Here is a 123,302-nt window from a genome sequence, read left to right as displayed (position 1 = left end):
AGCCATCAGTAGCTCTAGTCCCACATTTTTCAGTTACTCACTTTCAGCAGTGATGAGTAACTCTTCTGTTAACAAGCTGTTAACACTACCAACAGGCACGTCAGCTGATGTGTGGTGTAGCAATTTCTTCTAAAGCACAGATATGTGCTACCATTAGCAGTATCTTTATGATGCTCTTAAGCACCCATCACAGCAAAGTCCAACTCCTTTCAAAATTCCAATGCATCTCAGATTTTAGTGAAGCTGGATGCATTTTGGAAATTAACTGAGCCTAAAAGGTGAAAGGTACTGCATCTGTTGCCAGTCTCTTTAGGTATTTGGTACATCAAGTCTTTTTAGCTCAAAAATTATTTTCACAATAATCCTTCATTTCTCAAAGTGCTGTAAATATCTTTACCTCATTTGCTTATAAATGTATTGTCATCAGTATCTTCACAAATATACATATTAAATGTTGTTGTTTACTTGAATGACAGTTTTAAGTCTAGCAAATAATTTCTCATTAAAGGCATGCATTCCTTCTTTTACTGTGCTGCCCCTTTAATAATTAACAGTGACATGCTGAGCTTACTTTGTTATTTGTAGCTGACTTTTAGGATGATCATTTTTAAACGTTTTTAATTTCTATTTTACTTTCTACCACAGCACAATACAGCTCCCCCATGAATGAGAAGCAGAACGTATTATATACTTACTATATATACAGACGCCATTACATGATTATTACAATCTATTACTGAAAGCATCCTAGTGTGTTCATTTTTGCTGTTAGGAATTGCATTCTGATGTTTCTAACAGTATCCATGCACACTTGTCAAAGCGACAGGAGTTACAGTGATATCCATGGGAACTGCCACTTGCACACACAGAGACCAGCTGGAGAACGTAGCATGTACCACGACCTGCTGTGTGACATCTTGCACAATGTAAGTTACTGAGAAATAGGCAAAGATTTGCGTACTTGAACAGTGAAGCCTGTACTTAATGTTGTTAGTTAACTCGACTTAAGCTCTGACTTGCTTCCCCGTTAAGCCCCGGCTTAAAGCACAGGATCCTAGGGACCTGAAGGACAGCAGGCTGTTCTGCAGGGGTTTGTGTGCAGCTTGAACAAGAGAGACAGAGCTGAGCAGCACATGAAGAATCACTGTTTCTTCTTCACTGATGCTGCCATTGTCATTTAATGTAACAGAAGAGCACAAGGGAAAACTTTTATCGTTCTATTCCTAGAAGGCAGAATTTGGTTTCATAGCTTTATTGGTTGTCTAGACTAACACCCTTTTTTGAGAGGAAAAGCCTGGTTTGGGCTTTTAAATATTTTTCTTTTCTAGATCTTAATTTGCATACAACTCATCAGTCTCCTCTTAATTTTACTCTTACTGGCCCACTACAGTGTCCATGCAGCCAACGTTGCTCTCCTCAAGCTCAACAGAAGCTAGGCAAAAATGAAAAGGGTGTACTTGTAATTGAGAAAGAATGAGAGGTATGAGGCAAAACTGGAAGCAAGATGCCCTTTTCAGGACATAATCCTGTGTTTCTGTGGAGAGCACTCATGAGCCAGGAAGCCCTACTACTATGGTACCAAAAAGTCCTTCCTTTTTGGTACCATAGCATTTGTTCAGGGTTGCTTTTACACCTTTCCATTCCTTTGCCTCACATTCATCAAAACCCTTCAGCTACTGCTTCCATTCTGGGGGAGCATTTTCCACAAAGGAGTAACACCTGACCTTACACTGAAGTGCTGAATGCTGAAGTGTTTGGGAAACTCCAGGACATTTTCAGAAGTCTTTCACAATCACTAATGAAAACTGTCATTTAGATAGTTTGCCCCAGTGATATATGTTTAACATGTTACCACCACCTACTACTTCTCAGAACTTGAAGCCATTTACGTTTCAGCCCCCACATCCTACGGAGGGCAGCTACGGCTGGCATAGTTGCAGCCTACAGTGCAGGAGCCGAAGGGGCACAGGGCAGCGGTGTGCAGACTGACACTGTCTCTAAACTATTTTTCTCTAGCACAACATTTGAAACTACCTATTCAGTCTCGTAACTCAGTACAACATGGTGCTGGCACAGGCAAAAACCAATGCTTTCACTTGCTTTAGCAGTTTTATAGATGAGAAAAACATCAAATTTCTCAAGTGTGATTGAATAGGTTCTAATTTCTGTACGTGTATAACAATGCATATTACTACAGAGGTGGAGAACCTGGATGTTACAAGTGCTTCACTGAACATCAAGGAACAGCAATTTCACAAACTGAAAATCCTGAGGGGTCAATCTATTGCTACAGAAGAATGGGAATATGAAGCAAGTAAATTGTATGCCTGGTCCCAGGCATTATCTCTCCAGGATACTGGATGATTTCCATCCACAGCAGGTGCATAGAACTTCAAAAGTTAAAGCACTGGAAAACTGGTAACCCTTACAGTCACTTTAACGTATTCTGCCCTGCTTTGAACAAGGCTGCAAACCTGAAAGCACAGCTTCCTACACCGGTTTAACAAGTTTAGCAAAACATACATCCTTGTAATTAATTCTTACCATGGGGAAAAAAAAAAATAATCTCTGCACTGCAAAGCTAGGACAAAATAAAACTCAGCAACTGTGACCATTTTTTAAGGTTCATAACTTCTGCAAAGTCAGATGGGTCATTATTTGGGTGTTAAAAATTCTGTACTGAGATTTCTTTGGCTGGAGCATTTAGTTTATTTAACTTATGCAGAAGTCAGCCTCACTCCCCTTTTCTGTTTTCAGAGAACAGTACTGAGCCAAAATCCTACTCTTTCAGGAATCAGTTAACAGGCTTCCAATAATGTTGTTAATTGGATCAGCTCCCACCTTTAAGACCATGATAAGTCATTAACTTAAAAGCTACAGTTCAGTTACTTATCATCACCTATTGCTTTTCTGACTACATAATTCCTTTCAGTGTTTTGGATAATCTGTCAGGAGAAACAATGAAGAAAAAACTATTACTTGACAGTAACTCTTCCTGATTGCAATACATGAACTGAGAATCAGGAGGAAAAGAAATGAGGAAATATACATATCAAAAAAGAAAAAAAAAGTTTGCACTCTGAAATGTCTTCTCTGAAACTTCAATTTTTGATGCTTTGTGTTTCACTACAAGTTAAAGTTCTTGGTATCGAGTTGCCACCTATGTTAAACAAAAAAAAAAAAAATCCTTGCACAGCTATCTGTAAGAGCCAGAGGAAGAAGCAAGAGCATGTGTGACAGGGCAATTCCACGAAACACCCTCAGCTGACCAAGGACACCTATGTGACTAGGACTCCATCCTGGGAATAAATTAGCCAAGAGGGCTTTCTGAGATGCGCAAGATGACAGCAGAGCAATTTCTTGCTTTCCAGGAGTGAAATGAAGGCAATCACTACACCAACACAGGGGAAAGCGCTTACCAGGGGTCCTCAAACTACAGCCCACGGGCTGGATACGGCCCCCCAGGGTCCTCAATCCGGCCCCCGGTATTTACAGACACCCCCCCACCGGGGGCTGGGGGGGGAAACCAAGTAGCCGCAGATGACGGCCTGCCACTGCATCCGCGCGCCGGCCCCCTGCTTAAAAAGTTTGAGGACCCCTGGCTTAGGCCATGCCAAGCATTGATACCAGTGCCACCACCACCACAAACACAATCCCATGCATTTTTGTATGACTTTGGCAATCTGGGAAGGTAAACACAAAAGAAATACACTGACCAGCTTGGAATTTCTCCTCTGAGACTATGGAAGTTAAACATGGGGGAAATACTTGGTTTCAGTTAGCATTATGCAATTCTTTTGACAAAGAAAGGATGGTGAAGTCGGAAAGTCTCATCAGTAGTACTCAAAACATATAAACCGACCCATACAATGCACAATTCACCACAGGAGACAAAGATTCTCACACAGAGAAAGAATTATATGGTTGGTGTTAAGTGGCTCAAAAAAAAAAAAACCCAAAACAAACCAATGCTTAAAACATGCCTGAGGACACACTGAAATGGGTGTGGGAAAGGAGGCTGCCAGTTCAGGGCAAAGACCTATCTGGTAAGATTAAATAGTGCAGCAAAAATGTTAACCATTAAAGCCATCTATGTCATTAGAAAAAAAAGTATTTTTTCAGCATCACTTACGGAGCAACATTTATCCATAATACAGAACTGCTATGCTACCAAGGGTGACATCACCAGGCGACACATTTGACAGACATCAGATACATGGCAAAAATACTATTGTTTTAGTTCCTCAAGCGCTAGAAGGCTTGGCACTCAGCATGTGATGCTTAGTGCTGCCATTCATTCCAATAGATAGATCACTGGAGAGTCACTGGGTACTTAAACAGAGATCATGATGAGGTTTTATTTTTACCTGTGAACACCACCTAAAGAACCTGTCAGTGCAACTAAAGCACTGAATGTAGAAGCGGGAAGTGTTAATGAAAACAAGAAATTAAAGCTGTCGTTACACATACTCTCTTCTCCCTTGACAGAACACAAATTTTGCACATGCCAGGAAAGTTACCTCACAAAAGGCAGCACTCTAATTAAAAGATGATATTGAAACATCAGTAAGACTTGACAGGCTAAAGGCTGGGTGGAGGACCACATGTCCACAAGTATGTTATGAACTCAAAAGGTACAGAACTAATACAGAACCCATGCAACACTCAAAGCAATAGTTTGCCTTTCCATATTATGAAGCTGATGAAATCAGAAAAGAAAAAAACCCCAAACCCCAATCTGTAACAAAGGGGAAACATCTGCTGAAATTAAGAACATCAAGTCAGCAAGAGTGGATAACTTACATCAAAGAATCTGGAGGGAATTAACTGAAAAACCTCCTTGCCAAGCTAACATTAATTTCGTATCACACAAACACAGATGACTGAAGCACTGCCAAAAAGTAAGGCCACACATTCCAAAAAAATGAAGAATTTGGTATGAGCAACAATGAACCAGTTAAAATGTGAGAGCTCTCCTTAGCAAAATAATGGAACCATTATTGGAGATTCCTAATGAACCACAGAGGTGCTAACAAGTAAGTTGGCAAGTGTAGTATCATGGAAGAACGGTATTGCCAAAAATACAACCTGTCTCACAGAGAAGGGAATTAAACAGGTTAATAAAAATTCTTGTAAATAACATTTACAATGTGAAAAGACTGCAATCATCTTCTGTTTGACTGTATCTGTCTAATACATTTAGTCCCCTTTTGAACCAAAAAATGGTGACACATTACAATTCAGAGGCCATTCCTCCCATGACACATCCCACTGGGACCAGCACAAATTCATCCACAGCACTCTCCCATTAAACAGTACTCGTCAGTGTAGGACAAAGTCAAGTTACCAAGGGCGGGGCGGGGGGGGGGGGTAAGTTACTTTATGCAGTTAAAGTTTTAAGTCACTCTTAGTAGGAAACTAAAATTAAAATGTGATTTTAGAACTCTTAATACTACCAAAAAATATTTACAAAAAGACGGCAGTTAGTTTCAAGCATTGTTGATAGTAGATTTTTAACCCCGGGGCTTTGATCTGGCAGCCAGAGAGTTGCTGAAAAATAGCAGCAGAGAAAAGGGAAAGTGTGGCAAGGGACTGACAAATGAAGGCTTTCATTAGACTGCTTGAGAAAAGATCATAATCTCCCATTTTACCTGCTGCCCCCCCTTCTTGGTATTGAATATTGTTCTGATCTGACACTTTAATCCTGAAATTAAGTTTCTGCTTCCTGTTACGGAAACATTAAGCAGCATGACTTGGACTTCTGACGCTTCGAGGTCCAAGTAAATGATGAACACACGTTGTCTCAGAGCCCTCAGTTCCATGTAGTTGACAGCAGGGAACAGTCTCTTCTCCTGGCTGTGGACTGACACTGAGGGTTGGCTTTGGTTTTCATTAAAGAGTTTAAATTTATGCCTTGACACTGTGTTACAAATGTAACTCCAAACATTATTTCAAGCTTGAAATGCAGAGCTGACACATGAATGCATTACAGTAATTAAAATTGAGAAGACTGTAAAATCCAGTTAAAGATATGAGCTTGACACTATATAAGACCATCCAACTCTTTTTGTTGGGAGAACTTTAACACAACATAATGAATTACAGCAACACATAATTTTTGAAGAGCTGCTCAACCGAGTAAACTCTGAATTCCTGTAGAAAGCAATTGAGGTCCGCTACACTATCAGTATTACAAAGTTTACACAAGAGTGTTTAAAGATTAAAAATATTTTATTTACACTTTTCTTTATACATATTTTATACATTTTTTCAGTTTGAAACCCGAACAGAGTGTCTTTGCAAGTCTGAGCATACTGTATCCATAGCTAGGGAAAATGACTTTCTGCCAAAAAAACCAAAACCAACCACCCAAGAAAAAAGGCTTTAAAACAATTAAAAAGAGGCAATTCTTAAATTATTCAGACAAGTTTACAGCAGCCCTGGGGTAATCATTAGACAGTTAATCCAAATGTACATATGAGCTCATATATATATATAATTTAAATTTTCTATAGGGAAAGTATTTCCAATTGCTAGACACAAACACAGCACAGTTTGAAAATAACTCTTCCTGTTAACTTATCAAATACATTCTTTTCAATACAAACAATCTGATACTGTACACTGGAATCAAGTGGGGTACTATAGTGGAATTGCAATCTCCAGCATATAATAATTTATTTTTAAAAGATCTACAAAAATAACAATATATAGGGAAAATATTTTAAATAAAAACTTAGCTTACCCTTCCCTTCACCTGTTCCCAGAACTGACATAGAAGTTAGGTGGGTCCCACTGAGGTAATAAAAGCCCCCTAAGTATAACTAAATTTACAGTCCTACATAACACTGTATTTTCTACACTTACAATAAGGTTTTCTACCAGAGCCATAAATAAAAACTACCATCTGCAAACAGAAGTGGTTTTCCCCTAGCTACCAACTTAGTATTAATCCAAAGGTATTTGAAATTTATCTTTGAAAGTTATTTTTAGAAGACTATATAAACAAATTAAAATTTGGGAAGTAATAAAGAAAAAAATTAGTCAAGGGAAAACCAGGAAAGCTGTGCTCAAAACCACCTGCCACATACAACTATGTTTTATGAAGTTTACCCACAGAAACGGAAATTTTGAAGTTATTCACCAACTTTCACAAATAGAATACAGATGCAAAAGTAGTCATTATTATTTATTTTAAGCAGCTTCAGATTGTTTTACAAACATTAAAATCCCAAAATGTTAGCTACAGGACACTGGCAAGCTTTATTTTAAACAGATTACACATGCCTTCCAGTTATGTTCTTTCCCCACTCTCCTTCAGTGAGCCCTGTCACATGTGACGGACCACGTTTATTCAAGTAACTTCACCAGCTATATTTTTATTAATGGAAGGAGAGCAGGACAGATGTTTTCTTTGATGCCCCCAACCCCACAAACATTTACGCACAGGTTTAATATCATTTGCACTTTTATGTTTTTTTTCTTTAAGTGCCTTACAGTTTTCCGTTTTCTTCATATTAGACTGTTCATATATGCGAAGTACACATTTGAAGTGTTAAAAGAATGAGGGGCACAATTCACCAGTTTTTTTTGTAAGGAAAAATATATTTAAAAGGCAAAATACCTTTACAAATGCAACTATTTCTAAAAAGACTGTCATATAAATGCTGACACAAACTTGAAGTTTATTTTTAAAGAGCCATTAGCATTTCCCCATAATGCTTACCCTGCTTTTGCATAAGAATGTACATAACGAGTTAAGCAATGTTTTTGTTTTTGAACTGATCTGGATTTGTACCTGCTGAATTTTATCCTTTGCTTCCTGAGTGTCCAGTGAAGCTTCCTCTCTGATGCAAGCAGTTACCAGCATGAAAAAACACAGCACTTGGGTTTGTAAGGCAGGAGGTCCTCAAGAAAAAATGGCTGCAAATCTCAGAAACCAGAGAAATATTAAAGCCACAAACCCTTAAGAGCTAGTTATAACAGGACTGCTTATCATACTGCAAAAAGTAGGGCATCCACACTTTTCAAAAGAAAGTAACACAAAAGCAGATTGCCAGGTAGCTCATATGCTGCCACTGGCCCCTCTTGCTAGCAGGGCTTTCAGAAAGAGCCTTTGTAAAATCAAGTACCACCTTCCTCCAGTTGAATCAATGGGGGAAAAAAATTTCAAAAGTTTTTTTTGCCACCTAATACCTCTCGCTATGTAACTATTACCAATACTTTGTGGGGGGAAATGAGCTACTTTTCCCTTGTTCACTACTTTGAAAATTAGCTGTCCCTTAAAAACAGGTACAGCAGCATGTGGAATGGGAACTGGAAGTGTCCAACACCTTCACAGGACAATTACCCTTTTTGTCCATTCTGGCTCATTCAAAACCAAAATTTCTTCCTCGAGCTAGCTGCTGAATTAAGACATGAAGCTGATACATCTTTTGCTATAAACATGAAAAAAACCCAAACCAAAAGACCCTAGACTGTAACTCACTATGTCCACCTTTTTAAGAAAAGGCAAGTACACACTAGTTTAAAAGCAGGTCGTGTATTAAATTTTACATATGTGGGTGAGATTAGATTTGCTGGTATTCTGTAACGGTTGAAAATTAATAATCTTAGATTATAACCTACCTTTTCCTTGACAAATGAGAGGCATTTAAGTGTCTTCTAAAATGCATCTTAATGTGATCATAATGCTCAAAATTTCATAGTAATAGGCAATTCTTACTAGCCAGCTTAGTTTTCTTTTTATTTAAACACTAAATTATCTGGAACTAAATACTAAAAGCAAATACAAACAGAAACTTTCAATTAAAAAAAAAGAAAATATCTCTGATATATAAAGTAACAAAAATAACTGCCTCAAAAGTTCCACTGCAATGGAAGAGAATGTAAGCTAATTTCCTATTTCATGTTTGCAACAATAAAAGCACGGTAGAAATGTAAATTAACAGAACATTTTCACATACCCCCCAACATTCTAAACCCAAGCAAATTCCAATAATTCCTAATGCTCAAAAGGTTCCAGCCAGCTTCTCAACAGAGACAAAACTTCAGGGAAGCTGAAACCAACAGTTCAAGTTAGAATTTCACAGAATAACTACTATTACAATCCCAAACAAGATATTTCAGACCTGGGTGCCTGAAGATAAACAGGAAATTAAAAACAGCACCTAAAAATGATCTGATTCTTCACGTTTCAAGTGTCAATACTCACCAATGACTTCAGCGGTAGTTGCTTAGCGCACAGAACTTCAGAAGGTGCTTAAATGCAGACTCAAAAACGTAAGTTAAGACACCCCCATCCTTACCATTATTTTTAATAAAGGTCTTGGCCATGTCTCTCTCCTACACCTGAACCATGGAAAACCAGGTATTCAGAACCACATCCATTCCCCAGACTGGCCTAGATGCAAGTGAAGCGCTTTACGCAACATGCCCATGAAAGCCTACTCAAGCGAGATTAGTTTTTGCTGTTCCATAAACTTATTGAGAAATGAGCTGGTGACAAAAAGAATAAAAACAGTAACACACCCCCCACCCCCACCCCTTCCTTGTTTTCTTCTTGTGCCACAATATTCCACGAACTATGTACAGCAGAACCTTTTTACTTGTACACAGCCAGCATCTACTGAGTCAGTTTATCTCTGCGCCCATGCAGGGTAACGTACACACAAGTCTCACAGTGAAACTGAGGTTTTGGCATAAGCCACGCTGGCTTTAAGTTAAGCTATTAAGAAAGTAAATTAGATTTCTACCCCAGTAAGCTGAATTTTATTTAAGAGAAATTTAAATTTAACTGCAAACTAGCCTGCATCAGAAGGCTGAATATCAGTATTTGGTCCAGTCGCTACTGGTGCAACTAACTTACCACTACAGCTATGATGGCATACATTCTCTCTTTCTGTTAAAACATAGGGAAAGAAAATATTCTATCAATAGACCATTTCTAATAAAAAAACAAGAAAATCTGCTGACTTGCCACATAGCTCCAAATCCTCACAACTCAACTCAAAACATAACTACTAAAAAATACCAAAATACAAGTATGAGGAGTTTTACACATTGTTTTAACTTCTATCAATTATTTCAAAATTAGTTTAGGCAAGGAGGTGTTACTTTTAGCATAAGAAATTTAGGGTGATTTTGGTCCCTTTGTAAGTGCATTCTTTTTAACTCCCTGAGTACTGTACATTCTTTTTCTACAGTGATTTCTGACTGGAAAACGCTGAATAAAGTAATTTGCTTTGCTGCATATAAAGTCAAGTCTATCGCTGGAAGTGAAACACAGCGGCATACAATTTTACAAAATATGCAGGTGCATGTTTCAGCATTTTGCCCCTATGTATCTGAACTAAGTGTGAGCCTTTAACTTCTCCAAATCTCTTCCTTTAGATTCTAGAAGTGGCTATTAATCAGAATATAATTACTTTTATTATTTATGTCTTGGCAGATAATTCTTACCGATCAACTGTCAGTCATATCTGCAAATGAACACAACAGTGTTATTCAAAGCCCTCTTGGACCACACATCTCAATTCAGGCACTCTGAGGTCAGTAGCTGTATTTGTGTAGGATTTTTTTGTAAAAGAAACATAAATGGTACTAAACATCCAACCACCTAACTCCACATTTTCAAAACACAGTAGTTCATAGCAGTTGATAATTAAAAGAATAATAAAAAAGATTATACCACTTCAATATGAGTACAAAGTATTCAATACAAAGTACAAAGTACTCATATTGAAATATGAGTACAAAGAAAGTACTGAGAATAAACTGTAGTATATCTGGTTCTGAAAATAACTGTGGGCTGAAGCAGTGCTGAGCATTTACTTACTGACATTGTCCATTTTCATAAAAAAGAAAACCAGTCAACACATTCAAACATAAAAGAAGCTCAGGTAAGATTTGTTTACTTTTTAAAAAATAATTTATAAAATAACAAATTATCAACAGTTCATTATGTAGCATTGATATAAAGAGTCTGAAGTTACTGAATCAATCAGTATGTACTAAAGATAAGATATTTTGATACCAAATGAGGCCTCTGGTTACTTAAGAACTTCAAATTATTTAGCTCATTAAAGGATAGCACGATACCTTAAATTCAACAGATATGGCTGAATCTGTGCGCTAGTTAAAATATAGTATTGTAACCGCACATAAAAAGATGTATTTATATATAGTTTTTACAGTGTATGCATGTGTGTGTATATATTTTTCACTCACCAACAAACACAATGCAGACAATGGAAGGCAGCATAGAAATAATGTTTGGAATATAAAAATGTTTTGTTTTCAATTTAGTAGAAAATGTGTAATTTGCCTCTTGGCTGACTTACTGGTACTACTATACAAAACCAGGGAAAAGGTCATGCAAAGGGTTAAGATTATTCTTCAATGCATATAAGGGAAAACAAAAACATCTAGTAGACTTGAGAATACTTTGCAATTAATGGGAAAATCATCCAAAATACAACAGAAAATACAGAAATGGTTTAGTTCCGTTATTTTATACCTGGTTGTACCCTAGTACAATGATGAGTTTTATTTTGACGCTCAATAAAAAATGAAAATAGTCTTTCTCCTCTTCCTTCCACAAATACTTTGTTAAACTCAATAGATTTCAGAAGCATAGTGGTATAATGGCCATTAAGAAAAAAAAAAAAGTAGTAGTAGTATGGACATAAAATGTTACCAAAAAAATAACCACACTCAAAAATATATTTTTCTTTCCCCTACTTACAATTATGTTTGTTAAAAAACCCAAAGCTTTTACAGTATCAGACCAGCTATTGGGCTTTTCTAATAAACTCAGTAAGTACACTCCCTGTACATCCTTTTTCTCTTCAGCAATTAGCAATTGTTCTTATACACAAAGTAATGTCTCTGAAGGAATTCAACTGGTTTGTATTGTTTGACAAATTAGTTATAGCTTTTTTATATTTAATTGGGTTGTTCATTCTGTTCTAGCTGCAGCGTTTAACATGCTCCAAAACATACTCAGGGAAGTGCAAGCTGCAGACTTGTAAGCCATCCAGCTTGCACGGCATCCTCGGATATTCATCTTCTTTCCATTTGTTTTCCTCTGGATCAAAGGTGAGAATTGAGTCACTGTAATGACCATTGTAACAAAGGCCTCCAAGAACCATTATCTGCTTGTCCAGAACAGCTACACCATGACCACTCCTACCAATTGGCATAGAAGCCAATATAGTCCATTGATCGGTATCTGGGTCATAAACCTCTGTAGAAGGACATCCTTGAGATTCAAAGGAGGCCCTCAGGATCACACAGACACCACCAAAGACATAAAGCTTGCCATTATAAGAAATCATTTTGTGAAAGCATCTTGCATAATTCATTTTGCATTTGTTCTCCCAACAGTTAGTGACCACTTGAGATCTCCTTGTTCGCTGCTCTACTGTCCCTTCTTTACTGGGATCAAACACACACACTTGCTTAGAAGTTGAAGAAGATGTAATTCCACCAGTGATATACAACTTGTTACCAAGCACAGTCCCTTCATGTCCATATTTATTGACTGGATAGGGATCCACAAACTCCCATTTATCTTCAGTAATATCATATCGTTCAGTTGAGTAAAATGTTTCATCCCTCGTTCTCCCAGCCACTGCATAAACATACCTCCCAATAACTCCAACAGCAAACTCAGAACGTGGAACAGACATGTCTGCCATTCGTAACCAAGTGTTCTGTCTTGGGTCATATCTAAACACTTTGGATGAAGCATGAAACTCACCATCTGGCCCCAGTTCTTCCCCACCTAATAGGAACACAAAGTTATTCACAATGGCAAGGCAGTCTGGTCTTAAAGGTACTTGAGGACCCTCTAGTTCCCACCAGACCCTGGGTTTGTGCAAGAGAAGAATTTTACTGTTTACCATACTGTGTCCTATCATTCCTCTAAATACTGCAGTCTGAGGTTTGGCAGAACGAATTTTGTTCGATTTCATTTCCATCAAAGGCTGTTGGTGAACACTATGAAAGTAATTCATGGCTTGGTCAACCTCATGTCGCAGCTGCCGGGAGTATCGATAAAACTCTGATGTTTTTACCTATGAATACATTTAAAAGATATTAAAATTCTGACCAAGAGAAACATTCCAGAAAACCTAAATGACTATGTGTCATTAGAAGATTATTTTACTTAGTTTCATTCAGGCAATCTTGAGAGCAATTGCATTTGTGCATGAAGACTTAAGCTAATGTACTGTTATCCAAAATCCAGAAGGCAAGTTAGTGATTAACAGCAGTGACTAACATTTTCAGCAGAATACTCACATGAAGAATTTAAGATTAAATTAGGCACAATGGAAATCCCCAAGACTAGAAAACATTATTCTTTCTCCCCAAAAAAGCCTTTGTTCATCTTCTGCTTAATCCATGAAGCACCGATATTGAAAATGCACTCTTTTCTTGGTTTGAAAAACGTTCTACACACCCATTCTGTATTTATCAAGGTCTACCCTAGTCTAATTTCTGCTGAATTCTCACAGTGAAACCCAAGCAGGTATTCCCAAATGCTAGGCTCTGCTCACAGGGGTATTTAATTGAGGTGGGAAGGGAAGGTACCCAAACCCCTTCCTTCAGAACACATGATTACACTAACCATCATCATGACAGTTACCTCATGGTTTCCCCTCCGTGAGTCTCCACATGCTAACAAACAGCTTTAACACAAGAGGAGAACATCTCAACCTATAATCCTTTTGTTGGGCATTTATTTGGTAAATTGCAAAAGCAGGTTTGAACTTGCACTTCCCAGGTGAGAGTTACAACCTTTGAATTACCATATAGTAGTGAAGTGCCATCTCTAAGAATTTACCTTTCCAAGACCCTTCCTACCATCCAAGCCAATTTAAGTTCCTGAGACAATTCCAGAACATACCCCTGTCTTGGAACATTTTAATTAATTTAGCTCCAGGCATCCCTCAGGTCACCAGGCAATTCTCTTCAAAGACACTTCACTCTTCTTATACAGGCTGATCTAACACAGCATTACTGCTAAAACAAATAAAAATCTGCTAGATACTGCCAAATCAAAAACCCCTGCATACCAACCTACCATTGTAAAGCACTCTATAGCTCAAGAGTTATAGTGAATGGATGTTTTTATGTACACTTTTTCTTTCCTTTACTTTATCTTGACATGTTCAACTTCTCTTTACTTGGAAAAAGGGGATGGTCACATGCAGATTGCATATATTATTCTCCAGGGAATATCCAACTCCCTTCTACCATTTTTACTGGGGGTGGTTATAGAGCAAAAAGGTTTACATCAGTATAGTGCTTATAAAAGACCTACAGTAAGCTCAACTCTTCTGAGGAATAACAGATCTACTTTCTTATTGCAAATAAAGAATGTATGATACAAACGCAGGAGGTCTGCTCATATGGCATTTGTTAGAATAAACAGTCTACCTTGCCTGCCTGACTGAAAAGATTGAACACACATTCCAGAAAATACACTGGGGTGGGGGTGGTAGGGAGAACCAGAGCACAGCAAAATGGTAAAATACAGAAAGCCTTTAAGGTTACAAAATAGGAATCAGGATGTTAAAATAACAAAAAATTGTGGCTGGGTTACTTTATCCTTAGAAGTAACCTTCAAATTCTAAAGCAGCATGACTATTTCACGCATTCCCAAACTGGAGCTTTCATTTTCAGCATTAAACAAAAAGGTAAATTATTTTTGTTCCATCTATATGCATTTCAGGTTTTCTTGGATGGTTATGGGAGACAACAGGATCAACATGTTTACAACATGAAGCACGCCAGCAAAGCCTGGCAGAGATGGAAAATGCTTTTTCTTTCCCCCTCAACATTTACAACTCTGTCTTTAGATCTAGAAATTGAAATGCCAGCCAGGAACTGGAATTAAAATAGGACTCATATATCCTCACCATGCTACTCCTTCACGTAGCCTAAATCTCACCCCATGAGAGCATGTTAAAGGAAACAAGGAATATCTTTAATTCCAGCTACAGAATCTCAAGACAAGGGAATCAATCTATTAGTTTACTACTGCTTATCTTGACAAAGGCACTAACATCAAAGCAAAGCCTCTATCTCTTAGCTTCAAACAGAAAGACATCTAAGAATTAAATGCAACTACCAGTTAATGAACAGCTCTTTCAGACTGAAGTTCATGGGGAAGCAAGCTATGTAACAAGCACCATCTTGGAAGAGATGAACGTGAAAATATACAAGCACTATAAATTCTAACAAGATTCAGACACACATCCACCCCACATCCCCCAAAACAGAAGTGATAACACTATCTAAATTCTGGTAAGAAGAGACAGTTGGAGGATTCCTAGACTTTGCTTTTGAGGAAAAATAGCAGTGTTTCTAACCTTCCACCTTTCACTAGCACAACCTCTGCCAAGTGGGAGCAGTACCTCCTCTGAGGCTCAGATGAGGCTCTAAGACAAGTTAGGATATACCTATATGAAAGTACACACTGCTCATGCTTGCTTGATGCAAACGAAGACAAAGAAAATTCAGGTCAGTTTGCCCACCTTCACATTCAAATACTGTCTGCGTGAAATCATCCAGAATTATTTGAGAGTGCTATTCAGCCCATAAAAGGAAAACCCTCCACCTATATTTCTCAATAATTTTACAATGTTTTTAATTACATTGTAAATCAAAATTTAATTACATTAAATCAAAAAAGAGAAGCATTAAAATTTAGGTGTTTAGGTAATAAAACACAACTGTAAGTTGTGCATAACTTTGGTTTCCATAGATGAAAGAACATGGCCTTCAGCAAGCCTTTTGTGGGAACTGCTGTCCAACACTCATATGCTGAAGGAAACCCCTTAGCCTTCAAATGCACGTTTCTGCCATTACCTCCAGTGCTTCCAAACAGACCGATTTTCCTGTTAAGTTCAAATGGAGAAGTTCTGTAAGGAACGTGCCCCTAATTACCAAGAAACTAAAGAGAGATCACTCAAATGTTTCTGCAAAACATCCAAAACAGGTGAAAACGCACTCTAGCCATGATGAACCTTCAAGTAAAACAATTCTTTTTTATTAAAAATTTTCTTTAAAATTCCTGAAAGTACATCATCAACCTTGGATTGATAAAAAAAAATACAAATGCTTGATAGCATTTTCAAAGTTTAAAGAAAAACCACTCTGTTACCTTGCTGAAGGGTCTCAAAGAAAGTTTAAGTTGGACTTCCTTACCATCCTCAGTCTTTTGTAAAAAAGGAATTAAATCCAAGTGCTAAAGCTTTGCTCATGTGTTTTTTTCATTCTTTCCAAATCCTTTTCAACAGTTTACTGGACAAAACTTTCTTACAGAGGTTCTGCTGGGACAAAGTGCTAGTGTTAAGAGCTCCCTGAAGAACTCTAATAAGAACTACCCCACTGCATCATCTACCAGTTACAGTGGTTCACAGTCAGACTTTTAACTACACAGACATGGAACAACATAAAGAAAATCAAATGTATCATTCCATAAATAAGGAAGATGAAGACAATAACTAAAAGCATACACTTCCCTATCTGCTCTGTAGGCAGTCAATACCAAAAACTTTAAGACTTCACCAAAATCACCACCATCCCTCCAGCCATGGTAAATTGGAGCTTAAATACATTTTCTCTTCTTCATTTTGAATCAGTGAAACATCAGCAAAAACTGCTGGCTTTCCAAATTAATCCAGCTATTAATCATTGTCTATTTTTCTGCTGTATTGCAATGCAAGATTTTCTAGTTGCAGCAGCTATGCAAATTACAGAATTTTCCATCTATAGTCTCTGAAAAAGTCAAGCCAAAAGGGTAAGCCATTAGTTTCTAATTTGAAAAGCGATCCCCACAAAAGACCAGATGCATCTCATGTCATGTTCTTCAACTTCTCTTCCCCTACTAAAACAATTAAGGAAACTAATAAACTGCAGGAAGAAAAATGAAATGCAAGGTAAATATTCTGTAACACAAGTCTGACTTCAGTATATAGCTGCCCCCTCTTTTTTTTTTTTTCATACAACCATTTATAGCTATTGCTCTATTTATATTTTTGTTACTTGGGCTTTTAGGAAAAAGCTTTCAAAACTGCAAAGAAAAGCTACTTTTAAAGTGCCTAAACTAAACATCTATTATTTGTACACCTGGTAACTAAATCCTAACATGTTATTATATGGGTTAGACACCAGCTTGGTTCAGAAAGATCTGGATGGCTCACAATGTGACTCTATCATAGAGAGCGGATTTTTCCTTTTATTGAAAAAAAAAATAAGATACTTCAGCTTTGATTCAGCTTAATCTCCAGTAAAGACACATCAGTCCTGCTAACTAGGATCCTGATTATTTTCACATCTATTTATCTCTGGCCATATTCTAAGCATAACTATAAGTCCGTCAAAAAACATCAAAATGTTAACACACTTACTCCAAATTAAAATTCAGTCAAATAGAAAAAGTCATGCCTGTCTCTAAAATTTTCAGCAGCAACCAAAATTACATTGCAACCAAACATCAGTATACATAGCACTGGACAAGCTACTGTACTTAACTTTCCCTTTTTCTAGCATGGGTCATTACCTAGTTACATCCCATGTCCAGCACCAGTATAGGGCTTCGAAGGGCTATTCTACAAGTGCCTAATCACAGAAAGACAAGACGACACAGCCTCTATGCAGCAAGGACAATGCCCTCAAATTGAGTATTCTGCTGTTCCTTTTTAGAAACTGGCAAGATAAATCATCACAATCAAGCTGGAATCTAACTCAAATTTGATCTCTCAAATTGGAGTGGACCCAACAATCTATATGCCAGAACTGAGATGCTCAGCACACAATAAATACTGCTAGCAAATCTATCCAAGTCAGCAATAACATTTAGACATAAAAATAAAGTGCAAGCACCTATTTCAGGTAAGAGGTAAGAGGGACCCACTAACCTCATCCACTAGACATTTCTTACTCTAACCTTCAGCATACAAAGCTGTAGGAACAGATACATGAATTACGACATGGAGGTAAATGAGAAAAAAAAAAAAAAGAAAAAGAAATTCAACATAATAAAGGTAAGGTGTCAGTAACGACATAAAACTACAATGACATCTTCTCAAATGTTACTGTTTTCTAGGGACAAGAAAGCACATACTCAAAGATAATGTAATGTGCTATTCATCCTACCTCTAAAGCAGAAGCTGATGCACCCAAGTGATTAGTAAGTTTCTGATTTAAGCTGCTAATTTATAAATCAGCATGGGCTAGCCATAACAAACCCTACAGAACGGACATCAAAAAAACCCTTTCCATTTTAAGGACAGGTTTTAAAACATCATTTCAATCTGTGTAGTATACAAAAAATGTATGGACTTTAACAGTATGAAGGGGAATCATGACATGGCTGCCTCCAATAACACAGAGATGATGTAGGACAAATGCCCTCTAACGTCTATCTCCAAACTTCCTCAAGACTTACAGAGCCATGGATATGTTTCAAATAAAGAAAAGTGTAACACAGGTAGTGAAACTCGTGCTTCTGCCATGCACTTTGCCTTTATTTTCCAACTATTCCTCAAATCCTTACTTAATTTAACTTTCCATTTTCCCTCATACATCTACATCTATTTTAAGGCCTGAGGAACAAAAAGAGTATTCAGCAGCAGTTCTTCTGGGACATTTCACAATAAGCAGTTTACAATAAGCCAACAGGCTACACCTTCACTTGTGCACTCCAAACGCACATCAGCCTCAAGGAGTCACTCTTTATTTTTTTAAAAAAAAGGACAACCCATCCCACTCAGATTGTAAATCTCTTCAAAAAATGATTTAAGAAATAGAACGGCTTAAAAGGCCAAAAGTATCCTTACTGTGACTTGCAAAGTTAAGTTATAGAAGTTATTTATATACTACAATGACAGGCATCTTAGAAATGCATATTAGGAAAATTACATAAGAGTATATGACAAGCCAGCCGCTGTATAGCAAATATGAGTCTGCTGAACCATAAGAGTCAACCTCAGAGTGTCTGGTACATTCATGCAGGCATGTAGCATGTGCTGGCTTCAGGAAAAGAGTGAATTCTGTTTCTGCATCGCCAAGAAAAGCGGTTTTTACCAATATTTTCCCTCTTCTGCACAGAATGAGTTCTCCTCCAGTCACTGCCAGAATAGTTAATAGAATACTCTTTTATTTAAAAAAAAAAAAAAAAAAAAAAAGAGAGACAGAGAAACATGTGGTATGTATTTTGATGTTAGCTCCAACTGCAGTGGTCCTTTGTCACCTGTCATGCTGGGTTACTCAATGCTCTCTAGCCAGGGCAAAACACAAATACATTCCTAGCTGCAACAACAAATGACACACTTAGCTGTGCTTCCCTCTGCTGAGATATCCCGCTCCAGAATCTGCACTGGCTTCTCTCTACTCCCACATACAGTTAACGGAAAGGGTATTCACAGATAAAGATTTACATGTGGGTATGTAAACTGGGATGCTGAAAATGCCTTCTCTCTGTAAGTTGTATCTGTCTGGCCATCTGGTGGCTGTCAAGATAAAACATGAGAAGCACTGTGTGCAGGATTTATACCACTGACACCAAAAGCAGCTCCCGAAGTTATACCTAAATATAACACTGAAGACCCAACACACTTACCACTAGCGCTTACAGAAATTTAACTGAAGACAGCTTGATGCTTGTACTTGTACCCCAACACCTCAGAGCTGAAGCAGACTCTTTCACACAAGTCTCACCCTATTAGACTGACCTTAAGAAAACTTTGTGAATCCTACTAGTTTCCTACTGAAGGGCTTGAATGACATAATAAGGTGAAAGTGTTATTAAAAACAAGACACCACACAGCATTGTGCAGAGTTCAGTTCTTAATAGCTGGAAATGTTTTAACGCAATATAAACACTACTGCTCTAAAATATGTTTAGGTACTCATTTTGTGTAGTCTATAGGCTAATATAGGATCATAAATATATTTTACATATTATTACTCTACTCAATTCACACACACACACAAAAAAGTCCAAAATACAAAAACTCACTGGTCTCTGAAGTAATTAATAGCTTTTATAATTTAAAATACAAGTAAGTGTAAGCATTACTGCTTAAATGATCCAGTAGCCCTTAAAATCACCAAGAACAAAACAACCTTATCTGTTACTCACTAGATACCCAAGTAAAAATATATGGTAAATGAATTTGTAAAAAGCCCAAGAAAAACACAGGGTCTTAACCCTATTACTTTACTGAGAGGTGAAAAATACACATTGAAGTTGTATCTAATCACACAAAATGCATTGTTAAAACAAAACAGCACATTTTAAGTAATTCCTAACCTGGCTACCCTTACTGTTAGCCTGCTAGAGAGCTGCTTACAAAGTTTTGTAATTCTTTACTGTTGACAAATACTCAGAGATTCCCGGGAACTAGAAGACACCTTTTCTTTTTTTTTTCCTATTCTTCAACAGAACAGTAGAAAAAGCAAGTTTTCATTTAACCTCTTAATACATACAATCATCAGTTGAATTTCAGATCACCTGTTACAAAGATTCCTCTGACATTTAAAGTGAATCATTACATTTCACACCATTAGTAACTTTTGATTGTATTATGTGCCTTGCATAGAAACAAATGTATGTGTAACTTTGCAGGATCAGGGCTTACTTCCAATGGCTGTGTAACAGCACAAGCACTGAAGATACAACAGCAACACCACCACCCTGCAAGATTTAACTGCAAATGCTAGTTGTCATTTGTAAATAAAAAAATCCATACTTAAACCATGGAAAATCTACAGTCACTATGCTTTGATTATATTGATAACAAGTATCACGACACACACCCTACATACTGTATGCAGCTCAAATCCCTGGAAAGCAAGCAGAAACTTGTGGAAAACAGTAAGAATGATTGAAATAGAACTTGATATAAGTGACCTTACTTAAAATGTCCTTTCCATATGAAGTCACTTAAAAACATGTACTGTAAACCTACCTGTTCTTCAGCCACTGTACATACTATTATCTAATAATCAGATGACAACACTTCTAGGTGTTTGTCTTCTATGGGTTTAATAGAAGTATACATGCTACCTTTTTGTTCCTCCTAATAGGTTTCGGAATCTTACCTATTTAATGGCATGCTGCCCTAGCTAAATGATGAATCCTGTCTATTGCTTTTCAAATGCACCAACCTTCTCAAAAACACTGGATGGTGTCATCAAACAAAACCTGATATTCTGAATGATGGTGTCCGTATGCCTCCAGCGTCTTCTATCATGGCGCAGCCAGGCCTGAACAGCTTCATACAGCTCTATCTCTGGAAACCTGCTCAGATGATCATTATCCAAGTAAGACATGAGCTTCTCAAAGCTCAGATATGAAAGGAAGTCAGGTCTGGACATGAGTGGCACAAAATTCTCTAGCAGAAAGGAATCCAACTTTTCCCTGACTCCTTCGATGTTTACACCAAAATCATCCAGAAGTCTCATAATTTCTGCACAGTTTTCTAAGCAGATTTTAGCTAAGAGAAAAGAGCAGCAAAATTTTACCACCTCTATAAGCTGGACATACATGGCAGCCTGAAGAATTTCATGAACAGTGTTCATACTCAGTTCAATAGTTCCATAGTACATGAATTGGAGGACATGACTGAAGCCTGTAGCTGTCAGACCTTTCAAATGGATTTTGTCCTGATCTCGTTCTCGCATATCAGCTGTGAACATAATCCTGAAGTAATCACTCTGGGTGGCAAGCAGTGCTTTATGGGCCTGAAATTGGTGGTCTTCAATGACAAGTGTGACATCAAGAAGCAATCCCTCCTCATACAGTGCTCTGAATCCAGCAGAGACACTGGTGTCATGGATGGAGGAGCTAAACCCTTCCACGTCCCCTGCCATGAATCACCTGGGGGGAAGAAAAAATAAATAAAAATAAAAATAAATTGTTATTTCTAGTAACATATCATAAGTCCTTCCTGACAGATAAATCCTACCTGAGATTGCTTTTATTAAGACTTAAAAGTTTTCACCATCATTTTTGTTTTCTCTTCAGCTGAAAAATCAACTTAAGAAACAACTTAAAACACTATTTCTCCCCCCAAAATATTCTCATTTTAAAGAAAGGGTAATGAACAAGAACAACTATGCGATACTGTCAAAATGATTCCTCACTCCAAGCTACTTAGTGGTCAGATAGCGAATATACAATACTAAAAATATTGTCATGCTTTTCTTCCTCTCCCCCACCTCAATCTTACTAAAGAATTTATCTCAGGGGAGCAATGAAACACCCATTTTTGAGTATCAAAGGTTTCAGAAAGGAAGCTGTACTTCCTTAACTTCAGAAACAAGCTCCAGTAATCTGTACTAGGTATAACCTAAAAAAATTCTAGTCTCTTTAAAAATGTATGCCAATTTACTCAAAAGTTATTTCTAGGAAATTGAACATTTTCAGAGATACTATTTAATTCTGCGTTTCGCTTCTCCTGTAATAACAATAATGTCATCATCATGTGTCATGTGCGTCATGTTGTGTGTCATCCCTCCCCCCCCATTTCTTACTACAGGGATTAATTAGGTGATGGAATTTATAAAGTGCAAAATACTATGCCAAGAGGAAGCACTGACAAGATTAGGTTGCAATAAATAATATTCTGTATATTGGGTTTAGTGAAGCTTAACTGCTTAATAAGCATTTGAACATTTACAGATGCAGTGTTACTTATGTGCAAGCTATCATCAAACTGTAAATAAACCAAAAAAATTACAGACTAGCAGGATTCTACCCTGTTAAAGTTAAGGAAGATAATATTCAGTAAAAGTCTCTACCAAAAACTATTCCAAATCCAGGAATTTCCCAAAATGTTGCTCAACTTCCTTGTGTTTAGGTAGGGTGAAGTTGCACAAGGCAGCTTGAACCAACCTAACAATTTATCACCAAAGGGCGACAGTGCGCTCCATTCTCCCTCTGTCCTCATTCTGGGGTCTGAGCTCCTGCTGCTTACTCTGAGTCACTCCTGGGGCTCACTGGACTGCTCTAGAAAGCCAATTCAACTCATAAACCTGACAGAAAACTAAACCAAGGGCAGAGGGGACACAACAAGGACACACACAATACAGACACAACCACTCCCCAGCGCACACAAAACCTCAAAACCAGAGAGCTTTCTGCTTATCAGTGAGCTGACTTGACACTGCCCTGGGCATTGCACAAGAACCGACCTGATGCAGAGGGCAGGACATCCATCACACTTGAGCAGGAACTGGGAGAAAGAGCAACACCTTCCCCTTTTGGCATTAATCAGCTACTAGAATTGGTTCGACCTTTTTTATTTCACTTTACCCCCCCTTAAATTACACTGCAACATTCAGTTATTTGTGCATTTAACTCTGGATTTCCTATAACAACTCATGTTAATAATGTTTTGGTAGCGGTAACCTACAAGAAAAGCTAAATAACACTAACGTATTTTTAAAAGTGCTGATTTTCAAGGTTATAGAACTTTACAGCAGTATATGGACCCAGAAGAGACTCTAGGTTAGCCCAGGTTTCACAACTTCAGAGAGCAGTTATCACATCACTCCCAGTTCCTCAAGCACCACAGCCTGACTGCTGCCATTGTAACTGGGACATACTTGATTAGACTCCATCAACGGATAATCATCTCCTCTCCTTAATTCATCAGCACATATCCTGGAAAACAAAACTGGAGATACTCTTTGTCTATGCAAAACTAAAATGGTGTGTGGGTGTTTGTAGCCACACCTCATGGAATCAGATCAGCACTGCTCCCACACTGCTGAAGCCTGCTGACAGGTTCTGTGCACAATACAGTCAACGCCAGGAACGTTCCTGACAATTAAAGCCTTATGACAAAATTCAAATTCCTGAAAGTAAGGGCAGCAGCAAGACACACAATCCGATCACTTTCTTGCCACTATCCATGGCAGCACTCCCCCCTCAATGCCACTGAAGACAGAGAAAACGCCAACCACTCTGGAGCTTCATATTGTGAGTCTCTTATTCCTGAACACAGCGCATGCCTGCCAGAAAGAAAAGTTACCATCAAATATTCTTCTCAGTTGTTGCTAATTCTTACACAAAAGCAGACAAGGAAAGAATTACTTTACTAAATCTTACCACCTCAAAAAGAAGAACAAACTGAAGAGGAAGCATAAAGCCTGACTTTACAGGATGGTGCTTTCTAATTGGATTTCTGGTATCAAATAGAAAAGGTAAACACTAGTATTAGCTTTTTTTCTTCTTTCACTAGAGCACTTGTACCTCCTTCCCTCTCACCCCCAGTTCTCTGGTATTTAATAATAGTTGAGCTCATACTTCATTCTTTCCTGTTCAAGAGATTTAATGGGTCACTTGCCTTTCAACTGGCCATCCGTTTTCACAAAATACGCAGCAACTTGAAACAACTCACTCTCAGTTTTGTTTGAAACAAGCCAAGAGATTCAGAGGTTACTAGGAATCTCAAACAGCACAACTGTGTAAGTTGCACTTATTTAGGAGACCATTAATACACACGGCTCAGCTTCAATTCCAAGATCGAAGGAAAAAACAGGACAGGACAGTTAGAATTTGCAAATGTGAGACGTGAACAAAGTAACGCAAAAATATATTGGGGGTAAAAAAAAAAAAAAGTCAGAAATGAAGCAGCATTCCCCCAGGTGACTGAAGCAACATATATCAATCTGAAAACAACAGGATCTCCCATCACACAGGCACATGCAGGCAGTCATCTCACAGAAGGTACTTCTTCAAAACAGCACTACGTTACTGCTTATTTGAACAACGTAGAAGAACCACATCAGTAAGCCCTAAACACATACTAGGGTCTTTCCCCTTAACTTGAGAAAGATAATTACATTATAGGTACTCTGCAAAACAAGGAGAGAAATTAACTTTTACATAGGATAGCTTCAAAAGGCCTCTTTCACCACCCTCAAAGAAACAAAACCCCAGAGGCTGGCAAGAGGAGGTAAGCAGAGACAAATGGTAGAGGGTAACCACACCAAATCCAGCAACACACCTCCAGGTTCCTTTTAAGGATGAAAACAAGTAAGTAATACACAAACCCCAAAACCCAACATCAGAGAGTGACCCAGGCAATTGGCTCTAGGTGGCTCTTGCTGCACAGGGGAGGTGGAACAGATGACCTCCAAGAGGTCCCTTCCAACCTCAACTACTCTGTGATTCTGCGATCCAGCTTCTTTTACACAGACTGCACTGATTTTTTTTTTCTTTTGCGACCATCCTTTTAATTCTGATTAAATAGAAATGACATACATGCAAAAAAAAATTTTAATCAGATATAAGATACTACCCTTCAAATTTTAAATTTATCAAAAAATAAGGTAGTAGGAATCACCAAAATACATTTAAAAAAACCCAATCACCTTGCATTTAGGGAATACCTTTTAGGGTTCCAATTCACACCTCCCTAAAACTGGCTATTCTGTAAAAATATATTGAAACCCAAAGTCACCCTCAAAATTCTACAATGGCAACAAAGTGGTCAACACTCTGAAATAATAATTTCAGAATGTTTTAAAAATATGGAGGGTTAAGTCACTTAATCCTTCTTTTCACATCCCTGCTCATATTATTTTTAGTAAATCTACAGTTTTCAATCTCAAAATATTTTTCCTCCCAAACACCAGACAGCATTTAATGGATTATTGAAGTAGAGACAAAACCAGTAAGACTTCTCCATAACACCATCCAAAGAAGCTTCAGAATTCTGAGTGAAAAGCAAAAGACTGTCTTGCTGCATTAAATAAAAAGAGCAGACAGCCTTTTTTTTGGCATAAAGGCATACACAATATCAGCAGATATATTTTTCTTTACCACACAAAAATGTATTGGCCAGTGCAAACACACAAGGATGCTAGAATAGCACAGAAACCAGGAAACTAGATAGTGAAATGTGTATTATGGTCAGCTGGTTAAAATCTTTATTTCTACAGCTAATATCCTCAGTCAAAAGTAAACAGCAATGTGGTAATTCAAATATTATAAAAGCAATACAAAATACTCTCAAATGAAGTCATTTTTGTAAAGCACAGCTATGCCATTCCTCCCACACACATACTTGCAATCTTAGATGTAATTCTATGCACTATTCAAATGCTGCAGCTTATTTCCCAGAGGACAATAACACAATGATTTTTCTCCCTGCATTTCCAATAGAAATGCAAAATTGAGAGGTAGATTTTCTTCATGCATGCAAATCCTAATAGCACATTTAATCCTAAGGAAGACATGTAGCCTACAGTGGTCTATAAGAAAACTGGAACAAAAAATTCCAATATGTAAACAATAAAGGGGTGGGGGGAATCTAAGTTGACGTTCTGCATTGTTCTGCACATACTAGAGCTGATCAGTACAATGCAGCACAGGAAGAATTTCTGCTGAAAAGCTAGAAGAGAAATGCACTTAACCTTACTAGCTTTTCCTGACATTTCTTCCTCTTTTAGCACATAGTACATCACAGAGTCTACTCCATTGTGACTGTGAAAGCACTTACTTGGAACACTGATTTCTCATCTTTATTCCGCAGCTGTAACAAAAGTCTGAAAACCCTGTTCCAGACTGCTTTTTCTTGCTAAACAAGGAGAACCTTCTTTTCTCAGGGTGTCTGAGGCTCTTAGTCACAAGAAGAAATGCACAGTCTAAATGCTTAGGCTATTGAGAAGGAAATTATGGAATACCCGCTTTTGGCTCATGCCCTACTTGATTTAAAAATCTACCCAAAAGCAGTACTTCCTGAAGAAGTGCCCTTTAAATAAGCATGTTTATGTCATTTGTAATCTTATATGCACTTCCTAGGCATAGAAATGATTGTTCTAGGAACATATTGACAATACCAACTCTAGCACACCATCTGAAAGGCAGATTTCTCCTTTAATGTCATTTGAGATACTGAGAACTAGCAAGTTCCTTTGTTTACAAATTATGAAGTGCTTGTTCACTCTAACTACCTCACAGAAATTCTGAGAAAGCACCTATGTGAACACAGCTGAACAGTAAATTGTCACATAATAAAACACCGTATCTACAAGTTACACAAAAAAAAAATGCACCAGACATACAGAACCATAGTTTTATTTATACCAGGCACTAAAATAGAGCTCAAAATCCAATAATCTGTTCTATCCCACTCCTTTCACCCATCAAATGCATGCATTTAAATGCTAATTTTAAAGCCATTACCTATGCTTTATGTTGTGAAGTGCATAGCAAAGACCACTTTGAGCAGAATTCTTTGACTCTAATTTTGCTAAAACAGTCTCCTGCACAAATAGGACATTTCTCCATAGTCAAATGTTATACATATGTATGAAAATACAATACACACAGGGATTTGCACACAGAAGCAAAGCATTCACAACTGCACGTATTTATCACTAAAAACTGGGCCTTTGAATGCAGTGTACCACAATGAGTGAAAATGCAATTTGTGTATAAATATATGTTTACACAGCATAAATAATTTATCCCCCAAATTAAGCCTTTGGTTACATGGTTTGACACTAAAACCATTAAACCCTTGCGCGAACTAACATTCTTCCTTGTAATTCCCCACTAACAGCAACAGAAGGAGCAAGGTTGAAGTGAGACAGATCAATAACAAGTGGATATTGAGACTTTCTATTGCTACAATTGCAAACGTAGGAAATAAACACATCAAGTCAGTATGTATTTTATCTAAAATCCTTTATAATTAATATGCTAAGCTTGGGAAACTATTTATCTTAAACATGTAGGTTCACACTAAAGATTTCACCCAATCCATGCTGGGAATTCCAAAAACACTGGATTAGTTTAGAAGCAAGAAGTTAGGAGCTGCCAGTCAGAGGAACCAGACTGCCAGAACTCTAGAAATTAAAACCTTGGCACTCCTGAAAACTGTCCACACTGCATGAAGAATTTCTTACAGGCATGTATCTGACCATGATAGCTTCTCTTACAACCTACCCATGTTGCTATCTCTGAGCGATGTGCATCAGTTTGTAGCAACAGCTGTACTTTAACACAACTCTGATGTCTCCAAGGTCATTATGGTTATGCTAGAAGCATTATCAGAACTAGTTATAACCCAAACACTAAAACTCAGTATGGACTGTGTCTCAGCTCTGTATGGTTGTACATCATGTACATCAGTCTAAGTAATTCTAGGACCGTGCTGAGTAGTCTTCAGCTATCTTTATAGAGCACAGTACCAGGAGAGTGTTTTGTTTTCTTTTTGAGAAACGTCTAACTGAAGCGGATGTGTTGGTGCTCTCACATGCACATATTCATAATGGATAGGTTTCCCAGCTCATATTGCTCTCTGTTCCTAAAAATTTGTGCTATAACCAATTTACTCTTCCTGCACAGGATTCAAATGTTACAAGTGCACATGCGTGCATACACAAAAATATCAGAACCATTTTGTTTTAAAGTAGCTGTTGAAGAGTGTAATTTTTACATATGTTCTATTTAGATGAATACTAACTGATTATATGTCAGAAATTTCCCATTTTACACCACCAGCCACCAGAGAATAAAATACACTCTCCAGCTCAGCCCTTAAATCAAGCTTCAGAATGACTATCAAAAGGATTCTGATGAAAGTATATGCTTGACAAGCATTTTAAGACTGCCAGACATATGCATTAGCTGTAGTTACTTGACCAGTTTAACTTCACCTAACTGAATCCAAACTCAGCTGTCTCATGAATTAACATCAGTGAGGTACGCATCAGTTTCTCATGATATTAGTCCATTATGCGGATGATGTAACTGCACTTCACAGACATTAAGACAGTTTAAATCGTTTGGCTAAAAGATCATTGCATCACTACACCTGTACAGAAAAACATGCTCCTGAACATAGAGCAAGCTCAGCTCAATGCTCTTCTAATTACATTTACCAATACCAGAACAGGTGTAAAGTATAAAATATTTTAATATATCCCTAAGAACTGTCTTTAACTAGAAAAACCTCTATCACTAATACCTAAGAGTTAAATGATGGTAGTAATGAAAACTACAGATTTGCCACCGCTCTCAAAGTGGTCGGGACTGCTCTACCTCGAGTGCCAGCATTCCTTAAATATTTTTTTGGGAGGTTTGCTTCTACAATGATTAATTTTTAATTTATGTTAATTAATGTAAGAAAAAAACATTAATAGTGATTTTCTCATTGTGAAGATATTTATTAAAAACGGTGTATTTTACACAGAAAAGTAACAAATATTTCTTGGTAGCAACAAATCTAATTTTTTTTTGGACTCTCATCATAAATGTTTAGCATAATAAAAAGGGAATGAGCTACAAGCAGTTTTTAAACTGTATTAGTGAAAATAATGCTAATATAAATTCAGGTATTTGAACTACCCTTCACAGTTGTCTTTTTATTATTTTCTGTGTATTTATTACTAACTTGGTTAATACTTATAGCACGTTCTGAGAAAATGAGATTAATGAGATTGTGCCTCTTGCTCACCACACGCAGCTTTTGACCTTATTGCCAAATGTCAACCTCATTTATCAGAAAGACAGAAATTTCAAACATATTGAATTTCTGCAAATTTCCCCAAAATTGGCAGCTGGATAAATGAGAAAGATCTGACATCTCCAGTGTGAGCTCAACAGTTATCAGTTCTGCTTTGCTTGCTGAAAGGCAAATCAACACACGTGTAGATCCAAACCAGCCATAGGGTATAATTAAGGAAAGTGAAAGGAGATGAGTGACAGTGGGAAAGTTTATAGGACATGTGGTAGAAATTAAACACGTTGGCTAGGTGTTGGAAGGAAAAAGACAGACAGGATGTTGGCACAGGCGGTACAAGGAGGGGCTCAGAGTGTGAGCCGGGGCAATGGTGGTGAAAGAGCTGGGTTGTCATCTTCGGGAAAAGTGTAACAAAGAAGTCGACAGGAAGCAAGGCTTCAGTAGCTCTGCCCTTCTATCCAGTAGCAGCTTCACGGTTCCCCTATTTTTCTAAAGGGGGGGTGGGGTGGGGTGGTGGAAGCCAAAACTACAGCCTACCAAACAACAAAAAAACCCAAGAACATTATACAATTTTAAGCAACACGTTAAGTATCTACCACCAGGTCAAAGCTCCAGCACCAACCCTGGGAGGCAAGCCTGCTCGCTCAGCTCAATGATACTTTTTTCTCCCCCAACGTCGCTGATGGGGAAATAGCCATTTTCGAGGTAGGCACTCAGACGACCTACTTCAGCTTGCCTGCTCGACACGGTTAGCGCCGCTCCACCGCGAGCGGCGGCTCACAGGCCGGGCTCCGCGGCGCAGGGGGCAGGCGGGCTCCGAGTCCCAGACGCGCCCGCCGCTGCTGCCCGCGGCGCCCGGCTCGGGGCTGGGGCCGCCCCCCGGGCGCGCAAGGCTTTCACGGCGCCCGCACGGCCCGGCGCGGCCGTGCCCGCCGCAGCCTGCCTGCCTCCCCGCCTCCCCCACCTCCCGCGCCCGGCCGGCCCACCGCCCCGCCGGCGCAGCCCGGGTAGGAGGGTCCCTGACGGCCGGGGCGGGGGGCGGGCCGCCCTCGCTGGGGCAAGCAGCGGCGGGAGGGCCCGGGGGACCTCGGCGGCGCCGGCTTCACCTACCTCTCGGCAGCGGCGGCGCTGAAGACGCGGCTCCTCCCGCTGGACCGGCGGAGAGGGGGGCCTCCGTGTAACATAAAGCCGGGGGCGGCGGTAGCGGCGGGAGGCGCCGGGGGGCTGAGGAGAGGGGCAATGACTGAGGCAAAGTCGGGAGGAGGCGGAGGAGGAAGGGGGGATCCAGGGCTCCCTCCTCCCCGCGGTCCGTGCTCAGGGGGAGGTGGGGAGCCGCCCCCCGCCGTGCCGTGCCGGCACCGGCGCTCCCTGCGCTGCCTTAGCCTGGCCTCGCCCCCGGGGTCCCTGCCGCTCCCGCCCGCCCCCCGCCGCTCACACTTGTTTACCTTCTGCGCTGCCTAGCACGGCCGCAGGCGCCATCTTCCCCCGCGACAGGCACCCCGCGCCGCCCGTCACTTCCGCCGCCACCTGCGGGCCCGGCGGAGCGGGGCGGGGGGGGCGGCCCGGGGCGGCGAACCGCCGCCGCACTCCCGCCTCGGGGCGGCCCGGCCCGGTCCCCACCCCCCTGCCCCTTGCGGTGCCGGCCAGACGCCGGGCCGGCCCCGCCGCCGCCCCCCTACCCCGGCAGCCGCGGGGAGACCGGGCAGGCACGCCCGTTCCGAGGCGCCCCTTACCGGAGCCTAGCGGCGGCCGCGCGCGCCTGGGGCTTGGGAAAGCGGCACCGACAGGCATCATCTGCGCCCGACTCGCGGGGACGCTGATCCGCAGGCACCCGCTTCCAGCGGCGTTGCTCTCCCCCAGCCCTCCCTCCGCCTCCGGGCCCGCTCCTGCCGCAAGCCGCGACCCGCCCCGGGCAACGGCAGCCCCCGGCGGGAGCTTGCTGGGCGCCTCCCCGGCACCGGGCCGGCCGCAGGTGCTGCGGGCAGATCCCAGCTCCCTCCTTGCCCAGGCGGCCTTGCCAGCCACCGTGGGAAGCAGGCCACCTGCGCCCGGCGGGTCAGGGCCACCGGCCGCGGGCACGCTGGGTCGCTGCCCTTCAGCAACACAGTGCGTGCAGCCCGCGGGGAACTGAGCATCCCAGCCCGGGACGAACAGCGCTCTGCCTTAGCACAAACATCACCTCGCTTTCTCCATCTCGCCTTTGCCTGGCACTCCAACTTCATTGCAAGAGGTGAACTGAACTACGTGGACCTTTGGTTGCCACTGCCACCCCCAAACCATCCACCACCTGCTACGTACCTCTCTCCCCCACCACCTATGTCACTGACTGCTTTGAACAGCAGGCTGCACGCTGCCATCCTCTCCACGTTCATTGCTGTTCCTGTCCCCTTCACCACCTACTTTCAGTCTTTCATTACCACCCACACCCCATTCTTGGTTTATAAAACAAGAGAGTACCTCCTCTATAGCTGCCACCCCCAAGCTGAATGTCCTTCCCACCTTTCCCAGCCTCACACAATGAACCAGCTCCTCCACACACTGCTTCACAAAGAACTTCCCACTGTTATTTCCACTCCATTCAACTGCCCTCCTACTGCTCCCTCAGGCCTACTTATTCCACGCCGCAGTCAACCTGCTCCCATTCACTCCTTCATCCCAACAGTCTGACCCTCCTCTACTCCGAAAACTTCATACTATCCTATCTCATCTGCTTACTCATGCAGTAAATTTGCCCCATCTCCCCAGTCACTGTTTTAAAACCTGTTGTTTGTGCACTTAAGGTGAAAAAACCCAGACCTTTACATACTGACTCTGCCAAGACAGCTACTGTTCCTGCCACCTAAGTCTCAAAGGAAAGACATTCTCTCCCTGATTCACAAGATACATCTGCTGCTGCACCAAGCATGTACCCACTCACATTTCATGCTGCAGCAAAGAAGAACTGGAGTAGAAAGTAAGCTTCTCATACACAGAAATTATAAAACTTCATGCATCCTTCTGCCCTCTCCAGACTTTTGACATTTATAGGGCAGCGAGGGTAGAAAAAGCTAAGCAGGACTGTTTTGGTTTTACCTGTCTGTCATTTTGCTGTTTGTAGTTTGTGGCAAGCTGAGGCATAAGATGATCTTCAGGTCTCTTCTACACACTGCCACAGAAAAGGACCTCAAACCTAACCAAAAAAACCACACCAAAACCAACAAACCAAAATGCACCCAACAGCTTTGACATACTTATTGTCAACATTTAAAAGCACCAAAAAAACCCATCCCCTTCTTCACATTTGAAAATTTGCCTCTACTGAAAGAAATCAAAGTATCTTAATAACGCCTTAATTCTAATTTCCTAAATAAAAATGTGACATTTAAATTTGGGCCCTCAACAAGGACAAGCAGTATCAACGTTAGCTTAGTTATTATTAATTTACATAGCTTTTGGCTGACCCCTCTGATTTACGGATCTGTACAGAGTTGGTTAGTAAGTAGTTCCCACTGCCTTAAATGAACTGCAATTAATAAAATTATGGACATACATTTTTGAGTTATATTAATATACTATTCACGCCTTAATTTGAATAATTTTAATCTTTTTAAATTTGTATGTATAATATACTTGACAATTCCTAGAAGTGTTTTTACCTACTTTAGTTGGGGTTGTTCAACGTGGGGAAAAGGCGGCTCCAGGGAGACCTTACAGCAGCCTTCCAGTACCTAAAGCGGGCCTACAAGAAAGCTGGAGAGCTACTTTTTACAAGGGCATGTAGCAATAGGACAAGGGGTAATGGCTTTAAACTGAAAGAGGGTAGATTTAGATTAGATATAAGGAAGAGATTCTTCACTGCACGGGTGGTGAGGCACTGGCACTGGTTGCCCAGAGAAGCTGTGGATGCCCCATCCCTGGAAGTGTTCAGGGCCAGGCTGGATGGGGCTTGGAGCAACCTGGTCTAGAGGAAGGTGTCCCTGCCCGTGGCAGAGGGGTCGGAACCAGATGACCTTTAAGGTCCTTTCCAACCCAAACCATTCTGATTCCATAATAATTAGACATTTGCAGTCTTCAGATTTCCCTAGTTTTTCTTCATACTACAAATATTTCCAAATACAGTGAATCAAAGTAACAAGCCTATCACAGACTATGTAAAATGTATAATCTCATTGTTAAAATAGGAGCAACACTTTGTGTCTTTTTTTTTTTTTTTTTCAGATTCCTGACAGGGTTCTTGGCAAGGATTAAATCCTTTCTAAAGGCTGCTGCAAATGTGACAAAAACGGTTTCCATAATTTTACACTGCACTGCATTATTGCATAATTTAAACAGCTAAGTAACTACAAAGTCTAGTATTTTCAGTTCATTTCCATAAAAGAGTGATTATACATGCCTGGACGTCAAGGCAACTACAACCAAGTATTGCATCATGTTTCCACCATACTTTGTGTATCTCGGTCATAAGCACCTACTGTTTTTCCCAGAATTGAGACATTTTACAGACAATTGAAAGCATCATATGTCCTTATGAAAGATTAGATATGAAAACTCATTTTCCAGACCAATGTTCAAAATTACTGCATTGCAAGACAAAGTATATTTTGTCATTGGCAACACCATTATACACACTGTAAGATTTCTTGCCACCTGGCCACATTCATTTCTTGAAAACAAAAATGCTGGCAATGTATTTGCTCTAGGTATATCCAGCACAACTCACTCCTAACTCTTGTAATCAGGAAAGAATGGAAATAGTAGGATTTGTGAAAGTGGGAGGTTACAAGCATTGTTAGACCAGGCATACCAGTTTCACAGAAATTTCCATCATCGCATTTTAATCACATGGTTGTCTGCTCCAAGCCTGGGTTTTTTTGACCCAAGCAGTTAAATCAGGTAAAACCTGAGAACCACCACATTTTCCAGCAGACAAAGCCACTGTTGATGAATGTGTATGTATTTGACATAACTGGTTACTTACGCTGAAACCTGTTTCTCTGATCATAGAAGAAATCCTGTTAGTAGCAACATCCTCTATGCCTTTAAGAAGTTTCCATGATGAAGTCAATTCAATTTCCCACCAGGAAGAGTTGTGAATTTGGTCTTAGTCTCTACTGAACCTGTAAGCTGGCTCTCTTCACTGGCTCAGGGATTTTATTTGGGTTTTGAAGCATTTATTTCATACCCAACTCTGAAAACAGCACACTTTTCGTGGGGATTTTAGCTGTTTGGTACAAAAGATTCAAGCTGTTCGCGTCTTGGGTCAGGGTCTTATATCCATACGGTCTCCCTAACACCGAGCACTTTGCCTACAAAAGCCAGTAACAACAGAAAGGTTGAAATTCAAAATCTTATCAGGCTGATGGCCAGCAGAGATCACTAATGTATGTACAGTGCCGTTTTACTGTTCAAGCAGATGAGCTGATCGGACATCAAATTAGATATGCTCATTTCCAGTACATACAAGCATATCTTGTTCAAATTTTACCGTGTTCCTCTCTACACCCACTCACCGCCCCAAATAAACCTACGCTACCACACTGTTAAGACATGCATCAACGAATGTCGCTGCTTAAACCACAGGATGAATCTCGGGTTTTTTTGGTGTACCTTGCAACCGAACCAGGTCCCTAGCGTGACCACCCCACCGCTGCAACGCCACTGTTCCACATGTGCAGGCAGCACACGCGGCACTGGCACAGCGCCACCGCGGGCCCAGCAGCCCTGCCTGCCGCCGACAAAGGGCAACCCCCGTTCCCCAGAAATACTCGGGAGAGCTCCCCGGGCGTCTGCTCCTGCAGCAGTGACTGAAACCCGCGTGTAGAACCACCCGCACGTACCCGCAAACGGTGCGCTGTGCCCAGCCCCCCCCCCCCCGCGCCCCAGCGCCTCCCCTCAGCAGCCCCGCACCACCCTGGGCCCACGACCGTTACCCGCCGGCAGGCGCAAGGCGCAGGCGCACCGCGACCCCCGCCGCCGCGGCCCCGCCCCGCCCCGCGCACGCGCGCGCCCTCGCTTCCCCGGCGGCGCCGGCGCACGCGGGGCGGCCCAGGGGCAGGCCGGGTTGCATCACCCGGCGTGAGGGCGACGGGGGTCCTTCCCGGGGCTGCCCCCGCCGCGCCTGAGCCGCTGCCGTCCCGCGGCGGGGCTGGCGGCGGCCCCGCGCCGCACAGCGCGGCGGGTCACCCCGACGGGCGTCACTCCTCCGACCGGCGGGTGCCGGGCTGCGCGCCGGCAGCGGCGGCGCCGAGCGGAGCCGGGGGTCAGGCGGCCGCGCGGGCCTCCTCGCTTCCTCTTCGGGCCAAGATGGCGGGGGACGAGGCGGGAGTGACTCTGGGGCAGCCGCATCTCAGCCGGCAGGACCTCGCCACCTTGGTGAGGCTGGCCGGCGGGGCGCCCGGGGAACAGCGGCAGGCGGCCGCGGGCGGGGGCGCCGAGCAGCGGCGGGGGCGGGCGGCGGGGGCTGGTGCGGCCGGGCGGGCCTTTGGCGGGGTGGGGGGGCGGCGCTCGCAGGCTGAGGGGAGCCGTGCCTTCCTCCAGGCCCCGCCGCGGTCGTTGGGGCCGGTGAGGGCCGAGGAGGCGCGGAAGGTGGCGGTGCTTGGGATGGCCGCGTTGCGGCACGCCGGGGCTGGGGGTGGGGGGGAGTCGGAGGCAGGCGCCGGGCAGCGGCGGCGGCGCTGGGAGCCGGTTAGGCTGGTCGCGGCGGGGCTGGGCTGCCTGCGGGAGGCGCCCCGCTCGCTGGCGGGAGGTGTTCGAGGCTCGGCGGGCTGGCGGCCTGGCTTGGCGAGCGAAGCTTCTGCGTGGTAGTGGTGGAGACGCGCAGCATCCTCCTTGCGAGGGCTGGCCTGCTTAACAGTGTTAAAAACCTCTTCTCTCTCCGATGTAGAACCATAAACTGGCACTCAGTTTCCCCAGCGGGCTAGGTGGATTGGTTGCCAGTCCTGCCTTAGTTGGTCTGCCAAGAAAATTGTGACTACTAACAAAGTCAGTTGCAGTGGCCTCTTGCTGTGGTAGTCTTGCCTATTAAACGCCTCACCTGTGCTTGTTCTCACTTATTACACGTATACGTGGACAAAACCGGTCGAAAACCTTGTTGCTGACTCCCTGTTATTCAGCAAACCAGAAAAGCTTATTTGTCTTTACAGTAATAATGTCTGATACCTTGGGGTTTGGGTACAAGAGTTCTTTTTGTGTTATAGCTAAGCATGTTGATATTCATTGGTGAAGCATGTAAGTAATTTCAAAAAGTTGCTTTACTTCCTTTCATTGTTGATTGTAGCATTTGCCAGTGGGAAAGAACACAGAAACGCCTAGTTGGCAGGTCACTAGGAACTGTCTTTAAGGGCTCTTTTATACTTTTTCAGTTGGCCTCTGAATGCTTGCAGTTGACGGGAGCTTATAGCTAAAGCTAGCCTTTATACCAGTCTTGAGGAAAAAATTGCATACATGCATAATTGTGTGCACTAGGAACGATTCCCTTGACGACAGGACTTGCATCACACTTGCCGCTTGTCACCCTACTAGATGGTGCCATCTGCAGGTCATGTTCCCATCGTTGACTTCAGTGCGCATAGTCATTTTAAGTTAGATGTACAAAAAAAGACAAATATAGTTGTTTGTGTTAGGTGGACAAAACTTGTTTTGTATTGAACATGAACATTTTATTCTTGATAATAGAATGAGTCAGCTTACATTTTTACACAGATGTTTGAGTTTGATTGTTATGCACTGAACCTGTATGTAACAGTGTAAACAGTGTGATTTAATGTAGATTGTGTGTGTGTTATTTAGCAAAATAGTCATATCCTGTCCTGCACTGAGGACTCTTTTAGCATCATGAGTCTTTGCTTGAACAGAGCAGCTCACCCATATGAATTCAGTGCAGGATGGAAATTAACTGTAAGCAGTTTCAAAAAGAGTACAGTGGAACATTTCAGTGGATTTCAACATTTGTCCAATATTTGGACAAACAGCTTTAAAAATCCCCAAACCAACTCTTTCAGAGTTGTCTTTTTAACTGTATGGGATGTATTTGTAAGTGTTTTGATTTGCCAGCAGCTACCAGTAGGTTCATGCAACAGGCTTTTTAAAACAGCAGAATTTTTGTCTGGTACCTCAAGTAGTAATAACCGTATTTGAGGAAAAAAATTGCTGTTTTAAAAAAAATCCAAAATTAAATCCATGGTGCTAAGGAAGTCTCTGGACCTACTGACTCCAAAATGTTAGTTGTAATTATATATTGACTGTAATGGAACCTTATACCAAACAACTGTTTATTGACAAACCTTTGTTTTTAAAACATAGATGCTGTTCACCATATAGCCATGGAAAGTTAATTTGAATTTGCCTGTTACATGTAATTTAAGTTTGGGGTTGGTGAGGGTTTTATTGTGTGTTAGAGCTTCTTTGGAGGGTTAGGTTGTTTTTTTCTTTACTTGCATCTTTAACATCTTGCACCCTGTGCTGATTTACAGTTGGTGTTTTCATTTGCAACCTATGCGGACTTACAATCAGGATTTTGTCCTATTTCATGTACTTAAAATGATTGGAATGCATATTTAGAATTATTTTCATTAGTTTGGTTGGATTATGTTGAATAGAATGACTGGATAATTTTTAAGAAAATATGTATAGTACTGTCTGAACGTTTAGATAGAAGATTAATAAATTCTGAAATCTCCCTCATACAGGATGTTAACAAGTTGACACCTCTTTCACCAGAAGTCATCAGCAGACAAGCAACGATTAATATAGGTAAAACCAAACTTGTAAAAAAGAGGGGTGCATTAATGTAATTCTTTCTGGTGCTTATGCAGTAGCATATGGTATCTATTTGAGAACTTTAAGATAGTCTTACTGAAACAGACAGTAATGTAGATACAGTGTTTTTATAAATTTTATCAAGGCACAGGAAGACATTTGTCAAACCTTTTTAACTTGAAAAGCACGGATTTTTCTTTAAGAACACTATTGAATGAAGTGGGGAATAGTTGTTAAAACAGTTTATTTTACCTTAAAATTAAGCATTTACATGAGTTTCATGAAAGTGCAAAGATGTATCTATTGGGAGCTCAATTTAGGTTCTTGTTTGTTTAAACAAAAATTATTATGAAATCCATGCATGCTTCTTATGGGAGCTCTGGACTTACTGGCTATAGAGAGTTTGTGGTTGTGTTGATTGTAATGGAACACTGCAGAAAATTAAACAACGGCTCGTTAACAAACATTTGCTTTTAAAACATAGGTACAATTGGTCATGTAGCCCATGGAAAGTCGACAGTAGTCAAAGCTATATCTGGAGTTCATACTGTCAGATTTAAAAATGAACTGGAAAGAAATATCACAATCAAGCTGGGTTATGCTAATGCAAAGGTGAGTCATTACTATGGATCTAGCAAATATGTTGCTAATAAATTTCAGGATGGATATAAGCTTATATGTAACTAATCCTTGATGAATTAAAATTTCTCTCAATTTTTAAAAATTACTTACAGATTTACAAGCTGGATGACCCAAGCTGTTCTCGGCCAGAGTGTTACCGATCCTGTGGAAGTAGCACCCCAGATGAGTTCCCCACAGATATTCCTGGCACCAAAGGGAACTTCAAACTAGTCAGGTAACTTCTGTAGAATGAATGGTATGAATTTTTATGGCAGACCACATGTTCTTAGATGCTGGGCACCCCTGATCTAAAGTATCATCTAAACTGCATGGGTGTTATTAGTTGTGACACACAGTCTGTGGTAGAGCACAACTGTGTCTTCTATCCTTGGGTATTTGCAGGTGTCTGAAATGAATTTTTTTTAACATTATTAATATAAGTACATTTTAAAGCCACTAGTATGAGAACTAATGTGGACCTCACAAACGCACCTTTAATTCCTTTCTGGAGGATGACATCTGTTAAACCTTTTCTTCTTAGAGGCAGAAAAGTTTTCAGAAGTTATTAAAATTAATATATGAAAGCCTGGTGTGTAATATGAGACCAGGCCTTTAACTGGAGCCCACGTGCTATTCATTTACTTAATTTCTAATAAAGCATAGTAACCACAACAGGTTTTGTGTGGGTCTTTACAATGATTGCTCAAACGAGAGTAGTCACAAAGGCTGTTGTACGACAGGATTCCTAGTTCATGCTTATAAATAAAATACATGTAATGCTGTAATAATTTATTTCCTTCCTTTCCTCAGATTCCTAGTAGAGCACTTGTTACTAACAATAACTTCTGTTGGAGTGATAGTCATGCAGCCATTTTTAAACTATTGGTTAAAAGCCTTGTATTCTTTTATCTTACTGTTTATTTGCTTCCAGTAGATTTTTAACATCACCAGCAAAGCAGCAAACTAGTCCCTTGCTTTTTGGTGGCATGCTACCAGGAAACAAGGATTCTTCACTGAATAGTTTCAGGCAAGAATGTAGTGAATTAACTATTACGGTCTGCACAATAAAATCATAAGGTTGGAACTAAGACACGTAACATTGTCTCTGTAGATAAATCCTTGAAGTGCAATTATAACCATATAATTAAAGCAGCATAATCTTCTAAAACTGGAGAATGGCAGGTGTCTTTTAAAAGAATAGGAGAAATCCTGTGTGGTTGTTGTTGGTTTTTTGTTTGGGGGTTTTCTGGTTGGTGGGGGTTTTTTTGGTGGTATTACTATTCTGGTGTATTTAAATCTGTTTAAATCTAGTCTAATTTACAAGTAAATTTGTGAAATACTAAAGCAGTACCTAATGGATATATGGTATTGAATCTCAAAACTTAGAAAAAGTATTCAGTAGCTGTTCAGTAGTCTTTGTGCTCTTTTAGAACTTCAAAAAAACTTTAAAGGTATTACTTCCCAGCATCTGTCTTGAAAAGTTTTGTTTATCTATTTTAAGGATGCTTTTAACTTTTGTGTCTGCCTAGGCACTCACATAAATTGGTCAGAGAAATTATTGATAATTGGCTTTTGGACTTCTTTTTAACCTTCTTCTACAACAGGCATGTCTCTTTTGTGGATTGTCCTGGCCATGATATTTTGATGGCTACTATGTTGAACGGTGCAGCAGTAATGGATGCAGCTTTACTGTTGATAGGTAATGATTGCTACACAAAAACAGAGCTCTTTTTTTTTTTTTTTTTTTTTTTTTTTTTTAATATCATGAAGCAACTTTATATCGGGTTTTAAATTTAGTGGAGTGGGATGAGCAATTAAAACAAGTGAATGCTTTTGAGATGTGTTTTAAGAAAATACAGTGATGCTACAGAGAATGTAGTGCTAACAAGCTGGTTGATTTTGGACATTGCTTTACGTACTTACTAGTCTGGTAGGTGCCCCAGTTGACAGAAGATTAGTTAGGTAAGATGAATCATTGTAGTGGTATAGTACTGTGAAATTACTATCATTTTATGGAAATAGATTACCTACAGGTACATTGTGAGTTTCTCTGAAGCTTCAGTTTGCTTTAGATATGTATGTAGCCTTTGCCATACAGGAGAGCCCAGAAACATCAGTATAAACAGTAAACCCAGATGAATAAAGGCAAAATCAAGGTACAGGAGATTTATCTTGATTCAGACAATTTTTGTTCTGATTTGCAACAAACAGGAAGTGCATAAAAGTGATTTTTATGTCTATAGAACAATTTAGCGCTCTGTGACAGTAATTATCTTTACCTAGATAGGCCATGTCAACAAACAAGAAAAACAGCTTCAGATATTGTAGTTTAAATAGTCTGAGATAGCTGATGAGCTGTCATTCCTGCTGCCTGTTTAGACCTAGAAAGTGTGATAGCCCAGACTTCAAGCGAGACTAACTGGCACAATGGCACATGCAGCCAGAGTTAGCTTCTTGGATGGCTGAAATCCAAACCTTGCTGATAGCTGCCCTATTCCTGTACTTGATATGTTTATTGTGTGTTATAAAGTTGGGCATTTTTATGGTTTTAGTGATTAAGAAGTGCCATCAAATTTTAAGATATTTCTTGAAAGGTGAATTGTCCATTATGCTACAGTCAGTAGTGAGATGCTTGAGGACCTAAGGATAGAATGTCAAGTAGACACAAGTTAGTTACCAGTATCTTTGGAAATTTTAGATGTTTCTACTGGGAGCAAGTAGAATGGGGGAATCACTCTGACAACCTCTCATCTGTCATACATTGTGTGGATGCTACAGCCAGCAGTTCTGGGGAAGAGGAAGGAGGTGCTTACTCACTTGGAAAGCTTCAAATGTAGCTTACTGAGATGTGGCTTGTTTTTTATAAAGATACAATGGAAAGTAGATCTCGTAACTGTAGGAGTTTTGTCTATCTGTATAGTTTCTCTATTGTAGTCACTTTTCTTTCAGCTGGTAATGAGTCATGCCCTCAACCCCAGACCTCAGAACATCTAGCTGCTATAGAAATCATGAAACTGAAACACATTTTGATTCTGCAGAATAAGATTGATTTGGTGAAGGAGAGCCAGGCTAAAGAACAGTATGAACAGATTCTTGCATTTGTACAAGGTAAGTTTTCAGCAGCAGAAATCCAGTTAGTGGTGGAAATTCTTCAGTGTTGAGACGTGGACATAGTGGCTTCTGTATGTTTATATCAAAGCTTCTCTTCCGTAGGCGATGCTGGTGTACATAATCTGTTAATCTAAAAAACAGGCCATTGGAGTTGTGCTTCTTGCCCATTCCAGACTGCTTGCCTACAAGTATTAAGGCTGTTGGCTCTTGATGTAAAACTAGCAGTAATAGCTCCTATCTAGTAGCTTTCGTGGAATTTGTGGTTTCTTCTTGGTATTGTTGCTGTAGTAGAGATTGTACTGTGATTTTTACTGCAGCACAGGAGAAAAGGTAGTAGTACTTGTTAGGGGCACCTTGTAGGTATGAATGTGTTAGCTTTTCTTCTACCAAATCAGAAAAGATTGATCTTTCACCTCTCTCGGTGTCTAGGTCAAGCAACATTATCCTACTCTTGTCTGTAAAATTCTACTTAACTTCAGTGCTTTGAGTTTTGTCTTTCCCAGGAGCTTCCGCTGTTTTCCCTGCTTATCTGCTTTAGCTGGTATATGTGGAAAGCTGCAGAGCTAGAGTGTCACCATCAAAATTAGCCAGTGTGTCTGTGGTTTTGTTTGTTTTTTTCTTTTAGTTCAGAATTGCTGCCTTGTATAACCTGTTCATAACAGCTATGTCACAGTGGCTTGATGTGTAAATTTGGAGTTTGAGAACTGGAGTTATCACAAGAAACACAGATATAATTAGTAATATTTAACAAGTCCTAATAGCTAATGCATCCTTCCATAAAATGAGGATTCTTCTAAAATATGTATTTATATTGCAGAACTTAGAAAACATAGATTGATAGGAATTTTAGTTTGTCGGAATGAAATCTGACTGTTAATACTGATCTATCAAGTACTAAGATACCTAGTCTCTCTGAGGAAATTGCGATCAGAAATATTCTTAAGATAATGTAGGAAGCGTGCCCTCCCTCAGAGAAGGTTATCTTGCACTGTGTTCAGAGAGCAACTGTAAAGCTCTTCAGTGCGCACTTATCCAGAGGCAACACCAAGGTTATTTCAGAATGCCCTGAAAAGTAGGTGTGGCTGGTTTGAGCTAAAATGTTGAAGGGAAGGGTAAGGGCTCTGATATGTTCTGCTCTGGGAAATACACATGAAATGTGCCTTGAAATTCATTAGTGTTTTTAACAATGACAGAACGCTTGGTCATGTTCCTATAAATACTATATTAAGGCTTGATGTTGAACTTGATTTTGTTGTAGGTACAGTTGCAGAAGGAGCTCCAATAATTCCTATCTCCGCACAGTTGAAATACAACATTGAGGTAGTTTGCGAGTACATAGTGAAGAAAATCCCAGTCCCTTTGAGAGACTTCACATCTGAACCAAGGCTTATTGGTATGTAAATGCCATATGGTCTGGGCTTTTGTGGCTAATCATTCATTACATGTATCTACACTTAAAATAGCTTGTTGATGGATGCTCTTAAAAAGAGGTGGGATTGAAAAGAGCGTTTAGTGTGCTTTTATTTTAAAACTTGCTTATTTTCTGAGAGCTGTATTGTTTGTTCATAGTTAATTACTATAGTTAAACCTACCTGAGGTAATTGCTGGGTTTTGTGTATATATTCTATGCGTGTGAAAGCACTAAAATAAATAAATGATGAGAAATGTATCTGTCTTAAAAACATTCTGTTAGTTGCTACTGATTTAAATTTGATTTAGCAAAATTCTGACAAATTGTTGAGTTTGAAAATTAGATTATTTCCATGAAAATCTTATTTTCCTGGAGCCTGGTTAGATTTTCTTTGTTAGTCTCCTGTCTCCTTTATATAATTGTCAAAGTCTCAGTTCTTGTCCAGCATATTGTGAAATCCAGTTCCACTACAGTGAATCCATTTGTTTGCCCTTTTTTCCACATAGAACATGGGAGACCCACAAATGTTCGGAATGCATAAAAATTTGCCACATTAAAACAAGGTTCCAGTATTCACAATTGACATTGTGAATGTTGAAGGGGTTTTGTGATATAGTTGATCATTGCTTTCTTTTTCAGATAGTGATCTTTTAACTTAATTTCTGCTACGCAGAAACAGTTTAAAAAAACGTTTATGTATATGAACAGCTTAAATGTTTTTGAGAACAAGATAACTGTATACTTAAAAATTGGGAATAAAATATTCATCGTATTTTAGTGTTCTTCCTGAGTTACATTTTTGTAGTATTTATATATATATATATATATATATGTATGTATACCTTCATGAGCATAGGGAAGCAATCAAAGCTGCTAAAGAAAGACAGTTCTTTAAAAACCTGATCTTAAATATAAACCTGGTTATGGTCTATTCTTTTCAGTAATTAGATCTTTTGATGTCAACAAGCCTGGCTGTGAAGTTGATGACCTTAAAGGAGGTGTAGCTGGTGGCAGTATTCTAAAGGGTGTTTTAAAGGTAACTTTCCCTTTCTTGTGTGGAGATTTGTAATGATGATAATGAGTAGAACTTTTCCATGCTTAGTACAAGATCAATCTATATAACTGATTTTTTTTTAAACTAGAATACAGTCAGATGTCACTTACCCTTTCTGTCTATGCCTCATTTTTACTTTCCTGTTTTAAAGTACCATAACAAGATTTTTATTTTTTAAATGTATATTTGTTGCTATAGTCTTAACTTTTGGTAATAAAGATAATGATTTCGTTGCTTACAGAAACTGAGGGAGCTATTCTTTTTTCCTGTCCTGCCACTTTGACTTGCTGAATTACTGGGGGGAACAGGGGAGCAAAAGAACTTTAAAAGTACCTCAGAAGTGTGTATGTGTGTTCCCTCAGGTCTCACTTCCTCATTTAAATATTTTGTATATTCTGATTTTTTTTTTCCTTGATGCATACTGTCAATAGATGGACTTTAAAAGTTGTTCTGCTAAGCTGGAAAGCAAGCTACATCTTGAAACATTTATATAACCTGTATTTTCTTTGTCTTGACATTTGTAGATGCCAATCAGTTACACTGATTTAATTAACTCAATTTTTCTCAGTGCTGTAATGTTCCTAAATGAAATGATGTTTTACAAAATTACTCAAATTTAAATGTTGGAATTACTGCTGATAAAGATCCTTGCTAAAGCAGTTTTACAAATTATATTGAAAAGAAAATCAGTTGTTACATCAGCTATAAGATACAAAGCTTTCAGTATTATTCAGTTTGCAGTAAACAGTGCAACAGAAGTCCTCAAAGTTCTACAGTAGCCCAGAACCAAGGACTTGTGTAAATAGTAGGTTTTGGGATAAGTAGGTCTTATCTGTGACTAGGATTTAGCTTTGTGTTCCTGTGAAACAGCCAGTTAAGCACATTTTCACATTTGTAATTAGGTGGGCCAGGAAATTGAGGTCCGGCCTGGTATTGTGTCCAAGGACAGTGAAGGAAAACTCATGTGCAAGCCTATCTTCTCCAAAATTGTGTCACTCTTTGCTGAACACAATGATCTGCAATATGCTGCTCCAGGAGGTCTTATAGGTAAGAATAATCTCATATGCAAAGATTTATTTCTTCGTGCTTACTGAAAACACTTGATTTCATTCAGCAATGAATTTCAGTGTAATAAACAAAGGCTATTGAGCAATTTAAAATAATTCATATATGTAGAGAGACAACACGGGTGTGAAAATTAGATATTTAATAAATAATTTTCCTAAACATCACTGGCCAATGCAGATCAACTTGCATTGTTAATTGTACTGATTTTAACAGTAGATATTTCTTAATTTGTTTAGATAGAGCCCACGGTCTTGCTGACATTCTGAAAGTGCTGTCCAGGTCATAGGGAATTCCCAGAATATTCTCTGTTGATTTTAGATCTCCTTCAAATATTCTAATACATAAATGTGACAGCTACCTTTCAGTTACACCTTGTGACTTTCCTTGTTGTGGTGTAGGTGTTGGAACTAAGATTGATCCAACGTTGTGTCGGGCTGACCGAATGGTAGGCCAAGTTCTTGGTGCGGTTGGAGCACTGCCAGAAATATTTACAGAGCTAGAAATTTCCTATTTCTTGCTGAGACGACTATTAGGTGTGCGCACTGAAGGAGACAAGAAAGCTGCGAAGGTCTGTACTGCTTTTGGTTTTTCCCTGATTTCTTTTGCTAGGTGTCATTAGTATGTACATTTTTTGACCTTATGTGGTAATTTTCTCTTCCTGTTCATATGTGCTTGTCATTAAACCTATCTGCTTATTTAATATTATAGAAGAAAATGCTTTTCAGAGGCGTAGGAATTCATATCAGAGTAATTTGAAGTAGCATAAAATATTTGTGTCCTGAAGTTAGGTATTCTTCTAAATACACTGGTAGTTGTTTTCCTTTGCTATCAGCCTATTAATTTGTGCAATAACTAGTTTTATATACGTACCAATCTACTTCCTACTTACATGCTTTTTGTAGACTCTTTTCTCTGAAGAACTTCTACCCAAGTATTTTTGAAACACTGTAGTTGAAAAAAAACTGAGCTTGATGCACAGCACAGTCGTGTGCTCCATGGTCCATTTTACACAACTAAACGAAAAGATCATAGTTCTCCCTGTTAGCATTAAAATCTATAAACAGCTTCATGCAACAGTAAGTTAAGTGCTTCAGCGCTGTCTTTATGCTGTGAAACGAATTATTTTTTGAGAAATCATTTTCATGTATGTAGGCATAAGGGAAATGAGAATATTCAGATTAGCTACAAGAATGGTATAACATTCCAGTAGCAGTATTTGAGACTTTTTACTTTCAGTACAGTATATGCAATCATCAGTGTGAAACGTAGAGAAATCAAGAAGGTACATCCTATCAAGAACTTGCAGTGCTGCGTGTACAACATTTATGTATTTGTCCTTTCTCATATAAACTATCCACTGTCACTGTTGTCCATGGTTTGTGTGTGTGTATAGTTTTTGCATATCTCAGCTGTACCTTTTTTGGGGCAGGTAGGTAACAGTAGATACTCAATATTGTCTATGGTTTTTTTGTTTGTTAAATACTAAAGCTTACGTTTCAGAGTTTTGTATGTCTGTCTTCAGGTGCAAAAATTATCAAAGAATGAAGTTTTAATGGTAAACATAGGATCCTTATCTACTGGAGGGAGAGTCAGTGCAGTAAAGGCCGATTTGGGGAAGATTGTGCTAACTAACCCAGTGTGCACAGAAGTGGGAGAAAAAATTGCCCTGAGTCGAAGAGTTGAGAAACACTGGCGGTAAGTTGGTGCTAAATTGCTGGGGTACCTAGTTGTTACACTGTTAACAAAAAAATAGGTGGATCTGGTTTTGTTCTAGAATAGGTAAGTGTGTGTCTGTGTTAAATTCCTCTGGATTCTTCTAACACATTGACAACATTATTGTGGAATGCTTAATTTCATTACTAGCCTCTTTTTTTTTTTTTTTTTAAAGAAGCATTACACTTGGCTACATACCTTTTAGTTAACAGACACAGAAATATGAGGTTCATGGTTTGTTGCCATAGCTGTCACGTTGTAAACTGAGCTAACAGTAGGCAGTCTTGGCTGAGCAGTTTGGAAATTCTAGTAATGTTAAGGCAAAGCCTGTCTTTATACACGCCTGAGTCAGTGGTGGTGTACGTGTGGAGCTGTATGTGATTTCTAGCGCAACCTTGAAGAAATAGCAAGGGAATGGAGAAAGGACATTCTGAGGTTTAGGTATTGTATGTACTATGAGCAGAGGGGAAGGAAACATATCAACTGGGTTGACACATACGAATTACAAATATAGGATGTCTTGACTGCACAGAAGCATCTGGAGGCTGAAAATGAGCAGAATTAGTTGATAATTCATTTTAATCGTAGTGCCATACTTCTTGTTAAGGTGATTACACATGCTGTACCTGTTATGTGTTCCGTAAGACAACATGAATAACATAAGGGTATTTAGATTTGCTGACCCTGCACAGCTCTTGTACTATAAGGGAACGTAGCCATTTTTACAAGAAGTCTCCACTGTATGCATATCCATGGATGCATATAGGCTGATAGCGTGAGTTTTGTTGATTTGTAGATTACTTCCCACTTGAAAAAACATGACAAAATTTTGCCAAAAAGCCCGCTTGTCTCTGGATTATGGGGTGCGCAAGAAATGGCAACCTGCTATAAAGCTCTTGTTATTAAAAACTTGCCTTCTATGTTGTATTAAAAGGACAAAGAGACAACATAAAGAAACTGAAAGTTAAGAAAAGGGAAAGGAGGCAAACTGGGAATAGCAGCTTTTAATAAAATCTAATTAGAATGAAGATAATGTACTGTGAAAAGGAACTTGTAGCCTGAGGCAATGTCATACTGAAAAGATGGAACCAAGTGAGAAAGCAAGAGTCAAAAAGGAGGTATAAAATAGAAGGTAAATGTATTTGAGGCACAGAGGTTGAACAGCAAATGGCCAAGCAAAGAGGATATATACTAGTGATTCTAAGGAACAGTGAATTCAAAGATGGACTAGTTACAGCCTATAGATATGGTCCTAAAAGGTGGGAAGTACTAGGCTGATACACTTCAGTCCCTTTTCTGGTGCCCAGAGACAGGCTCTACTGCTTAGCAAATTAAATTGAGATGCACGTGTGGTTTCTGTGTATGTATCTCCCTGCCAGAAATTGGAAATGTTTTAAAAGATAGTTGTATTAATAATCACATGGACTGCCTGCTGACTGTGGAAATGGACATAATCTTAATTTCTTTCTAAAAGCATATTTTTCTGAGACAACAGTGGCCCATAAAAGGGGTCTTAATTCTACTGAATATGAATAGTAGAACTTAGCTGAATGTTGAGTTGCTTTTATAGGTTACATGTTCATTGAGAGTTACAGCTGTTTGTAATCTTACTGTCATCTTGTCTGAATTTTCACATTTTCATTTCTATTTGAAAGTAATGCGGGCATAGGTGAAAGAGATCAAGCTCTGGATAGATTTATAGTCCATCAGCACAACATAAGTTACAATGTTTTCAGATTTTTAGTTTACTTTTGAAAGGTACATCCTTAGCTAATTACAAACATACAAACGTTCTCTGTCCCTCATTGTCTCCTATTCTCTATTTCTGCTAACCAGTGTTGTGTCTTGTAGGCTGTTGTGGGTGGGAGATAAGTTGAGAAAATTCAAAATGTGAGAACTGAAGGCATGACTACTATTAAAAGTAATATAAACTTTCTTCTTTTTGCAGTTTAATTGGTTGGGGTCAAATCAGACGAGGAGTGACAATCAAGCCAACTGTTGATGATGACTGAAGAACAAAAGGGTGTGCTTCATTTTTAAAGATGAAGTGCCTGTTTCTATTTTGGAGGGGATGTATTTTCACAGTGGTATTGGAAGCTGTGCAAACTGTCTTTGAGTTGTATGGCTGTCCTTGTACATTTTATTGAATTTTACCCTCTTACTAAAATACTAGTCACTATCACCATTAAAAGTGTAAAAGAATTGGCATAAAGTGGGTTTAGTTATCCACATTTTAGTAGAAATTAATTGTACATGTCTCATGGCATGTCTAATTTATGTTGTGTTTCAGACATATCTGTTTCATATCAGTCAAGTCAGCCCCAGTGTAACACACAAACTATAAATCTGGTATTGAAATAAAATACTGCTTATTTTCATTAATTCATACAGTTTTCTGAGTAACAAAAGACTGCAGTTGATTGTTCAATCAGTACAAGAATTAAAAGTAAAAAACCACACTCTTCCTGGAGACTAGTACCCTTTCTGCACAACATCTTGTTTTGTTTAGACAGCTGTTGGCAGGAAGAACTTCCTTCCTTGGTTTGTATGGTTCTGGCTGTATTACGCTTTGTGATTAGGATGGCAATGTCAACTGACTTAAATTTGTCACTTCCAATATTGCAAGTTTTGGTTAAACCCCAAAAGAAAGAGCTACAAGTAAACTGGATCTGAACTGGCAGTACTGGTTTTGACATTATTTTAGAATGAATTTCTGAAAAGAATTTGATTAATTTGAAACATAGCCGTTTGTGGAACTATGTGGGTGACATGGGAGCTCTTTATACAGTAGGAGTAAACTGCTTATTTCCAAGCTAATTGACCAAATATTAGTTGTCGTCTTGAACTATAAAATATCTGGAAAAGGCTGTAGAAGGGAATGATTTGGGGGATGGGGGTGGAATTCAGAATGAGATGAGGAAAAAAGGCGTAAAACCACTATTGCTTAGCTAGCCTGAGTAACACTCCTTGGGAGAAAACATAATGTAATAACTTACTCTAGGGTGCTAATACTGTCATCCATTTAGGTTTAACTTCTTCATTTGTAGTAATGTACATAGTTCTAGTATTTTGTGTACTAAAAAATTTAGCGAGTCATGTTTCTTTCCATGTTTTTATACAAAGTACTGTGTTCATTTTCAACGCCTGGTTTCAGTTGTATTTAATATCTTCAGAGGCATTCTAAAGGTAAATACCGTTTCACTCATCAAGACTGATTTTGATGAAACAGCTTGAGTTTTGTTCCTGATTTTGCATTGTATTTTGTGTTCCCTTGTTCCATCTACGTTCCTGTACACAGTTCTTCCACTTGTAAAGTACTTCTACCTCGCATGGTGTTGAGAGTAAATACACCAACTTTTGTATAGTGCTTCTCCTTTTTTGAAAGAGAATCAGCTATAGTTCTTCCTGATTCTCCTCATACTTGACCAGTATACGGTCTTAAATGTGTCTGTTTCAAAGATGGCACCTTCCGTGCTTTGGAAGCTCATTTCTGTAACTGAATTCTAGGAACTTCGGATATACTTAGGTCTTGCCTAGTTTGGGAGCATGAGAGTGAGCACAAAACAGAAAGCAAGCTACCACAGAGTGCTAGGATGACGCCACCACTAGGATGAAAGCTAGTCTAAAGACTTCTTTCTAAATGCACTGAATTTGTGGGTCTAAGGATACTTCCAATGCTTCCAAGAAGTTGGTCAGCGCAGTGCACCCATAGGCGTTTTTAGGCATCCAGGTATTTTGGAGATTGGGCCTTAATCTCATGATCTGCAGTTTGGAAAGATTATGGCACTTTCTTTTTTCAAAGCACTTCACGTACTCCTTCACTTGGGTAGGTAATAAATGCAAAGTGCTAGTATCGTCCTAGTGCTAGGATTAGTAGCCAGCCCTACATCCTTCCAGCTAAATAGCCATACGTCATTACTTAATTTAGGTCTAGAATATGAATTGATACTGCTGTAGTTGATAACAGATTTATTAGGTAAGTATATGTTCTCCGTAACATTAAGGAACACTTGTGAAAGTGTCTTCGTTCCCTCTGAAACATTAAGTAACACTTTGTTTTTTCTGATGGCACGCACAGGAGCTGATAGGCACTAAAGAGAGAATAGAGGCAATGAAGTGCCAGGGTATTGAATTTTGCTTCTGGCCTGTTCTTGCATCGGGCTGCTTTCCTAGGGGCTGGGCTTTCCCAGGCTGGGCGAGGTGTTGGGGGTTTTTTAGCAGCCATAGCCCTTTCCCAAGGCACAGTCTCTTATATTCTGAACTGTTCTCTGCTTCTTCCTGATGGTGGGCTTGGGTTTGTTATTTGTGCGTCTGCGCCATGTCACGCAGAAAAGAGTTGCCTCAGAGTGGGGTGGTTGTTACAAATAGTGTGTCCGGACAGTCTGTTCCTGATCCTTCCCAAGAAGGGAGGATAGGAGCATGTGTATAGGTAGTCTGAGGCATCAGCTATGAGATACATATATATGACATAAGCAAGTGTGCTGTATATTTTATTACGCCACTGGTAGGGAGTGGGTGGATAGGTAAAGTGCAGAGTTCCTTTTTGCCACCAAAATGTTTCATTTCCTCTAACTGGCAATCTTTGCCTTTGCTGGCATTAGTAAAGAATAATGGGAACATTTCGAGGCTTCGATGAACACATGAAGCACGTGACTGCAGCATCGGAGAGCCAAGTATGAACAGTGTAAGTGTAAACACATTATGTGCTGATGTGTCTGTGTCCACCCGCTCGCCATTCACTGAATTGTGACGCTGAGATTTAGATGAATGATGAGAGAAAAGAGATGCCATGTAAACTACAGAAGTTGAAAATCACTTGGGTTTTCTTGGCCAGGATGAAGATAGTAACGGATGACTTCTGAGCTCTCACTTTACCAAGGATTTGTTTGAGTGATGATTTATTTTCATTTTTAATTCTTCATAGGTCAGATTTAGCTACCTGAAGGTAGGTGTGCAGTTGCACTTAAAATGGGTTGGCTAGTGTGGAATTGGCTGTTCTCACACTTGCCACGTTCTGGAGTAGTTCTGGATAGAGCAGGGCATCTCTGATGCCACTAGTACCTGCACTTAGGTAACTGAATCTCTTCCAGTGATCTGTCAGAACTCGGTAACTGCTTTTAGGAGGCTGCTGGTACAGCGGTAGCTCTTCATTATGGGGGGGAAAGTATCATCTCAGTATTTTGCAAAAGATTTCTGGTATCGTAAGAAACCTACCAGACCAGTGTAGGTTAACAGAACTACTAACTGTTTCGGTTTGGTTTTGTTTTTATCAACGAGTGATTAGTTCTGTATTAAAACTAGTAAAAGACTGGCTGGCTGTCATTCCAGGGAGTTTTTGCTGGTTAGCTCACATTAACTCAGTTTAAGCAGCTTGTTTCTCCATTATGTTTATCTGTATTGCAAATACTGTACTGCCCTGCAAACCACTCACGGCTAAAATGCAGGTTGGTTACCTAGCTTAAGTGTAAGAAACGGGATTTTAAGGAAGCAAAGGTGGACAAAACTGCAAGTAGTTCTTCCCTTTAGCTTTCTGTAGATGCCAGTGGGGTGGCTGCTACTTCACATGATTTTACGCACGGAAATGAGATTATTCATAACAGAAGTGGCTGCTAGTTCCCTATTGTTTCTGATGCAACTGAAGTAAAGTTTACAACTGAACAGAAGCTGTGGGAGGGAAAAGTGGTTGCTCTCCAAGGTCTGCGTGCATGCTCTGATGTGGAGTAGCTCTCCAGTGCTGTGCTGTACAGCCGAGCTTTTGTGGCTAGAGATTGTCCACAAGCAGTTTTTTCCATTGAAAATAGTCCTCTGGATTGGTTTTGGTGTTTTTTTGACGTTTCTGCTTCCCATCCAGATGAATGTGAAAAGCTTATTAATGGAGCAAAATACTTTTTAAGAGAGCAGAAACACCCTATTGCAGATACCAAGGGTCATGTGCATCATCTGCAGCAGGGATTCGCCCCTCTCTTCACGCCGGTGTAGAACATGGAAGCCCTTGTCACTCTGGGTACCACAGGTGGGTTTGAATCCTCTGAGTGTGGTCTTCATGGCACGGGACTTGCAACAGCTGTCGGGGCAGCTATGGGGATTTGGAGGACCAGTGTTCAGAACTGTGATTTAAATTCACTCCGGGTGGAAACTCAACTTACTCCAAAGTGGAATAAACACCCACAGGAGAGCTTGTTCAGGTTGTACCTCTCTTTCTCCCTTCCCTTTCTCCCACCAGTTCCCTCTGTGAAAATGAAAGGTAAAACTAATCCCTTTACTGCGCGTCCCTGTTTGTACAGGTCTCATCTCATAGACTAGCATGGAGTTACTAACAGAGACAAAAGACTTGCAGAGTTCTTCCCAGTGCCCTGTTCCAAGTTCTCTTCCATTCAGATCTTGCTGTGTAACGGGCAAGAAAATCACTCGCTACCTTAAATTTGCCATAAAAATGTAGGACAAATGCATTTACTGGAATCTTTTAAATGAAAGTAACTTCAGTCACTGAAGTAAGTTTTGTAGAAACACGTACCTGCTAAAATAGGGAATTGTCAGATTAATGACAACTGTGGCCATACAGCTGCTTTAAAGGAGCAGAAGTCTGGGTTACTGTTGAAACTTGGACCTATCCTGCTCCTGGATGCTTTTTCCCCATACCTGTTGTATTGGCTCTAGTGCTTGTACGGGGTATGGATGTGCAGGGAATCAGATGGGTGAATGGGTCTGATTTTTTTTAATTTTTTTTTTTTTCTTTTTAGAAACGAGATGCAGATGAAAGAGTCTTTTCTGTTGGCAGCTTGGGTTTGAAATGAAGTTTCTCTTGTAAGGGTTCAGGTGACAGGGAATATGGGAAATTCTGTTTTGCTTTCCCCAGGCAGAAAATAACCTTTATGTTTTCTCAGCTACCTAATGTAACTTAAGGCTTTATATGTATGACTCTGCATTCTGTCTCCATTAAATTAATATTACATCCCAGCCTGTGTGCATGTATCACTTCTACAGATCTCGTAATTCACGCTGGTAAACGCAGTTCGAGCCAGGATATTTTAACTGTAATATTGCAAATCCAAGTAGTAAAAATGCAAGCGAATGATGGACTAAATAAACCCAAGACATCTCTGTGTTTCTTTCCTCTCAATTCTGGCAGTTTCCCCTGCTTCACTACTTTTAGGAATTATTCTGGTGAGCTGATCAAAGAAAGGAGGCACAGCTGAAAGTATGTATGGACTATCTGCATTTTGTTTGGTTGTATAATGAGGAAGGTTATATGAAGAGAACATTTCTCAGAGTTGTGCTGCTGGTGCTGTTAACACCTTGGGTTGGCTTTTAAAGCCCTGGTTTCACAAAAATGTGGGGAGAAAAGAGTAATTATCTTAATTTCTTACTGAAGTTTTCTCTAAGGCATTAACACATACATACTGAAGTTACTTACTGTTGCGTATAGATAACACCACCTCCTTGGAAAAAGATCGGTGAATGGCTATACAGAAACAAGTAATTCTGTGATGCAGAAAAGAGACGAAGCCAAGAGCTTACACTGCGTGATGCTCACTGAAGTTCATTCTTTGAAAAAAACAGCTATAGTACACTGAGGAAGATGTAAAGTCTCAGAAGGATGGGTAGGCTTAGACTCAACAAAAATGTAGGATGATGGTTTATTTTGTTGCATTTTATACCCTAAAACAAAGATATTTTAGGAAAAGTAGATTTGTAATCATGCCTGTGAAGACAAAAAGACATTGCTTCCTTAACCATCTTGGCTCTAACATGCAGGACTAGTTCCTAAAAGTAAGAGTTTAAGCTCTACATAATCACCAGAGCCCTGTCCTTATATACTGGTGTATAAAGTTGGTTGTTGTACGAGTTAAAAATACCTAATGGTGGAGCAGGTAGCTGTTTGAGTGAGAGGACTGTTTCATAGTTAATTTTTCAAAGAAAAGTGCTCTCCTGCTGTCTTATGGGCAGTTCCTTTAAACTTGGCAAAATAAAATGGGGGGGCGGGGAATGAGGGTGATTAGCAGTTCTGCTAGTTTAACAGTCCCTACATTAGCTTCTGCCTCGCCCCCTTTCCCTGGTTGAGGCCCCGAGTGGTGTTGAACAGGGTAAGAGGGAAGGAGGTCTGACCTAGCCTACAGGATTTTGTGTTGGCTCAGGCTGAACTAAAGTGTTGTTAAAGGATACAATGCTGACTGAAGGCACTGCTGTGCCAGGCTGCGTTATTTCAATATTTAAGGGGGCAGCATGATGTCGTACATCATGCTGCTTATAATACAAATAAGTAGATACTTTGTGCAATGGTACAAAGTCAAGGCTCTGGGTCAGTAATTATTCCTGACACTTCGGTATGCCTTCAGGCAATGCCATTTCCAGCCAAATCTCAGATTTTGTTCTGAAGGGGCAAAGCATGAATTTTCAATTAACATCTTTGCTGGTTTTGTTCTAGTATATACAAACCCCAAAAGCATTTAAAAACCCTGATGTTTTCATTGCATTAGTTTGGAAAGTGTTACAAATGTGCTTCCTTCTCGCTTACTGCTGGAAAAGGGGTTTCTACTGTTTTTCTGCGCTGAGTCATCTTGATGATAGCCTCAGCATACCCTACGTGAAAGGTTTAAACTTCTGCCCCGGTCCTGTTCATGTGCAGGTTTCCCATCCGTTCTTCTACCAGCGTGACCTCCCAGCTACACATGCCCCTGCGTTTTCTGGGTTATTGCTTGCTGCAAGGCCAGGGCTAAACATCTACAAAGCTTCAAACCCCTGCCCTCCCTATAATAATAACCATAATGATGATAATACGTTGCACAAGCTGCTGGTTTCCAGACCCTGTCCCCTCCTGACCGTACGGTGGCGCCTGTGTATGCCCGATACATTCCGTTGCCTTTTTCCTGAAATGGACACTGTACACCGCTTGACATTCATCAGTTCTTCCATTGCCGTAATTATTTTGGCACAGCTAGCTTAATAGCTGATGTTCGCTTACCATAATGCTAGAATTACAAATGTGCTCTGGCTTCGGTGCTGCTGCTCGCTTCTGTAAATCTACATCTGTACATGCACGCCTGATTTCCCCATGTCTCCAGTCCATCCCCCTGGCACAGAAAAAGTGCTTGTTTCACACCTTCCCAGACTAAACTCGGGTAGAATAAACATTTTTAGAGTGGTTTTGGTACCTGGTAAATAATGTATCAGCTGTGGCAGTCAAAAACTGTATGTAAGTGATATAAGTATGTAAATAACTTCTCCTTTCTTACCTTGAAAGGATTAAAACCCAAACAAGACAACAAAGAAATCTCCTAACCTGGGCAATGTGCAATGAAGGAGAAATAGGCAGGAGAATTTTGGTGCCAAGGAACAGGCATCTTATTGAAGGAATTACCTCAAGTATATGAATAAATACATATTCTTCAACATCTTTTGTAAAATACGAGGAACTAGAAGACCATGCTCAAGCATGGAAGAAAACTGTTGAAATATTTTAGTTGAAATAATGTTAATATATGATACTTACCTGTGTTGAGGAAGGCTTCATTAAGAAATTGCAGGGTATGCATTTAAAAAACCCCCAACTTCTCAGTTCAAGCAGTTGCTTTCTAAAGCCTAGCATAGTGTTTTTAATATTTCGGTACATTTGCAAAAAAAAATTTAAAAAATTAAGATTCGCAATTAAGTCTCATGTTCCACAATCCTAGGGATTCAAATGAATTGGGGCACCGGCTCTCTTTTATTGCCTCTCTGTGGGACACTTGTAAAGAAATCCAACATACTAGACAGGATTTGTTACGTTAGTTAAAAAGCCTCTTCCCCTGCCAAACTTTACACAATTCCATGTTTAGTTATTTCATTTACGATAAAGACCTGAAAAGCATTTTCTCCTGCAAATGTGCCTTATGGTTCTCCTTAGGGCTTAATCATCTCTTTGACTATGTAATCGATTACGAATCTCAAAATATTTCATTTGCAACACAGTCCAAACTACTACAGATACAGAATTAAATCTCACCTTTTGCAAGTTTTGATTAAAGAAGCTTTTTTTTACTTCAGTAACTAGCACTGGGCATACAGAAGTAAAACACTTCTTCTTTTGTGCTTTATCCTGGCTACAGCCAAAATGTTGATAACAAAGCGTAGCAACGAGTACTTCTCTTTCTTTAAATTGTCTCCCATGTATTCCTTTGGCAGTAATTGTATACAACTTAATCCTTTATAAATCTGACACGGAGCCATACTTTTCACAAAAAAAAAAAAGAAGGTATGAGAGTGTGTAGTCTTCCCACAGCAATCACAAGCATTCATGCATTCTCCATATGGTTTTGGGTTCTTGCCTCTTGCCTAGCTGTCTGATAATACCTATGTTAAACGTGCTAAGCCAGCGAATGCCAGTACAGCCCTGCAAACCAGGTGCTTTAGGCACACAAGTTGTCCTGTTAACGTCAGTGAGACTGTCATGCACTTAAGGGCAAGTTTGTGCTTCCAAATGTTTTGGAAAATGTGATCTCAAGTGACTTCTGTTTTCCTGAACGTCTAATTCTTCCTTTACGGTACTTGCTACTTCACGCTGTTGCCATTCTACCAATTTGTATATCCGTGCTGGGCATTTATTTTTGCAGTTAAAACTTTGCATTTGTCTTTGAAACATTTTATAGGAAGGTGTCTGTTTTGACACCCCATGTCACAGAAAATTGGATTCTCAGTACTCAGCGGTGCAACTCAGCAGAAGCTGCTCCATGTATAAGCGGATCACAAACCCCTAGCAATTTAAGCAGAAAGCAGACTCCACATCTCAGGTCAGGTGAGGACAGGGAGAGATGAGGGGCTTCTTCAGAGAAGCCTTTACTTTTAGAAGTTTAAATTAATTTGTGATTTACTTTGTACTTTTGCTCTATTCTTAATTGGAGTCCGATTGGTCCAACTCTGTATGACATGCATTTTTATGTAAATGAGATAGGAGATTGCTCATATCTGTGCTGGAGGAACTCAATTTTCAGTTTTACGTAGGATCTTTTGCCTGAAGGTTTAAAAGTAGCCTTGTGGCTCACCCAGAGCACAGTGATATATATATCTCTATCTCTATATCTATATAGATATATATAAGATAGAGATATATAGAGATGATCTATATAGCTATAACAAGTCCTATAGCTTTGAAAGAGTTTTGCTGGAGAGAGCAAGTAACAAAGCTTTGAACTGACAAACACAACCCTAAAAATCAGTGTTGCCTTTACTGCTACTCTAGCAGCCGATTTTGCCCCTGTCAAAGTCTCATGGAAAGGAGGGTTTGTCCCTCAATATAGTGGTTTGTTTCGTAAGGCCCTCCTGTCTTGCTAAACTATTTATTGGAGAAAGAGGGAGGGGCTGCCACAGTCCTATTTCAAAATACAATGCTTATGAAGCACATAGCCCTCAGGGCCATCTACAATTTTATCAGCCAAGAAGAGAAAACAGAAATACCTTCTATCTCTTTGAATCTTCTTTAGCCTTTCTTTTTCAAGATCTGTCAGTGCTGAATTCCAGCAACATATCGGGTTGAATATTTACTAGTCCTTTTACCTTTATTACATGTACTCACCAATACTCTGAGGCAATATCTTTGATTCATGGATAAATAAGTCAAATGAAATGTAATCTTACAGAATTACAGGGTGAATCTTGGATTTTTTTATTTTTCACCTTTCCCCTCCTAAAACAATGTGAGCTTAAACTGAGAGGATGTTATCTGAAATTGTAGAATAAATAATTAACCTCCCTACCCAATTAAAAATTCCTTTAAGCTTGCGCAGCTTCCTTAATAAGGAAGTGATAGAAATAAAATTGCCTGTGAAACCCTACCTTTAACAACTAGTTATTAAGACATCTACTGAATATTTGTAAACCAAGGTATTTCAAAGATTTTAATGCAGCCAAATAACTTGTCTGTTCTCCACAGGATGCCAGGGACCTCTACCTGCTGTTTAAATGTAAGATCTTTTTTCATAAACTTTTTTTTTCGATTAAAAAAAAATCCCACCCCCCCTTTTAACAAGGGCAAATAATCTGCATTTTTTTCTCAGGAAGAACACTGTCTGGAATCTTCCCAAAAAAATTCAATTCAATGCCAACACTGCTTATGGAAAATTTCAAACTTGTGAATGCTGGCAAAGTTTCACAAGCAGCTAAAAACCTGTATAATGCAAAATGTCAGACAGCTTCAAAATAAGTGACACACCACTGCACACCGCTAAACAAAGAGGTTATCCAAGAGAGATACACAGCTGTAGAGATTTCATATCAGCCTTACAACATTTTCACTGATTGAAACCTGCTAGGTCAGTTCAAACCTATTGACCTGGTGAAAAGAGACTGTAAATATCTGGACCTTCTGGTCTTGCTCTACAACTGTTTTGTGTAGCAGAGCACAGCCAGACCAAATATGAGACCTTTGCATTCCTTTTCTGGGTCCAAACAGCCAGAGGGTTCTTTATACTGGACACAGTCCTCTAAGGTGCATGGTAATACTTAAATAAAAAACATGTCAGTTGGTCATCAGCCTCCTATATCTGAACACATTTTTTAACTACTCTTTTTTCGTAAGTAGGAACCATTGGAAGGTCTAAATCCAAACACATTTTCCAGACCCCAAGCAACACTGACAAATAATGCGTTCCCAGATCACGTTTCACTGTTCAGCCTGTGTATTTCCCACTCCTTTGCTACTCAGTATCTCTGGCTTATGAACTTCCTCCAAACGAACACCTTGCCGTGCTTCTTTTGTAGACTTTCCTCTGATACGTTGTTTTTCAGCATTACCCAGTTCCCAGCAATGTCTACCTGGGGACTTGGGGAAAATTGTAATTTATAATGCCATGAAAACCTTCTTTGAAAGACTTGGTTTATTTGATAAGCATTTTTAGGCAATTTCTTCAAAAGAATCTTGTGTGCTAATACACAATTGTTCAGGTCAATCTTTGTTTCATTACTTCATTCACTGCAACTATTTTTCTCATCAAAAGAAGGGATTTCTTGGAGCTTCATTCATCTTCCTTTGCGCTCAAGCCTTTGGCTCCCAAGCATTTTGGCCGCCTGTATGCACAGGCAGTTCAGCGAGCATCACTGCTTTCGTTGTCTGTATTTGCCCTAGGTTTGGATTTTGGATTGGCACAAATTCAGCCACACTGCTGACTAACACAGGAGGGTATTTCTGGTCTTAGAGGTGATTGTTGAGCTGTACCACGGGGTGGCTCAGCACCCCCAAGGGCATACGGTGCTTTTGACCCTAAGCTCCATGGGCTGAAGGGAGTTGGTGGCTTTGTGCCGCAAGTGTTGGTATGGGCTGCAATGTCCCTGTCTTAGTAGCCCGGCCATTTATTCTGACAAATGTCAGGCCAGATGCTATCCAAAACCCAGGTACCGTGGCAGCGTGGGCACCTTTCCAGCTCAGGTTGTGCTTTCCAAGCCTTGTTTCCCAGAAGCTATGTGAAGCTTCCCACGAACACCAAGCTAGCTCTCTCAGTGAGCATCGTAAAGACCAGCAGTGACTGGAAAAGTGCAGCTGGATGGGTCAAAACCTTTTCACAGCCTTCCAGGGAAAAGTGATGGGCAGCACACCAAGCCACAGCACTCAGCTAGTGCTTGAGCTCTGTGGTGAGGATACTGCCTGGTGGGAGCAGGTCACGCAGCAAACACAGGAGGACTGCCAGTTGCTGAAGCTAGGGGATATGGCAGGTGACCATCCCGGGGTTCTGTGCTGATTTTCTCCTGTCTCTAATGAGGCACATAACAGAGCCACCTGGAGAACAGAGAAGCCTCTGCCTGTGAGCAGCCTGTGACCACTTAGTGCCAAAGTCAAACCATTTGAACTGTGCATTGGGAGAGGAACGCAAGGTCGTAAAGCATTTGCCCTTTGCTGCCTATGGATCACATATGCATGGTGAGACCTGGGCAGTTTTATAGGGTTGTGATCTCCCACCCACAAGAAAGATTAATCATATACATTTCTCATTCCCCTGTCCAGCAGGAATGCCAAGCCCTGACTCCTCATAACATTTTTGGAGCACCTTGTATCCTTTTTGCCTGACTGCACCTGTCCGATAGGATGATTTTGCAGAATTTGATGACGTTGGTTCCCTGGCCATAGCATGATTTAATGCTTCATACTGTGGTTAAAACACCCTGTCAATTCCAGATGCTTGAGCGGTCTTCGCTTTTCTGTAGGCAGCTTTGAGGGACTTTGCTTCATCCATTAAGATTTGTGCAGGGCTGCACGCCTCTATCACAGCAGATAGCAATAACCAGCAATGCTTTGGGAGGTTCCAGCAACTGTTTTCTTGCCAGGTTTTTTGCCCCAAGGAAAAGGAATTGAAGAACCTCTTTTTCAGACCCACTTTGGGCACAGTGGCTGGGATCAAATCACCTCTGACACATTCCCTTCTGTGGGTCACAGCCCATTCTTCACTGGATGTTTCCAGCTCCTGCATGGAAACTCTTGATACCATCTAGTCTGGGACATTTCTAGTGAAGGACCAAGTGGTTGCCAGAAGATGACAGGCTGGTGATGGCAACCTGGTGGCAATATTCTCTTGTGGTAGCCATAGAAAGACCCCTTCCTAAAGCAGTCTGCAAAGAAAAACAGGAATAGAGTCTCAGTCTGACAGTAAAAATTGGCAATATTTAGAAATATTGATCCTGTAATATCCGAGTCTGGAGAGGGGAGAAACAGGCACTGCTGGCTGAGTGCAAGCACCCAAGCACCAGCACTAGAGGATTCTATAGAATTAAGCGTCTCCACAGGCTTGATTAAATAATTACATTAACTTACAAATGCAAATTAATGTCTGGAGAATTCTTTAGGAATTCTGAACAGACCTATGGGGACTAAAAAAAGGCACAAGAAGATTTTACTGTTTACTGCACAGGAACTCAGCCTGGGCATGTCTTGACAGAACAAAATGACTGAACTGAAACTATTCTTAGCTAGAAAATATCAGAATACTAAAAAATAGGACTTCAAGAAATTATATTCTAGATACCTGTATTTCCTTCCACTTCTGAAAGGGCAGGGCAGAACTGCCGCAGTTAGCCTAATATGAATCTCTCTGTGACGTAAGCCATTACATTTCACTCAGTCCTTTGTGAACCAAAAGACTTTGACTCAAGCAAAAATGCCAGAAAGCCATGCAACGTTGAGCTCAAGGCACTGAGGAGACGGGAACCCATCCTGTCCATTACATTTTGCTTGTGGTTGATCACTTTTCGCCATTTAGAAAGTCAAGTCCAAGATTTTAAATTGAATGAATCTTGTTTGATTTCAGTTACGTCTTTCTCTAGCCTAAAGTGACTTCCCATTACCAGGAAAGCACTGTATTTCACGTATCTCTCTTTTTTCTGTTCCTGTTGTCGTTAAACAGCTAAAGAAAGTTTAAGCCTCCAAATCCTTTTATGAATCTTTGTGGCCTCTCCAGTTTTCAGTCTCTTTAACAAAGGGAACGCAGCAGATATAAACTCACCTTATTTCTACAATCAACTCCAGTAGTAGCATCCCCAAACAGCACTAGTCCTTTTTGTCCCATGTGTATACTAGATTCTTTTTGAGATGTCTTGTGATGGCATCCCTTTAATCTTATCTGAGGTCTCTGCTTTTCAGGATTCAGTAGTATCTTCTAGGTACATGATTTGCGTTCATTAATCCTAGATACAAATTTGCATGTGTACACATTCAGACATAACTTAAGTGGTTCCATTCACAAAGTAATCCAGTCTGTGTGATTGTTTTGCATTGCCTTTTTCTCATCATCCAGATGTACTCACTCCAGTGTCTTTGTCACAGCCACAGATAAAATCAGTGGCAATACTGTGGTGACTTCTAGATCATGAAGGAAGCGTTGGGCCACAACTAAGGCTCCACCTCTGTAAACAGTCCAAATGTTTGGTTATTTTTTGTAATGTTACTTATTTCTTCAGATCTATCAGCCCAGCAGTCTTTAAGCCATTGAACATATATTGAAACTAAAACTTAGTGTGTGTAGTATGAAGCACCTTAACAAAGTCTACTCCATCTACACAATTTTGTGCTGAAGCTTCTCACCTACTCAAGTAACGAAGTTCGGGGTGTTTGCCAAGATCTTTTTTCCTTAAGCCACATTTCCTCATATTCGTTAAGTCCCTGCCCTTTTATTCTTTATCAAAGAAATCCCATGTTTTCTTTTCCGTTATTTTGCTGAGGACTGACTTTACAGGATGGGTTGGCTTATTAGTACCTGACTCATCCTGCTCAGACAAATGGGAACTGGCCCTGATATCACCCTTTCTGAAATGGCTCAAGCCTTTTGAGATTTAAATTCATTACTGTAAATGGACCAGCCACCTCTGCTGACAAAGGCTGGCAGCTGTGTATTCTGAGGCATATACCACTCCACATTTTCCCTATACTTGTACTTCTCATGAGGCATTTTCTACTGATTGCTGACCTGAAACAGCTCATGATGTCTAACAGATTTTTGGTCTGACAGCCTTTCCTTTGTTACGTTCACTTTTAACACACCAGGGTTATCTGTAACTGCAGATTAAATAGTATCAATGGAATGACTGCTTATCCCTCATACTTCCTTCACTTTGTTCAGACAGACACTTCACACGTTTTTCACAGATTCCTTCTCAGTGTAACTGTCCCAAATACACTATGCATGAAAAATGCTCCTAGTACAGTTGTAGCTTATACCACAGAACACCACTTTAGTTGACATGACTTAGACCACACTCCTTTCTTCTCAAGTAGATTAATTCTAATAAAGGAACTGACCTTGCTAGCAAACCTATCCCAGCAGAAGTTCATAATCTTAAACCTTGCAGAGTCACTTGTGAGACCGGAAACTGCTTTATTTAATCTTCATGAACTACAAACACATTTTGCTGGTTTTGTCACATGGAAAACAGAAACACTTATTCTACCACCCCTTTTTCATCTACTGATGGAAACAGACATTTCCTAAAACCTGTTGTTGCTAACATACTACAAAGCTCTTTGTCCTCCAAAATCTTCATCAGGGGCAGTTTTAATGGTGATAGAAGCAATATGAAAACAAGAATACTAAATACTTGGGTGTTTGGGTTCTTTTGAAATCCACCTTTTTTTAAAATGCATTGATATGTATCATGGGTTGCTTGGATGAACAGCTGAAATGTTACCAGTAGAGATCATTACTTTTTCCTGGATATCACAAGTGTTTTAGCGGATGGTAGTACTACAAGCACTGCCTCAGAAGCACATGTGCAAGTTCCTGTATTTAATGACACCAAACTCCTGTTTCTTGTGTAGTTTCCAAGGTGGACCACAGCCAGCTAAAATGGAAATTTTTTTTCCAACTCTTCCTCACAGTAAGTCCACAGCTACTACAGTTATGAAGTAAAACTTTTTACCACTCTTAGGAGCAATCTTGTTAATCCTCCTTAGTCATTCCTTCTTAATTAAATTATTCCAGGTAAATATTGGTGCATGTGCAATATTATTAACAACTAAACAGAAAAAGTAATGGAAGACTTTAGTTCCTTGGGTAAGACAACATATTTCCTTTTTATAGATAAGTTTCAAATAGAAGCTGGAAGACAGAAAAATTATTTATAGGATTTCCATGAAAACGTATTTACAGAAGACTACTATAGGAGAAATTACAACAACCTCCCCCTTTCTTTCCTACCCAGACTCTGATTTCCCTCATTCATTGTGGCCACATAGGAAAAACATTAACAGATCACTTCAGCAGACTCAGTAAGTTTACTGTAGAGTGAAGTAACCTGGATTCAACTCAAAATGACCACTCATAACCAGCTGAAGGATTCATCAAGGTTGAAAAATTGCTACTGTTAAGGAAACATGCTAATGTAACTGGATGAAAAAATAACTCTATTTCATTGTAGATCAAGAAGTAAACAACTTTACCTAAAGGGCTTCAAAACAGTCAACATAAAGCTGATGACGCTCAGCTTAGCATCTTATAACCTAGAGCTGTTAGTAATACAGCAGCTAGAGCTTGATAAATCTGGCAGTGTTGCTTAGCACACTGGTGTTTGCTCAGCATGTTGCCAATGCTTGTGAAGAGATGTGAGATACAAGATAAATGCGCAGAACTGTGGCTGAAAATGGCTCTTTACTAATTTTTATAGTTTATTCACAAGTACGTTATAAGTGAGATGGATGCAAACATTATCAGCCATACTGACTTACAGCCGTACCAGTTTTTCATGACTTGAAGGACTCTTCAAGATTACCTAGATGGAATCTGATAGTAACATCATAATAGCCAATGTAATAATTAAGTGTCCAAGCAAAAACCTACCAGCACTGATACGACCCTTCTTTTTTGTGATTATGAGAACTATTACCACTTCTGGTATCTTCAGAACTAACTCCATGACTACTAAGTACAAGTGTAATTTTAAGAGGACATTCAGCAAAAGCCACCAGCTTCACTTGCTTTTTTGAGGGCAAAGTCAGATACAGCATGGTGCCTACTGCTGAGTGACACTAAAACAAGCTCTAGAGAAAAATGTAAAGGAACACTGGGTTACAAGTAAAATTAAGAGTTGGAAGGCAAGGGCTCCGTTCACAGGACTGTGAACAATTGAGCTATAGACTTTTATATACAAGCTATACTCCGCCTCTGGTGTATAAAATCTGACCCAACCTAATCGCTAATTAAGGCCAGAAATTCTACTGCTTACCGTGTATTTTTACCATTGATCTACTCTACACCAGCAAGTGCAAGTTACCAAAAAAAATATTGTGCAAGTATGTTAACTTACGTTGTTACAAAGTGGTGCAAGCATACCTAGGGTACCTGTGGTTTTCAAGTGCATTCTACCCTTGGACTCCTCCATTAGCCGTGAGAGCAGAAAGGGCTGTGAATATCAGTTACAAACATGGCTTCCTTTCTGGCAGCCACGCCAATGGGAGTTACCCTGTTCCTGGTCATACCGGGGTGTCTGTGGCCTACTGGAAATGATAGCGGCTGGGGACAACATTCAGGTGACGGCTGCATCAGGACAAAACATCTCCCTAATGACTCAAAAGATGCTCATATGTGGCTCCTGAGTAGTACAGAACAAGGGGATAAAGGTGAAACAGTTATACGCAGACAGGGCGAACAGCCAACCAGTCAAGAAGTTATGACTTGGGTCTTCACAAAACATCTAGTTATTTGCCTTTCAGTGGCTTCACAGCTTTTCTGAGGTCTTCCCCTGCAATGACATAAAAATTAGATATGCTGAATCGTTGATGGTAATGTGCCCTGTATTCCGGATTTCCATTACCTACGTGAATGACAGACTTGATTAAAATGTCCTTGGGACCAAACATCTTACAGGATATCCTGCTGTTCATAATTTTTAATGCACTTTACATTTGTTGGAAAAACTGGCTTAAAAATCATAGAGCCATTCAAATTGGAAGGTACCTCTGCACACCATCTAGTCAACCCTCCTGTTTAGAGTGGAGTCAGCTACAGCACGTTGCTCAAGGCTATGTCCAGTTGGGTTTTGAGTATGTCTGAAGACGAGACTTCACAATCTCTCTGGGAAACCTGCTCCACTGTCTGAACAAATTCACATCTTTTTTTCCCCCCCTCCCTTATGTTTAAATTGAATTTCCTGTGCTTGTGCCATCATCTCTTGTCCTTTCACTCAACACCAGTGAGAAGAGTCTGGCCCCGCCATCTTTATTTCCCCCATCCGTTCTTCCCACACATGGATAAATCGCCCTGAATCTTCTCCACACTGAGCAGTCCCAGCTCTCTCAGCCTCTCCTCATACCCTAGATGCTCCAGCCCTTCTGCCATTTTAACAGCCTAGCCTCTATGAAAGCATTGTATAATACAGGCTATTAGAGACATGATCCAAACAAGGATCTTATCAATGTATAAATAAAAACACTGAATAGTTTGACCATTTTTTACTTTTCTGTATTAGATCTACCTTGCTGTTGATTATGAATCGACCACCATCTTTCTCTGCACTTGTTCCTTTGGCCTCTTCCATCTTGACAAGAATATTTACTTAAGACCATTTTACATTAATATCACACGTATGGTCAAGCTCAGCAATTCTTTTTCAAGGTAAGTATTTTAGGACCCTCTCCTGCAATACAGGTTTGGGCTGATTCTACAAAAGTTTAACTACAACCTTCATGGAATTAAATAAAAGCAATTAATCTCTGAAGTGTTATGGTTCCTCTTTCATTCTCAGTATCATGGTTAAAATTTCTACGGTGCATGGTACTTGTTTACCATACGCTATACTGAAATACAACTACAAGCATCACCCAAATTACTTTTTAAGCCTGTGTGTTAAGATAGAAAAGACCAGTGCATAAGATTAAAGCTCAAAGCTGAACCCAAAGGCTCATTCACAACATAAACACCGCAAGTATGCTGTTCTTGGCCAGATAAGTCACATTTGCATCATTTGATAAGCGGAGCAGCCAATTTCCTTCCAGTTTACTTAAATGGTAAGAATAGACACAGAACAGCCTCCTCCAGCCCTGACCCTGCAATTACACAAGAACTCCAACCAAATTGATGGTACTCTTCATCTCCGTGAGTTTACTAATGGTATGTCATTTCTGACGCCTTGAAAACTTTAGGATGTATCTTTCATGGGCCGACAGCAATTATTTTCTTAAAAAAATAATAAAAAAAAAAATTCTGATTAACTTTCACGATAAGGAAAACACTGCTAGTCAGGATGGTTTCAACGCCACGTTATTTCAAATTTTCTACCGTCCCCGTCCCCCCCCCCCCCCCCCCGGTGCTGCTGCTCCCGGGGGGCGAAGGCACGGCGGCAGCCCCTTACATAGGCGCCGTCGGCCGCGGGGAGGGCCGTCCCGTCACGCGTGGGGGGTCTGCCTTCCGCAGGGCAACCCGGGGCGCCGGCTGCGCCCGCCGCCGCCCCTCGGCACCGGGCCCCGCCGCTTCGCCGTCGCAGCGGTTGTTGTTGTTGTTATTATTATTATTATTCGTAGTAATTCCCACTGGTAGCCGCGCCCCGCGCCGGGGTGACTCGAGGCCACGCAAGCCCCGGCCCAAGGCCCGCGTCCGCCCCACCGCGGGGTTTCCGCACCCTAAAAAGCCACCCCCCGGGCCCCCGGCGCGCAGACGCGAGTTAAACCCGCCGGCGGGAGCGCGGAGCCCGCCGGCCCGTACCGGGGCCGGGCCGCAGGCCTGGAGGCCGGCGCCGCGGGATGGCGGCCGCAGGAGGCGGAGGGCGGGGGAGGCTCGCCCGGGCGGCGCCAGCATGGAGGGGCCGGGAGGGGAGGGGGGTCCCCGGGGCAGCCGCTCCGCTTCGGGGGCGCACGCCGAGCCCCGAGCGGCGCTTCGCGGCCGAGCTGCGGCGGAGGCGGCGGCAGGAGGAGCCGCAGGGAGCCGAGCGCCGCCGCGCCTCCCCCCGCCCGCCGCCGCCGCGGCCACCACCCCTACCCGCGCCGGCTCGCCTCGCCCGGCAGCGGCCCCCGGCCCGCCCGGCGGCCCCGGCCCCGGCGGGCGGCTGGTCCGAGGCGGCGGGCAGCGGCGGCGGCGCGCTCCCTTCCGCCTTTTCCTGGGTCTCTCTCGGGCAGTGACGTGACGTGCTGACGGCGGGCCCGGCCCGGGGAGCTTGGCCGCTTCCACTCAGCTCCGAGCTCGGCCCCTCCCTCCCCTCCCGCCCGCCCGCCCCGCCGCAGCCGCCGCCGCCGCCGCCGCGCTCGGCCCAGTCGCGCTGAGAGAGGCCGCGCCGAGGCGAGCGCCGCCGCCCGCCATCCGCACGGTAAGCAGCCCCGGGGCTGGGCCCCGCCGCCCGGCCCGGCCCGGGCCTTCCCCTGCCCGCACCAGGCCGCAGCGCAGGCCCCGAGGAGGCCGCAGCTAGGCCGCGCCAGGGCTCCGGCAGAAGAGCGGGCCGCAGGGCCCGGGCCGGTGGGTTCCGCATTCCCGGTGCGGCCCTGGGCAGCGGGGGCGGCGGCGTGAGGGGAGCGGAAGCGGAGGGGGGCGGTTGCGGGCCCGGGGGGAGGCGGGCGAGGTCGGTGCCAGGCCCCGGGCCCGGCCGAGGGGGGTTCGGAGAGTGTCTGGAGGAGGAGACAAAATGGCGGCGCGCGGGGGGGGGAGGCGGAGGGCGCCGGGCGCCATCTTGAATTAATCGCTCGCCATAGCCCGTGCCTCCGCGCAGGCCGGGCCGGGCCGGAGGGGGGAGCCCCTGGCCCCGCTCATCGCAGCGCCGGGCTGCAGGCTCTGGAGAGGGAGAGCCTGTAGCCTCCCCACCCCCGCTTCTCCCTCCTCTCCCCCGCCTCTCCCTCCTCCCCGCCTCGGCGCCTGCCAGCCCGCGAGTCGCAGGGGAGCTCGGCGCTTTCCGGCCCGTGGCAGCTTCCCGTGCGGCCGCGCCAGGGCTGCCAGCCGTGCGCCCTCCTGCCGCGGCCCGGCGCGCCAGCCCCGCAAGCGCCTCGTCCCGGCCGGCCGTGACTGTGGGCAGCGCTGGTTGGGCGGCAGCGGGGGTTCGCCCTCAGCCTCCTTCGCCCAGCCGCCCGCGGGGAGCCGGGTGCGGAGGCGCGGGGCCCTCTCACCCCCTCGGGGCCCTTCTTCGGTGCTGGCTTCTCCCTGTCCTGCGGGGCCCACACCTGCGTGGAAGGTAGTTTCAGAGGGGGGCCTGGAACTGGTTATTTCCCTCATTTAGGTTTCGTTGAGAACTAGCTTAGGTGTCGTCTGATGCACAACATGCCTATGAAATCTGGAGGAAGTCCATTTCTTTAACCAGTTTCTGCAAAGCCCCACACCACTGAAGTACAACAAAGAGGAAAAGACTTGAGATTTTTTACGAAATCGCAGTGAAAACAACAGTACTGATTCTCCTGCCAAAACTGAGGGAGATGCATCGAGAAATAAACAGCTAAATGATTACACTGTCACATTTGTAAAATCGTTTTTATTCTACCATTTATTCACCTAGTAATAATGGGGGTTATTTCCAAGACAAGAATTAGGTACTACAGGAGTATTAATTAATTTTTTTTACCTTTCATGTGTGTGTGATTGAGAGCATGTGTGTACATTGCATTCTCTGTAAGTGGGTCATGTAGGGAGAGTTGTGACACTGCAGCAATAGTGTAGACAACCCACAGTTGTCTCATAACCACCGCAAAGCTTTGGGTAGCTCGGGGCTCTAACCCAGTTGGGACATGCAAGGCGTGCTGCAGTTTTTAATGTGATGTAGCAAGGCATGATGGGAACATGGTTATGGTTGTACACTAAGTCATCTCAGCGTAGGCAGGGCCCGGGGTTTGGCCGTGGGGAATTTTTGCTATTTATGCCTTGATTTTTTTCTGGGAAGGGGCAGAATTTTGCTGCATGGGTAATTTGGTTTATGCTCTTACTGCAAATAAATAGATGTACTGTTCTTTCCTTAGAAGTAGGCAAAGGGCTATCCTATGTTTCTTTGTCATAAGGATCGTTTTTTTGAAGTTTCCCTTTTTTCCAGTTTTTGTTTTGGTGAGAGCAGAGACACTGACAGTTTCTGTGGCGTATAAAAGCTCTTTCTTCTAAGGACCTATTTTTAAAGTTGCTCTCTCTCTAAAACATGACAGCTCTTCTATTTCTTTTTATTTCATCTTGATTAGCTTGATAGGCCTATTGAGTCAAGGATTTGTAATGTGGCAAGACAAGTGCACTGTCCATGTTGCTTCTCTTGACTGTACTCAAGGTTTGATTTATGGAAAATACTAATTTTTATTTTGGAAGGTTATTATATTGCTAATAGCTTAATACCATTTCTTCCATGAATATATAATTTTCTGTCAGTCCTTCCACTTGAAAATACTGATTTTCATAAAACCAAAACCAGCCAAGTCTCTGAATAAATAGGTAAAAATCAATTTGTAAGAAATAACTTTACAAACAGAATTATGCATATTTCAGAGCTCTATTAATTCTTGATCCACATGAAGTTGGCATAGACCCAAGCCGAGTAAAAGATGTAGATGTTTAGCTCTGTTTTAGAGGTATAAAACCTGGTTTTAGCTGCCTAGGCTTTTTCTGTGGTAGTGGTAGAGGAACAGTTACTGAATTACTGTGGTTTGGACAAAAAGCCATGTAGGTTTGGGTGTTGAGGAGGACTAAGTGTAGGAATGGCTGGGTACCTGCTTCTCTTTGAGAGTTTAGGTTCCCAAACCGGAACTGAAAATTGCTCCTGTCCGCTTCAGTGCCAGAACCTGCTCCTGCGGTAAGTGATGGCTGGAATATTTAGAAAGAACTGGGAGAAGTTTCAGCCCTTCTTGAAATCTTGCAGGAAAATGAACTGCTGGCATTGCTTCTTAGCTTTATGGTACCACAGAGCTTAGGGTGCTCGCCAAGAAATTTGAAGGTGTTCATTGTGGTGCCTGCAACAAGAAGTTCTGGTATTTCTCATGTTGCAGAACAGTGCTTTCAATACAGAACCATGTGGCATACCTTCCTTTGTGTGTAGCTGAATCTTGGGCCCCCTGTGCTTGGCCCACTGCTCAGAAGAAGAGCGAGCAGGAGGAAACGCAGTATTTTCTCATCTACTGGTTAGAATGTTCAAACCCTGAAACAAATTTTGGGAATTTTTTAGGGATTCCCCCCCTTGCCTGGACAAATGCCTTGAAATGCCCTTTTGCCTGCAGATTTTGATGTAGACACTTTTATCATTTTAGATAGTTAAATCCTGTTTTAAACACCTGCATCCTCTTCTAGTCCTTCTGCAGCAAATGTATGTGGGAGTGGCATCTGTGCCCCTTACTGGAGCACTTTTAAAGTCTTTATGGCCCTGCCCAGGGGTAAGAATTTGTGTATATTAATTTGTTGGCTGGATCTGGGTGCAAAAGCAAGTTACAGGAAAACTTCCTTAGGAGGACAGTCATTCAGGGTTGGGTTTGCTTCTTTGGAATAGATACCCAAGCGTAAGTCTGTGGCCTTGTTAAGACTCAGTCTTGAAAACCGATGTGCCCAGAAAACTTCCTCAGTTTGTGTAGAACCTGAGCCTTTGTTTCGCAGGTATATTATGCCCCTGTAGGTGAAAAGACCTTACCAATACAGAAGAGGTCATGCTGTTACGCAGCGTGTGCAGTTGAAGGTCTGCTGGGTTGTTGCTGCTGGTGGCAGTGTCTTTATGCAGCTACACCATCATGAACACTGCAGAGACTTGTTTGTTTCAGCATCTGTCACCTGGAATCTGGGCAGCAGTGAGAGTAGCAGTGAAGAGATGGCATCAGCAGGTGCATTATGGAAGCTGGGAAGTAGTGGTGGCAGCCTCTGGGTCTCTTGGGTGGAGAAGATAGGACAGTGAAGGAGAGTCACAGTCATACAGTGAGGAATCTGGGGAGAGGATAGAATAGAGAAAGTACATGCATGAATCATAAGTAGTAGGAATTTGTCATGGAGTGTTGGTCAGGTGGCTAATGAAAGCAGGAAGTGGAGAAAACGAATGCCAGTTCTTCCAGTAGCTGGTGGCAAACCGACACTTCAAGCTGGTTGGGTCCCAGCTGATCAGAGGCTAATAGGTGTGATAATACAGTCCTCAAAAACACAGGCAGAAACAGACTTTCCCAGAGAGCTGGACAGCAAGGATTGTCTTCTTATGTCTGTGTTGCCCAAGGAGAGAAGCAATTTATTTCCACCAACCCTTAATCCCCCATGCCTCCTCCAAAAAAACTCCCTCTGAATTGCTGATACAGTGTTTGCTACAAATTGATGAGTAGCATGGTCTTGTGTTAATGATGGGGGTATGCTGTAGTGATGAAATGAGCAGGTGAGGAGGTAATGAACGTGATACATGTACAGGCATGGAAGAAGTTGGAAAAGAAGCAATAGAAAAGAAACTGAAGACTGAAGGCAACGCAGAAAAGAGGACAAGATAAATAGGAAAGACATCCGTAGTAGATTAGCTAGGTGTGTAGTGAAAAGATGGAAGTAAACCAATTTGGCTATGAATAATTCTTGCTTAAATGACTGTATTAAACCTTGTTATTCAGTTCTTGGGTTTGTGACGTGGCAGAAGTTGATTGCTGTCAGTCAAGCTATGTCTTGATCTGAGGCTGAGAAGTGCTTTTCCTCTGTTCTTGATTCTGATAAAAGCATGGATGTGAAGAGCTGTTCCTGTTAATAGTGGGTGCTTCTGACAGAAACGCTTGACAGTCAGAATAATTGTGAGGTGATTTGTGTCCAGCTGGACACCACAATGATTTGTTAGTGCAGCGGTCTTTAAAATATAGGGGCCTTCCAACTGAACATCACACAAACACGGGACCCCTTGGAAAATTATTAGACTGCACCTGCTTTTCCTCCAGTTCAATTTCTGGCTATGTTCTTCCCTCAACTTGTAAAAATACATTGTCTGATATGTAAATTAGGTGGTTAGCTGTGAAGAGTTGAGAAAAGTTGAGCTAGAAAAATGGTGAACTCTAGAAAATACTTGCTACAGATTATGAACGTAGCTTTGTGTTTTGGAGTAGTTATTTTTTTCATTTGTATAGCTGTTTCCCCCATGAAGACGTAATTAATAGAAATGTTGGTTGACGTAGTTCAGAAAGGTTATGATTCTCATGGAAACCTTGGGCAGAATTGTAATGTTTTCTCTATGTCTTTCGTGAAAGTATCCCAGGAATGGGGAGATTCAGCCTGTCGCTATGAAAAATGTTTGGAGGAAGGAGAAACAGCTTTCACTTGTACAGAAACACAAGCAGAAATGTGTAGCAACTTTCTGTTGCCCTTTACTGGGTTCTGCACTTAGGAAACTAGTTTGACTAAGTGCAAGGGAGTAGTACAAGTTTGTTAGATCCCGTTTTACCCAGCTAGGTTTGCCTGATCCTAATTATAATGCACATATGTAAGCAGCAAAATTTAGATTGCAGTTTCAGCTTTTAGCAAGTATTTTAACTTTGAGGTCTTGTTTGGGTCCTTTATTAAGAAGATTGAAATTTTAAGTTGTTATTATGCATTATGCAGTATATGTTATATACTGAAGAAATGTGGAGGTATTCTGTTCAGAGAAATTTGGTAGAATATGACATTTGGTAATTTTTTAGAACTGGTGGTACTTTTTTAATACAAAAACAAATAGGTACTTTGTCCTGAGGCAGGAATTTTAAAGATTCACCCATCTGGAGTTTGAAAACATATTATGTTAATTTCTGGAAGCCATTTACATTGATGATTTCAATTTCTATAGTGATATATGAGTCAATTTCTCCTGACTGCCCAACTACGAACACAGGGGACATTAAAAGCAGTGTGCATTTCAGATATTGGCTGTTAACCTTTAATTTACCTTGTTGAGCCTTGTTGATTTGACATTGTGGTGTTTCCCCACCATCCAAAAAAGGCTTGTGTGTGAATTTGTCTAAGCTTTCTTTTTTTTTTTTTTTTTTTTGTAGGATTATAAGGAAATAATATTTTCATATCCCTTTATCAGCTGATTCTGTGTTTGTGGAGCTGTGGGGTTCTGAGAAACAGACCTAGAGTGCTGGAGCTCAGACTCCTATTATTCAGACCCTGGGTGTTTGGTCTTCTAGAGCAGTATTTCTGGAATCCCAGAGGTACCCTGAGTAGAATCTGGTCCATCTTAAAGTCAAGAGGTGTTATGTGTTAACTTCCACACAAACAAAATTTTTGCTTTTCAGTGCACAGGCAGAGGCAGCTTTCATATTGTAATACAAGGTAAAATAACCTTTCTTCTTTACCTTCTACAGACACTGTGACTGATGAGAGTTAAAGGCCATGGATGAAGATGGGCTTGAATTGCAGCCACATGAGCCAAATGCATTTTTTGATCCAACAGGTCTGTCAGGAGATAATATGTAGATAAGAGCATTCACATTAGATGCAGTTCACTGTGTTTATTTTGTCTTTGCTTACAAGTACTATGCTGCATCAATGCTTTCGTATAGAGTAGTCGCTTATGAATTTTGGTGATTTTTATTAGTCAGAGCAATATGAATGAGCTACTGTTCTGTCAAGTAATAGTTTGGATATTGGGGAACAGTCTAAAAATTGGTAATCTTTTCCAGGAGAGGAAATGTTCGTCTTAGTTAGCATCTACTGAGGACTTGCTTTACGGCTCCGCATATATCTGCCTGTTTTAATTTCTTGTAGGCTGTTATGCCTGTTTTACAAAATTGCAGCATAGTGTAAAAATTGAAGTAAAATAGAAGTAACTTCAATTATTAACCACCTCGTCTAATTAGTTTTACAATTTAACTGCTATTTTAATTATGTTTTTCAGGAGCTGATGCAGCACATATGGATGGAGATCAGATTGTTGTGGAAGTACAGGAAACAGTATTTGTTTCAGATGTAGTCGACTCAGATATAACCGTGCATAATTTTGTTCCTGATGATCCAGATTCTGTAGTAATCCAAGATGTCATTGAGGATGTTGTTATTGAGGATGTTCAGTGCCCAGATATCATGGAGGAACCAGACGTATCTGAAACTGTCATTATTCCTGAGCAAGTGCTGGACACGGACGTAGCGGAAGAGGTTTCTTTGGCTCATTGCACTGTCCCAGATGATGTTTTAGCTTCTGACATAACAGCAGAAGCAATGTCTATACCAGAACATGTACTGACAAGTGAGTCAATGCATGTACCTGAAGTTGGACATGTAGAACATGTAGTTCATGACAATGTTGAAGAAGCAGATATTGTCACTGATACTCTGGGAACAGATGTTGTTTCTGAGGAAGTCTTGGTGGCAGACTGTGCATCAGAGGCAGTGATTGATGCCAATGGAATCCCTGTAGAACATCAAGACGAAAAGGGCAACTGTGAAGATTACCTTATGATTTCCTGTAAGTGTTGGGGTAAAGCCATCAAAATTCCTATGATGTGGGCCTGGGTGGTGCTTGAAATATCTGAGGGAGGGCTTACAACAGTACCAAACCCATCTGCATCATTTAATAAAATGCAAATCTCACAAACGTACTCAAATGAGGGTATTTTTAGGAGCATGTACCAGCTAAAAATTCTGGTGAAACTAATGGAGAGAAATACTGGCAAATGCATGTCTGATTATAAATTATTTCTGTAGCTTTTTGTAGCATAGGAACAAAGGATTAAGAATTCAAGTAATCTAAATGCCATATACTTACTAAGAAATGAAAGAAAATAAATGTGACATTGTTAGAAAACATGTATATGCAGGTTACTAAGATTACTGCCAAGACATTAAGAGAACAATCCCGATTTTTCATGGAAAAGGAAAAGTAAAAAGCCCTATTTTTTGAAAGTCCAAATGACATTCTCGTTATCCTTATCTTTTTTGCTAAGACCCCACCCCTTCCACCCTATTGGTAATTAGGTGCAAGCAACGATAATGGTTTTCTTTGCTGTTAGGATGCGTTTTCTTCTCTTGATTAAGCAAAGGGCAGAGGTATGCTGCTAACAAAAAGAGTAGCTGTTGCTGCTCATAGCTGAGAAGCAGCCGTGAATATCTTAATCTTCCTTAGGAACAGTGCACAATCCATTTGAATCATAGTTGAAAAGACTTAAAGTAGAGAATGGAGAAAAACAGAGTATGTAATCAATTCTTTTTCTACAGAGGATATCAATTTGCGTGAACTGGAGCTTACTCTAAATATGTTACTTACAATGATTACTCAGTGCAGCACCTAGGAACGTCAAGAGTGTCACTGCTGAACGCTTGTTTGTCATAAAATAGAAAAGCGTTGTTAGGCTGTTTGTTTAATTGCTATTTTAGGCACTTTAATTTTGTCTAGCATTAAATGACTCCATTGATGAGGTATACTTCATGCTCTGCTTCAGTTACCTTTTTTCTTTTTGCTTTTTCTTTCCTTTTTTTTTTTTTTTAAACTTTGGACACTTTTTTGAAATGTATAATAACTTGTTTTAATTTTATATTCTGTACTCATCGATTTTAATGTTGCTTCTCCTTACCTAGGATCACTGCATTTCTTAATTTATCATCTCTTGAGTTCCTTGAGTAACCTTGTGCAGCCATGTTTTGAGTTTATATGAGGTACAGTTAATTCTCTATTATCTGGGAAAACAATTAAATGGGATAATGCAAAGTATGGATAACACAAAATAATGTAAAATTAAGCTGCAAGACCAAACTGAAGTGAAATAGGTCAGGGATGTTGCTCTCTGAAGTAGTATTTATCCAAACTGATAAATGCACTCTGTACATTATGGTACAGATAAAATTTCCAGATTCTGGACCTGAGTTAGATCAGATGAAAGCAGCTCAAATGCTTCCGCACCTGCATAGTTAGGCAACAGAGTGGATAATCCACCTATGGATAATTGAGACCTGACTGTGTAAAGACTCTGGTGGTGATCCTTACCTCTTTCTTATACCCAACTGTAGCTCTTGAAGATGCTGTTGCTCCTGTCTCTCTGCTCACCCTTCCTCTGCAGGTTCTTGTCCTGCAGCATGGGGAGCTGAATGAGGCCTCTGGGGCTGCTGTCATAGGAACACCTTGCAGACTGTGTTTGTGTAAATTCAAGTGAGAAGGGTGTGTAGATATATCTCCCATTCAGCTACTCTCAGTGTCTAAATGAGGACAGAATGTTTTGGTAGATGCCATATTGCATGATCCCTAAAATACTCACCTAGCTAGGAAGTCTTCTTAGATGTACCAGTCATTAACGGGTGGTAACTGGCAGAAAACACAGGAATTTGGTTGTGCAGTTGTGCTGGGATATTTTAGGTTTTTAGTCATGTATTTCTGTGGTTTAGGTTCAGAACTTTAAATAAGCCAGCATTTAAAACGGTCGTTAGGCTACAAAACATGCATCCTTTCTATTTGTGTTTAAAATGTTAATTACGTTCTACGATTCTTTTTAAATCGAAATTCCCTGTTACCACCTACTGTGTTTAAAGCCTGCATAACAAGTTCTTCTGGTTGTGAAGTCAGAGTCTAGTGCTTTTCCACCAAGTTAAGACTATCTTGCCAAATAGTCTCTTCCTTGTATGGAAAACATTATTTGAATTATTTTCCTTTTTTTTTTCCATTGGTGGTGTATGTGTTTATTGATCTGTTGACTGTCTCATTTCTTCAGTTGACCTTAGTATTAGTGGTTTTTAAAAGTTAGTAACATTAAGCCTAGTTTTTTATTTTTTATCTTAACTTGTAAATAGGTGCTTGATTCTGGCAAACATCCCTGAACTGCTGGGGCAGATATTGGAATGTAATCTTGTCTGCCATTACAGTAGTCAAATGTAGCTGCTTCCCAGGTCTAGGAGTTAGATTGTGTTCTTCAGGATGCTTTTGCCTGTCTTTGTTTAGCTAGTTAATTGCAAAGCAGGAGATCACACTTGGTGTTCCTTCTGTTGTAGGTTTCTCAGTCTGTATTCTTCAATGAAAGTTATTGGCAGATTTTTGCTATCTTCTTCCTATCTTGTGGCTCCCTCTAAGCATTTCCGGTTTTGTTCCTAATGGACTGGGTCTACATAGATTTTCTTAATATAGGGTAATTTTCTTAGCTTTATCCAGAAAATACCTGTTTTGGAATGACTAATCCATTTGTAGATTTTTAAATGTGGTGTTTCTACCTTCTTGGTTTCGCTTGGTTTGGCTTTTCAAAGTGTACAGGCCCTGTGGGTCTCATTCTGTCACTTTGCTTCGGTAAACTCAGTATTTTATTTTTCTTTTCCCATTTAGATTTAATTTAGCTTATGTGTTGATAGGTCTTTCCTTTTTTCATTTCCAAGATAATGTTTCTTGGCACAGCTTACATTATCACTTACCTTTTCATGTACTCGCCTTTTTCGTGTCTTTGCCCTTAAGCTTCATTTTTCATCCATGGTAGGTTTGGGACACTTACGGCAGAGCAGAATTCGATATTCATTCAACAAGGAATGCAAATTACTACGAGTTAGTAGCTTGAAAAGGGTTCAAGGAGGTCTGATAAATCAGTTTTTCTTTCACGTGTGCCATTACAAGCCAGTTCCTGAATTTGGTCAGGAAAGGATAGGTTGCCTTCTCGCTCACACTGGTACTAATCATTTGCTAGCAGATTTTAAGATTTGAAAATCATTTATCCATAAGAGAGACAGTAGTGGTGAGATTAGCTATTGTTTGGCAAAGCAACATCAACCCCCACCCTGCATTTACTAACCACGGAAAGTAGTGCCTTAACACCAGGCCATAAGATGGAAATTAAGATTTTTGCTTGTCTTGATTTCATTCAGTTTGGCAAAGTAAGACACATCCTCTGGCATGAACTCGTTCCATAAGACAAGAAGTTGTACTCTGGTATATTTATTTAATTGCAGTAAAAATGGTGAGGCACGGATGAGATTTGATGAGGGAAAGGTAGTCTTACAAAGTTTAAGTTGTAGTTTAGGAAGTTAAATGATGATTGCACATACAGGGGCTTTGTTATATCCATCTGTATCCTTACTTTGCTCCGAGTTAGACCTGGCTGTTGTTTACTATATCGGAATTAACACTTGCCGTGTCAGGAATCAGAACCCATGGTACTCAAAGAAAGAAAATAATGGTTATACCTTTTCATAGGTCTAGGTGAAACCTAGCTTTCTCATCCTTAATGGATGTTGTAAATTGAAAGCATTGGATCTGATCAACAAAGCCGTAAAGTGCATGCCTTGGTTAGGGCCATCCGGTAGACTTCTAGTCAACAAAACAAAATGGTTTTGTTTGGTTGTTGGGGTTTTTTTTTCTTCTTTAGCATAAATCTCTCCTTCTTTTTCCCTGGAGTTTCTTAAAGATGCAAGAAATCATGTTTTCCTTTCTGCGAGGTAGAACTTGCTGCCATGCTTCTGCCTGACTGCTGCAATGGCACCAGCAGTTGTTGCAGCCAAGGCCGCACAGGATGTCACTATGAGAGGTGATGGAGATGAAAGTTCCCTTGGGCTGAGTGATGTCCTGGAGCTTAGTTTGATTTGTGTGCTGGGGAGAGTAGGAGGAGAAGGACAAATGTTAGACAGCAGTTTGGAGCTCAGGAAGTTCTCTTGTGCTAGGTTGCCGCCCTGAGGGGAGCTTCAGATGCATAGGGTATGTTGTTGCTCCTGTGTAATGGCAATGGCATTAAAAGCAAAATGGAACAGATTTCTGTTTTCTCACAGGTTAGGAAACCTGCTTTGATGTTTAAGAAATAACTGGATGGTAAAAATAACTTCTCTGGTGGACTAGGAATTCTCTGCTATCAAGTGAAGTACAAGTAAAATGTTTCTATCACAGATGACTGAACAAAGTCTGTCTGGGGAATACAGCGTGCTTTTAATCTATTTTAGAGAAAACAGAATAGTTAGCAGTGGCCTTTTTCATTAAAAATGGTTAAATAGGGTTGTTTATTTTTTAAGCAGGTATGACAAGCATTTTTTTAGCAGCAAAGAGAATTATTTGGGAACATACAGGTTGACAGAATAGATGGCTCTTGTCTAATTGCTCCATAGACAGATTTTAAGATCTGCTAAACTGGTATAGAGACAGACTTTTTCTTAGAATGTTTATAAGAATTGTTTTGGTGCGTTATATAGCAATGAGCAGCATGTACTTGAAAAAGATAGAAGGTTTCTTAGTACTGAAGTGAATGTTATCTTTTACAATCCTTTTATTTTCCTCATGAATGCCATGTAGAGGAGAAATGGTAGCAAAAAATAAATGTACGTGCTTATAGAAACCATTAAAAAAATACAGTTACAGATACGTGCATTTTTCTGGTTAGGAATAAAAGACTGCAAGGCTACAAAGTCTGTGTCTGCCGATGCATTAAATACTGGATATAAAAAACTAAAAAAAAAAAAAAAATTCTTACGGAAAATGTATTTGTTGTACCGTTTAAGCGAATGCGGTATGCAAGATCTCGGGCTAGCATATGGTCCTATATGGGGCGACTGGCCTCAGCTGGGTTTTAAATAGTGTTTTTATTTTATTTATCAATGCACAGGATCTTGTTTCTGTCCCAGAACTGTCATTGGACATATTTAATAGGAGGGTAAATATACAGGAGATGATTATTTGTTTGATATAATAGTTTATGACATTATATGGTTTTTTTATTAGATGTAATATTTTCTAGGAGGCAAATGCTGTCATCATGATAGAACACATATTAAACAATCTGTTGTTAAAGTTGCCTGATCTTTTATTTCTCTGCTCTGCTCTCTATTTTTTTTTAATCTGTTGGTCTCTTTCTGTTGATTTCTTTGTAATGTAAATGTTAATTAGGCAGGCTTTAAATAGGCCACGTCTTTCATGTTGTATTATATCTTTCCTGTCTGTGCTTTTAATAAAAATTAAAGCATTATCTTTATGTGGAAGCAATTATTGCAACATTGGAGAAGCACATACATCGTTGTTTCTTGCACGTCATAGTATGCAAAGAGCAGGCTGCTCTAATCAGTGAAGTCTGTGAAGAATGTCAGCAAACTAACCATAGAATGCATTTTTGCAATTTATGTTAAATAATGTTGTGTCTGTTACTTTTTCGGGGTTTTTTTCTTTTCTTTTTTGTTTTTAACTTGGAGAATTAATCTGAATCCACTTGTTTACTGAAGTAAAGCTACCAGCTAGTAGAGGGGGAAAAAATATCTTACATTTAAACTTTTTAGTGTTCAGTTAATAACTAATTAAATGCACAAGGTATGACAGCACTGGAATAATGCTAGTCTGAGCTTTGTTTGAGCATGTGACTTGTGATTAATTTAGTAACTGCCCAGTGTCTCTACTTGAAAGGAAGTGGTATCTTACAAGCTTAACTAATATTTTAAGTACTTCTGGGTTGGTTTGGTTTTTTTTTGTTATTTCAAAGAGAAGCAGTGTGAGAGAAGATCAGTCATGCATGGTATTTGTGGGATCCCTTGATAGGCTGTGAATTTGAATGAAAAATTCAAACATCATCATCAGAGTTCCAATTTCAAACATTGATCAGTGAAGTATTTATGAATATCATTTGCTCTGATTGTGAGACTGAGGTATGTGGAGAATGCAGAAACATAGGGAAAGAGTTAAATGGAAATAAAATTCATAAATGCTGCCAGAGCATCAGTGAATCAGTATAGGTTAATGCTTATGTAGCCATAGGACAAAAATGCTATGTGAAAATGGTACTTTGTGTGATAGATACCCATTCTTTTTTCACTTGTTTGTCTCCTCTGATTTTTATCTTTTTTTCTACCTTTTTCTTTCCATCCCTTTTTTCTTCCTGTTACCTGTTTGCTGCCATACTGCAAATACTATTACTTTTCAAGCCCTTCAAGGACTTTAGTAGCATTATCACCTGTCAAGAGAAAAAATTTTTCCTTTTGGATCAGAAAAGTTACCCTAATAATCCTATGCATCAATTTCTTTACATTTCAATGGCACTGTTGAAAACTATTTATAAATTTTAAACCCACTGTTGAATATAGAGGGAAATCAGGGAATAAACTCTAGATTGTGCAACTTTTTTTTAAAATCATGTTTAAAAGATGACTTTGAACCTTGGACAACTTATTTCAAAGAGTAAATGGAGCATTTTTTTAAGATCTAGAGTTCTGTTGTGTGAATATTATCAATGGGTACTTCCGTATAGGCATGGATGTAAAAAACTGGTTAAAAGAAACCAGCTTGTTTCATATGGTGCGCGTAGGTTTGTTTCTGTCTTGATTGCTTCAGCCATAATTTTCCTTCCTTGAGTATGTTCCAGCATCAGTTTGCCTTGGTGGCAGACTTCCCCTTTGGCTTCAGCAGTGTAAAATCAGTCTACGCTGATTTAAAAGCCTTCCAAGTACACGTGCGTGACACTGGGAACAGCCATGTTAAAGGAGAACAACTATATAAATCTAGTGTAGGAACGAAAGCAAGTTTTCTTTTTGTGAGAGTTCTAGTGACGTTTGGGTTTTCATGCATATGCCAAAGAATTTATGAAAGTCTGCTCAATAACTGAATACACGTACTGCGGAGCTACGTTGTTAACGTGATTCAAAAAAACATCTTAAGGTTTTTACTTTTGAAATGCTTTGGGGTTTCAGCTACAAGATGTTCTGTTGTCCCATGACACAAGTAATTTTTAAAACATCTTACTGCTTGAAACATTCTTTATGGTAGTCATTGATCATAAACTTGGCGTAAGAGTGTTTAGTATTTTTTCTGCTGTTCTTGGTGTGGAGAGAAGTAGACTCACATTTCAGTGCTTCATAATTTAATGTTATTCGTATTTTTTTTTGAATAATTGTGCCTGGTTGAGAAATTGTACATAAATACAGTTATGTTTGATACATGAGACAGAACATGTGCTAGTTTATCTAATTTAAAGGCTAATTTATTGACTTCATGGCACAAAAATAATAGTTATAAAATTTTGAGCTTTTTTTTTTTTTAAGTAGATCTTAAAGCAGATGGAAGAGAGTTGCAGTTACTGAGTAGTAAAACTATGATTTTGTAATGAGAGTAGTTTAATGAATGCCAGTAAAATGAGCATGCTTTATTAAGTATTTTTTGTATGTGCTAGGCATTGTAGTTAAAAATTCTACAGCATTTATGGAATGGTTCTTATACTTCCTTTAGTATAAATGTCATGTCTTGTTGTCATGAATTAAAGTTGTGCATGGCTCTGAGGGAGCCACGTCAGCCTCCAAAAGTGACTTTATGAGCAATAAAGAAACAAATTAGAAAAGCATGCTGTCGTGTTAAGAATTCTTAAGTAATTTCAACACTCTAGAAACTTCTGGCACTTCTGAAACTGGGAGATTCTCTGAAGGCGTTGAGATGCTGGATTTGGTTTTCGTGAAGACATTTAGTGTATTTTTCTTGAAAATCCATGCTTGTTGAAGTAAAATGGTGTGTGTGCGCACACATGCCTGTGTAGAGTATGTCTTAAACATCAGAAATGTGTTCCTCATAAAGCTGGCTGTTAGCCATGTTCATGTGGGAGGCCTGTGCAAGTTATGGCAATTCAGGCTGAAGCGTGGTGTTGGTGCACTTCTGAAAGCAAGAGAACAAAATGTAAGACAATAGGAAGGAGAGTATGTAGGGCTACAGTATAAAATCCAGTGCAAGTCCCTTTCAGTAAGGTTGCTATGAACAATCGGTTGAGTAAGTTCAGTTCATCAGTGTTGTAGTGTCAGGGCAGTGCTTTGACACTGTGCTGGATCCCTCAGCTGTTGAGTCAGTGAGGAAAGTGAAGGGTTTTCTTCCTGTAGTTTTCATTTAGGTTTCCTCTCCAGTCGGTTGAAGAAGCATCAGTAACGCCACTTTGCAAGGAACCAGGAAGCAGTAGTACGGCTTGCGTTAGAGACAGGGTTGAGCAATAGGTAATGCTTTTCAAAAAAACCCAGTTAATAGCTTATTAGTTGTGAAGGAGAAAGCAATTAAAACCAAGAATAAGTGAAATTATGCCACGGAGTAAGTACTAATATGCAGTTTCTTTCTACCATCATCTCGCTGCGGATCACTGTTGCCCTGTTAGCATTGCTTGGTGTGGTGCTCATGTTTCTAGTCATATCACTGCAGTACTCTTGCACTTCCCCCTTAAGTAGAAGAATCAGCTTGAATTTATTTTTGTGTTTACTGTCATTATTTTCAAGGATATGAAAAAAATATTTATGGGTAGGTTCTTTGTCACAATCTTTAAATTTTAAACTGCTTCCAAATTTGAGTAATGAAGTCTTTCATATATGTCTGTCTGTATATGACTGGATAATTATGATAACTTGTTTTTGTAGTGGATGATGCTGGTAAGATAGAACATGAAGGTTCTGCTGAAATTACCATGGAAGCAGAGTCAGAAAGTGGCTCTTGTAAAGTGGATGGCATTTGTCCAGAAGTCATCAAGGTGTATATATTCAAAGCAGATCCTGGAGAAGATGATTTAGGTAAAATACGCTCATTTTAGAATACTCCAACCTGACGTTTGAAGTTTTGTGTGAGGGATTGTGGTTTCTCTCAAGTCATCTGTAAAGAGCTGTGGGTCTAATGTTAAAAAGAGTGACAAAGTTTGAATTTTCTGCAGTTTAGCACAGAATTTTAACAAAGTGTATTTAAAATATTTTGGTCTGGTCTTTTCCATTAGGGGGCACAGTAGACATTGTGGAGAGCGAGCCAGAGAATGACCACGCAGTTGGATTACTTGATCAAAATAGCAGTATTCGTATTCCAAGGGAGAAAATGGTTTACATGACCGTAAATGATTCTCAGCATGAAGATGAAGACTTAAGTAAGTAGGTGGCTTTCATTTGGGAGCAGGGGTTTTTACTTTCAGTGGTGCAGTGTTCCTATTAATTTTTTCTTGACTTCTTTTTCTCTTAGATGTTGCAGAAATAGCTGATGAAGTTTACATGGAAGTGATTGTAGGAGAGGAGGATGCAGCAGTGGCCCATGAACAGCAAATTGATGACACTGAAATTAAAACTTTCATGCCTATAGCTTGGGCAGCAGCTTATGGTAGGTAAATACTCAGAGAATTCTTCCTGATGACACTGTCTATAGCAAAATGTTGGGAATTGTCTTTTGGATGGTAGCGGAGTATTTGTGCTTTTGTGTTTCTTTTTAAAGTTTTAGTGTAAGAATGGTTTCTTGGCATAATGAGCTTTAAAAAGAGAAGACGAGAAGCTGTAAGGCAGGCTGCTTCTTACTGCTATTTTAACAGGCATTTTCCTTTATATTTTCATGATGTGGTTGAGTTTTCAGCTGAAAAATTGCATCTGAAGTACATCTGTCCTTTGGAGTTTTAGGACCCAGTAATAGCTGTCTTGGGAACAGAAATGAATATTTTTATTTGTCAAAGGGGAAGCAGATGGGAATATGTAACAGTGAAAAGCAACACTGACCTCTAGCTTGATATAAGTGCTTTCTAGAAGGAACATATAAATATGTGATTTCACTAATGGAAATAATTCATCAACAAAAAAAGAAGCTGGAGGGAGACATCTTAAAATTATAGCAGAACCTTGAGAATATTTCCAGCATGCAAACCCAGTTTTCTTAATCGTTAGTATCTGAGCACCAACTGGTGCACAAACTGATTACGTAAACTGGTAGACCAAAATCTCATCTTAGAAATGTTTCCATATTGCCCTTTTCTCCTAAAGAAAGCAGAAGAAATAGCGGAGTAGAGGACAAAACTTAGGTTATATGTCTGTGTGGTGTGGATTGTGGTGATGGTGCCAGGGAGGTGAATGGCAGGGAAGTGCTGAAGATGCGATGGGGGCTGGAATCAGGGATGTAAGTCAAGGGAGGGCAAGCTTTCAGGGAGCAGTGTGTGTTCAAAGTTGTTTCGGAGATGGATGGTAGCGTACCCAGAGCCTTATCTTTGGCCATACAGCGGTGAGCACAGTTTCAGTGGAGCAGAAAGGACAGAAGCCAGGTTGAGAGGGAATTAAAAATGAAGTGAACTTGAAACAACAGTTGTAGACTGAACATTCAGTCATTTTGGAGGAGGAGGAGGAGAAGAGTGTATTAAGAACGGAGAGATGGAATTGAGATGAGAATTTAAGAATGTGGGCAACAGTGGAATTGACTGTTTTGTCAGCAGTAAGCAACCTAGCACACAAGGTGAGAGGTGGCAGGAAGGGGAAGAAATAATAAAGCATAAAGCCATGAAAATGGCGGAGGTTTGTCTGCATTTCTTGGAGCTCTTCTGCATTTAAAGAGGGTTTAAGAACAGGTAACAATGGCATCTTGAAATGGGAAATTTGTTTGGTTGCTGTATTATAGCAAAGCCCAGTCCCACTGTGCTTTATATTCCAGCGAGTTTTTACAGTTTTATTCTAGTATTAGAAAATGTTTGAGGCCTGTTTTGTGTTGCACTCTAGGACTGTTCATGCACCTGTTGCAAACTGAGCTTCTACATGTAAGATGTGAAACAGGTTTTTGCTTTCAACGTTTGTCACTTGTCACGTTTGCTGTTCAACACTTGAGCTAGCATATAGAGCAGAATCTTCAGGCTCTGCACGTGCCTGCCTGGCTCTGAGTCTTCTTACGTTAATCACGAATATTCATTCATTCTCAGCACTCTACAAAGGGAACAGTTATTGAGCATGTTGAACTTTCTTCCACTTCAGTCTTTCTGTCTGTCTTGTGAGCTTCGCTTTGACTAGGAACTGTTGCTTTCTATTGATTCAGTAAAAGCTTAACCACGAAATTTATTATTAAACTTTACTTAGGCCCTTAAGCACCAAGGTTAAACTGATTGCCAGTAAATACCTCCCTGAATATATAGATATATTTAGTTGTAATTTTCATGTTTGTTTTACATCCAGTGATAGCATTTGTGTATTAAACGTGAAGCTCTGTGAGGCAAACAATTGCTTCCTTCTTTCTATTACACAATACTGAACATGTTCTTTGTTCCCACTAGAAAGAATTTGTAAGTGTACTAGGTGTGCAGATATTAAGTAGTGTACTTTGTGTGCAAATTTATGAGCTGTTCAGAATGATTCTTTGATTGCAGTTCCAGTTCTGAAACTTGGTCTATGAGAAACTTCAGTCAGGTGAATTCAGATGTCCAGAAGCGAGTGGGAGCTCACGCAGGAATGTATTTCAGGACTGAGAAGAAAATCAGGCACAGTAAATACTGCAACATGCTGTTGTTTACTGACGTTAAAACATTTTGGGCATAATTAGCAGCCAGAGAAATGCAACCCCCCCTGCATTTAAAGGAGAACTCTTTGTGAAATGGAAAACCATTAATTCCTGTAAATTGTGTACTCCTGTAAAAGTAGGTTGGCAAAGGCAGTGCTTCCAGGTTCGTAATGCCAAACATATTTCATAAGTTACATACAAAGTTTTGCAGCTCATCCTGTACATTACTATGGTTTGATTAAATGTCCAGATAATAGTTCATAATTTCTGTTATTATCATTGTAGAGTTTGTTGCTCGAATAATTTGTAGAGTGATGACAGTAGGTAACTTTTTTTAACTTTTCTAAGGTAATAATAATGATGGCATTGAAAGTCGGAATGGCACTGCAAGTGCTCTTTTGCACATAGATGAGTCAGCTGGACTTGGGAGACTGGCTAAGCAAAAACCAAAGAAAAAAAGGAGACCTGAGTCTAGGCAGTATCAAACAGGTGAGTATCTGGTGGCTGGCCTTACTCTCATTCCTCCAGGTGTTTATTCATGAACAAATGTACCTTGCTGATAGCATGTGCAGTGTCTTATAAAAAATGGTGATTATTTTGGGAACTATTTTGTTGACTGCACTTTTACATCATAAATGAGCGCATATTTTATTTTTAAGTTTTTATATAAATAGTTGGTTTGGGTTGTGGGTGGTGTTTTTAAAGGAAACAGTCTCTGACATAGGAGAAAATCAAGTGTCATAGCAAAAGGTTAAAAATGTATATACTTAATTTGCCATGCCAATTTTAATGTTTATTTAAACTTTTTTAAAGGGGAAGTTAGATAAACAGTGCTCTGTAATAGTACTTTTTAAAAACCCTTTTTGACTTTATTGAAAATACATAGAATAATACATTTCATTTTATCAGCCTAATAAGCTAACTGGAAAATCTAAACATTATATATTACATTTGGTAGTGTAACATCTATACTCTTTTCTGTTTTCATTGTGAAATAAATTGCCTTGACACTCACACCAGAGTTCTTACTTGTATCCGTAAGAACAGATGTGCTGCTTTGGCATTCTTTGGTTTCTGCTGTTACCATGTTATGGTGTGAATGCTTTGGTCTGATGAAGTTGAAAAAGCACATGGCTGTTTTCTTCAGTAGCCTTGCCTTAAATGACACTAACGGTTTCTTTCCAAGTTGTGACTTAACTGTAGGAGTTCTCCTTGTCTAGCACTGAATCAGAACACCAGGCAAATTTTAATCTTAAAGTTTGCTTTTTCTATTTCCACCTACCTACTCTGTTCTCCTTCTAAAACATTTTTGGAAAACGGAACTTTTTAGCATGCCTAGACCAATTCAGGGTAAACAAATCAGGCTGATGGATGAGTGCAAATAAGGGCACCTCAACGCTTTGGAACTTATGTGAAATGTGTTCTCATTGATTCCTGCTTGATACCTCTTTGGATTTTAACTGTGACAGATGGCACAAGAAGGAGGTGTTAGTTTGGGGACGTGAAATGTAGTCAGTGGTTGGTGATTAAGCTGCCAAATTAAACTTTTTATCTACAGATTCATGGAAAGTGAAGGAAAATCATGTGCTATGCTTACTATGCAATACTCAGTGTTGGCTGCTGTTCTTTGCACCAGTGTCAGTTCCTGTCTGTATTTAATGTGTGAACTCAGTCATTCAGAGTAGAATTATTTGAGGTGAAGAACAGCTGGGTTATGCTTTGGTTGTCTCTATCAAAAAACAGTATTTCCTTTCCTTGTACTGTTGTACAAAAAACAGTATATTTCCTTTATAATAAAATATAATATATTATAATATAATATATTATAAATATATTATTTATAATAATAAAAATGAAGTAGTAATTCCTTCCATTTCTTCTACCTAACCCAGTAACAAGCTTGTTTATTACATAGTAAAGCGTTACGCATCTTATCTTAATAATTAACCTTATTGTTAAGGTTGAAATACAACTTCTATTGAAGTGTCATATTGTTGTGTATTATTGATGAAGGGTTTTTTGTTGTTTTTCAGCAATAATCATTGGCCCTGATGGTCATCCATTGACAGTCTACCCCTGCATGATTTGTGGAAAGAAGTTTAAATCTAGAGGTTTCTTGAAAAGGCACATGAAAAACCATCCAGAGCACCTTCTTACTAAGAAGAAATACAGATGCACAGACTGTGATTACACTACGAATAAAAAAATAAGTTTACATAACCACTTGGAGAGTCATAAGCTGACCAACAAAACAGAAAAGCTTATTGAGTGCGATGAGTGTGGGAAAAGCTTCTCTCATGCAGGAACTTTATTCACGCACAAGATGGTGCACAGGGACAAAGGAGTTAATAAAATGCACAAGTGCAAATTCTGCGATTATGAGACAGCAGAACAAGGATTACTGAGTCATCACCTTTTAGCTGTCCACAGCAAGAACTTTCCTCATATTTGCGTGGAGTGTGGCAAAGGATTTCGCCATCCATCAGAGCTCAAGAAGCACATGCGAATCCACACTGGTGAAAAACCGTACCAGTGCCAATATTGTGAATACCGATCTGCCGACTCTTCTAACTTGAAAACTCATGTAAAGACTAAACACAGTAAGGAAACGCCATTCAAGTGTGATATTTGTTTCCAGACTTTTCCAGATACCAAAGAGCTACAGCAGCATACGCTTATGCATCAAGAAAGTAAAACACATCAGTGTTTGCATTGTGACCATAAGAGCTCAAACTCAAGTGATCTGAAACGACACATAATTTCAGTCCACACAAAAGACTATCCTCATAAGTGTGATATGTGTGATAAAGGCTTTCATAGGCCTTCGGAACTGAAAAAACATGTGGCAGCTCACAAGGGTAAAAAATTGCACCAGTGCAGACATTGTGACTTTAAGATTGCAGATCCATTCATTCTGAGTCGCCACATACTCTCAGTTCACACAAAGGATCTTCCTTTCAGGTGCAAGAGATGTAGAAAGGGCTTTAGGCAACAAAACGAGCTGAAAAAACACATGAAAACACACAGTGGCAGGAAAGTTTATCAGTGTGAGTACTGTGAGTATAGTACTACAGACGCCTCAGGCTTCAAACGCCATGTTATTTCCATTCATACAAAAGACTACCCTCACCGTTGTGAGTATTGCAAGAAAGGTTTCCGAAGGCCTTCAGAGAAGAACCAGCACATTATGCGGCATCATAAAGATGTTGGGCTGCCTTAAAGTCTCTTTCACAGACTTATGGCTGGAATTATAAAGGAATTTTGCCTTTCAGGCAGTTAGCTTATTTTAAAGCCAATCACCTGCGATCACACACAAAAAAACAACAAAAAAAAAACATACTGTGCATTTGATTTGTTGCTGTATAAAAATAGGATTATTGCTTCTAGTTGACTTTTATACCTTTTGTTCAATAGCGTGTTCTGAATTCTATTCAGTTTGTTTAATAAATGAAGAAAAGATGGCAACAATAAAGTTGCATTTAATAAAGTAAACCCTGTCTCTTACTGAATTTTTCAACCGTAATAGTTTATTTAAGTATATTTATCTTACTGACCTCGTTGATACTCACAGTGTCCATGTTAATGCAGTTTTGTCGTGAATTTTAAAAATATCAAATTTCTCTTGATAAAATTGTCAGAAGTGTGTATAAAATGGGGAATTGTGATGTTGAAGGTAAAAGTCACTAGGGCCCACCTGATTGTCTTGTTTTGACTATACAGACTTTGTGGCAGGTTAACTATTTTCCATTTGAGGAGTTACACTTCTAACTTTATTGCAGAAAACCATTCTGCATTTTACTTCAGGTTTCAGGGAGAAGAAGTTTTAAAAAAAGGTTTGGGGCATTTGTTACCTATCTTTGACAATTTTGAAAGTATGCTCAAATATTACATTTATTGTTCTGTGCTTCTTTGTCTTTGGAAGGTTTTGCGTGTTACAAATGGTTTGGGTTTTTACGATTTACTACTGTCTTAATGTTGGAAACGTAAAATACTGTTCCATTTGCAGAGTTAATGGGTCACAACTGTCTGTACGTGCTGGTAAACGTACTTCAAACTTAATGCTTTTATGTGTATTAGTATTTCGTTGAAAGAGCTGTTTGTGGTTCAAGTCACATTTTTGATTGTGAGTTGTTTTAGAATGAAATTTAAGTCCAAGAGGTGCCTCGATTTTGGAAGTGAGATCTTTACAGTGAGAGAGAGCTTCAGAGGGGGATGGAGGGGAGCAGATGTGTTCATAAGGAGTAGAGATGTTTTAATGTAGATATCCTTAATAAGAAAAGTAACTTAATGATAGTAACAGGACTGTTTCTAAATTGAGTGTTTTTCCTGAGCTGTTAGCAGCTGTGTTAAGCCGCTGCTTATTAATTAGTACAGTATCCAGAATTAACCCGGTTCTTTTAATCTGTTTATAAACAGCTGGGAGAACATTACAATTATTACATGTAATTTTGCCACCTGAAGACTATTACAAAATAGCGCCATATCATTTGCTGATTGCAGCATAAATGTACCAGGCACGAAGTCACGCACCTTAACAACAACGGTGAAGTGAAAAAACCAAACTATTTAATTACGTGCCAGATTTTAGGACCAGGCCCCGCTCCCCTTGCTCAAATTCCCACTGAAGCCACTGGTTGAGGACAGATTGCAGAAATTCGGGCCCGGCTGCCTGCCAGATCAGGATAGATATGTAACCAGCAGTTCCCAAAGGAGGAAGGGTTCAGAGGCTGGCCCAGTGTTGGCTCTTGTTTCTAGGCAGGTAAACGTCCTGTTGAAGTCAAACAGGACTTTTAGTGGTGATGTCAGGTTTGGAGTGATAAAGGGACAGAGGTTTCCTTGCAGATGTGTGTCTTCGAAGCCTTTTGTATTTTGTTTTGTTACCAAGCCCTGCTCCTGTCGCTCAGCCCTTCTGTTTCACTGTGAGCCAAAATACTCGTGTTTGATTTGCAGTTCAGGAGAGTCAAATGCCATGTCACTACCTTTATTGTATAAAGTTTTTTTCTTTTGATGCCTGCTTGCTAGTGCCCCCAGATTTGTCCAACGTGCTCTTGTATAATACTGCTAAGAGGCCGTGGCCCCTTAGCACGTAATACCTAGATGTGCTGCACTGTGCCTTCATTGAAATCCCCGGTGAATCAGTGGGTTTTTGTACATGGCCGTAGCCGTCTGTCTGTTGCCTACTGATTGCCAAATCAGACGCAGTAAAACCCAGTAGAGATTTTCCATTTGTGTCTTGCAAAGTACCCTCCTGCCACTTTTTTCCCCTCCTCTTACCTTCAAGCATTTTCTAACTGGAAACCTGAAAATTGTACAAAATCTGCATAAATTCCCGTATCATCGCTGAGGATGTTAGCCATTTTGAACTTTATTTTTTAAATAAGCTGAAAGACGAAGAACACAATTTTACACATTTTCTTTCTCTTACGTAGCCTGGAATCATACACACTTTTTTTTTTTAAAGCACAACGTTGAATTTTTTTTTTTTTTTTAATAATTAAGGGTTTGGTCAAGTGGATTTTGTAAAATGTATTTGTCTGTATAAAGAGAAAATGAAATTATTGTTAATGTACTGACATTAGTTACAGGTTAGTTTTAATTCTTAAATAATTTGCTTAGCAAATGCTATAAAATGGATGTTTCAGTTTAATGTTTTAAAGGTACAGATTTTTACAAGGACATTATATAAATTATTGTTCTGTAGAAAATACCCTGTTAAATATTGTATACGTCCTTCCCTCTGTACACTTTGTAAAAAAGACAAAAGAAAAAAACAAAATACATAGACTCATATAGGGATGTGTGACATTACTGTAATTGTGTACTTGATAATAACGTGAAAAAATAAAATTCAAAATATTTTCCTTTTAATGAATGTTTAGTCTATTTGATGCCGGTACTGAGGTCAAGCATTGTTCTGAGGCACACGGTCATCTGCAACTCCGGAGCAAACTTCAGCTTATTTTACTGCTCCCGGTTTTACCAGCTCATTTTGGCTAGTGCTGGGGCACGGGGGAGTCCATCCCTTACGTGGTTGAAATGTACCTTTACAAGAAAGCCTGCACAAGCCAAAGGCAGGGCTGGCAGGACTTTGAAATCCACTTCAATGCCTGTTTTTATATTAAATGCATCAAAGGATTCCTGTCTGTTTTAACAGCTTGGAATGCCTTAATGTTTTTCAGCAAGGCGGTTACCTATTACACTGTCTCAAAAAGCCCCCACCCCTCCTCTAGCTGAATGAGGTGTATTGCTCTCATTGAAACAAAATTAATAAAATACGTTTCCCGGTGCCTCCTCTTCAGGTGTGTGAGCCCCCGTGGGCTGGTGGGAGCCTGGCTCCCTTCGCCCCGCCGGGCAGCGCAGTGCAGCTCAGCCAGGGCGATGCCTGTGCTGGGCCCCTGCCTGTCCCCGCCGCCCTGCCTGCCGCCCTGCCTGACCCTGCCGCCCTGCCTGTCCCCGCTGCCCTGCCTGCTGCCCTGCCTGCTGCTCCCTGGCAGGGCGGGCACTGGCCAGCAGTGGGGAGGGAGAGGGCTCACAGCTGTTTTTCCAGTGCTCTACCAGTGCTTCAGCGCGGTTTAACTGCACGTGTGGGAACTGCTGCCAGCTGAACATGAGCCAACCGTGTGGCCAGGTGGCCAAGTCGGCCAGCAGCTTCTTGGCTTTATCAGAAACAGTGTGGCCAGCAGGACCAGGGCAGTGATCGTCCCCCTGTACGTGGCACAGGTGAGGCCGCACCTTGAACACTGTGTTCAGTTTCGGGCCCCTCACTGCAAGAAAGACATTGAGGTGCTGGAGTGTGTCCAGGGAAGGGCAACAAAGCTGGTGAAGGGTCTGGAGCACAAGTCTGAGGAGCGGCTGAGGGACCTGGGGCTGTTTAGCCTGGAGAAAAGGAGGCTGAGGGGAGACCTTGTGCTCTACAACTACCTGAAAGGAGGTTGTAGCCAGCTGGGTGTCAGTCCCTTCTTCCAAGTAACAAGTGATGGGACAAGAGGAAATGGCCTCAAGCTGTGCCAGGGGAGGTTTAGATTGGATATTAGGAAAAACGTCTTCACAGAAAGGGTTGTCAAGCATTGGAATGGGCTGCCCAGGGAAGTGGTTGAGTCCCTGTTCCTGGAGGGATTTAAAAGACATGTAGCTGTGACACTTATGGACATGGTTTAGTGGTGGACTTCAGCAGTCCTGTGTCAACGGTTGGACTCAAAGATCTTAAATTGTCTGTGAAATGATTCTATGATTCTATTTTGGTAATAGTTCATCTGACACAAGCTATCCCACTCCAGTGGTGCGTGTGACCAAATATCAACCCCTTGCTGCCACTGACCTAATGACCGAGGTGCTGTTGGGTGTCGCTGCCCTCTGTACCTGCCTGAGAAGGGAGGAGGTGAACCGTGGAGGTGGCGTGTCTGCTGGCCCAGATATCTTCGGGATATTTAGTCCAATTAGTTCACTCTCACTGGATGCCTTTAGGAAATGCTGACTCGTGCACTCATCTTGGTTCATTGTGCAGCCAGACTGGCATTGGGCAACTCTTCACAATAAGAAGCTGCCATGCTTAGTTACCAGCAATCTGCTTCTGATTTGATTTGTTTTCTTGTTTTATCCATCTACCTGATATTCTTCAACCATCCATCATGCAACCGTATGTTATGTACCAGAGACATTCAGGGCACTGGAGGATAAATACACCCGTTTCTGGCTGCTCTGAGGAAGAGCCAGGAGCAGTTACCAGTTCTAGCTCATGCAGACCAGCAAATCCCACCTGCCCCTTAGATCTACCACCCTTCCACTTGGATTTCCTTAGCTGTGAAAGCCTCCCTGCTTTGCTGCCAGGTTCTACTGAAGGCTCCTCAGCTTGCTCAGGTGCCTGCAGCCTGTGCAGGCGATGTCCCCTCACTGGGACAACAGCAGCAAAGGCACCCAGAGCCAGGAGGCCAACCTCAGAGTTCTTTGGCAGCCTTATTTGTGAGCCCAAAGGCTGTGCCACTAATTAGGAAAAGAAGCAGCTGGCTAACAGCTCACTGTGGTTCGCTGGCTTGTTAAAGGCAGTAGTTGAAATTAAGTAATATATCATTAATAGGGAACACAATTAATCCATTCACAATTATGGCAGGTAGAAAACTGACCGAGGAGCGGCTGACTGGAACCAATAAGCAAGTCACAGGGTGGTCAGGGCCAAAGAAGTAGCTGTCAATACATGTCAAAGGCAGCATGGCCAAAACCTCTCACCAGGTGAAGTTTGAAGTGGGGTTTGATTGTTTTGGTTTCCTTGAAATGCTGATGCAGAAACAGGAAGCATTTTGTGTTTGGGTTTTTTGTTTGGGTTTTTTTTCCTGAAAGTAGCAGAAGTATCAAATGAGGCTGGGGATGTTTTTTTCCAGACCTATGGCAATCAAAACACTATTAATTTCCATAGGCGATGAGCACTTTAAAAACTGCAAGCACAGGTGTTTCAGAGGCCATGTAGCATACAGACTTCTGTAATATTTACCAGAATCCCACAGAAACTCCACAAATCTGGAAAATGTTACTGTTCTATTGAAGACAAGACTTAGCAGGTCATCTTGGCATGAATCCAGGCAAAATATTGGGGTAAAGAAGTGCTGCCGTTAGGACCAAGAACCTGAAGGGAACAGAAAAAGAGGTAAACAGAACAAACACATCCTGTATTACAGATGCAGGCGTATACATAATGTGCCTTAGCTTTGAAGGAGCTCACGGAAGACCTTGGGAGCGCAGACCTCGTATGCTGTCGCTGGTGTGAAAGCACAGCCCCCCGTACCCAAGCCCCATGTACCACCACACCTGCTCAGCCCTGCTCTGTCTCTCACCTGATTTCCCACTGCAGTTTAACCATGGATTGAGGCTGATTTCAACCGGCTCCACAGTGGAGTGCCATGAACTTCAGGAGAGGTGACTCCCATTGTGGTGCTTGTCTCTGCTGGCCTCCTGCCTGGGGGGTGCCTGTCCATCCCGCCACCCTGAGATGCCAGCACCCCCGTGCTGGCCGCGGGCTGAGGTGCCTGGCTGAGCATCCTGGACTCTATTTTGAGGAGCCAAGTGCTTGAAACCAGATTTTTGATTGAAAAACTTACATTCCATAATCAAAGCCCAAAACAGATCACCAGAGAGCACCGGCCCTGATGAGGGCGTTTCCAATGGGGACCACAGAGGTGTTCAGGCCTTAGGAAACAGAAAGTCTTGGGATTGCCAGGTGCTACACTGGCCCCAGAGGGGACCCACACCTGGTGGCATGGTGCCCAGAGCATGTCCCATGGCACTTGGAGGTAGCAATGTCCTCCAGGGATGTTTCCTACTTGCACCCAACGGACAAGACAAGTCCTTTGAAACACATATGAATGAAAAGACACTTTTGTGACATGCAAAAAAAGGAGAAAACACCAAGCTGATTTTTCTCTTGCACTGGCATGAATCATGAGGTTTTTTTAAGGCTGATACTGTAAAGCTGGCTTTACTAACTAAAAGTTAGACTGGGATGTGTTTTGTCTGGCAGGCCAGGAAAACAAGGAATGCCAGGATTGTATCCATTTGAAAGGATGAATCATAACTAACAAGCACTCACAGGTATGGGAGCTGGGACATTACACCAGGGCAAATCGCTGGCAGAAACAGAGAGCACTAAGAGGGAAGTACTTGAAACTGAGAAAACTAATATATACTTTATTTATTTACTATATTTGTTAACGTAATCATAGTATCATTAATACCATTTCACCTATCACGGACATACTAAGAGAGTACTTCAGTTTCCCTACCTCTTAGGCTTTCGGTGCAGCAGTTTTGCTAGGAAGCCTCTACAAAGGAGCAGTGTGAATTCTCTGTGGGCAGTCGGAGCTATGCTGACACTTGACCAGACCCACTGAGCTCCTTTGCAGCAGTACCCAAGGCTGTCACCTCACTGGTCAGTTGACCAGTATCACAATAAACCTGACATAGATAGATGCAGGGAAAAAAAAAATCCCACAACCCTGTATCGCCATACAACAGACCTTTCTATAGTATAGCATACACCTTGCAAAAACACACCAGCAAAGCTGGGGTAGTGGTACTACCTCATGGTAGCTGCAGAGCAAGGGGACCCCTGTCCCTCCTCTTTTTAGAGCAGTTCTGGGGCTTGGGGCTGTCATCACAAATTCAGATGCTTCACATGTGCAGGCACAGAGCCTGGGAAGCATCAGGAGAAGCCGGCCACTGCAGAAAGACAAACAGCCCGTGCTCTAAGTGCCCTGTGCTGGGATTTCCTTGCAAGCCTAAAGAGAAACACTGAAGGAGGGCAGGATCGGCTGCTGCCTGTGGCAGGAGGGACAACGGAGCCGTACTGCTGAGTCCGAGCAGCTCTTACCGTGAACATGGACCACAACCTGCCCCGTAATGTGGATGTGGAGCATGTGCTCCGGTGCAGCTGGTGCAGAGGATCCCTGTTTGGCTGCCTTCCTGGGAGTCCAAATCGGTTGTGCTGGGTCATGGGGCCTCCTGGCTGCTGTGCACTGGGAAGGAGCTAACCCCTAACCCCCTCTCCCCCTCTGGCTCCGGCTGGAGAGAGGGATGGCTGCTGGGCTAGCAAGAGTGGCTGAGAAGCAATTCCTTTTCTTACTGCATGTCCCTTTTTGTAGTTGAGAGCTTTTGAAAAGAGCTGCAGACAACCAAATGCAACCCAAGTACCCACTTGGCCACTTACAGGGGGATCGGTTACATAAAGGACTGGCTAAAAAGAGATTTCCTTCTTGCTGCAGGGAGACAAGGAGGCTGGGAAGGGGATACCAGCAGTAAGGCACCAGCTACATCACATTTCCCAGTGCAGAAGACCCATTCCCAGCGAAGAGAAACACCCTGTACTTGAAGGACCATCCCTGACTTCTCAGGGAAGGGAAGGACTTAATTTGCTATCTCTGTTCAAATAAATACAAGTGGGAGAAGGTAAGAGATGTCCCCCAGAACATACACCCACTCATGAACTACACCAGTGCTTGAAAGGTAAAAATATTTGGCAAGTAATGTCTGTTCAGCATGTCACAGGTCTTGCTTAAAAGAAAATCAAACTACCTTGATCTTGACTCTGAAACTTGAAAACAACCCCAGATTACAGAGGAGCCTCTTAGAGCTGAGCTTCAAGTGCCTAAAAATAACATTAATTCCGCCCCCCCCCTTTTTTTTTTTTAAGAATGTACAATGAACTGTAATGTAAATGGCAGCTAACACGCAATGAAGGCTCTGCCTGCACTAACCAACAGGCTGGATTGCTAGAAGAGGACCTGTTGAGGAAGAGGGTCAACGTTGAGGGCACCATGTCCATCCTTTGGACATGTCAGTGGCTTTTGTACGGTTTGGATGCCCAGGACCACTCCTGGGCTGCAAGATCACCGCTGTGGTTCTGGGGGCACCTCAACCCCTGAGCCACACAGTGCATCCTGTGCCAGTACCCCCTGGCCAAGCACGTTGCCCCCCTGCAGGCAGGATTTTCTTTCCCATCACAGGATTAAGTACGCTCTTGTATCCAAAACCTCATCAGACCTGCCACTGCTTAGCTCATTAGCACTAAGAGGCTCGCCAGTCTTAAATCAATGATCTTGTCAGTGGGACCGGCAGTAGGAACCTGCAGGAGACCCGTTCCCTCTTGGGGCTGCCCAGTTCAAGGGACAGCAAGCACAGGGTTTTCTTTTGGTTTTCAGTCATCCTGGCCAGGATCAGGCTAAGCCCGGCTGACTGGCCAAGCGATGGCGATGGCAGGGTTCAGGAGCGCACAGCTTTTCCTCCATCACCACAGAGGAAGCTCCGTCAGCGCGTGGTGCTCCCGGCTGCAGAGACAGGGTTTGAACATCAAACCAACCCTGAAAACCACCCCAACACTTTGAGAGCTTAGTGAGGAGGTGGTGTGGGGTGTCTCCAAATGAGGAGAAGACTGTGCAGCTTTCCTGGCAGACGGTGGATACTCGGGAAGCTTGTGGTGCTTCTCACCCGCCAGGTTCCAGCTGCCCGGAGCCTTTCTGTTCGGAGCTGTTCCGAGCAAGAGGCAGAGGGGGTGAGAAGTGGGAATTGCTCCGGTGGAGCTGGAAAGCCCCCTGAATGCAAAGGTTTCCCTAACTTCTGTGCCTGGGGTTGTTTAGTTTGGAGCGGAGGAGGCTCTGGGGGGACCTTATTGCTCTCTACAACTGCTGACAGGAGCCTGTAGGCAGGTGGCGGTTGGTCTCTTCTCCCAGATGACAAGTGACAGGACAAGAGGAAACGGCCTCATATTATGCCAGGAGAGGTTTAGGTTGGATATTAGGAAAAATTTCTTCACTGAAAGGGTGGTCAAGCATTGGAACGGGCTGCCCAGGGTGGAGTCACCGTCCCTGGAGGTGTTTAAACCCCACGTAGGTGCCGCGCTTCGGGATGTGGTTTAGCGATGGACTGCGGCAGCCCTGGGTCAGCGGTTGGACCCGGCGATCTCGAAGGTCTTCCCCAACCCAAACGATCTGCGGCTCCCTGACACGGGCAGCGGCCCCCGGGACAGCACCGCGCTCCTCCACGGCACAAGCGCCGCGGCCACCGGCCGGCCCGGGCCAGCCCGCCCCGCGGAGGGGCTGCAGCCCCCGGCCCTGCGCGCCCAGGGGCACGGGCAGCGTCGCCGGGCTGCCCTGCGGCTGCAGCGCCGGCCTCCCCCGGCCCTTCCTCCGCCTGAGCGCTCCCCCCCGGCTTTCGGCCCAGCGCCGCGCCCCCCGCCCCCGCCGCCAGCCCGCCCGGGCAGCCGGCCGAGCCCCCCGCCCCGCCCCGGCCAAGGCCGCCCTGCGGGCGGGGGGCGCGGGGCCCGGGGGCTGGCCGCTAGGTGGCGGTGCCGGATCAGGCCGGTGGGCGCTGGCCCGCCGCGGAGGGGGCGGGCACGGCAGGGCAGCCCCCCGCGCCCCGGCCCTCCCCCCGTGGCTCCCCGCCTGCCCGCCGGGGGGCGCAGCGCCGCCGGGGCCCGCGTTAAACCCGCCGGCAGCCAGCGGCCGGGGGACCCCGCCGGCAGCGGTGTTTCACCAGGGCACGATGGAGGAGAGGCCGCCCCGCAGGGAACGGGCATCGCCCCCCCGGCACCAGCCGCCTGGCTCCGGGCCACAGGCCTGGCGCGGCTCGGCACTGGCAGCGGGGGGAGGGGACCCCCTGCCCGGGCGCTGCGGGCCGGGGGCGCCTGCCGAGCCCCAGCTGCCCACCCGGCGCGCCGCGGCAGCGAGCCGGGGGACCAGGGCCCCGTCCCGTGGGAAAGCCGGTGCCAGGGGTGCCGCCGATCCATCGGCGAGGGATGCTGGGTGGTGCGGAGCGGGGATGGGGTTGTGCAATGTCCCCTCGTACGGGTAAACACGTTCATCGCAGCTGTTGTTACAGCGAGTACCAAAAAGAATTAATGATTCACCACTTAATTTCCTCTTCTCCTACTCCCTCCACCTTTCTTTTGCTTTAATAAACTGGTCTGGAGCCAACTGCAGCATCAGGTTAGTAATGACTTTAAGCACCATTTATCCTGCTATCGTGGCAATTTAAATTGTCACTTTCTATTAAAAGGTCTAACTCCGAGTGGTTTTAGCTGAAAGCATCGGCGCTGACAGTGCAATTAAATAAAGAAAATCTTTTCTTGGGATGTCAGCGCACACACATTTTAAATAAAGGTTCAGAAGCGCCTTGCTAATTTAAACTACGGTATAGCTTTCTAGTGGAGAATAATACCTGATGCAGGAATCTTTTCCATGCTGTGTGACAGTTTTCATTGTCATCGCAAGAAAGATGCTTGAAGCAGTGATGTGCCAAAGGGGTCCAGCAGCTTTTGAAAACCTCTTCATGATAAACACAGGCAGTGCTGCATAAGCAAAAGCCATCATTTCTCAGCACATACCCATGAAAAGATACTCATCATCTTCCTAAAGGACTCTGATTTACAGCCTTGCTTTCCTCCAGACAGTTTCTAAGAACATATTGCTCTATGGGCATCCATCTGATTCTTTGTCTCTAGCTGTACCAGTTACCTGTCAGAAACATACTACATATGAGGCACTTTGGATGTCTCACATTCCTTTTGTCTATGGCTCTTAAGTCATTTATAAACCATATTGTTCTGTGGGAAAAGACACTTTCCATCTGTTCTCACCTCCACATCCCGTTCCTCAACTGGCTGCAAAGAAAAAGCACTTTTTTGCAAGCTCTGCGCAGCAGCTGCAGTCCCCGCACCAGGCTGGCCAGCCAGCTACTCCTTCCCCACCTGCTCTGCCTCCACACCGCCCTCCCTCCAGGTCTGGCCCCTTCCCTCTGCACTGGGCACAGGCTGGTCCTCTTTAGCAGACCCCTCTGGGCTCTGGATCTTTAACTGTACCCCACATGTTACACTGTTTATCTGTTGGTATTGAATAAAAATCATTTTGCTGCAAGAATGTGCTACTATTTCACATGTAAAAAGTGTTACAAATTTTAACATCTTAACTGAATTACCTAGCATGAACATTATAAATCACAGCATCAAAAAATTATGTTTGCTCAACTTTGGTTGGTTTTCCTTATTCCTACAGAAGACACAGCCTGACAGCACAGCCTTTTTTCTAAAGAGTTACTAGACATCAGACAGAATAACACAACTGCAGTCTTTGGTGTCTGTGCCTTAAATAAGAAGTTGAAAAACACCTGAACAGCTTTAATGGTTCATATTTGATTTTAATGGCTTTAAAGCTTCTCCAGTACATGACAGTGTCCCTGACGTTATGACCACTATGGTTTCTCTGAAGTGTATTACATCTGCTGGAAATAAATGAGTCACAACATTTAAGCTCCCCCTGTCCCGTTCTCAGTTGCTATAGTTATTGCTCTGAAGGACACAGACACATCTTGAAATAAGTATCTGTGGATGGTTATGGGTATGATTTTTATGTCTACACAATTACATTTCTAGCTACAGAGCACTCAACATTTTACCACTTCACTGCAAAGAAAAAATGCAGCAAGAGAGACTGATTCATGGCTGACCCTTACAAAAATAATATGCAAGGGAATAGGATCGAAAGTAATTTTCTTTACAGAATTATGAATATTATTCTGCTTCATTTGTTTTTAAGAAAGGGAGAACAGGAAGATAAATTTACAGGTATTTTGAGGAGAAATGAAAGAAAGGTACTGCATAGTTGTAGAAGGGAATTGGGGGTACATGTGGTTAGGATTTTTTACTTAATAATCTTGTCATCATAGAAGTGGCATATTTGTTAAAATGAAAACTTTTCGTAAGAACAACCCTGATTTTCAGTTTCAGTGGAGTTCTTGCTTTGCACAGCTTTATGCAAAGCCCACACGCTGCCTCTCCCCATCATTTGTCTTCTAGCTAGTTTTTCTCTGTTCAGCCCTACTTTCAAAGACCTCCATTTTCCAAAGCTTAATTTTTTAAATTTTTTTTTCATATCAAAAGATTTCTATGAGGCAGAAGAAACCATTTACTGTCCAGGTCTAATTTTGGATTAGAGAAGAAAGAGATCTGGGAAATGTGATCAGACAGAAGCACTCTTCAAGGACAAAATAGTATATGCAGAATGGCTATGGGAATGTGAAATGCCAATGTGCTCAAATGTTAGTCAAAGCAGGTGAGGGAAAATGAAAGAAATTTGCAAAAAATAAGCTACCCTCTTCATTCTGCAAATATCCACACGGCTCTGAAACTTGGAGGCAGAGTGTGATAATACTGTATGGTAAAGCAGGGTGCTACCTTTGACAGCACCTCAACAGCACCAGGTGTTACCCCCTTACTGAGGAGCAGCACGGCTTCACCCACGCCCTCGGCTGGTTGAAGGGGGCTCCCATCTTCACAGACACGTTAGTAAACTAGAAAACTGGACCCGGGTTTCCCAAGGAGATCTTGTAGTGACAAGTTTTGTGTAGCCGTTTCTTGGGCTTCACTGTGGTTAGGTTGATCAAGTGCCTCCTCCCTCCACATTTCTATTCCCCAGAAAAGCCCCCAGGGGCTTTCCATCAGTGAAAAGTAAGCGAGGCGCCTGGTGCTGGGCCCTTGGAGCTGGATGCTGGAGGCTAGGCGAGAAAGGAGAGGAGAAGGGACTTGGCACTTCATGTGTGATGCATGCACATGTGCAAACTAGCCAGGAGTGGCAGGGTGCCAGATATCCCAGCTGCATCCCTCCCCACCCCACTGCTGCTGCCAGCGGGTGCTGATGGATCATGACCGATGATAACGATGAGAGTTATGATCACTGTTGATGGATGCCCTTTGTGGGAGGTGGTCCAGCCTTGCCTTGTGCATGAGGTGGCCTCCATGTTGTAAGGCCTGGGCGTGGAGGTGTCCCTGCGCTGCCTCTGCTCTGGCAGAAACGTACCTATGGCATGGTCTTGGCCTCCTGGTGTCACCTCTCTTTCAGCGGCGGGGTTACAGCAGAGCCCTACAGCCTGGCCGTGGACTTAAGGGCATGTGTAGCTCCATCCTAGCTCAGCCAGGTTTGTCTGGAGGGGCTTCCCTGTCACCCAGGCTTAACCCCACTGGGGCAGGCAGAGGTTCACGTGTCACTGGCAAGGAGCTCGCTCTGGTTTTGGGGCTCTCCGCCCTTTACAGAGCACCTTCTACTTCAGGACATTACCTAGGTTACACAACTGATAGGAAATACTTGTTCACAGGCTCTTAGTGCAGTGAGATAACACTCCCAAAGAAGTAGCTAGACAGGATTGTACAATTAATGGTTTTATGATGATTCTGTCAGAACAACCTTGACTGCAGGGAGCGGTTCTGTCCTGTAATACCCAAGGAACCTGCTAAAATTAAACCAAGCCAATGGCTGCAGATAGGCAATCTAAATGTGCCTCCTTTTCCCGCCTACCCCTTCTGCCAGGACTCGGCTGGGAGTGCCATATTTAAATGGGGTCATTTGGCTCCCTTCTTCTGCTTCTCATCCTCCATGAGAAAGTGACGCCTAACCATCCTCGTGCTCAGGGACTTCATTTTCCCAATTCATTCTCAGACATAAATCAATTGCCTTCACATTATTTTAGTTGAGGATAAAAAAGATAACATTTGCAGGTCAACATAAAGGGCAGCATAAGTTATCTAAGCTTACCTATAGCTTTTTTACCCTATTCTGTCCTCTGGTGGGGCAACTGTCACTGTGCCCTCCAGAGCAACCCTCGCCTGGGTGTTTGGAGCCATTAGGTGCTGTGGCTTAGGCTGGCACCCCAGCTGTGCCAAGGGACTTTCTCTCGGCCCTTGTGACATTAGCCACACTTTGCTTCTGCTGGTCCCAACAGACAGGAAAGCCCTCGTCTCCACTCTAATTTTTCAGACCACAAAAAGCAGCTCCAGCAGGTGTTTTCCCGCAGGTGGCAGGGACACCGGGGGCTTCCTCAGCTCCTCTTTCCTCGGGGCGGCACTGCTGTGCCCAGCGCTGGGGCTCTTCTTCCCATCCATTTACTGCCAGACATTTTGACAGGCCAGCTGACCCCGGCTCCTAGGCTCTGCTGCCATTAAAAAGCTTTGCTTCATTTTAAGGGATGGCTCTCAACAGAAATTCTTCTCAGAGCTAATGAAGCAGCATCAGCCACACACACATTTCAGGTCTGCTCACCGTTTTTTTCTTCCAATCTTCCCTCTTTCCTATGGGATATCAATAGGGCTTCCCTCCTTTTTTAGGCTTTCTTTCCCCTCTGAAATTCTTGCAGGGAATGGGGAGGGGTGGGGGTCACTTGCTTTAGAGCTTTGCCACTGAGGTTGTATCAAATACACAAAATATAATCTGAGTCATTTTTCATTACTTTTTCAGGTATATGGGAAGACCCTGCTAGTGTAGTTTACATCTTGTTGACCAGTATGTATCTATCTGCTGTAGATGCAGAGGTAAGAACATAATGACATTTTAAAATTATTGAGCATACAGAGCATACACAGGTACATTCATAAATCAGAGAAGTACCCATGTTCTATAAACACGCATCTAGAAAGATCTAGAATATTCCAGGGATGCAGCTGAGCACGTAAAATGGTTGGTGGGTATACATCACATGTATACACATGTACAAGGAGAGTCTGAGCAAGCTGGGACTGTTCAGCCTGGAAAAGACTCAGTGGGATCTTCTCCATGTATAAAAATACCTGATAGTATTTATATATGGGGTGTGTGTGTGTGTGTATATATATATAAATACCTGATGAAATTTATAGATGAGTAAAGATTATGGAGCCAGATTCTTCTCAGTGGTAGCCAGTGACAGGATGAGAGGCAACAGGCACAAACTGAAAACTGGGAGGTACCACCAAACATAACAAGACACTTCTTTACTGGGAGGCTGGTCAAGCCCTGGCACAGGTGCCCGGAGAGGTTGTGGAGTTTCAATCCATGGAGCTATTAAAACCCAGCTGGACATGGGCTGGAGCAACCTGCTCTTGCTGACCCTGCCCTGACCAGGGGGGCAGAACAGATGATCTCTGAGGGTGCCATCCCTCGTCAGCCAGTCTGCAATTCCACGTAATCCAGCACGACAGCACGGTGTTTCTCTAAGACATCACTGTCTGCTGTTTCCTGGGTGCCCTGCACATGGGTGACAGGGGTGGATGGCGAACTAGTACTGGAACACAGCTGAAAGAGATGCTTGCCACTGGCCCACAAAGGCCGTGAGTTGCTTGGACACAGGCATACCTTCAATTTGGAATAGTTACTGACTTTGCTGCATCATGGCTTCTCAGGGACACTCTAAGCTCCACACGGTTTTATACAGGCCGATAACTTTCCAATGGGATAGAAACAGCTTCCACAAAGGTCACTACAGGCAGTGGGAACTGCAGGCAAAACGTAAAGGCAAAGAGACACCCTTTCTTCAACAACTGCAAGAATCAGAAGCACGTGGATGCATTTGGGAACCATACTGAGTATATAACAATGCTGTGCTTTATGTCTATCTATTTTTAAACAGCAGAGGCATTATACCTGACTTTTTAAAAAGGGAACAGGTTTGTCAAGTGTTACAAAAATAGCCCAAGAATCATTAAAAGCATGCTTTTGGTTTGAATACATTTTCTTCAGTATTATTGGACTAAGCTGTTACAAGCCTGGCTCACAGAAGATTGAAATTTAAAGAGATATATACCTTTTTACTGTATTCGGTCAGGGATTTTTTGGTTTTGTTTTTGTTGGGTTTTTTTTTTTAAATCTTTAGGACATAGATCACATTTTCAATTTTTTTTCTGATAAAAATATCTTCAAAAATAGACTTATTTTGAGCAAAAGCTGAGATTCTTGCAGAAAATGAGACTTCAATAAAAATACCAATTATTAAAAAGTTTCCGTTCTTTCTAGAGAGATAACAATGTGGCTTTTTACAAGCATTTCACTGAATTAATTTTACTGATGTGAATGTTTTCAGCCATAGTAAATTCCAAGCAATTGTTGTCAAATGTTTATATAAATTACTTTCAGGCCATGCAAATGTTTGCACTGCAGAAATTGGACCCTAAGTATTACCTGCCAGTCAGACAAGATAATAATTTTCTGTCGTGAGACTTGAACACCACCCCCGCTCCCAAAATACACAGCTCAGAATCTGGGTGGAACTGATTCAGCTTCTTGCTTCCACTTACAAAGTCAGAATGAATTGCTGGGGAGTAAATACTGGAAAAAACTGTAAACTGACTACAGAGAATTGGGAGACAGAGGAAAAAGAAACAAAGGGCATCAGATAAATTATTCTCTGAAAATTATTATGTGGGAATGACAGTTCTGAAACAGGACAGATACCATATTATTCAGCTGTCAGCAAGGGCTGAAAGATGCTGGAGGAGCTGTGATAGTTGCTGTGTGAAGGTGCTAGTCAACTTGTCAGATGCTAGGAAAGAGGAAATTGGTGACAAGAGGAGATAATAGAAGAGGCAAGTGGAGGTAAATCAGATAGAAGTTAGATTAAGGGAGAGCTAACAGATGCTGCCATGGGAACTGCCAAGCAAAAGTAAGAAAGCTTGCTTGGGTCTCAGATAGTCCACACCCCCTGCAACTTACGCATTAACATGAACAATTTATCCTGTAAACCAAAAAGATACTCTAATAAAATAACAAAAATGTGAGGGGAAGAGACAAGGAGGCTATTAGGGATGTAAGCAGTATCTAAAAATATTTAGTGGATTCATCAAACCAAGAAAAAGATGTGCAGAAAAGGTCTCTCTAGGGGCTAGCTCATAGTATGCTAAAATTGCTTCTGCCTTTCAAGCCCAGTTGCAGTTAAGAAACTGCCTAAGGTTACTGTGTTTGAGCCATAAATTTTCTTGGGGAAGCAAATACATCTATTAAAATGTCACTGACACACTGCTGTCTCTGATGATTCCTCACATCTAAAAGCTCTTCTGTTTTTTCCTAGCTTACTCAGGCCAGCCTAATAAAATGATCTCTTCCTACAAATTTGCCTCACTAGCATGAAAAACATCTGGGTTTCTTTCTCTTTCCTATGAGTTTTTTTTTTAAATAATCTCTTTATAATGAATCTTTGTCCCCTCAGGAACTCAGGAATATATCTATTGCATGTCCTGAGATGAGATGATAAAATGTAAGAGGAATATGTGACAGCTGTTTTGAAAATGGTTCAGGAAATAAAAGGAAAGAGGCCAGGAGTACAGTTTCTAGTTGCTCTGAAGCATCTCCTTCCTTCCTGAAACAGACACTGATGAAATTCACCTTGGTAGACCATGTGTATTTACATTGACAGGTTTGTCTGGGAGAGTAGTCTCCTGGGAGAGGCGTTAAAAGAGGATTTGCTGGTACTAAAACAAGGTGGACAGCTGGGATACGCTGCTGCAGCTATCTTCAGCCATGCAGAAATGCCACGGAAATCAGCTGGCTAACTTCAGAGTAGCCTGGTAGCTGGGAAACTTTGGAGAGATGTGGCTGGTCTTCTACTAGATCTCAGCTGCTGGGTGAGAGCCCAAAGCAAGTCCTGCACCCTCAAGGTCCCAGCCCTCACCAGAAACACCACACACATCTCTCCTGCTCTTCAGCCCCAGCCTTCATATCCCTCTTGAGTTTGCTGTGGAAGTGCCAGCGTAACTGTTCATACAATTAGAAGCACCGGGTGCTGCGCTGTGCCGGGGTGATGTCCTCCTCTCAGGTTACAAGCCTGCCCGTGCCAAGCTGATGCCACTTTGCTGCCATCTCTGTCACACATAGCACCGGTAGCTGGACCGGGATGGGCTGCCAGGCTGGGTCTGCGGCAGATCAACCAACCCCTGTGTCAGCTGCAGAAGTTGAATGTGCGAGGTGTACCCTGCCCAAAGGTGAGCTCCTTCAATGTTTCTTTTTTGCCCATCTCCCACCAGGTCGGATGTGGACCTTCTGGAAACGCAGGAGTACCAAAACCCTGACATCTGGAGCAGGAATTTCTTAGCTTGAAAGACACCATCTGGAACTTCCAGGCTGTCTACTGGAAGATACTACTTTTGCTTCCTTATGGAAAGACAGGCTCTGAGTTTCGTCTAACGAAACAGGTATTGAGCCTTTGCCAAAGAAACTTCTCCTGAGTAAAGCCAGATATGATGTCCTGGAAGTCCTGCCCCGCAGTCTTCTGGCTCTGCAAAGCGGAGCCCCAACTCACAACCACTCAGGAGCCTGTGTCTCAGTTCAGGATGACTATGGTGTGCACCTGTGTCCTATGTGTGTATTTAGTCCTGACGGAAGAAGATAACAAATTAACACTTTGAACTACGTAGACCGAATGTGTCCAAGGGGTGAAAGAAAACTGCATTCAGATATGTGCTGAGTAGATGACAATACTCATTACACCTATTCCACTTCAAATTGCTTTTCATTTCTGGCAGGTCTTTGCAAATGTGCTTAATGTGTAAACTTCCATATCAATGGATCACAAGAGTTAACGTTGTCAGGAGTGTGTCAGCGTTGCCCAGACAGAGCTGCATTAAGAGAAGGCAGCACTTTTGTAGCATATTTGTTTAAAGCATCAGAAATTAAATCATGCCTACCAGACTCCATTGAAAGGTTTGAGAGGGCAGAAGAGCACAGAAAATGAAACTTCTAAATATAAATATACACTCACTACAGTGATGCTGTTTGTTTACTTTTTAAGGCTGGTATGAATCTATTCTTTCAATTATGTGGTGATGACTTTATATTACTTCAGACTCCACTCTCCTCTTTGGACAGTCAAAGATTTCTAGCTGTACCCCCTGCCAGCTGCTAAGATGATGTGACAGCTGCTGATAGGATGTGAATATTTATAGTAATTTGTGGTTCATTACGCCTAAGGAGTAAGCTGAGCTTAACCCACCTTTTGGCTAATACAAATACCAGATAATACAACTATGCAGTCTCTCTCTCTCTGTGAGGGAGGCCTTTAACCCTGTACTTTGGAATAAATTATAACGATTCTGCCTAGCAAAGCTCAACATTTGAATATGGTGATGACTTTTAAAAGAATCATTGAAAGATGATGCATTTCCAAATAGGAAAAGTATCAGAGGAATTCACTGGTCTACTTGTATGGTGATCAATAAACACTTTGGTGTTTCTTGTCCTACTGCAGCCACCACTGGCAGGACCCTTCCACCTCTCCGCTCTGCAGGCAAGTGCAGTTTTGCCATCGTACAGGCAAAAAAGCTGAGACTCAGACAGGCTGCTTGAGTTCTACAATAGGATGAAAGAAATCCTTGACAAAACCAGAAAGATACGACAGCTATTGTGAATCTCCTTCACTGCATTCACAAGACCCCTACTTCTGTCCAAATGCAGACACAACAAAACCAAAACATTTGGACTTGTAAGAGAAAACAACATAAAACCCTCAAACAGTAAAAGTTATTCATTATTAAGGCAATACTAACATGATGTGAATATTTAGCTGTTGTATACTGAAAAACACAAGAAATGGCTATCCCTTGGGAAGGACCTTATAGTTTTCTCCAGTGCCCTCCTTCCCTCTGGCAGCCTGAACTGCCACTGCCCATCTCTGTTGAGCTGGGGGAGTCAGTGAACCCCCCTGCATGTGACAAGCTGGGTACACCAAACACACCAACTCCCTAAGGTGAAACCACTCGTGGGTTGCAGCAAGTTGTCAGATGTTGTAAAATCATCCAGGGGTCTTTTGCAAGTTAGTGTTTTGGGTACTTTTTCTATTCTGCAGAACCATAAACATTTTAGCAAGATTTGTAAGCGTGGCATATGAAGGCACAGACCACAGGTGAGATCCTTTATTGCATATATAAGTTCTGGTTATTATACAATTGCTTATCTACCCTGGAACATGCCTACCTGCAGCAAAGCACCTTTGCAGCCAGTTCACACTCCACCGAGCTGTTTACTCCCTCCATGCTCACCTGAGGAGCTCTTCTTCCCAGATCAGGATTTAAGCTGTGGGAGGCTTTGGGCAGCCCCTCATTGCAGACAGGTGGGCACAGAATTGATTTGCAGGTGAGCTCAGAGAGCCAGATTTAGTGCTAGTTGCCTCCTCACTACATTTTAAGGCATAGTCACCCTGCAACCTGGCACCCAGGCAATGAACAAAGCCTTTTTTTCAGAAAGAGCCCTTACGTATAAATCCTGAAGGGGATGAACAGCCCTAGCCTCGAGAGAAGAGCTGTCCCTGGCTTAGCAGTTTTATGGCTGAAGCATATCTGTCCAACAACACGCTCGGATCAGAGGTACAATCGTTTGCACAAAGAAAGGAAGGTGTGCTAGAAACAGCCACGCAGTCTCTCACTCTTGCTAAGAGTTTCATAGTTTGGTTTTTTTCTGGTTTACTATGATCTGTATGTTATTTGATAGCATCTCAGACCATTCAGCTATTCCTGCCCAGTCTTGGTATCGGTCCAAAGCTGAACTTCCAGTTTTCATCTGCAGACAGTGTATCTTTCAGCTATTACAGATGTGTGCCTAGTGTCTGTTTGAAGGGGTTTGCTTTTCCTTTCCAGCCAAACTGTGTTCCAGATGGTCTTGCTTCTCTACTAAAATCTCTTCGCTTCCTTTTTTGGGTCTGTCTGTGTATGAAATGCAGGACAAAAATTCATAACGGAATGCCATTTGCAGGATGTTTTTGCTCTTCTTGCACCTTCACAGTGCAAACCCAAGACATTGCCTATGGCTTTTCAATGTGTTTTTAAATCCACGAATTTCCCATGCATGCAGGGAGATCTATGGAATCGAGATAGCTTTCAAAAACCACCAAACTGAAAACAACATTTTTTTTTCTGACTGTACCTTTCTTAATCTAATTTGTAGTAAATGCTTACAGGGAAAAACCTTAGGAGTGCGTGTCCAGCCAGAAATAAGGTTCATTTTGGAGGAAGAAGAAACAATATAAACACACACCGTAAGACCCCTAGCCTTTAATTATAACATTACTTGCAAACCAAGCTTTTCACAAGCTGTGTTTATATAAAGGTTAAAAGTACACTTTTAAGCTGTAGCACTGATTTTGTAGGTAGACAGTCCAGGATTTCGTGCGTGCCCAGGCTACTGGCACAGGCACTCTCACTGCTATGGTGACTAAAACCCACGTTAACAACATTTTGTATTCACACATGTATGCTTTTTCCTCCTTGCTTGCTAGTAGGTGGTCTGCTTGTTACAGAAAACAACATACCTCTAGTTTTGAAGGGTGTTCTGGTTTGGTTTTTTATTATTGTATTACAGTTTTACTGTTGTGTGTGCATGTTTTAGTTTTGATTTGGGTGTTTTTTTCTTCCCAGTCATAGCAATACAGAAGAAGCAAAAAATATTTCTGTCACGTAATGACCTGTGGGAAGAAATGCATGATCTGTCTTGCCCAGCACCTGACTGTTGTGGAAAAAGCAGACTTAGTCTCATTAATGGCCATGTGCCCAAGATGCCGTCTTCCAGTCAGAATAACATCAGTAACTTCTAAAGAGCCTCTCGCTTTCCCCTCCAGGAAACAGCTGTAAAACATGATCTCAAGCATAGTCATCTTGACTCTACATATCCTGTTCCATAAAGAGGTCTTTAGCTTTTTTTTATCATACTCTATAAAGAGGTCCTTTGCTTTTTTTTAAGGTCTGGTGTCCTGACTTAAGCTGAAAAGCAGAAACTTCTATAAACAAAAAATAAAGAAATCAATCTGTGTACAATTTCCTCATTTTGAAACACTGTATTTTGATTTCCATCACTTTTATTTTTTATTGTAATGAGTTTCAAAATGTTTCAAATTTTGAAATTTGCTTTGAACAATAGATGAAGAACAGTTCACATAGGAAATGTAAAACTGAAATGTTTCCACATGAAACAAAGTTTAAAAAATAGTTCCCTATCAGTCAATCCTTTAAAAATCATCCCTCTTATCAGAAGCTTCAGTTCAGCCGAACTGGCGCTTTTGGCACAAAAACGTCTCAAAATTCTTGGCAGCCCTCCTCTAGAATTTGGGATTATAAATCAAGACTAAGAAGGAAAAATCTATACAAATGCACCCTAGGGAAAGAACTTCTTAATCCTGATCTATTCTTTTTGATGCTGAAGATCTGTGAGGTTTATCTTTACCCATCAGTGCACTTGGACACATATGAGATGCTCACAAAATGCTCACCATTTACTTGGTCCTTAAGACATATTTGTCTCACTGCTCATCAACACTCCTTTGGGGAAAAACTTCTTCCATTGCTGAAAAGCTCTGCAATCAAGTATGTGTACTTTATCACAGCAATGGCAGAGAAAATGCACTACCTGCCTCTGTTCTCCCTCAGGATGCTGATTGTTGCCTACCCCCCTTACCACCAATTTGAGGTCCTAATTTCATAAGGTTCTTTCAGCTCTTTGTTCTACTACGAAGTACTGTGAATTTCCTTTTTGTTGTTCTACTGCCGCATCCAATTGCTCATAAGTTACTTTAGGAAGGTAAGACAAGGCAAATAATTAGTCACATCTGGATGGAAGTGTAACCAATATATTACAAAAGTAACAGTTTGATTCTGCCTCTTCATATTTCTCCCCTATATTGACTGCCAGGAACTGATTTTCTGCTTTGGAAGTGAGATCAAATCAAACTTGTTAGCTTCAGATTTAATGAAAGCCTCTCTCTTTTCTCTTTTATTGTTTCCCTACTGATAAGAGTCTTTGTCTAAGCTTTCCTCTTAAAAGTGCAGACATAAAGCTTCTGGCACACCTGATATTCTTTTTCATGTAGAAATTTGTCCATCTGAATAGGCACGAAAATTGCAATTTAGTTTTGTGATTTTAATTTATTTCATTGTAGTCACTGTATTTCTTTATTTTTACAGTTGTTGCCAGGATCCAAATAACAAGTAAATCCCATTATCAGTGTCTTTAACAGTGATATAGATGGTCCTTATCTTATATTAATGAGCCACCTTTTCTGAAATGGGTAGTTTATTACTGGCAGTAGATGAAAAGTCAACTGCTTCATAGTGGAAAAGGCCAAGTTGCATCTAAGTTCAATTGTATAATATCCTATAGCTGAGAAACGGGATTAAATTTCATTATTAAACCTGTACATGCCTTTAGAAGCTGGACAATTTTAGCTGACTTTTCTTAGCTGGTTGGATATCCAAACTTGTGAGAAATCTGTTGTACAGTCCTATGGCACTGAAAACTGATTTATTTTTCTAATACAAACTTTTCTTGTTAGCTTGAACTCAGCTGAACAAAATTTCCCCCAAAAAAAGAGGGCTGTATTTCCCATTTGTATTTCCCACCTGCACTGATGATGATGATGATGTCTGCTAGACTTCCCTGCAACCAAAATATGATAGCCTATGCTATATATCCTATGCAATCAAGTTTTGAGTTTGTCCTGTGAGACAGGCTGCAGGATCTCCTGCTCTTCAGTTTCTGAGCCAGGGCTGATATCAGGATTTCTGTCTATAGGCTTGTCCCACCAATATGGGATAAAGGGGCTGTGTCACCTTCTGAAGGCCAGTATGCCTCCTTCAGAGAGAAACCACAGACAGCATCATCACCTCTGGACGGCACGCCGTGGGGACAATGATCACAACAGGCATCCAGTTCAACAGAGCTGAGAGGATCCAGTTATTCCTGCAGTGAAACAGGTGAAAATGAAAGTCACCATAAAAATGGAAGAGAAACATCTACAGTGTTCATTAAATAGCACAATGGCAGAAGCAAAGGGGCATGTTCCTTGAGACGAAACAAACGTGAGCAGTACAGTATCTGGAAGGGGGCTGAACCACAAAATACTTGAAAGCCCCTGGTAAACAGAGGCAGTGAGAGGCATTCACAGGTGGTTTTTATTCGGAGGAACTGCGAAAATCTCTTGATGCATCAACACGGACAGGTGATCCATTTATAAATACTTTTCTACTGCTGAAGGTGTTTCTTGTGGCAAATATCATGTGTTAACAAAAAGGTTAAACCAAAAACTGGAATAGCAAAGCTGGGAGGAAAATATAATTAGTCTCCTGGGATTCAAAGGGTTTGCTGTTGGTGTAGAGATCTAGCATTTGGCTTAGAGGGCAGTGCGAGAGGGCACTGCTGAAGAGCCTGGCATAAGAAAGTGTGCACAGAGCAGCAGACCTCCAACTGTGGTAGCTGAGGGGTCGTGGCACGTTCTTCAGTTTGGTTTATTAAATTTAAGGACTGACAGGCAAATAATGTTGCCAAGACATAGCCTAGAATGTGAGGAAAAGGTGACGCACGCTGCCCTGAGACACACGGCAGCTTTTAAGGAAGTGGATCTAATGTCCAACCCAAAGATGGCAGGTGATGTTTCTAACAAAAAGGAATAGCAGGTTTGTAGTTTTGGTTTTAGACTCTATTCTGCACAAGAGACTCCGGTAGAAGAGAGAGTAGGATGGATCAGCAGCTGAGAATTGTTAACTTCTAAACTTCAACCTATTAATTTTCTATAGGGCTGAGACAATAAGTTCTCTAATGCCATGTCCAGTGTATGCTGAAGTAATTGCTCCAAACTGGTCTAAAATATGACTGTCAGATCCAAAATTGTTACTGTGTGGATTCTTCAAGGAATTCTTAAGTCAAAGCAGACTCTGGGTTCCTTCTAAATATGGTAAAATAGCCATGAGTTTTGTCACCTCTACACTTCATGTGTGAATTTCTTTAACAAAAGCATTGACAGAGCTGCTTCATTCAAAAAAATGGATACGCAGGAAAGGGATTTTTTTTTTTTTTTTTTTTTTAGCTTTCATGGAATACAAGGAGCTGGCAACCAAAATAGCAGCAGATGAGAATCCTGTTGTCTCTGACTAGGAAGAACCCTCAAAAGCCTTGGGGGCCATCTTTCCATCTCAGTAAATCATAACTTGAACCTTCACCCACATTTTTGAATATGTGATCACCTTCAAATAAATAAATCAAGCAAACTGGGTAGAAAATCTGTGGTCTGTTAAGGCTGTTTCCCCCTCTATTACCAACTGTGTCTGCAGGATGCATAAACAGATTTCCAAATAGAAAATAAGGTGGAATGATGTTTCAAGAATTGTTCCTGTATCTTTCTGCAGCTGGGCAGCAGCAGATGTGCTGGATGGAGGATGTGCTGGGCAGCCTGTCAAGACTGGGGAGATAACACTTCTACAGCCAGTTACTGCTGCATCCCTCCTGGTGAAACTGTAAAGCTCTCCCCTTCACCTTTCAATGCAGTGAAAGAAATGACAGCAATGCTGAGGAGGACTCAAGATAAATGGCTTTGGTCTGCAACCAAGCCCTCCTGACAGTAACAGAACAGGTTGCCAGCAGCCTCATCTGTCTTGCTCCCAAATCCTGCTGCACTGGAAGGGACTGGCCTTTTCTCAATCAAGTACCTGCTGGTGTTAGCCTCTAGGCAGTTCAGTTCTCTGCATCCCTGTGTTCTTAATACTAGCGTTTCAGTGTCCGGCCTATCCTTTCCATAAAACCTTTGGGAATCCTGTGACAACTGCACGATGGCAGCTTTTACCGCAAGGGCCCATGGTGCCTGCTAACATCCTACAGTCCCTAAATTCCTTGCCTGCTCTCAATTTGTTCAAGTTCCTGGAATACCACATTGATGAAGGGAGGCCTCTCATATGTATTTCAGCTGGTTTGTGCTTTTCCTTTATCTACTAATTTCTGGCATTCCTTTGCATTTTCTCCCATGCTTATTCCTCAGCCGTTGTTCCTGAAGACTATCCCACTGTGGCCCCAGGATCTTTTTCCTGAGTAGCAACAGCTCATCATTGCACAGGTACTGTCCTACTTTGCATTTATTGATACCATGTGTCACCTGGCGCTGTAACCATCCCTCTGCTGCTTCTTGCAGCCAGGTTTCAGTGTGACTACCCACAACAGCTCAGTGGGTCACCAAAGTGCATCATTTCATTCCTCATTTCCTTTCCCTGGAAATGGCCTGAAAAGGCTCAGGCTGCATAAAAGGCCCTTCCAGCAGGTGAAAAGTGGCAAAGCGGAGAATCCCTTGGTGTACTCCTACGCTTAGTGCGCTCTCCTTTGCCCGGTGCAGAGGATGGTGCACCTCTTCTCCTCATAGCAGCCAAGATTATCGGGACGCCTTTGGTGCCGGGCTCCACGGACAGTCCTTCGGAGGCCTCTGCGCTGACCAACCCGCCTCCCGCCTCCGCGGGCCCCGGGCAGCGCGCAGTGCCCAGGGCCGCTCCGGCTGGGCCCCGGGGACCCAGCCCGCCCCTCGGCCGGTCCCTCACCGCCCGCAGCCCGCGCTGCCGTGCGACACCCGGCTCCGGGCGCCCCCACACCCCGGCCCGCGAAGGAAGGGGACGGCGGGCGGCCTCGCTGGCTTAGCCAAGCGCACCTCCACGGAGGCCGAGCAGAGCCGCCGGGACGCGGCTCCCCGCAGACGGAGCGGGGGGCGAGGGGGACGCGGGGCCCCCCGGGCCCGCACTGCCCACCCCGGTGCGCGGGAGGCGGCGCGGAGGCCCGGCCCCGGGCTAATCATTAACCGCCCCGCGGCGGCCCCGAGCGGCCGGGCTGCATCGCCCGCGGGCACGGACCCCGCCGCCCGCCCCGCGTTCCCCCACAGCACCGCGGCAGGGGCCGGCGGCCACGCCGCCATGGGGGGCGAAGCGAACGGGACCGCCGACCCGTCCTGCGACGCCAGCGAGCCGCCCTACTCGCAGGAGCTTCTCCAGAGTAAGTGCGTCCGCCCGCGCCGGGGCGAGGCGTGAGGGGGCTGCCCGCTGCCGGCCGGCCCCTCGGCCCCTGCGCCGGCCCGGCGCCCTCAGCACCCACCCGCGGCGGCTGCCCCTGCCCCCGGCCCCTGCCCCGGTCCTGCCTCTGCTCCCACCTCCGCCTGCCCGGCCGCCCTTCTTCCCGGCGAGGAAATCCCCCGGGCGGAGGCAAGGGGGGCCGCCCGTCCCGGCCGGGCCGCCGCCTGCAGGGGCCCAGCTGCCTCGGCCTCGGGGAAGGGAGCGAGGACGGGACCCCCGTGCCCAGAGCCGCGGGCCGGTGTGTGACAGCGGGGTGGTGGGCGAGGGGGAGGGTGGTCGGCGGGGAGCGCCGGGGCCGCCCGGGGGCTGCCGAACCCAGCAGCCCCAGCCCGCGCCTGGCCTCGGGCTCCCCCGTGGTGGGATCTGCGGTGCGGGGTGCCCGCTGCGGTGCGGGATGCCGCGGTGCGGGATGCCGGCTGCGGTGCGGGGTACCCGCTGCGGGATGCTGCGGTGCGGGATGCCGGCTGCGGTGCGGGATGCCGGCTGCGGTGCGGGGTGCCGGCTGCAGTGCAGGGTGCCCGCTGCGGTGCGGGATGCTGCGGTGCGGGATGCCGGCTGCGGTGCGGGGTACCCGCTGCGGTGCAGGATGCCGGCTGCTGTGCAGGGTGCCCGCTGCGGTGTGGGCAGCTCCGCCTGCAGCCAAGCCTGGTCGTGTTGGGGTTTTTCGAAGCAGGCTGGGTTCAAGACGCAGGGGCAGGCAGGTTCTCACCTTTGAGACACTGCTCAGTATGCTTCTAGATAGGCTGTGGCCACAGCGGGAGTTACTGCTAGTGGTGAGCATGAACTTCTCCTAAGTTAAGCATGACTCCACTGGGGTGCTTGCTTCTGTCTCCTTTCTTGGGCAAAAATACACCTCAACCATCAGCCATGGGTAAAAGCTGGTAGCCATACCAAACGTCAGTGGAGATGTAAAACCCATCAGCCATGGGTAAATGCTGATATCCATATCCAGCTTTAAGGGAGAAGTAAAAAAGAATTTGGTGAAGGCATCAAGTTTCATCTCAGCAAAAATGTCATGGGCTTATTCTTACATTGCCCCACAGACTCCCACCAAGCCTCTAAAAACTGCATGCTTAAGGAAGTTATGCACAAACATCACTACGAACATACAACGGAAGCAAAGTACTAATACTGAGTAAATACATTTTTTCTTGTAGTCCACCTGGAAAAGTTCCCAGAATATGCATTTACTTTATTTACTTATGTATTATGTAGTTACATTCATCTAAGGACATTTCTTCTGGAACTCTGCATTTCTGAAGGGGACTTTTGCATCATGCTTTGAGAACATGGAGGTATATTCTTTCCATATGCTGTCTGTGGATCCTGGAAAGATGTAGTCATGAACTTAAGTTTAGGTATTTGAATCATCCTGTGGAGTCAATGGTCTATCTAGGTGGCTAAGGATGAGTGCCAGTCTTTGCAGGAATAGGGCTAAGCACCCCCTCAGAGATTGTTCCTTTACGTGAAATGTTTGGAATGTTTATGAAATAAACCAGAACTCTCTGTTTCCTTTTCACTCTTTGCAGGCCTTGACCTACCAGGGAGATTTCTCTTTGCAATCTTGACTGTGATGATGCTAATTGCCAATCTGGTGTTTATAGAGGAAGCGGTCTACATCTACCGGAAAATCCCCTCTTCCAAAAGATCAATCATCATTTGGATTAATGCTGCAGCTCCAGTAAGTTATCATGGAAAAGAGATAAAATTGAACGTTGAAAGTAGGGTTTCCCTGAAAATCCACATGAATCTTCTTTATCTCTGCCCTTTGTACAACCCTCCTCCCTTTCTCTGTAGGTGATCGCTACTACTTCATGCACTGGCATGTGGATTCCTCGTTCAACAATGTTTACAGATTTCACAGCAGCAGTGTGAGTATTCTGCTTGTTTCTAAACGTTGCCCCAAACCCTGAATTTCTTCCCTTTAAACATCTGCTGCTCTTGGTAAATACAGTCATTTTGTAAATTTAACAATTTAGTAATTTTTGGTTTGGGTTGAAATCTCTTGGCAGCTCTTTTCTGGGAGGTAGAAAATGCTGAAGCTGTTCCCGGTGCTGCAGTCCCCTAGTGTGGGAACCTCAGTGTGAAAGATCTGTGACTCGCATGTAATTGATCCCTCAGGCTGACAGCAGCTTTGAAGCAGTACTCTTTCTGTCCTCTCTCGGTGTGTCATGTGGAAAGAGATTCTGACCTGTGACCTCTTCTCTGTGCTTTTACTAATGATGAGCTATGGAGGTCTATTATTAATAGTGGCAAGTGAACCTCCGATGAGTATATCAATGTAAAAATGTTCCACGGTTGTCCTGATAAAAGCAATTTCTGTATGAGCATGACAGCTGTGACATGCGCAGAGAAGAAGTGAGAAATGTGGTCCTGGCTTTCTGGAGGTGATGGTGTGGCCGTGGTAGGCAGAGCCAGGTCGAGGGATGCTGTGGCCTTAGGCACTCCACAGTTGATTTTGGGATCATTTTGGAGCCCACTGCAGGACAGTATCACAGACTTTTAGGAACAGTCCCATCCCACATCACACTGCATTTACTAAGAGAGTAGAGTCAAAAATGAGGGAAAATACAGGAACAGGGAACACTGTTAGCATGCAGCAGTTTGTGCAGGGAGTGCAGATTCCCAGAAGCTTCCAAGGATCCAGTCCTGTGGCCCTTTTAAGCCTGTCTAAATCCCCCCTTCTCCCTTGCCCAAGCTGCAGGTTCCCTCACTTGCATCCACTACTATTCAGTGTCCAGCTGCACAGCAAGCTCCTTCAAAGAGGCAGTGCAGCTGAAGAGGACTTCTTTTATTTGGTGAGGCTGGATTTCAGTGAATCACTTCCCTAAATCAGCTTGGGACAGGGAGGAAAGGGCGGTTGCACCATCTGTAGTTCCTAGGAAGGGTTGAGAATGTGCAGCTGGTGAAAGGAGGGAGAGACAGGGTTGCAGCAGTCAGTGCTTGGTTCAGCTTTGGCTGCAGAGGAACCACACCCTGACGGGGCCAGCACATTACATGATAGCTAGCCATGTTTGTTGGTGGTTTGTTAGGTTTTTTTGGAGGAGGAACAGGACAAGGACTTGTTCTAAAAAGTTTGTGCCGGTCAGGACTAGAAAACTGATGGAAAAATATGGCCATAACGACCTGGGCCAGAAAAGCCTGGGCTTTAGTACTGACTCTGCCACCAGCCACCAGTGTGGCTTTGGGAGATTCCATAGCTGCTCTGTGCCTCGGTTTATTCCTCTTTTGGTGAGGTTTGGGCAGTTCTGTCCTCTAAGGTGGTGGAAAGTTTTTCACAGCTACTGCTAGAATTTTTGTTGATTACAAAGCGCAAGCCATAAAAACCCTGGACAGACGGTGGCACTGGCCTGCGTGGGCATACGAGAGAGACACAGATAAAATCAAGCTGGCATTTTTTTCTTTTCCTAGATTTTTTGCCATAGTCATCCACAAATTTTTGATGATGATGATTAAAGAGTGTGGAGGTCAAAAGCTGCTCCTCAGGCGGTTTGAAAATGATCATTTCAAGATTAGTACTGGTCCCTGCTGCTGCTGCTGCCTTTGCCTCCCTCGTGTGCGCATCACTAGGTGAGTTGCCCTTTAAGATTTCCCAGCTAGAAAACGGCTGCTGGAATTCAGCCAACTTGGCAAGGGCAGGCATACAGCAAAGGGCCTCCCTGCTTCCCGAAAGTCAGTCTCAAGCCATCTTTTTTTAAACGGTGCCATCACTTTGGGGCTGTACGCCACTGCTAATTTATTTCGTTTTTATAATGCAGAATTTTGCGTAAGAGTGGAGAGCATGAGTTCTCTCAGTCTAATCCAGTGCAGCGTTCCCACTCCTAGTAATGTTGAGTACTGTGTTACCTCCTCAACTAATCCTATTCTCTTCCAAGAAACCGTTTCTATAGTAAGCAGTGCTGTGCGGGAGGAGGAATTTCTACTCTAGAAAACCTAATAATTGAGTTTTCAAGTTTCTTTTCATTCCAGAAGGGAAAAAAATGTCTCCAGATTGAGTATTTTTCACAAGCAGAATTGTCCAATTGAGGCTGTCTTGAAAGAAAATTTCTTTTACTTTGATAAAACTGAAGTGTTTCATTCTGATTTTGACTTTCAAACTACTTCAGATTAAAATAATTTTTAGAACAAAAAAAAGGTGCAATGCCTGGAAAGCTTTGGTCTCAATGAAATGGCATTGTCTGGTAGGGCAAAAGCAAATATTTTTGTCTACTAAGCTTAGTATTAAAGCATATTTGAGAAGTGGCGTAGGGATGCAGAGCTGTGCCTGCGGGAGCCGATACACTGTAACATAAACCATGCTTCCTGTGAGCACTGCCTGCTGGAGCTCCTCCTCTGGCTAATGTCACCCTGTCATTTACACGCCTGGAAACCTCGTGTATTTCCCAGGGCTCTCCTATTGGCACGGAGTAGGAGAATGTTTCTCTCATTAACAGCAGAAGCTGAAGGACTAATGTGCAAGACAGAGACTTTTCTTATGAGGCCCTGGACATTAGTGTAAGAGGGACATTAGGGGCCTGGTTAAATGAAAGTGGTGAACAGAATGCAGCATAGTAGTTTGTGACGTGTTTGCAAACCCCCTTATTTTTTACTGTAATAATTCTTCCTTAAACTGCCTTATTCAGTATTAGAATTTAAACTCTTGTTGTGTAATTTTATTTTAATAGAATAACACTAATTATTTACATGGAGGTGGCACTGAGAAGAATACGTAGTAAACCAACCAAAAAATGTACCTCCAAAAATGGATGTCATACAATAGTGTAAAATCAGCAACTACTTATATGGATCTAAATGACTCCCACTGAGTTTCACGGGCATTGCTTCAAGCTCATTTCAGTGGTCAGAGCTGAAAAAATTCCATGAGGCAGAGTTGTGCTATAGATCTAACGTGTCATCAGTGTATTTGGTTTTCTTTCCGTGTCTGTCACCCTCTGTATAGGTTGTAGTAGCTGGGAGCTTGGGAGAGGATCTTCTACTATTCCCTCCTGTTGGTCAGTCAAGTGATAGCTTATGCAAAATGATATTAGCTAATATTAACTCCTTTCAGGAGCTAGATAGTGCCTACTACTGCTGGGAGGAAAGACAGCGGTTTTTTAAAAAAAGGCTTTTGCTCTGCAGAGGGCTGAGGCCTCCTCCAGTGTCTGTAGCACTGGGAAACCTATCTGCTATCTTTGCTTCTGACTTCTAGCCTTTTCCCATTACAGGGTACAATTTTTTGAAATATGAGCAAGCTATACCAGAGAAAGGTTAGTCTCATATTCCTCCCACAGGTACCTTCTGGGTAAGCAGGGAGCTGCTCCAGTGGAGGGGTTCATTCTTTTAAAAAAGACATATACTGTCGAGCAGTCCTGGGAAACCTAACAAGATACAGTACACAGATGAGGCAAAGTAACAAGTCATACAACAGGGAGAGATGTGCTGGAACAGGTCTGATGGTCAAGAAAGATAGACCTGTGTTGACAAGGGAAACAACTTGTGGTGTTGCAGTGACCA

The 123,302-nt window shown here is 42.0% G+C and overlaps 4 protein-coding genes across 17 annotated transcripts in view; 3 read left to right on the top strand and 1 right to left on the bottom strand.

Annotated features, from left to right (window-relative positions):
• Positions 1–6,212: 6,212 nt before the first annotated feature.
• KLHL15 (kelch like family member 15) lies at positions 6,213–35,314 on the bottom strand. Of its 10 annotated transcripts, none has more exons than XM_055701541.1 (4): positions 31,235–31,355; positions 30,612–30,725; positions 21,187–21,898; positions 6,213–13,079 (listed from the first exon to the last, which is right to left on the bottom strand). In XM_055701541.1, exons 3-4 carry the CDS (start codon positions 21,889–21,891, stop codon positions 11,970–11,972), a joined length of 1,815 nt encoding a protein of 604 aa, XP_055557516.1. In that variant the 5' UTR covers positions 21,892–21,898; positions 30,612–30,725; positions 31,235–31,355; the 3' UTR covers positions 6,213–11,969. The 10 variants fall into 10 exon arrangements, with proteins under 10 accessions (XP_055557516.1, XP_055557519.1, XP_055557514.1 ...); XM_055701544.1 differs by lacking the exon at positions 31,235–31,355 and adding an exon at positions 30,947–31,104 and having other exon boundaries at positions 21,547–21,898; XM_055701539.1 differs by lacking the exon at positions 31,235–31,355 and adding an exon at positions 30,947–31,103.
• Positions 35,315–35,696: 382 nt separating this feature from the next.
• On the top strand, positions 35,697–49,895 carry EIF2S3 (eukaryotic translation initiation factor 2 subunit gamma). The gene is made up of 12 exons (XM_055701545.1): positions 35,697–35,852; positions 38,168–38,231; positions 38,722–38,849; positions 38,972–39,093; positions 40,463–40,557; positions 41,808–41,966; positions 43,228–43,362; positions 44,322–44,416; positions 45,337–45,481; positions 45,901–46,070; positions 47,025–47,197; positions 49,164–49,895. The coding sequence occupies exons 1-12, from the start codon at positions 35,784–35,786 to the stop codon at positions 49,225–49,227; spliced, it is 1,419 nt and encodes a 472-aa protein (XP_055557520.1). The 5' UTR covers positions 35,697–35,783; the 3' UTR covers positions 49,228–49,895.
• Positions 49,896–67,680: 17,785 nt separating this feature from the next.
• Positions 67,681–93,550, top strand: ZFX (zinc finger protein X-linked). 4 transcript variants are annotated; one of them, XM_005443064.4, is made up of 8 exons: positions 67,681–67,770; positions 74,883–74,971; positions 75,416–75,982; positions 84,826–84,975; positions 85,173–85,316; positions 85,409–85,543; positions 88,031–88,171; positions 89,716–93,550. In XM_005443064.4, the coding sequence occupies exons 2-8, from the start codon at positions 74,911–74,913 to the stop codon at positions 90,900–90,902; spliced, it is 2,385 nt and encodes a 794-aa protein (XP_005443121.1). In that variant the 5' UTR covers positions 67,681–67,770; positions 74,883–74,910; the 3' UTR covers positions 90,903–93,550. The 4 variants fall into 4 exon arrangements, with proteins under 4 accessions (XP_005443121.1, XP_055557512.1, XP_055557511.1 ...); XM_055701536.1 differs by lacking the exon at positions 67,681–67,770 and adding an exon at positions 68,828–68,959; XM_055701537.1 differs by lacking the exons at positions 67,681–67,770; positions 84,826–84,975 and adding an exon at positions 68,826–68,959.
• A 23,562-nt stretch (positions 93,551–117,112) lies between these two features.
• The window catches only part of LOC102054172 (organic solute transporter subunit alpha-like), a 14,056-nt gene continuing 7,866 nt past the window's right edge, over positions 117,113–123,302 (top strand). The window contains exons 1-4 of one of the 2 annotated variants that reach the window (XM_055702941.1): positions 117,113–117,732; positions 119,339–119,490; positions 119,607–119,680; positions 121,221–121,379. In XM_055702941.1, coding sequence (XP_055558916.1) covers positions 117,654–117,732; positions 119,339–119,490; positions 119,607–119,680; positions 121,221–121,379 — 464 coding nt within the window. In that variant the 5' untranslated portion in view covers positions 117,113–117,653. The remainder of the gene's footprint in view (positions 117,733–119,338; positions 119,491–119,606; positions 119,681–121,220; positions 121,380–123,302) is intronic. The other variant, XM_055702940.1, reaches the window with a different exon arrangement.

Source organism: Falco cherrug, chromosome 2, assembly GCF_023634085.1.
Source record: "Falco cherrug isolate bFalChe1 chromosome 2, bFalChe1.pri, whole genome shotgun sequence".
Lineage (NCBI taxonomy): Eukaryota > Metazoa > Chordata > Aves > Falconiformes > Falconidae > Falco > Falco cherrug.
The sequence above is the reverse complement of the archived record's forward strand: the minus strand, read 5'-3'. Positions and strand labels throughout refer to the sequence as shown.

Excerpts from the sequence above, each read along its gene's own strand:
- ZFX (XM_005443064.4), top strand. The coding sequence starts at position 74,911 with ATGGATGAAGATGGGCTTGAATTGCAGCCACATGAGCCAAATGCATTT. Across the intron at positions 75,983-84,825 it reads AGATTACCTTATGATTTCCT|TGGATGATGCTGGTAAGATA; the intron begins GTAAGTGTTGGG and ends TTGTTTTTGTAG. Across the intron at positions 85,317-85,408 it reads GCATGAAGATGAAGACTTAA|ATGTTGCAGAAATAGCTGAT; the intron begins GTAAGTAGGTGG and ends TTTTTCTCTTAG.
- EIF2S3 (XM_055701545.1), top strand. The coding sequence starts at position 35,784 with ATGGCGGGGGACGAGGCGGGAGTGACTCTGGGGCAGCCGCATCTCAGC. Across the intron at positions 41,967-43,227 it reads GATTCTTGCATTTGTACAAG|GTACAGTTGCAGAAGGAGCT; the intron begins GTAAGTTTTCAG and ends ATTTTGTTGTAG. Across the intron at positions 47,198-49,163 it reads AGAGTTGAGAAACACTGGCG|TTTAATTGGTTGGGGTCAAA; the intron begins GTAAGTTGGTGC and ends TTCTTTTTGCAG.
- KLHL15 (XM_014283089.3), bottom strand. The coding sequence starts at position 21,891 with ATGGCAGGGGACGTGGAAGGGTTTAGCTCCTCCATCCATGACACCAGT. Across the intron at positions 13,080-21,186 it reads CATCCAGTGTTTTTGAGAAG|GTAAAAACATCAGAGTTTTA; the intron begins GTTGGTGCATTT and ends ATGTATTCATAG.